The 109,377-nt window shown below is 37.9% G+C and overlaps 2 protein-coding genes across 5 annotated transcripts; one reads left to right on the top strand and one right to left on the bottom strand.

The window, feature by feature from the left end:
• Window positions 1–11,812: 11,812 nt before the first annotated feature.
• Window positions 11,813–31,810, bottom strand: pitx3 (paired-like homeodomain 3). Its single transcript, XM_077581959.1, has 5 exons — window positions 31,765–31,810; window positions 31,262–31,639; window positions 24,573–24,690; window positions 18,157–18,362; window positions 11,813–13,202 (listed from the first exon to the last, which is right to left on the bottom strand). The coding sequence occupies exons 3-5, from the start codon at window positions 24,679–24,681 to the stop codon at window positions 12,642–12,644; spliced, it is 876 nt and encodes a 291-aa protein (XP_077438085.1). The 5' UTR covers window positions 24,682–24,690; window positions 31,262–31,639; window positions 31,765–31,810; the 3' UTR covers window positions 11,813–12,641.
• A 3,827-nt stretch (window positions 31,811–35,637) lies between these two features.
• gbf1 (golgi brefeldin A resistant guanine nucleotide exchange factor 1) lies at window positions 35,638–99,498 on the top strand. 4 transcript variants are annotated; one of them, XM_077581266.1, is made up of 42 exons: window positions 35,638–35,921; window positions 38,901–39,004; window positions 40,237–40,303; window positions 57,385–57,516; window positions 59,197–59,315; window positions 59,654–59,762; window positions 59,874–59,934; window positions 61,732–61,786; window positions 65,624–65,659; window positions 66,306–66,453; window positions 66,552–66,757; window positions 66,845–67,004; window positions 67,801–68,012; window positions 68,451–68,549; window positions 68,656–68,850; window positions 68,936–69,128; window positions 69,738–69,875; window positions 69,961–70,049; window positions 70,146–70,348; window positions 70,521–70,644; window positions 72,472–72,597; window positions 74,679–74,761; window positions 75,290–75,526; window positions 78,664–78,757; window positions 79,251–79,427; window positions 79,795–79,859; window positions 80,062–80,185; window positions 81,319–81,390; window positions 81,521–81,615; window positions 81,702–81,855; window positions 82,702–82,927; window positions 84,099–84,256; window positions 84,328–84,577; window positions 85,595–85,803; window positions 87,507–87,657; window positions 89,433–89,563; window positions 89,639–89,740; window positions 91,389–91,502; window positions 91,585–91,762; window positions 93,224–93,406; window positions 93,479–93,717; window positions 98,540–99,498. In XM_077581266.1, the coding sequence occupies exons 2-42, from the start codon at window positions 38,909–38,911 to the stop codon at window positions 98,618–98,620; spliced, it is 5,691 nt and encodes a 1,896-aa protein (XP_077437392.1). In that variant the 5' UTR covers window positions 35,638–35,921; window positions 38,901–38,908; the 3' UTR covers window positions 98,621–99,498. The 4 variants fall into 4 exon arrangements, with proteins under 4 accessions (XP_077437392.1, XP_077437391.1, XP_077437394.1 ...); XM_077581265.1 differs by having other exon boundaries at window positions 85,595–85,815; XM_077581268.1 differs by lacking the exon at window positions 65,624–65,659.
• The last annotated feature ends 9,879 nt before the right edge of the window (window positions 99,499–109,377 follow it).

Genomic DNA, 109,377 nt, shown 5'->3' with positions numbered 1-109,377 from the left:
AAACAAAAACTTATATAATCAACGCATGTAACATGGTTCCGGATTAGTTTGTACGTATAACACATGGTAGGTTATTTGCTTTCTCACGGACTCGTTATCTATAGTTACTGCTAGTGATTGCATCACTCAGGTTATAGAAAGTTCACAGATAACTTACATTGATGTTTCTGCATTTGGCAATTTATTATTATATTATATTATTAGTATGGGCTTTTTTTTTAATGGGCTTTAGGTGAACTGATGAATACACACACGCACGCACGCACATGCACATGCTCACCCACATACAAGAAAAAATTATATATATATATATATATATATATATATATATATATATATATATATATATATGTGTGTATATATGTATATATATTTAAAAAAAAAAAAAACTTTTTTTTTATTTATTTTTTTTAAAAGGAGAGCAATGATGATGTCAAATCGAATGAACAATACTGAGCTCTCCTGAGAAAAAAAAAAAAGAAAGTTCACAGAGCAAGCAGTCTTGGGGTGGGGGGGGGAAATATGGTTTTGTTTTTCCACACAAAAGAGCTTGTACTTTTTAAAATAAAAAACTACAAGTCAAGAAGAAATAAGAAACAGCTAACACAATACATTTGAATTAATAATTATTATATTTTTAAGGACCTGTGGTGACTGTGCACTCTTAAAAACAGTTGGGTCAAAATAACCCAAATATGGTAAAAAAAAAAAAAAAAAAGGGAGCGATTCTCTACTTTGAGTCAAGAAATGGGTCTTTCAACGTAAAAAAATTCATAAATATTATTATTTATTATTTATTTATATTATTAATATAGATCCTTTACTTGGGTCAAAAAGTTGGCTCATTTTGTATAAAACAACCCAGAAAGTTGACCCATAAAGTGGATTGGTCCTTTTTTTTTTTTTTAATTATCCATAATTGTGGTACTTTTGACCCAACTGTTTTTAAGAGTGTGTGCTGAAAAGGTAGACTTTTAATTTTAGTGCAAAGTTATTATAATTTTTTGATTAATTAAGTCACATTGGAAGTGTCCCACAATATGAAGGTTGGAGTCCCTTCAAATCTGAATTGTATTAAAATGTAGCCTGCTCTGGACAAACATGCGGATCAGTGCATTTACGTAAAAATAAGATCAACAGTCGAGCTTGGTGGGAATATGAATTTGTCAACTGGGGTAATCCCGACAACTAAGCACTCGAGGCAATATATGAACAACGTTATACTGTAGTTGCTGTGCCATTGTAATCGAAATACCAGCACATTTTATTTTGGAAAACAATGATCAACACTTTTGCCTGTTTTCTGACATGTTACGGACTATTTAAATCACAATCAATTTGTTTGTTCATTTTCTGCACTGTCAATTTGTACGGAAGCGTATTGCATTCACTTGGAAAAAAAAACCTCCGGTTTTTATTATTATTTTTATATAGTATTATTTTTTTTCTTTCTGTTTTTCTGAATATATTTTTCAGTTTTACAGATTTTTTTTTTCTGTCCAAAAAAATATTCTGAAAAACAGGCTGAAAAAAAATTATTCAAAAAAACAGGGACAAAAATATTTGTAAAAAAAAAAAAAAACAGGAAAAAAAATTATTTAAAAAAAAACAGGGAAAAAAATATTCAAAAAAACATCGCTCTCCCCAAAAAATTAGTCAGAAAAACAGGACTTTTTTTTTCAAGTGAATGCAATACACTTCCGTAAATTTGATATCATGTCCTGTTTTTTTTTTGTTTGTTTTTAAAGGATAGAAATGAAAGCACGTCTTTTAACCCATTAAGCCCGGGAGCGCGTGACCGCGCGTCTAACGTTAAAGCCGGGAGCGCGTGACCGCGCTTCTCCCTTTAAACCCGGGAGAGCGGATGATGTCATTTTGTTGCGTTTTGACCAATTCTTGGTTTCTTAGCCGATGAAATACATCCGAATATGCACGATAGGTTGACGTGGGCCTCAAAGCATGTCCCAGAAGCTACTTATTTCACATTGGCAGTCATACAAATGTTCATCTGATATTCTTTCTACCACAGAACAAGCTTGGTGAATAAATGCATCAACACAAATTTTTGTACATTCCCCATATGCCCAATAGATGGCATTCCAGTGCCACTAAATGTGGTACATCACCTCCTGTATTATAGGAGAAAGTATATCACTATTTATCAAATAATTCTAATTTTATTTTAAGTTAAATTGTAAAACTAAAAGGAGTACTTGGCTGATTAATCTTAATTTATGCTCACAATTAGGCGTGTATATTTACACACGCAATGAGAGAGTAACAGTAACGTGTAGCCAGTAACAAAAAAAGAGCATTTTCCAAAACAAATACATACATAGTACACCCAAAATAAATTGTTAAGCAGTATTTTTTGTTACAACTAGTATTTGATCTCATTAAGTTATCAATAAGTGGCTTCTAATCAGGTGACAAAGGGTAGTTTTTATTTTTTTTAATTTTTTTAAACAATTACTATTTTGAATCATTTTTATTGCTATCTGACCTCAGCCCATTTATCAGTAATAGAGTCAAAATGAGCAGGATGAAAACGTTGCAAGTTAATTAATATAGTGCATGCTCCTAAAATTTCAGGTTAGGGGTCAAAGTTGACTGGGAAAAGACTCCAACGCACTCGGTGCAGAGAATGAATGGATGAAATAATATGTTTGGACTGGAGCAAATATCTGATGCATTTTGTAATTGATATTGACACTTAGTGGGGATTTTAGTCTTTTTAGGACGCTACTAAATGATTTTATGCAGCCTCAGGCATGTGCTACTTTCCGAAAAGTGCCCAGACAAATGAGCAGATTTGGGATGATTTGCAGCCTCATAAATATAATATATGGCTCATTTTCATATAATTTCACTAATAATACATGGTAAAGACAAAGCCCTCTGAATTTCCTTTTGGAAAACAATTTATTGATAATTATTGGCAGTTGTGATCATTGAAATTGCAATAATTGTTTCTAAGAAAAAAATATAAAAAAATTTAATAGCAAATTTAAAGTCTCATGATTTGCAGCAGGTTTTCTAAAGAGTCGAATTCTTACGACTTCCTACTTTTCTACTACTAAAATCTTCATTTTGATGTTGCCACGCACCCGATGGATCTGTGAGACAAAGTGCCAGGATGAAGCAGCCATTTTGCAGTGACACAACTGAAAACAAAATATTTCTTAGATGCAGTATATATGATTTTGGTGAAAGTGAAACAATCGCATGTCTTTACTGTTATTATTACAGTATGACTATATAAAATAAAGGCAATGCCTAAAAAAGTATTGCTCAAATTATATAAAAATGACTACGTATATATTTCGAGCTGTTTCACCATCAATGCTCAGTGACATCACATACAAAAAAAAATAAACCCATGAATTTCACATTTTGGTGTGTATTTTGTGTGTGTGTGTGTTGGAGACAATGAATGCTATTCTTGCATGACGAGCAGCAGCTTTGGAGTCATGTTGGGTAAACAGGCCAGCAGGGGCCAATCTTTGCCAAATGATGCTTTCGGAGTGTTGCGGTGTTCTCAACGAAGTGAGCTAAAATTTGGACCGGGGTTAATCCCATGTGAAAACAGCCCGGCGTCCCTTGGCTCCTGGATAAATATCTGCCAATTAGGAGTGTCAGGCTTCGGTTGGAGACAAGCTCTGTGTGTGTGTGTGTGTGTGTGTGTGTGTGTGTGTGGTCTTGTTTTTGTTACATATTGGGGCCAATATATCGGGATTTCACAGAGTTGTGGGGCCCACCCGTCCTTGTGGGGCCTTTTTGCTGGGCCCCACAAGTTTAGACCCCTTTTTGAGGGTCAAGACTTGGTTTTAGAGTTTAGGTTTGAATTGGGTTATGGTTGAGGTTAGGATAAGGAATGTGGGTAGGCAATAATTTTTGATGATTGGGGTTAGAAGAAGGGGCTAGGAAATGCATAATGTCAATGAGATGGCCTCACAAAGATAGTAAAACAAACGCGCGCGTGTGTGTGTAGTCTTGTTTTTATCAGTTATTGGGGCCAATATATCGGGATTTCACAGAGTTGTGGGGCGCCACAAGTTTAGACCTCTTTTTGAGGGTCAAGACTTGGTTTTAGAGTTTAGGTTTGAATTGGGTTATGGTTGAGGTTAGGGTAAGGATTGGGGGTAGGCAATAATTTTTGATGGTTGGGGTTAGGGGAAGGGGCTAGGAAATGCATTATGTCAATGAGATGGCCCCACAAAGATAGTAAAACAAACGTGTGTGTGTGTGTATTTCACAGAGTTGTGGGGCCATTTTGCTGGGCCCCACAAATTTAGACCTATTTTTGAGGGTCAAGACTTGATTTTAGAGTTTAGGTTTGAATTTGGTTATGGTTGAGGTTAGGATAAGGAATGTGGGTAGGCAATAATTTTTGATGATTGGGGTTAGAAGAAGGGGCTAGGAAATGCATTATGTCAATGAGATGGCCCCACAAAGATAGTAAAACAAACGCGCGCGTGTGTGTAGTCTTGTTTGCATCAGTTATTGGGGCCAATATATCGAGATTTCACAGAGTTGTGGGGCCCCACAAGTTTAGACCTCTTTTTGAGGGTCAAGTCTTAGTTTTAGAGTTTAGGTTTGAATTGGGTTATGGTTGAGGTTAGGGTAAAGAATGGGGTAGGCAATCATTTTTGATGGTTGGGGTTAGGGGAAGGGGCTAGGAAATGCATTATGTCAATGAGATGGCCTCACAAAGATAGTAAAACAAACATGTGTGTGTGTGGTCCTGTTTTTTGTTACATATTGGGGCCAATATATCGGGATTTCACAGAGTTGTGGGGCCATTTTACTGGGCCCCACAAGTTTAGACCCCTTTTTGAGGGTCAAGACTTGGTTTTAGAGTTTAGGTTTGAATTGGGTTATGGTTGAGGTTAGGGTAAGGAATAGGGCGAGGTAATCATTTTTGATGGTTGGGGTTAGGGGAAGGGGCTGGGAAATGCATTATGTCAATGAGATGGCCCCACAAAGACAGTAAAACAAACGCGTGTGTGTGTGTGTAGTCTTATTTTATGAGTTATTGGGGCCAATATATCGGGATTTCACAGAGTTGTGGGGCCCCACAAGTTTAGACCCCTTTTTGAGGGTCAAGACTTGGTTTTAGAGTTTAGGTTTGAATTGGGTTATGGTTGAGGTTAGGGTAAGGATTGGGGGTAGGCAATAATTTTTGATGGTTGGGGTTAGGGGAAGGGGCTAGAAAATGCATTATGTCAATGAGATGACCCCACAAAGATAGTAAAACAAACATATGTGTGAGTGGTCCTGTTTTTGTTACATATTGGGGCCAATATATCGTGATTTCACAGAGTTGTGGGGCCATTTTGCTGGGCCCCACAAGTTTAGACCCCTTTTTGAGGGTCAAGACTTAGTTTTAGAGTTTAGGTTTGAATTGGGTTATGGTTGAGGTTAGGGTAAGGAATAGGGCGAGGTAATCATTTTTGATGGTTGGGGTTAGGAAAAGGGGCTAGGAAATGCATTATGTCAATGAGATGGCCCCACAAAGATAGTAAAACAAACGTGTGTGTGTGTGTGTGTATTTCACAGAGTTGTGGGGCCATTTTGCTGGACCCCACAAATTTAGACCTCTTTTTGAGGGTCAAGACTTGGTTTTAGAGTTTAGGTTTGAATTTGGTTATGGTTGAGGTTAGGGTAAGGAATAGGGCGAGGTAATCATTTTTGATGGTTGGGGTTAGAAGAAGGGGCTAGAAAATGCATTATGTCAATGAGATGGCCCCACAAAGATAATAAAACAAACTTGTGTGTGTGCGTGCGAGTGTGTGTGTGTGTGTGATTCCCTTGTAAAAGCTTGTAATAAACATGCTTGTTTTATTTCACATTACCTAATTTGAACAGCATCCAAAAGTTTGTTGTACATGATAATGGGTAATTAGTGAAACAAAATATTTGCGGTCTTTGGAATGGTCTTTGTTTTTGACAGGATTTGATTAAATTACAAACGGGAAGGCAAAAATATTTTCAGGATTTGTTGAACATACACTGTACATACATACAGTTTTTGTCAAGAATTTAACAGAAATAGACAAAATGGAACTAATTGAGACTACTATGTTGAGACCAACACACCTTTCATATGTGTCTGGGATGTTTTAAAGGAAACTGGAAATGACATGCTAGAAAACACACGGCGAAGCGTCCGAAATGAGAGTGAGCGCAGAAAAGCTTGGTATGTTCAGGTCTGTGCTGCTGAGGCTTACTGTAGGAATTTTAATCCTCCAAATGCAATACAGTTGGAGGGTGAGTACAACCGCAGGCTGCGTTGGGTTCGGATCATGTGGGGGGAGGAATGAAATGGAAGACAAAGCTGAGATGGGGAGAGGAGACAGCAAGCACTAGGAGTGGAGACTTGTTTACATGTCGTCACCCTCATAATTGCCTAAGTCAGTATTTTTTATTTATTTTTGCCGAAATCATCTCCTCGTAATGCAAATGGTTCGATTTTTTTTTTTTTTTTGTGTTTCCAGGAAAATCTGAAAAAAATGACGGCGAATATTTGAAGAAAACTTTTTGACTAATATGTGTAGACATTTGGAAAAAGAGCAAGTGAGAGAGAAATATTTCCACACACACTCGCACATCTATAATGCAAATGTCAATAAAAAAATTTAAAAAAAAAACGATCTTGTTACTCAACATACATTTGTACGTTTTGGTTGCTTAAATAAAACATACCAATTTTTCAGTTGGGACTTTTCAACGCCTTTTAAATGTAAATATGAATCAAAGCGGTTTGTTCACTTAATATCTTTTATATTATTAAATATAGCTGTTATAAAATAAAAAAAAACTTCAACAGTTGCAAATGATAGACAAACATTCAAAAATAAACAAGACTCACATGTTAAATGTGAACGTTTTTGTTATCGAGCCTGCCTCCAATATCATATTTATTACTAATATTGAAAAGAATATGCCGATATTACCATTGCCATTAAGTCTAAGCGTAATAAATGAGAGGACTTTATGACAATGTTAGTCTTGTCCAAAGCAATTAAACTTTCTTCTACTGAACGTAAAACTCCCCATCAGCTCCTGAAATTATTACGACTCAATGAGTTGAACAAACAGCTCATAAAAAAAGTATCATCAAAAGTCACTTTGTTTCGTTAATAACTCATGAAAAGCATGTATCCATTTTTTTTGTGATCCCCCCCTAGCAGGAACAAACAGTAAGAAGAGAATGACTTTGTCACACTTTATTTTCCAACGGTAATTACTGTGAAGGTGTTCTCAGCTTGAATCCTAATTATATTGTAACAGTCCAGCTCCTCTGAGACAATAATCTGCCGTATGAAGAATGATGAGGTGATTATGAAATGCAAATACTCCCCCAAATTATAATAAACCAACTCAAGGGTATACAGTAGATCGGGGGGGGGGGGGGGGCACTAAACAACGAGTTTAATAATACAAATCTTATAATCAGATTCATATTTTTACTAGTAACTTACTGTATGTGTCAGATCCATTATCTTTATAATGACATGAATTGACAGAGTGTGTGTTTACTTGTAATGCAGACTAAAAAAAAAAAAACTCAGAAAACTGCGTCCGCCGCCCGTAGAGTTCTATAAATGCCACTCCCGGTATGTTTTTCGATCATTTGAAAGTCAGCTGCGCTGTAGCAAAGTTGCAGAAGCAAATGTTAAAGAAGCCTGGTGTGACCTGTGAAAAACGATCTTGTCCTTGATACGCCCCGAGAGACTTAGATCAGATCCAGTTGCAGTAAAACATCTCAGTTATAAGTCGTCACCTTTGGTGCTGACATGATGTTGTCTGGCTCATATTCAAAGTGATGGCGATGGGATATGTCATGTACATTTTTAGGATCAACATGGTTTATTTTACATTTATTTATAATTCAGGCGATTGCATTTTTTTTATCGTAATTAATCGCATGACTTCAATAGTTAACTCACGATTAATCACACGTTTGATATCTGTTCTGAATGTACAGTAAAATAGATATTTTTTAAGTGTTGCTACTCCTGTTAACTTAAAATGGGGAAAAAAATTTAACTGATAGAAAATGGCAGCATCTTTTAGTCATTGATGCAGTAATTTCATAATTCATAAAATTGAAAATTTGTACTATACTGTAAATGAGTGTGATATTGATTTGTGTTGAGGTCATTTTTTTTCTGCCACTAGATGGCATAATTGCATTTGTAAGACAATGGGGACAGCTCAGTGCATTTTTCTTTTCATATTTACTCATTCACTGCCATTGACGGCTATAAACGTCAAAAATTCATTTGAACTATTTATTAGTTTCACATTTTTTTTCCACTTTTGTTGACAAAAAGTATGAAAACCTAGAATTTTTTTTATTGTACATTTAGAACAGATATAACATTTGTGATTAATCGTGAGATAGCTATTGAAGCCAAGCAATTAATTAATATTAACAATTTTAATCACCCGACACGATTTAAAAAAAACAAAAGAAAAAATTATCAAAAATTAGGAGCATCAGGCGATTAAAATTTGTAATTGTAATTAATCACATGACTTGAATAGTTAACTTACGATTAATCACACGTTTGATATCTGTTCTGAATGTACAGTAAAATAGATATTTTTTAAGTGTTGCTACTCCTGTTAACTTAAAATGGGGAAAAAAATTTAACTGATAGAAAATGGCAGCATCTTTTAGTCATTGATGCAGTAATTTCATAATTCATAAAATTGAAAATTTGTACTATACTGTAAATGAGTGTGATATTGATTTGTGTTGAGGTAATTTTTTTTTTCTGCCACTAGATGGCATAATTGCATTTGTAAGACAATGGGGACAGCTCAGTGCATTTTTCTTTTCATATTTACTCATTCACTGCCATTGACGGCTATAAACGTCAAAAATTCATTTGAACTATTTATTAGTTTCACATTTTTTTTCCACTTTTGTTGACAAAAAGTATGAAAATCTAGAATTTTTTTTATTGTTCATTTAGAACAGATATAACATTTGTGATTAATCGTGAGATAGCTATTGAAGTCAAGCAATTAATTAATATTAACAATTTTAATCACCCGACACGATTTAAAAAAAACAAAAGAAAAAATTATCAAAAATTAGGGGCATCAGGCGATTAAAATTTGTAATTGTAATTAATCGCATGACTTCAGTAGTTAACTCACGATGAATCACAAATGTTATATCTGTTTTAAATGTACAATAAAAAAATCTAGGTTTTCATACACTAGTTGACAAAAGTGGGGATTTTTTTTTTAAACTAATATAAATAGTTCAAATGAATGTTTGCCGTCTATAGCCGTCAATGGCAGTGAATGAGTTAATAGTGCACATTTTATGTTGACTAAACAATTGCAGTTCTGTTGCACATCTCAAAGAACCTATGAGGGTGTCCAGGTCTTCAAATTTCCACTCAATTCATTCCTAACTCCATCCTCTTTCCTCTAAGGGAATCATTAGAACTTCTGTATTTTTTCCCCTCAACTGTCTGTTCTTGTATTGACTTTTTACAAGGAGATAGCACCAAACATATTCCCTCCGGTGGAATATTGATCCCAGAGTGTGGCATGTAACAGCTAGGAGCACATAGTGTGACGGCCACACCTCACTCCACAAAAACGGGTTTGTTTATGGGCCACTGGGACTGTCTTGACCACAGATCAACATTCAGAAAACTACTCACTGCCAGTATTTCAGTCTGATACAATAAAACATCTGCAGTAAGTGTCTCGTCAAATGTGCAAAATAAGTATGATCAAATGCTTCAAAACAGATCTCATTTGATTAAATATGATGTGAAGTCGAGTGAAAATTAAATATAGATGAATATCGAGCCATTCTGGGTGATGTATTTATTACTATTAGTATTAGTATAATACTATTATTATTTATTTATTTATTTATTTGTGTATTATTGTGTTTTATTGCTCCTTTCATCAAAACAAATACCACTTCTGAGGTATTTTTTCATCCCTGTGGGCTTGTTCATATGTCATATAAAATATTTGTTTTGACTTATTTTACCTTTCTGTCTAATTCAAATTCATATATACAATATTTAAATTACCCTGTTTTTATTACTAGAATATTATACAGTATATAATATATACTGTATGTGATTATAGTGGTCAGGCATATTGCTATAAACCCTTCATGATTTTCGAATTGGTATTTTGGTTATTAATATTGGTTATTATTTATATGCATTGTGTTTGACCCTATGTGTCATATTACTTAATGCATCTAGGATAATCAATAGCATTTGTTGGCAAATGTTTGTTATTTGGGGGTGTTGGCTTTTCTCTCTCATCCTGTCACTAGCTCCTTATATTTTCCCCTTCGCAGCATATAAGTATTGTATCTTTTAATCTAACTTAATAGTACAGTGTAAGAAGCAAAGAGCAAAAAAAAAACAAGTCTCACAGCATAAAACACTTGATTACAATTTGGTCTTGAGACACTATAAGTATAGCGCAAATATTTATCTATTTATAATGTTCATGTGGAGGTAGATAGCTAGCTAACTAGCTAGCTAGATATATAGCTAGATAGATAGATAGATAGCCATATAGCTAACTAGATAGCTATATAGCTAGATAGATAGATAGCTATATAGCTAGATAGATAGATAGCTATATAGCTAACTAGCTAGCTAGATATATAGCTAAATAGATAGATAGATAGCTATATAGCTAGATAGATAGATAGCTATATAGCTAGATAGATAGATAGCTATATAGCTAACTAGATAGCTATATAGATAGATAGATAGATAGATGGATGGATAGAGTTCCATTCTCCTTTCTAGTAGGAGAGCCGTCGTGTGAAGTTGTAAACATGACATTGCAGTTTACATCGAAAACAGATTGAACTGGTGAAATGCCAGAGCAATAAACAGCTGCAGGAGGTGATGGGGATTGATGAGCTGCTAACCCCCTCATTTGTCGCTCTACTGGAACACCTCACTTTTACTCCTTGAGAACCTTATGTAACACCGGCACGAACATAGCCGGGGCTTCTGTGAATTCCTGCTTTGTTAGCTGATAGCCTGTGGTTCCCTCCTGCAGTGTAGGTCAACCATATCAGAGAAGCAGAATCTGGAACGTCTATATCTCTCCATGTCTCTTAATCTCTACAGCTAATGACTGTCTGCCACCATTGCCATGGATGTCAGACTAGGTTTACATGCATGACGTTGTCATCATTTCTGCGATAGTGTCACTTGCAGTCAATAACTGTGATTGGCTGTAATCGAGGGATCGGAATATGTAGTGTTCAAAGTCAAAACTCATATTAACTTAAAAGAAAAATTAATAATGATTTGTTATTCTCATTTGAATGTCAACCTATCTTTAATTTCTCAAGCACACGGAATTATTTATCGTTACCATAGCAGATATGTATTCATCATCTAATCAGATTGCTCAGATGTCATTAAAGTACAGATCAAAACCCTAAAGCATATTTCCCATATGTAACTAATAATTTAGTCCTCATTTTTTGGCTTTCGTGTCATCATATAGAACAGGGTAACCAGAATAGATAATCGATGGTTGGATTTAAAAAAAAAAAAAAAAAAAAAAGCCAACAAACATGAAAACAGTGTTGCTGCAACAGACTCACCTTTGCAATCACTTTCTTCATTTCAGCAATCAGTGAAGTTCAGTCTGTGTTGTTTACTGCGTATGTTGATTTTCTCACTTGAGTAATCTAAAAATGATTCATTTTATTCCCTTTGAATTGCAGTTCGACGAGAGCATTTACATTTGAGTGAATTGTCATTTATATTAAAAACAATTCTTTTAATTTGTTCTTTAATGAGACAAAGCAGGCTACATCAGGAAAAAAAAAACAGTTTTTCTTTTTTTTTTTTATAACAACTGCACTCTTACATATATTTTACTGTCACATACTCCCTTTGTATAACACCACACAAATCAATATAACCAATGGCTTTTTCTTGTTAAAAAAGGTTGACGATATTCCTATTTGTTGCATCAAACTGGATATTTTGGTAATCCAGCACTGCCCTCCCCTTGCTTGTCTAAATTGTCCTTTGACCTTTGACCTTCCCCGAGGGGAACGGAATTCACAACAGAAGTATTCATTTCCCCAAAGGATGTCTCTTTGTACATAAACCTCCCGGGGCTTTGCAATTGAGGAACATGCTTTTCTCATTCTTAAAGAACTATGTTTTCATATCCTATTTTTGTCACATACAAAACTGAAAAGAGTCTGTTATATACATCCTTGATTTTTTTGCAACATTAAAACCACAGGTTCCTTATTCTGCATTAGTAGCATATACGAGATCTTGATGAGTCCAGTTGAAGCCTTCCTGTCGCGTTTCCCCCTCGGTTACTGTGATCATGCAGTTTAGAATATTACATTTTGGGGGGGAGGAGTTGTTTTTGTTGTTTTGTTTTTTAGAAATGTTTGCAGTTGGTCAGTCGGCAAAGCCTCACAAACAAAGTGAGTATTCCTTTTTGCGCCGGGGTGGTCCATCGCGGGCGTGTCCATTTCTTGCATCATTTTGGAGAAATTGTCTGCCCCCTATTGGCTTTTTAGTCTGTCAGTCTGCAACGCATCTGCCAGTTTTGAAGATGAAGTGGGACAGTAGAAGACCTCGTCTTCATACCGGCCGGTCGACAGCATACTGGCAGGGGCTCAGGTTGGACACAGGATTCTGCACAGCTGGATAAGTGAAGTTGGTGTGTTGCTTGGCCTTAAGTCGCAGACTAGCCAGACTGGAGTTGCAGGTGTCTCTGTACATATACGGGCTAGCTGCGCTAGCATACGGGCAAGTGGCTGCCGCGGAGTTGAGTGCCGTGGGGCTGTTGAGATTGTTAAGGTTTCCCAAGTTGTTGAGGCCTGTGCCGGGAACTCCGGCCACCGCCGAGGGCACCATGCTTGAGGCCATGTTCATAGAGGGGATGGAGCTCGGGGGCGAGAACATAGGTTGGGACGACAGGGGGCTTACATTCATCGAGTTAAAGAATGGGAAGCTCTTGGCGGAGAGTTGGCTGCTCGCTAAACTCTTGGTGGCCCAGTTGTTGTAGGAGTAACCCGTGTACATATCATCGTAAGGTTGCATGAGTCCGTTAAACTGGGCACCAAAACCATTCTTGCACAATTCGGCCTGCTGGTTTCGCTCCCGCTTTCTCCACTTGGCACGCCGGTTCTTGAACCATACCTGTAGAAGCCAAAATGAGAAAAAAAATGTCAACTCATTCACTCCCAGCCATTTTCACTGAAGCAACCCCCTTCGCTCCCGGCAGTTTTACTGGATTTTGACAGATTTTGCAAGGCCCACAGAATATTGTGTTCTATTTTTATAAAAAAAAATATGGAACCTACCAAAAAAGAAAAGATTAGAGTCTCTTCTTTCATCAGGAATTTTTTTTTTTTGTATCTCTATCTGTTTCAGTTTTGCATCAATTAGCATTAGAATATAGCCAAGTTTCATCATTATTCACATTTCAGTTGAAAACACTGGCAAAAACAGCTTGTCGCAACATAGCCCTGGCTGATCTCTTATACTCTGCTGCCACCTGCTGGCCATTTTTTCTAATAACTACCATTGCTTTATGCTACCTCTTCATGACAGAAACCGCATGCTGTATGCAACTGTATCCTCTAGCATAAAAAAATGTAAAAAAAAAAACATTTTAAAAAAGTTTTGGGGAGTGAAGGACAGAATATTTTTAAAAAACATATGTACACGTTTTTCCACCTTTTATTATCAAATGTACCTGCAGGAATTTCAGATTGCTGGACAACGCAAGAGAACACAATCAGATTGACAATATGAGCAATGTTGATTTGATTTCTCAGTTTACTCAAATTTCGGTCTGAATTAGCCACCAAATGAAAGTCTTTTTCCTCATCCGTAAGTTTTCATTTGGCATTGTACTTCTCAAAGAACGTCAGGTTAAATAAAAAATGATTCTAAAGCACACACACTGGGAATCATTGCGCCTCTTAACCACTTCAGACCTGAAGATGGTCCCAGTGGACATGACATATTTGCGTGTCTAAACCAATAAAACGCATCATTTGGTTGATGTCAACACTTCTGGTTCATGATTGGATCTTACAAATATGTCCCTCATCTTCAGAGGCACAATGATTATCAAGTAAGATGGAGTGTATGGTGAGTTATTAGACATGGTTTAGTCATATTAAAGAAGGGCAATCGTCATACTTTATTTAGAGGACAGAGTTTCAATCAGACCAAAATGTGCTCTGACAAATGACTTTATAAAGATGAACCTCATTGGTTGTATCTTGAATATACAGCGGACAGTCCGAAGTGCTGCAATATGGAATCGAATAAAAATGGTGGTTATAATTTTGCTTACTCGTACTGTGCAATATTTCACTGCGTGGAAATATGACAGGATTCCTTTTCATAATTTTTCATAAAACATGACCATGAGTTAATCAAAGGCATAAAAAGTAGGCAACATTAATTTCATAACGACACTTGCATGTATTCACTTAACAATATTGCTTATGGGAGGAATAATAATAATAATAATAATTTCCCTGCTCTACCATTGATGCTCAGCCTTCTCAGCTCCTTTTGCAATCCAATTCTTTTTTATCATCCAGCCATCTGTTATTGTAGTAACAGAATACTGTTGACCATCAATATGAACATAAAGCTTATGACTTTTCCATCTCACTCAGTGACGGTGGGGGGGGGGGGGCACTCAATCTTTACAGTGACTTCAAGGCTATGCCGTTTGAAGGTTTATGGAAAGGGCTAAATGTCAAGGTTATATGGTTGCTTCACTGTAGACATGTTTATCCTGCTCATACATTATGTGGTGGAGAAAGTTCATGCTAATCTTAGTTTGAAACAGCAAAGGTCATTGCACATTCAGTTTAGGTCATGTCAATACAAACTGGTGGGGGGGGGGGGGGGTTGTCTGACCAAATTTCCTTTGTCATGTTGAAAATTTAGGATCAATAATTGGATTATTACAATTATTTGTATAATATTAGAACTTGGAAGGATTGTTATGCCCATCACTAGCTCTAACTTGAAAGGTCACACATCTATTCAAATTAACAATAGAGATGAATAGACTGTTGAACGATTTCATTCTGTCATAATGGCGATCTGACTCCTCATACAGTCGACCGTCCAAGTCTACGCGGGCTGGAATTTAACTTCAGTCATGGGCCACCTTCGTAGATATTCAGCAACAGCTGCTTCATCCCCATTAGGGCTGAGAGGCCTTCTCAGGGTGCACATTTTGAGGATGACAAATGTGGGTAGATTCATCAAAATAATCTAGTATATTCTTTCGGCCTTAACTTTAACTCTTTGACTGCCAAAAACATTAAATAACATTTAGTAAAACCCTATGGATGAGTGTCAAAGACGTTAAAATACGTTTTTTTTTTTTTTCAAAACAGAGGTGAAACTAACCATTTTCTATTGTTGATTACTGAAAAACGGAATAAGGTAGAAACAAACTTTTTTTTCTGATGAAAGATGAGAGTCCAATCTTTCATTTGGTAGTATGTGTGTTTCCATAGTCCAAACACATAATTTTCTGTGGACCTTGAAAGATCAGTCAAAAATGCTTAAAATCGGCTGGCACCCACGGCATCCCTTTTCTGAAAACGTCTGGCAGTCAAAGAGTTAAAATCTCTTTTTTTTACAAACGGCACAACAGAAAATGACATTGAATTCAATTATTTTATTCCCTTGCTCAAAAACAACTGTTTATAAACAGCTTTATGCTAAAACACATTTTGTTAAATAATACTGGGGAACAATTTGAAAAAACATGTTGATTAAAATTAAAATTGGCATGTTGATTCCAAAACTGCATTCGTTTTTTTTTTCTAACACGTCAAGTTTTTTTTTTCTCTCTATCTTACCCTCCGGATAAGCAAAATTCCACTTATTAGCTTGAGGAAAAAAGAGTTTATTACGATAGGAGGCATCTACAGTTACATGGCAATTTGTTTGTGCAGTCACAATTGAGAAGTGTGTGCAACTCCCATTAGGTCAGTACTATCAATATCCACAAACAGAAAGCTACCATAGTAGGAATTAAAAGTAGCAGTGCCGGCTTTTCTTTTTCCCTTGTAACCATTAGCATACTGTTATAAATTCTATTTCATTTTGTGCTGTGTTTTTGTTGTTGCTGTTTTTAATTTTTTTTCAAAGCGTGCTGTAATTTGCATACTGTACATACACATTTATTATTGTTTGGTTTTATTTTATTTTTTAAAGAAAGCCTATAACTAAAAAACTTAATGTGATAGAGAAACACTGAGATCAGTTTTGGATTCCACACCCAAAAATGAGTTAAAAAAAACAGCTGTCAGGCATAACTCAATAAAAATTGTCTTCCCCAGTGATTATGCACAAAGACAGATGCTAATTGTTGAGGGGGAAATCTATTTTATTTCCTATAGTGTAATCTCATCTTTTTGTTTTTGATCTAAAAATCCCCCCAATTAATTGATTGATCAATAATCATTGTATCGTTCATTTTGAGTGACAATTGTCACATTGTGTGTCTTTTTGTAGTGGCTTATTTTCTCTGTCTGCATTGAATTAATACTTATACAGTACATTTAAAATCAACTATACTTTGTGTATTTCAACTTTGCCACCCAATTACCTGTAAAATGTTGATTCAATTCTACAATAATGTACACGAACCAATTTCTATATTTAAACATCACTGCATTTTCATCTCGCTGTAAATATTCCTTTATTTGGACTTCCGCTTACTTTTTCAATTGAGTTGTACACGTCGTAGGTCAAATGAATAGTGGGAAAAAGTTTTTAACTGATATTTACTGTCAAAGTGACAATTTGCATAAGAGTGTGTGAACTTTTTATATTCGCCGTGCATGCCTTGGAACTCTGAGTACTCAGAGAGAAACCTTACAAGCACAATGAGAACACGCAAACTGCGCAGAAGTGCTCAAAGTAAGATTCAAACACGTTTCTCAGAACTCACTGTTCCACCCAAAGACAGAATATCAGAAAGTTCAAACAGCATAAAATAAAATAAAAAGCACCACATTAATCCTGCATTGCCTCATTATGTAAGTGGTGCAAAGCTTTAATGAACCTCACCAGTTTTTGCGTATTCGCCCAAACCTTCCTTATTGAAAAAAAATAATAATAAAAAAATTCAAATTCAAGACATGTATAGGGTTCACTGGTGAACAAAATGAACAGTGAGAGTAGCCTTTTCATCGAATCTGGCTCTCACCTTGAATTCAGAAAGCGTCATTTTTTTCTGCTGGGCAAAATGTATTTATTGTTGCTGATTTTGACTCTTTTCTCACATAAGAACAACATGGAAATGTTTTTGGGGGTTTATCTCATGTTTTTAGTTGTTATAGTGGACGCCAGGATAATATGGCTGTAACGTGTTGTAAACCTATAAGCTTATATGGACCCTTTTTTTTTTACATGCAAATCAACTTGCGATTGTGATTGGTTGTGTAAGATCCAATCATGAACTAGCGGCGTTGACATCATCCAAATTATGCGTTTGATTGGTTTAGACATGCGAATATGTCATGTCCACTGGGACCATCCATGACTCTGATGGGGTTAAGATGGAACCCAGAGGCAACTCAAAGCCTACAATGGAAAAAGCAGAGGCCCCAGAATTGACACCTGTGGAACACCATTCCGTTTTTTTTTTGCCATATTAAAATAATAAAGAAATCACACGTCATAGCATCACCGTGATCATCTGTAGCCAGTGATGGGCAAATTTGACCTCCGCCAAGGCCTTGGGGTTCGATCAAACCTAGCTTTATAAGTCACTGCCATTGGGTATGTAAACTTACAAGCACGACTGTAACTTCTTGTCGTAACCTTTGATCCAGATCCACACCAGAATGTGTTGTTTTTGTTCGGACTCGCACCCAAAATCCCCCATTCGCTATTCGTGTTTACATAACGAACGATTTCTGAATAAACTTAAATTAGTTACTCAGTGTCAGGAATATTGCAAAGTAAAATTCTGCTTTTGTTCTTTTTATGCAGATGACTTCTTTTATAAAAAATTTTTTTTTACTTTGATAAAAGAAAAATGACATTGGCTGTTCAAATCAGCTGCCATATCCAGACAAATGATCGCATGCATACCCACCCTGACCCGTGCCTCTGTGAGATTGGTCCATACTGCAATCTCCTCTCTGGTGCTCATGTCAGGGTAGCGGTTCCTCTGAAAAGTGGCCTCCAGCTCCTGGAGCTGCTGGCTGGTGAAGTGAGTTCTCTGCCTCCGCTGCTTCTTCTTCAGTGAGCCGTCATCCGTACTGGATTCATCCAGCTGGTTCTGGTGAGATTTCTCTGTGTCTGCGGTCATATACAGGAGAGTGTGCCCCATTAGTGGAAGATCAGTCATTGCATCAGCACGTAAAAATTCATGTCTTGATAGAACGCATGCCTACTTCCTACCGTATACTAACAGGATGCAGTGAACTATTTTGCTAGGATGGCCCATTTTTCGATCAAAAACTGCCTTTAAGCATTTTTTTTTTACCATTCATTATTATGTTTTGGAGAAATCAGTAAATAATTAACTCCTCTTGTAACTGCTCTTTCTGCTCAGCAATTTGGACACGCCCTTCGCCCCGCCCCCATATCTTGGTGGGAGTCAGCACAGCATCCGGACACGATAAATTTATCAATTCAAAACCATTGTACGTGCATTGCTTTTAAAGTCCAAAAACGGCAATTGATCGACACCAAAATGTATGTGGACATCTCTACTTATGACTATTTCAACCCCCAAAAAAATCACAACAATCAGCCTCTCCATGGCCCTTCAATACATTGTTGTGAATAAATATAATTCAATTTTGAGAAGCTTACGACAGTTTTCTTTTGTTTTGGTAAAATGCTGAGATGGGATTTGGCTGCTAATCAGTGGAGGGTTTAGTCTAAGGCCGTTTGCCACCCCAAAATTCGGAAAAATCCTGAACACCTTTAACTCATTCACTCCCAGCCATTTTCACTGAAGCAACCCCCTTCGCTCCCGGCTGTTTTACTGGAATTTGACTGATTTTGCAAGGCCCACAGAATATTGTGTTCTCTCGCTATAAAAACATGGAACTTACCAAAAGAAAGACTAGAGTCTCTTTTTTCATCAAAAAAAAAAAAGTTTATATCTGTTTCCGTTTTGCAGCTATTAACATTAGAATATAGCTAAATTTCATTATTTCAGAAATCTGTTGAAAACACGGGGGAAAAAGAGCTTATTGCAACACGGCCCTGGCTGATCTCTTATACTCTGCTCCCACCAGCTGGCCATTTTTTGTAATAACTACCATTGCTTTAAGCTACTTCTTCAGGTCAGAGGCTGCATCAAAGCCTTCTGTATGCTCAAAAAAAAAAAAAAACATAAAACACGTATAAATACGTTTTTGGGAGTGAATGTCAAAGTATTAAAAACGTATTTATATGTTTTTGGGTTCAAATGAGTTAATAGGAAGCTGTAATTGCTTATTTGATTGATTTTAGAATGTTTAATAAATTAAAATCAATGAATTTAAAGTATCATCGCATCCTTTATATACATGTTCGAAATAAATTCATTCGTTCATTCATCCTTCTATTTTTCTGGATGTGACCCTCAAACAAAAAGTCACCCAAGGATGCTTAAGCATCGAAAAACGATAAAAGGCTCTAGTCAGAAGAACCCAAATGCAAACCACTACATACTTGCTGCTTTTTGGTCAGCAAAGAGCAAAACATCACCAGAAAATGTTACATTCCAACTGGGAGGATGCACAATACACACTGCTCCTTCATGACTGCAGCCACAGTCATGGGGACATTCCACACACACACACACACACACACACACACACTCCAGACTGATTCTTGGACAGCCACGGTCATGAGGACGTCGCGAGACATAAAGTGGGAGCTCTGAGAAGATCTCAAAATCTTGCGGTTGAATGCGGGGCTGCAGGAGCCATTGTTTGTGCCAGCAGGTATAAATTGGTTCTTACACGCTCACACTCTGACCCATAGCTAAATTTGTGACTGTCCTCTTTTTATGTGTAGGACAATTTCGGAACCTGTCAAAAGATTGGGGCTGCATTTGTTGTTAATTTATATGCAAAAATGAAAAATATTATGGCTGTATTTCTCTTACTGTCTGTGTTAGCGACTGTCCAGAAATTACATAATCCAAGGAGACATATAGGACAAATCACCATAATCATTTTTTTTTTTTTCCCCCATTCTAACAGCTGTATATGGTAGACATTTGCACAATACACATAAAAAATGCTGATATCTCTCATTATGGATAAACTGTCTGAAATACAGTGTTATGTCCTTTTTCAATCTGATTGCTGTAGTAGTTGCCGATGAGAGGTCATTAATGACTACAGTTCAAAATTTCACAATAACTCTCATTAGAAGACATTTAAGTGACAAAAATATTCACCCAAAATCAATGAAAACGCATTCTCTCATTCTGGTTGATGAAGTACTCTAAATGAGAAAATGTGTTTACATCGACTTATGATGACTAATTCTGACACTTTGTTTCATCCAGTTCCTCTATAATGAGATATGTCAGAAAAAGGTTTGACGTGTAGCATGCAATGATCTACCATTTACAGCTACTACTTCAGTCAGAATGGAGAAAAACAACCACTTTTATTTGATTACGGTGATTTTTCCCTGGACTTTGTAACTTGCGGAAAGTCACTATTAAGCAAATATCCAACATCAAGCCAACTTTTTCTCACTGTCTGAGCAGTGATGACCAATCGACACTAAAATTAATATGCACATCCCTTCTCGTGTCCACGTAAACCTGTAAAAATATATATATTAAAAAAAATCTACAAAACATTTTCGATTTTGCGGAGGTATTTTCCTCAAAAGAGCTCATTAATGTCAATAAAAAAAACGAACTTTTCTGTTTTCACCAGGTTCAATAAACATGAGTAGAGCTGTGTATATGAACTTTGGTGACAATTGGTCAAAAAGGCAAACCAGGAAACAAAAGTAATACTGCCATCATTCCTTCAATGACATAGATTTTTAACATGATATAATGAGAGGAGCCGTAAATCAAATCAGCTGTGTTCACACACTCAAAAGGGCGCATAGACTGTATGTCTTTTTTTTTTTTTTTTCGCCACACTGCACGGGACCAAACTTGTTCACGCCCGCCCCTGCGCAGATTCAGACCGTGCCTCGCGCCATTCTTATAAAGAGCACAAAAATAGAGCCCTGAGGCTATGCAAAGCATCAATCACTAAATCTGGTGCTCTTGATCATTTCACCTCCAAATAAATGCAGTATCTACTCATGAGACTATTCCTGTCAATAATTTGTTCCATTAAGTTCCATACATGTCAACCCTAATTTGGTCCCACCTGTATTACAAACCCATAAAATCCTTATTTTCCCATAAAAATCCTTATGTCAGTTTTATCAATACTAAAGCTGTTTGATGCAATAACATTAATCTTACCTTACTTTCTTTCTTATATGAAGACATTGACAGTATCTTGTTCCAAATGACATTTTATTGCACAAAGAAAAAACTGATTTCTAAATATCACAGGGACGGTTGACTTTTTTGTTGCTTCACATTTCTCTCGTGCAACTTTGATTTCAAATGTTCTTTGACATCGTAAATGTCAGATGCCGCAACCTTAATGTCCCGTGAACAAAGCGAACATGATGCATACTCTTCTCCAAGTTTTGACGGACCAATTACCTAAAATAAATCCGTCCATTCCGAACGAAAACGTCCGGTGTATCTTGTTTTTTTGGCCGGCATGTCCCCCATTTTCTCAACCACTGCGAACGACTCGCAATTTTCGCGCTAACACAAATTTCTTAACTGCGCATGTCGGGAAACTGTTAGAAGTCTCGCGCGATAGACGAGATTTTGTGACCGGTTATTGTTTAAATCGAGTTTATGCACACGTGTAGCACGTAGCCGACAGTAAATACTAAATAAATTTAAAAAGGGTAAGCAATATATACTAATATTATTATTTTCATGAAAACAGTTAAATCCGTATTCATTTCCAAATACGCCCGTATGCTTTTGCAACACTTAAAAATCCGTAAGAAATACGGACAAACCTTATGGGTTGACATGTATGATAAATGTGCCGAATTACTGAGCGTTTGTAACACGTCCTCCATCACAGTGAGTTACAGGAGACCACACATCCATATTATGTCTGCCAGGACTCTACCAGATTTGGCTGCCGCTGTTATGAGGACCTCACAGAAAGAAGTGAAATTAGCTGGCCAGCTAATCCCGCGGGATCAGGCTTTTTGTGACTGGGGCAGGTTGGGCTCTGTTTGGTGAGGGTTTAACTCTCTGGGAGTGGTTCGAAATCATCAGCGGGGTTTAAAAAGAGACTCCGCGGGGCCACCGGCAAAACCAATAAAGAGCCAAGCTGAGGCTGTTATCTGGCAGTAAACTGACACTGGCTAAGCTGTCACTTAAGGCCAAAGTCTAAAACACAATACAGAGGAAAAGGGCAGCCCTTTTAGAGCAACGCGCTTCCTAACAATGGGAGCAATCTGACTGATAATGTGCTGACAAACCAGACTTTTTCCAGGTCAGCTCCAGAGCAGCTTATTATGCAAGGCTTTTAAATAAATAACCCACCTCGTGTAATCTAATGGATGGAAATGCATGTTTACAATATGTGTAGACGTATGAAAAATATATTTTTAACAGTCATTTGACACTCATTCATTAAAAAAAAAAAAAAGACAGCCTTTGGTGTCCTCCTGCAGGAATCATTCTAATAAGATGATGAACATTTATTTTGAAGGGTTTACAAGAACATTCATTAAAATTGCAGTATGAGGGCAGCAGATAATGATGCCCCCCCCCCCAAAAAATGACGATTTATTTTCAGCTCTCATTTTCATTTCATGTGTCTGATATACGGTATAAGAAATAATACAGTTAGCATTTCATAGTTAAGAGAATGCCTATATGATTATTTTAATATTTGTTTTAGATGTGTATGCAGGATTCAAATGGGGTAACATCACTTAATTTTTCTTGTTGTCTAATTATGGAGATACAAATTTAGCTTCCATCTATTTTCTTTCTTGTGACTTTTGAAAACGAATGAAGGCTAAAGGAATGTTGCGGCAGAAATTTCAATGTAATGTCAAATGTGCGGCAGTGCACTTCAGCCCCAGAATAGTTTGACTTTGACGTTTAGTTAAGGTGTGGAAACATAGCCTATACGTCATACTTCATTTAAGTCATGCAGACATCACCTGATTCAAAAGGTAATGAGGTTTAAAACAAGAAATAAGCCTAAAAAGATAATAAAGCTCAGTTTTATTGAAATATGGCCGTTTAACAATGCGGTTAACTTGTTATTGTGGTTGTAGTTTAGTTGGTTAAACCGACTGAACGTGACTGTCGTATAGAAATTGTATTCCGCAGAACTATTGACAAATAATTCAAATAATATTGCATCACAGACAAGAATGATTCGCTTCTTTCTTTTCCGACGCGCGGCCGAAAAGCAATCGTATTTAAAAAGACGTGATGTAATCGGAAGTAAACCGCAGGTGAAATAAACGTTATTATTATCTGAGTCGTCATCCAATATTTTCATTTTCATTTTAAATAAAACATTGGCCTGCTCTCGCGGGCTCTTTAGCGACTCAATTGCATATTCAGAGTAGCCGAAAATAGCTTGTGCTTTATTACACATCACCTGAGCACGAGAGAGACCACGCTGCACCCCACAAACAACTGACAGTGTCCAATTATTGAGGATTAGGGAATATGTGCTTGGATCATGCTACCAGGGTGCGTTTAATTTTTTGTTCTATGCATTTACAAGCAGAACGTAGGCCTTTTTATCCTGAGCTTTCATTACACTATATACAGCGATGCGTTCGAATGATCAGTGGAAGGAGTTTTAAATAATAAGCATACGGAGAATAACAATGATTTAAAAAAAAAAAAAAGATAATTAAAAAAAATTCAAATGTCTGTCCCACTGAATAATAGCATACCTGAATAATTCAATGCCATTAATTCCGAGCAGTCGTGTGAAGAAAGCCAATGGTTGACCGCACTAAACTGAATTGATCAGGAAAATTTGTCAAAATGTCGACAATTTGCCAACGGACCACATACTGTATCCAACCAACGCATGTACTGCACAAAAATAATAATAATAATAAGTATTGAAATTTAGGACTTAAATGAGCGCTTTACATGTAGGCCTTTTTTTTCTTTCCAATAATCCCCTCATGTTTGGATTCATAATGACGATAATGCTGTTGAAATTATAGGCCTGCTTAAATATTGATGCAAGAATAGCGCTTTGTTACTCAACTTTTATTTTTATTTTTATTTTTATTTTTATTTTTATTTTTATTTTTATTTTTATTTTTATTTTTATTTTTATTTTTATTTTTATTTTTATTTTTAATTTATTTATATATATATATAATTCTTATTATTATTATTATTATTATGCCGATTACTACTAATTGCAACCCGATTCCGTTGAGCAGTGGTGAGGCACTTACCGCTGCTCTCTTGCCCTTTACATCCCTGGTCGTGCTGCGGAGTTCCGGAGTCGGAGAGCGACAGCGCCGGGCTGCGGGCGTCACTATCCGTCAGGAGGTTAAAATCCATAACCAGGCTCTGCACACGGACACGCAAAAATACACACCGTCAAGTGCACAGTCAACAATTGATTTGAATCACCTCAAGCACCTCTCGCGATGACTTAGTAAGGTTCACGATCTTTAATGATTTCTATATTTTCATGCATCTTTAAAACAAATTGCCGATTAACAGCCTCGTTTGTAAAAACGCGTGAAAATACACGTTTTCATTCAAACGTGCTAAAACATGTTAAAAAAGATCAAAGCGGAAATAGCAAATAATTTGAATGGATAGATATCATAATTATTATTATTATTATTATGTAGTATGTAGTTGTTGTTCAATTTACAAATAAACTGACGACGTTCCCGCTCCATGTGGTGACGTCATGAGCAAATCGAGACCTGCCATAAATTGACTCTATTTAAAAATATATATATATAATAATAATAATAATAATAAAAAAAAGTGACTCTATTTTAGGCTACACGTGGAAAGCAAGAGTTATTGCTGTTGCATTTCCAAGCCAAATGGCAAGCTGGTGAGACGTCTTCTTCCACAGAGCCCCCAAAATAGCTAATAGTTTATTTAATTTACTGCAGAGCCGTTAACACCTTGAATATGGGCTTGAGGGATGCTAAAGGTTGGATAGAAAATAGGTTGAAATCTGAGGTGTGGTGTAGCCTTTCGTATGATCCCTGGAGTGCAAAATTTTAAATGCTGTTCCATTTTTTTTTTAAGAGGCACTAAATCCTGACAGTGATGCATGGACTGGGTACGGGTACCTAAATTCAACCCCTTTCCCAAGACATGATCAATTAAATCATGTTGTGAAAGATTTTAAAAGGTGATAATCCATCCTTTTCCACCCTTGCATATTTTGAGATCGCATTTAAACCTAGACTAGATATTTGGATGTGAGCGGTCTCTGTGCGGCAGTCGTGTTGTGGTTCTAGCTCTTATACTTGGAAGTAGCACATTTAGATTTTCAGGAAAAGCTGTACTGTATTTGGTCTCCGCCTGCGCCCATCCTGCCCCGCGGGAGAATGCACTATACGCCAATGTGATTCCAGGCCACGCACACACACACTGACGTAGCTCTGTGGGGGTAATTTAAAGTTCATTGCACTGTCAACTTATATACACATGTTTAACCCTCGTTTTGACCTTTTGACCCAAAGCGAAATGATGCTTTTATGAGTGTCTTATCCAAAATTCCTTTGGATTAAATGGACAGAAATGATTGGGATGTTTTGGCCATGATGTAAAAATGGAAGCAAATATCACCCTATTTGGACCTTCAAAAAGCTTCCATTCTTCATGGAAGACTTAAGATCTTATCGGACCCTCATCAAGTCTGTGATAAAATTGATATCAGGTTTTTCCACACGAGACTCATCTGCTCTTCTTTTGAGCATTGTGGCGCAGTCACGTGATAATGTTCCACCAATTGGAAGTTTCAGGGGAATGAATGGGTCTAGTAGTCCACTGTTGACTAATTATCTACGAGGTGTTTCCCAATCAGATCTGGACTGGACTTTTTAGTTATTATTTTTCCTCCAATTTTACCCCCAAGAGACTGGCCCACAATTTAGACGATCCATTTTGAATATAGACAGCAAACTAAACCAACATAAGTCAAAATATCAGTGGCAGAACAATTTCTTAACTCTTTGACTGCCAGACGTTTTCAGAAAAGGGATGCCGTGGGTGCCAGCCGATTTTAAGCATTTTGACTGATCTTTCAAGGTCCATAGAAAATTATGTGTTTGGACTATGGAAACGCACATACTGCCAAAAAAAGATTGGACTCTCATCTTCCATCAGAAAAAAAAGTTTGTTTCTACCTTATTCCGTTTTTGAGTAATCAACAATAGAAAATGGTTAGTTTCACCTGTTTTGAAAAAAAACGTCTTTTAACGTCTTTGGCACTCCTCCATAGGATTTTACTAAACGTTATTTAACGTTTTTGGCAGTCAAAGAGTTAAACAGATATGGTCAGGAGTCGGGCTGGGCCGGGCCGGGCCGGGCCGGGCCGGTGGACATGTCAAATTGGCAGGGCCGTTTTTTTTTTGTGCCAGTCCAGCCATGTTTGCAATAATTGTGTACTTTACATCAGTGGTCCTCAACCCTGATCCTCAGGGACCGGTATCCAGCCTGTTTTCCATGTCTCCCACAGCCAACACAGGTGGAGATCAGTTATCAGCCTTCTCCAGAGATCGCTGATTAGCTGATGATATGACTCACCTGTGTTGGCTGTGGGAGGCATGGAAAAACAGGCTGGATACCGGTCCCTGAGAAGCAGGGTTGGGGACCTCTGCTTTACATTACAAATAGACAGTTCTATGTTCATTCATATCATTTGGGGACAAAGTGTAATATTTGGTCAAGTTCTTGCTGCCTTCAGAATAGCAGCATCCAATGAAGCTTTACTTTTTACATGTGGATTGATGTGACTAAGTTAATTTCGTCATGATGATTTAACTGCATTCATGTCGAAAAGACGATAATCCCTTGTTGGAGACACTTGAATAGAATTACATCTCCTTTTTTTTCCCCCCTACATCTGCATCCTTATTGATGCATATATGAAAAGTTATTAAACCATATGGAATATTTTAAGGATTAAGGTATGACCTTTTGCAGCACAGCAAATCAAGCCTTAAAGATGTCAAGCAGATTTAATGACGTAATGCACATTTCCCAAATCATATGCTTTCACACTCAATTTAAGTTCAAAGTATTTTTCCCGAAGCCAAATTTTTTTTTATACAGATATTGACTTTTATCAACCCTGTGGCTAAATTATTTTTGATGTGACCAATGACAACATTAAATAACGTTTAGTAAAATCCTATGGAGGAGTGCCAAAGACGTTAAAATACGTTTTTTTTTTCAAAACAGGTGAAACTAACCATTTCCTATTGTTGATTACTCAAAAACGGAATAAGGTAGAAACAAACTTTTTTTTCTGATGGAAGATGAGAGTCCAATCTTTTTTTGGCAGTATGTGCGTTTCCATAGTCCAAACACATAATTTTCTATGGACCTTGAAAGATCAGTCAAAATGCTTAAAATCGTCCGGCACCCCACGGCATCCCTTTTCTGAAAACGTCTGGCAGTCAAAGAGTTAAAGGCTTAAATGAGAATTGAAGAATATGAAGACACGTGAACGCAAAAGTGAGCAACATATATATTTCAAAGCAACCATAATACATACTCGAGTTTGCTAAACAACGAAGACAGAAAACTGTACAGTATGTGAGCCGCGACATCGCAAACATTTGTGGAGATTTCGATGCGAGGGAATTGCATCTGTTTCCCATCGAGCATCCGTGAGAATGATCATCATCGCCTTTCACGAAAGATTAGAAGACTCAAAAATTGGTTTTCGAAGCCGTGGGCTGCGTAAGTCCTTTCTTGGGAAAGAACATTTGAGGCTGTATAAGGTCATAAACTCCCAGTAGAGAGATTAGCTTTGTCAGCAAGCTTTCCTCGGTGTGATGGCTTTGGATTATCGGGCCTCTGATACGGAATTGGCTTTAAAGTTGATTTTGGGGTTGGCAAGCTCCACTTTGCTTTAATTGTTCACATGCATGTAAATAGTGTGTCCTTTCTTAACATGCATAAATAATGCCCTTTTTCTTTGAACTACAGAGCAGGGGTCACCAACCTTCTCGAAGTGCAGAGCTACTCATTGGCTACTGATTTTGTTTGATACACACGTCCGAAATGACCAATTTGCTCAAATTACTGTACGTTTAATCAGATGCTATTTTTAGGGCTGGGTGAAAAAAAATCGGCTAAATCAACCATCAAAATTGGTTGACAAAAATTCCTTGATTGTGGGCAATCAGTCAGGTAATCAATGTAATCGATTAGATAATCAATTCTAGCAATATTTAATTGTGACATCCCTAGTTATAATTGATATTCATTTATATATGTCACCGATAAGAAACAGATAAGTAATATGCAACATTTTATTTCTGTCTCTTCCATTGTTTACATTATGAAATGATCGCCGTGACTTTATTCCTAGAAAATCACAATGCTCCAACACCGGTGAGCTATTTTTGGGAACACTATTAAGGGTCCTCAGAGGCAAGCAGATTTGATATCAAGTAAAAAATAAATAAAAAAATTTAAAAATGAAATGAAAGATGCATGCAGAACTTTGTAGCTTGTGGAACCAAACATGGCAGCTGGTTTCCATCTCATCAACCAAACCTCCATATCAAATACAAACACTCGTCATTTTAATGACATTGTTTGAATTGTAAAATCGAGTCCTTGATTGAGCTTCTTTTGGGTTGTGTTTGTCCTCAACTCAAGTCAAATGTTCAGTTTTTGAGTCCTTTTGGTAGAATTCAGTCAGCAATTTGCAAGACAGAAATGCAGCACTGACTGTTAAGGCGTTTTTTTTATGGGGGGGGGGGGGGGTATTGTAAGACAATCCAGATGGTGATATATATCTGACAGTGATGGATGACCAGACAGAGGGTGTCAATGTGGTGCTGAGAGGCCCACCAGCTTGGCAGCGAGGGCCCCTTTGGGTGCGTGCTTGCAAGCCAGTCATTTTGTCCAGAACAAGGTGTCAGCACCCTGACGCCCCCTCCCCATTCCCGCTTGCCCTTCCCTGCCGACAACATGCACGCACTAGGGGGGTGGCCACTTTTAATATTTCCAAAATCGAGATCCTTCTACACCCAACACAAACTGCCACATGGGCTTAACAAGGTGTGCCATCTCAGTGGCAAATCAAACGTGCTCTTCACGTGCAAGGTTAATGTGTACACCTAACGTAAAAATAAAATAAAATAAATAAATAAATAAAAGATATTGCAAGACTTTTTTTTCCCTTGTTGCTGTGGGAATGTTTGTCTGGATGAATATTCGATTTCGATTAGCGAGCAATAGGCCTATATCCTGGTAGAATAATAATAATAATAATAATAATAATAATAATAAAGGGTGTCAGAATCCTCTCATTTTTCGAGGGACTGCCGGGTCCATCTGGCGGCCCGTGGTGCAGACTGTTCGCATTTGCACGGCCAGGCAGCGATCAGCGAGGGAATTATTCATAAACGCGTTGAGAATTAATTCTAGGGATTAAGAGTTGATTAAGATGTGTGTCACTTTGCTGTCTGAGAACTTATTAAGGGCCTCCTTGAAGAGGCGGCAGATGGAATTTCGGTCCAATGTTTGTAGATGTTAATTCGTGCCCTCCTATAACAGTCATTTGCATATGATTGAGGGATGAGGCCGAGACCTGCAAAATCAAACACTGCCTCCAAAATAACTGACTGCACGTCCGTACTAGTGGTTTACGCTATTTATTCATTATTGTTGTCACAAAAATAAAATGTATTTTTTTTTTCACTTGTGGACATCCCTATAAGAACGACTTATATTGGAAACATCGTTCTAAACATTTAATTACTTTGTCGTTTTCTCTGCTTGTGTACGGCACAAAATTCCTATTTAATTAGCCTCAGATTTTCAATTATAAATCAATTATTGTTATTGATGGAATAACTCGCAAAAATAGTTTTTACAATCTGAATCCAAATTAAAAGCATGCCTTTTTTTATGACATGCATGTGATTTCAAAGCAAATACGTGAATAAAATAATGAATTCCTATTGATGAAAAATACTAAGAATAAATTATTTTTATATTTTTACATGTATTCTGCACTTCTCTCGCTCTTCAGCAGGCCGTCTTCAACCACAGAAAGGAACATTTCACCGCCGCCGCATATTTAACAAACAAAAAACAAGAAACTGTCGTTACTGTGCAGTAGCGGACGCAATAGCCTATTAGAAACTATATTTTTCTTTTCTCTTGACTATTTCTATTTTTTTTCTTTCAGCGAGTTAGATTGAACATGGATTGGAACAAACTCGATGATCATATTTTGGCTATAATGAATTAATATTGAAACGTTCGTTTCTATTCGGCCAGATCATTGCGAAAAGTTTTTTATTTTTTTTTTTAAAGCGTTTTATTCCCATTTGTAACCGATTAATATTATTTCGCATATAGGTCTAGCCTATAATAATACTAATAATTATATGCATACGTTTGACTCTATAAGTCTCGAAATCAAGATAGCCTACAGCAATGACGTATTTAAAAAAAAATATATTTACACTTACGGAATGGATCTCGTAAATTGACAGTGAACTTCTACTTGTTTATTACTCCGCGCGGCTGTGTGTGTGTAGGGAGGGGCGGGGCCGGAGTGGGTTTATGGAGCAGTGTCTCTTGTGGCCCTGCAACCACCTGCTACCTATCAATTTTGGACCTCAAAATATGTTTCACATACTTGTATGCCTCTGCGAAGTCAGTCTCATTTTTTATTTTTTTTTACAGTAGCCTAATGAAATTCTTGCTATTGTTTTGTGATTTGCAAGCAGTTAATTTTCAACTCAATATGAAGTTTGGTAAAAAAATGAAAATATGAATACAATCCAGCTATAGTTTGCTTTTATTGTGGCTTTTCTTTTTTTTGGAGTTTGATAGTTGAATTAAACACAAATGATGTATAAAGTATCATGTCTACTTTTAGTGATCTGAGACGAAAACGTGCGGGCATACTTACATCCAATCCCGGTCTGGTTATATTAATCCGTTGAGAAGGCAAAACTCTTTGCTGCGGGCCGCTGCGTGTCCTGGCTTCAGGTGTGACGGTGACATGGACAAAAAGTTCATCGGTTTGTCAAAAAAAAAAGTCTCAAAAGCGTGCAGAGCCGCCGGTGATGAGTCGCTTTCCTCGCAGTTGCTCTCCGCTCTGTGCTGTCAATGTAGACTGCAAGAAGAGTGCGGTTTGATCCCCGCACACAATGTAGGGCTGGGGAGAGAGGGTGGGGGCTGCTTTCATGCTAAATATTGTGTGTGTGACAGCCAGGTCCACCAAAGGACGGCCCACATATGCCCCGTACTCTCTCGCTCTCACTCACTCAGACTGCACGTTCACACACTACACACACACACACACACACACATTCCCTTATCAGTCTCCCCTGAAGCTCCCATAGACCAGTATTGCTGATCGGCTATTTGCTGCAATAATTGTTACGGGGAAATGGCACGGTTCGGACTCACCGGAACAAGACAGGCACGCACCTATGCCACCAAGCCATCCGAATCACGGCTCAGGATTTGGATTCAACGGCAACATGACCATGGCATATTGCGATCAGGAGAAGAGAAGGGTTGTTGTCTTCCGGAGTATCACACAGGATAAAAAAAAAAACAGTCAGATGAACACACCAGAAGAAATCCAGTACGATCCAACAAAACAAAAGGAAGTGTGATGTGCTCAGCTACTCATGTGGAAAAGCAGAGGACAGTAAATGGTTCACGGGTACAAAATGTTGGATGTTAACTCCCTCGACGCCTTCACTAATTTCACACATAGTGATGTCTCTAGTCGTATTTCCTTTTGTTTGGTCACATTTCATGTCAAAAACAATTCTTATATTCATCCAGACCTGCAAAAAGGACAGAAAACACTGCAATGGCCATGCCAGGCCAGTAGTTGGCGATATCACTTTGATCACAAAACATTATGCACACATCAATTGGGTCCAAATTCCGTACCTCACATGACACCTTGCCCCCCACCCCCCCCAAAAAAAAACAACTAAACTTTGATGGTGTAAGTATTTGATAGGTAAAGACTTGAAAGGCAATCTTTGTCTATTTCATGATCCAGGGCTGGACTGGCTATCTGCTGTGGTGCTTTAATAATTATTTTTCATCCATTTTATCCCCAGAGAACCGCTCACAATTTAGAGGGAGCAGCCCATGAATCCATTTACAATACAGGCAGCAAACTGAACCAATCAACATCAGTTGGCAGAGCTACGTGGTAGCCAGGAGCGGTCAGGAGTTGGGCCAGAAACCCTAAGTCAAAATGCCAGGGCTGATTTTTTTTTTTTTTTGTGTGTCTGACAGTCTGCCCTAATTTTATCGCATTCATGGATCAAATCACAAAGTCTTTTATGTCTAAAAAAATATGCGTATTCAACAAATTGTTCTGTCCTAGGTTCAATATTGACTGCTTTTGATAACAATCACTTTTTTTTCTTCTTCTTTTTTTTTTACGGTAGAAAACTAAATATGAGTTTTATGAAATTGACTCTATGATATTGAGGTACAATGAAGTACAAAAATGTTTACCCCCCCCCCCCAAAAAAAAAGTCCTATTTGACTATTATAAAGCCACATTGTTTTTGTCTGAATGTGTCTGAAGCATTATTATAACTATTATTATTATCTTCCAAGCATCCTATTTCTTAGTTAATTTTGCAAGTGCGCCAAGACTAGCTGCTGCAGATGTATTGACAAGAACTCGCAATACAGATCAGATGGTCGGTCTCTATTGATTTGAGCCTCTGAAATAAAAAACAGGAATTTACATTATATAGTTGCAACAAAATGGGCGGCACATTTGCACTTGACGCTCACACTTACAGACAATAACTACTACATAGCCATCCTATTATTCGCATGCAGCACTTTGTTTAAGGCAGCTTGTGTTGTGATGCTCACTGTTAATGTTGAGAAGTGTACGAGAATGTTGTGGTTTTCTTGCCGTTGAAAAACACCAAACGAATTTAGATGTCTCTGGGGTTGGTGAAGGACTCTGGTTGGTGGCCTGGTGGGTGGTGTCTGGATTTCACTTTCCTTTCTTTTCTTTGGTCCTTCCTCTGGTCTCCTGACGACCTCACGACTCTGGCTGGAAGTGTTCGGTTTAGGTGAACAGTATGGGATTATTATTATTATTTTTTAATAGGTTTTAGGTGAACTAATGAACACACGCACATACACATACTGTACTCACCCACATACAAAAAAAAAGAGAGCAATGATGATGACATGTCAAATTAGTAAAATTACCGAATGAACAATACTGAGCTCTGGAGAAAAGAAAAAAAAAAGAAAGAAGAAAAACACCAAACCTTCAGTAAAAATAGGAGCCTATTGCGTATTTCAGGATGGGTGAGAATGGTGTTAAAGTACCCCTGCATTCGGGAAAAAGAAAGCAATGAATCATACATCTTTGTCAGAGTATTAACAGATTCTTAACACAGCTGCGAGCCTTGAGATATGACACTGTACACAATGTCAACGTTCGTGATCTTTCCTTGACCTTTACTAATGTTGCTGGAGCAGAAGGGCTTGCAAAATCACCTGCCAGAGTTGGTTAGAAAAGTGACGCAAACAATATTGCAGGTGTATTTGTTTCCGTAACACCTGGTTTGTTAAAAGGAGCGCAGCTGCATGCCGGTATACTGATAAACTGAAGTGAACACGTTTGTGATTAGAGCGGTGTGGATAATGCATGCAGCTGGGAAAATAAAACAAAAATAAATTAACGATAATGGATGGACTCATTCGTATTTTATTTATAACCTATAAAATGTTTCATGTTTTACTTCAAGTATGTTGTTTAGTCAAAGGCACAATTTCAAAATAGGTTTCTGACTGTAGCGTTCATTTACAAGGCGCACATAACGTCGCATTTGCAGACAGAGGGCGGGAAATTCAAACCCGAATCCAATCTGAGAACTAAGAAAGGCTTTCTGACTATAATGATTACTAAACCGGAAGATGAGTTGACCAAGACTAAGAAAATTATGCTATTGTGATTCTGGGACTTCTAGCATAACATGGTCCAACATACAAAACATTCTAAATATGCTATTTTACATCGTAGCACATTAGTTTCAATAGTTTGCTTACACAAAATAGTTTGCTAACACAAGCTAACATATTTGTTGGCGTGAGCAATCTGTATCGCTAAGGAAAATTGGACATGGTTAAAGGGAATTAATTGGTCATCTATAGGCTATAGAAAGAGCAGAATTAAAGAGTAATAATCAACCCATGAAGCACATCTATTTTCCTCATGCAGACTAGAAAGTTCTTATTGAAAAAGAGCTGTCTAATCTAATGAGGGAAAAAGATCATGCATATGTTTGATGATAAAAAATTACAAATCCCACAGGTGATCAAACATTTTCTATAAAGTAAATAGAGGTCTGATTCATGATACTATCCTTTAAACTTAAACAGTCCAAATGTTTGACTTCTGATTGTACAGAGTGATAACAGATTGCAAGCATCAGTTTAAGACCAACGCACGATACAGCGAATATTTACATAAATAGTTTGAGATTTAGGGATACCACGTAGGAATTGCAATTACTATATTAGTACGTTCGTAGGTTTATCTGGTAAGTGAAGTGAGGGCAGTGGGTACTTTAAATATGGGATCGGTTTATGACGAATTCCGTTCCTACAGAGCTACAGTGATAATGAGAATTGTCTATATAGGTAATCATTTTCATATAATTTTTAAAATAACGATAAAGAGGCTTTTTTTTTTTAGGCAATTGTTCTGACACTAATTCATATGCAATGCATTTATATTTTTCAAAATCCCTCCTAAACGTGGATGTCACAGGGCAAATACAAAATCCCACAAAAGGTGTAACTCATTCAAATCAGTGAACCTGGAAATTATATAATTGCAAGGGCAAATATAGTGTACTATTTGGATTTACATGATCTTACTTTACTCTAAATGCAGAACTGGAAGGGGCTTATAACCATGTTTTGCGCCAATTTATATGATCTCATTGCAAATTCTCAGATGAACTTTCCTCTGGGGGAAATCCTGTCAAACGTATTCACTGAGATGACGTATTTCCGTTTACCAACTCAGACTAGATTGCTGCTGTCCTTGTCCCACCCCTATTTTACTCAAATACTGTTTACATTCTTTATTTTTTATTTAGGCAATTTAACAGATCTTGTAGTATATACATATAAAAAATAAATCCACATTCCCAATTAAAAGTAGCCTTATAATCACCCTTATCGTGCCGCTTCTAAACTTTACTGAAAGACTGTCAATCAAAATACTGTTATCAAGCGCGGTTGAGAGCGCATTGCTTTTTCCACGTCACGTCAGTGTGTTTACCAAGACCAGACTGACAGATACTGCAGGGTATTTTAGTTTCCTAATTGTTCGTCATTTACTGTCGATCGAATGAATCAGCGGTGCGTAGAAAATCTATTTCATCATGCTGTAGAATGTCTCAAAATTGTAGTTTGTCTATATGCTGTGAATTGAACTACAACTGGGCTTCTCCACTCATTGCTGGCCGGCTAGCTGCTAGCTTTCACAGCTAGTTCTTCAGTAGCTTCTACGGATCTCCATCTTCGAAGGAAAAGTCACACACACACAGGTAATGCTTATTTACTTTACGGCGAACCTTTCAGACAGGACAGACCACTTTGTCGCGAGCATTATACTTATATACCCGTATTGTTTGCATGCTGACTACATAGCCGATCTCTGCGAGTTTACATGCTAGTTAGTTGAGCTAGGTTGCTAGCTGTACCTGTCAGTGTTTTTTTTGTTGGTGTGTGGCTGTTTTGCTTACAGGTAGCCTTAAATTTTACACTAGTTATGGTCATTGGCCATCACTCACTGTGATAGCTAGCTTGTCACTGCTGACATGCACAACGTAACTAGCTATAGAAGATCCTAACTGCATTTATTCTTGGTATACAGTAATTGGAACGTGGATGTGCTTAATGAAATGCATGGATGTCTTATTTTAATTTTAACCTATTGACAATTCCGAACATATCCAGGCATTTCTGATATTTTCCGCAATGCAATGCAAATGCTTCCTTTACACGCAGTGAAAACAAACGGCGTATTGCATTGCCTTTGTCTGTACTATCTTACAAACCAGTCAGATTGTTGTAGTAGTCAAACGATATGTCATCACATTTTGAAATTAAAATAATCCTCACAAATCAAATTACAACGATCTAAAGTACAATGCTTTTCAATGGATGGAGAGGGTCCTTTCACCGAGGAAGACTGCCATTCTGACTTGTGACGTGAGCTCTGAATTGTCAACATATCGCTGGTGTCGAGTCGAAATCTCATACGAATTTGGTAAATGTTAAATATTTTTTCAAAAATCTAAACTGTTGGTCAGTCCACACATGGGGTGGTCTCCTGAAAACTGACTATTTTCGAGCTACAAGGTTTCGGACCAATGCCAGCAATATGGTAATTGATGTTAGCTGATTAATCAAGCTATTGTTAGATTAATGTCTTTGGAATGCTTTGTCCTTTGACCTGAACTGGATGCTGTGGACTATTGGTGGATATTTTGCCGTGACCGGTGAAAGAGGAATAAAATATTTGTCCTCTTTGCGTGTTCCAAAACTTGAAGACAGATTTAATGTAAGAAAAAACACCTTTGCAAAAATGATTTTAATCTAGCAGAGATCTCTGGACATCGTAACAGACTCCAATTCATCACTTAACAGGTGGAATTCAGAGCGCCGAATGTGTCTCTTCCGCGTGTAAAATGGCTTCTTATAGTTAAAACCGACCGCCTCTCTTTCATTTGTAGACAAAACATACTCTCTGGGTACTTTTCCATGAGCGATGGCGAAAACACAGTCAGGGGTGCGTGTTCGAAACTGATTCTGTTCTCAAGGACCAAATGTGTTTTCCCACAGAGAAGGAACTTCTAGACCAAATAATATGTCCCATCTTAAGGTCAAATTATACTGAGTTCAACACTACTTGCTTTACACGTCTATAAAACCTTTCAACATGGTTAATATAAAGAATTAAGATGTTAATAATGTATAACAATGGTTAATATATGAAAATAAAGAATTTAAATGTTAATAATATCTAACACCGGCAACTGTCTCCTTTAGCGCTTTTGCCGTGAATCGTGTCAGAACCACAAGTACAAATTCCGCGTCAGTGAATTGTACCACCTAATATCTCCTACTTCATTCCTGCCTTTTATGAGCCGCATCACCTGGTATTGAAATTCAAGTGCAGACAATGGAGGCAAACAGAAACTTGATGTGGGCTGTATTGGATGTTATTCTCAGAATTTACTGCAGGTCGATCATCATTGTCACCTTTCCTGTGTCATATCTTCATCCTCTTATGTTTTATGACTGCTTATCATTAATGTAAAAGAATGTAGTGTCACATACTCAGCACCAAGATGTGTAGGAGTATTATCTGAAATGACTTCTGTGACACAAGTAAAAGGTTAATCCAGCAATTTTTTTAGATTTACTCTTCAAATATGAACAGCCCAAGATGTGGATTGTGTTTCCCGTAATCCATATTGGTTTTAGGTGTTGACGAGGAAGACCTATTTAATCTGACCCATTTTTCTCTGAATAGGGATGTCTCAGAATTTGTATATCCATAATTGTGCACACCTGTGCTCGACTCATTTACATCTCATAATTCATTGTAATTTTATATAGCTAAAAAATAAAAAATGCAGGTGGCTCGGGCATCTGGTTCGGATGCCTCCTGGACGCCTCCCTGGAGAGGTGTTCCGGGCATGTCCTACCGGCAGGAGGCCCCGGGGACGACCCAGGACACGCTGGAGAGACTATGTCTCTCGGCTGTCCTGGGAACTCCTTGGGGTCCCGTCGGATGAGCTGGCTGAAGTGGCTGGGGAGAGGGAAGTCTGGGCTTCCCTGCTAAAGCTGCTGCCCCCGCGACCCGACCCCGGATAAGCGGAAGAAGACGGACGGACGGATATAAAATGCAGACAAAAAGTTAGATAGGTGTTCAAAAGTTAAATCTTTATTCCAAATATATTTAACAACACTTCCTGTAACAATTCAACATAAAAAACAAATCAGGTAGGTGGCTCATTCATACAAATCATATCTAAAAAGCAAAATGACACAAAAATCTCTTCATTTTTCACAATTCTAAACACTGCTTTGCGTTCGGAATCACAGCATATAAAAATGCTTGATTTCATTATTGTATGTTGTCAGGCGTTTCAGCAAGCTTGTCAATGATACGGTACTTTTGGCACAAATCTTTTGAAAATAGGAAACTGAGAATGAACGACTCTCGCAAATGTGTGCGTGTTTTTTAAACCTCTGCGTATTGGCTGAGATCTGCCAAATGGTTGCCCTTTTTGGGGCTAAATGGGTTATGCAAATTAGGGCGCCGCAACATACGCACTGTCATGCAAACAAAACGGGCTGGTACGCGCGTGTCGGGAATCCAACGGTGATTTTGTGCACAGAGTACGAACATTCCTATGCATTTGTTAGTGAATGAGGCCCATTTAGATTGTCTAATTATGTTGACTTGGATTGTTGTTCAAAATCAGTAATTCATCCTTTCATTTTTCCATTAGAACTCAGCATGGTGGACAAAAATATCTATATTGTCCAGGGTGAAATTACTGCTGTTATCGGGGCTATCAAGAGGAACTCAAGATGGAACACCCACACTCCCTTGGTAAGTGAACACTTTTTTTTTTCTTATCATAGCTATATAGCTAAGTAGTGTTATTAAACATCAAACTGTTCACTTTCCACTGTAAGAAGTACACTTATATATAAAGCAAATCTCACCTTCATCTCAGATAGAGGAGTCTATGTAACAATTTGCCCCAAAATATCTTTACAATAGCCTTTTTATTTGACTATTTATGCCTCAAGCGTCTTCTATTTAGTAGATTAACTCCTTACTTGTTCACAATGGGTACTCCTGCAAGCCTCTGACCTATTCAGACTGGATTCGGGTTCAAATTTCCCATCCTCTGTCAGTAGATGTGATGTCATGCGCAGTGTGCAGTTAAAATTTTCGGCCACACGTGGCAGTAGAGATTCGAAGCAAGATTTCCTGCATTGAACAGCTTTCAGGAGAAACGCAATGTAACGTAAATTTACATTTTAAAGAGTAATAGAGTGCACTTTGGTAGGAAAGATGATAAATTAGGCAATTTAAAGCTCAAACTTAGACTCCACAACTTAACCATTGTTCCGAAACCAAGGGAAGTTGACATGAGGGTTTGGATTTCCACGGTGTCATCCTTGTTTTTTTTTTTCAACCCGGGTGGGAGATAATTTAAATTTATTTCATGCAACGCCGGGGGTAATATGTTTTTTTGGTGCTTTTTTTGTTTTTAACTGGCAAAAATTTGCATTTCCTTCCATTTTTAGTATCGCACCCATCTATGAACTTGTTCTTCCAGCTGTGGCCATCTTGCTTTTAGTCCATGATTAGCTTTCTTTTTATTCTTCATTGCAATAAAAGTAATTGTCACAGAACCAGTCAAAAAGTGCGACTTACAGACAGAAAAATACGGTATTTGATCCAAACCTATCAGGGTTTGGTTGTTTTCTGCAATAATAGTATATGTTGAGGCATTTAACCGTTTAAAACCTGGTTAGAATTTCGTGGGAGCCGAGCTTCCACAAAGCGGAACCAATTTCCTACTTTTCGCTCTCATCTTATACTTGACAACTTTTAACCAATCAAGATGTGGCTAATATATGGCTTAAGAAGTTAATAAAATTTCAACATTGTTTCAGTATGTTCAACAAAAATGACAATCCCAGCAGTATCACATTTGTTGCATCAAAAGTTTTTTATTTTATTGCTTCAATTCAAACATTTTTTTTGTAGATAAAAAAATCCAAATGAAAGATTGACATTTTGCCACCCGCTGCTTCTTATTTTCCCAGGATGAAGAGCAGGATCCGTTGTTGAATAGCTTTGGCCACCTGAAGGAAATACTCAGCCAAATAAAAGGTTAGTACTTTATTTGACTTTTTTTTTCTCTGCTACCGTCTATCTTTTAATAAAGTGTTGCATTCACACAGATGTTTTGATATGCGTGCCAGGTGCTAAATAAATCTATTCATTTTCAGGGTTTGTGAACCTCGATTAAAAAATGTTACCTGTTGATGTGGTTGAGAATAAAGGCCAAAATGGGGCTATATTTAAAGGCATAGTTTGCTTCTATTCACTTGAATGTAGTAAATATGGCACGGTACGTAACACTGGCGTACATTATTACCACAAGACCCGCTATTTCATCCACTGGTACATATGGAACTATGAATATGATTGTTGTTGTTGTAAAACACAGCATATTTGCATCATATGCGTCACAGTCAATTAAAACTCAGAAATGTATTTTACTAGCATTTGTGCATCTTGATTGGCTGTAATTTCTAAAGTTGCCACATTATGTAACTGCGGATAAAATTTTCAATCGCCACAGAACCATTCGCTGAGTCTTAGCCACACCTGAAAAGTAGTTGCCGAATCCCGTATACTGCACGAGAGTTCAGTCAGGTCCCCCCCCCCACAATGACACGTTATATTTTCCGCGAATTGTCTGGCAGGAAACTTTACGGGTTTTCTTTTGTACCACCTAAAAGTGACATGATTTAATGAGTTTAGTTTTTTTTTTTTTTTTATATATATGCTGTGCAGCGCGTTCTGACAGACTTGAGCTGGCTTGGACAATATTACATGTTGTCATGCCTTTGCAATGAGACCTGGCAGCTTTCATAGCCCTTCATCTCCAATTGCAACAGTGGAAGGCCATTGGACAGTCAATACACGATTCTGTGAGGCTTTAACCCACGCTGCTGTTGTCTGTCTCCGGGGAATGCCTCTGCCATTGTGAGATGGACAGGCACTGCTGGCTGAGAAATTTAGCATGTAGCTTTTTTTTCTTCTAATCCCATTAGCTCCTACCAGTATTAGCAAAAAATAAAAGCATACCTTCTATTATATTTCAACCAATTTTTTTTTTTTTAAGTCATAACTAAACTAACTTACTTGACAAGAGGGAAATGTTTTAAATAATGATTCCATGTCAAGACACCTTAAACCCAATTCCCATGTGCAGTTTGCCTCAAATGTTACATTCATACCCCGTTGAAAGACAAAGGAAGGTCAAATATCCTCAACTGAGATGCGATCTGTGCCTCACATACTGATTTGAGTTTTTTTCTTCCTCACCAGCATAACATTGTACGTCTTGCTTTCAGTTTGTCATTCCGAAGCACACAATATTCGTTTGGTGCGCTTTTAGGCGGCTGCTCCCGAGGCTTTCGCATTGTCCCAGCTGCCTGCATTATGAAAGCTCCGTAATTCCATTCACTCAAGCGTGTGTGTGTCTGCTCTTACTAACACCAAAAGGCAAACAGGGAGGGAAATATGAATTGGTTCCCCCAAGATTTCTCTGCCAGGCCAGGTCTCCCGATTTTGTTGTTTCTTTTCTCTTGCTCGGAGTCTGACTAACGGCTGTTCTGTTCGACCTAGCATGATTGACAGGACCATGTGCCGCAGAGCTAGAGAGTTGTGCAGCTGGAAGTATATCATCTGTGATTTTAGTTGGGTAAATATAGCAGGTTGTCTTGTCAAGAAGAGAGATAAATTGTTCTGGGAAAGGAAGTGTTGCCCTCTTTTTAAATGGAGGGAAAAAAAAAGTTTCCATCATCTCAAAAATTCTCTCTGGACCGAAACAATGAGAGCACCACTGGAGCGGCTCGTCACTGATTGAACATGTGGTGTGATCCGTCAGCTCTACACTCCCGTCAGCTCTACGCTACACTCACTCTGTTCATTGGCCTCAACCAGTTAAGTTGAAAGAGAACCAAATGTCTAAGCTTTTTATCTTGCGTTTAACAATTCCTTGATCACACAGTTTACTCCTCTTGATACGGTTGGTTCGCTGCCAAGTTTTCACGTACATGGTAGACTTAGGAAAATCGGTGTTTGTTATTCCAGCCATCAGTTTTCTTTACCACTTATTGTGTTCACGGCCACGGTGACAGCATCCCACTGGTTTATCCTATGTGAACCTTGGGGATCACATAGCTGTTTAACCTGATTCTAACCGTCAGAAAATAGCAATTAAAGAAGTCAAGGTATGGAATGATTTTGTCAATCCCAAATTCTTTTACAGTATGGGATGCAATCCGGCGTCGGAAAGTGTTTAGCTAGCAAATCGGCGTACGGCGTAAGAACAGGAAGTGACAATAGATACAGATAAAACAGTAAGGGATGGAAAGCCTTTACGATTTTGCTCAGTTTGCACATTATCAGCCTTCGTATTTGGAGATATAATTTCTATCTGGACAGAAGTTCGGTAAGATAAATTCAAGCGAATCATTTCCTGAATTTCATTTAATGCGTTCATCACGAATAACTTGACATATTACTGTATGTAAACACACGGCACATTCAGTTGCTCCTCCATTTGTGAAGTCTGGCAATAGCTCGTTGCTTCTTTACTCGCTTTTCAGATAGTTATATTGTGTGTCATAATCATGGACTCTGTGGCCCAACCAGGCTTTCTTTTTTTTCTTTTTTTTTTTAACAGGCATGCCTTCACTTTATGTATGCCACTTATTCACCCTATGTTTTCACATAAAAGTCCTTGTGTCGAAGACAACTTCCCTAATTTGTTGCATTTTACTGCCATGTCAGTCATCGTTAGAGAATGCACACGCGATGCCGGCCGATCTTTGTCTCCTTTCAAGGTCGTGCGTACGTGTGTTTCTCCAGACCTCAGCTGTGGTCAGCCAGGCGCTGGTGGGCGTCTCTGGGGTCATAGTCTGAGCACACTAGAACTGACTGTGGCCTTACACCCCTCCCCCTCACATGCCATCTGATCCTTGCGCATATATCACTACCAATTGAACCAGCAGAAAGCAGCTGGTAAATGCCAATGAGGAGGAACCATATTTCATATCACTCACCCACTTATGCAAATATGTTTACTCGCGATGGCATTCGGAGCAAAGAGAATCCACATCATGGAAATTTTTTACATGTCTGCCGCCTGACCTTTGGGTCATGGAGCTTTAAGTATGAGGTCATGGAAGAGACTCTCGGTTTGCTGTTAGTGTTATTTTTGTGACCTGGTCAAAAGACAACACACTGGATCAGGCTCAGTTGCTGTGATCATCTGTGCCTTAGACCATAGTTCTATACAAATCTATTTAATATTTGCTGTTCAAATTATGTAGGTAGACATCAACAAAAACAATTACTAGTATTTTTCCCTGCCCACTCCAATTAATTACATACATTTGTAGACTACATGAAAGCGGAGATTATATGAAATGAGTTTGTCTTGGAAAATTTGGAAAATGCAAACATTTATAGTTTGCCTAACTGGGTAAAAACATCCATCAATCATGCTGAACCCTCACCCTGGCGAATAACACCACAGTCAACTCAATGATGTTTTCTATCTATAATAACTGCATGTGGCAATAGTATAGGTCATTACTGCAAAGAAACAAAATCTCAAGATACTGAAGGAATTAATGAATTTTGTCCTCTTTGCGTGTTCCCAAAATGAAGATAGATTTAATGTAAGAAAAATACACCTTTTGCAAAAATGATTTTTAATCAATCAGAGATCTCTGGACAGATAACAGCCTCTATCATCACTTAAACATCGTGGGATTCAGGGCGTCAAATGTGCTTCTTCCGGGTGTCCAACGGCTTTTATAGTTTAAGGACCTCCTCTCTTTTATTTGTAGACAAAACATATCTCTGAGTACCTTTCCAGAGCAGATGGCGTAAACAAGGTCAGATTTGGGTGTGTGTTCGGGACCGAATATGTTATATAGTTGAAGGTTCTATTTTTCCCCATAACAAAATCTCACAAACAAGTTGAACCAAATTTACGGTGGCCGTGACTGATGAAGAAAGTAAAGAGTGTCTGTGTGTGTGTGTGTGTTATTTCAAAGCAAATTTTGTTTTCAAGACCGAAATGTGCGTGTACAAAATAAAACAAGGAATTTTGGACCAATCACTGTGCACCAGCCCAAGTTCAGACCATACCGAGATCAACACCTTCTGCTCTACTAAGGACACAAAACATTTCGACAAGGTTAATATGAAGAATTAAAATGTTCATAATGTGTAACAATGGTTAATAAAATAAAATGAAGAATTAAAAATGCTACAATATCTAACAATACCAAAAAATTAAATAAATCTACTGAGCTATCTGTATTGTCTTCTTCATGTAGGTTTTATGACCGATTCTGCTGTTGTGGATTATACTTATTATAACTCCTCATTAAAAGAGCAGCGATTAATCAGAGAGTCTCTCTCACCACAGACAGGGTTGCCATCTAGTTCTGGTTAGTAGCTGTAAATTTCAACAGTTAACGGTGCCCTAACTGGGGAATGACAGGCAGGGCTTAGGTCCGGTGTGAAAAAAGGATGCAACTGTTGTCCTGTATCAGAAGCTCCCTACAATGTGCTGAGTGGAAGGAGTGTCCCGACAGAGAGCTATTAATCATGCACACCGAGATGTCTACAGGATTGGGGTGGGGGTCGAAGGGTGAAAGGTTTAGAGTACGGACAGGTTGTGGAGGGTCCTTTATTTGATCTTGATGTGTTGACAAAAAAAAGAAGGCAGAATTGCAGCTAAACCTACCAGTACATCTTTACCCCAAAAGAAAGGCGATTTCAGCAACTTGAACTTGGGTTTTCGTGTAAAAAACAGTCTTTTATCTGTAACCAAGAAGCCGTAGGAGAGTGCTAAATTTTGATGGCTGATTTTTGTTTTCCATGTGTATTGACGCCAATTTTTTTGCTAAACATATCCATCTCTCTCGCTCTCTCTCTTTTTTTAAAATCTCCTCCCATCAGTGATTTGGATCATTATAAGTTGGACCTGATGGCATCCGGAGTCATTAGCCGGGTTTACATCAAGACTTTTTAGTTGTTCAAATTGAAATCATCATACACACACACACTCGCACGCACGCATGCACACACGCACGCATGCACACACGCACACACGCACATACACATATTCACCCACATACAAAAAAAAAAAAAAAATACCCCAAAAAATAACTATATATAAAAAATAAAAAGGAGAGCAATGATGATGACATGTCAAATCGGTAAAATTACCGAATGAACAATACTGAGCTCTCCAGAAAAACAAAACAAAAAAAAACAAAACAAATTGAAATCATTCCGAATGAAAATCCGTGGTAACCTGTTTGTCAAGTCATTTTTATTTACGTTGCGCTTTCAAACAGGAGTGTGAAGATATCGTGATACTTTTTCTCCCAATCGATATGCCTATACGCCAAGTATCGATATTTGTAGTTAATATACAGGCGCTATAACGGCTCCATTGTTCATTACTTATTGAGCAATTACTTGGCGGGCCACTAGGGGAGCTCCTCATAAGAGTGGCGGGGAAATGTACGGAAGTCTTCAGATGTCGAAGCTTACTTTTACTTGTGTAAGACATTTATCTGTCCAGCAAGTGACTCAGTTTTGCATACATTTCTATGAAAAATGTGTATTATATCTTAAATTTTTAGGTTTTAAAGAACATTTCATTTTAAACATTTTCAACAGCCAGCAAGGCTCATTCATTCATGAGCGGGACCTAGCAACACATTTTATTTAGAATTTATATTGTGCTTTCTTAGAATGTCACTACTAAATAAATATTTACATAATTTTGTAATTGATTTATTGTTGAAGCATTAATATTGCTTCATGCATTTGCCATCACTTTAGTTAGGTAAGTACACAGTTGTGGACATAAATGCTAAGTACTAAAAATTTGAATTATTTATTTTGATGTTTTGGTTTGGCAGATAGATGTGGGTGCCAAATTAACATGCCACAATTTTTGAGCTGCAAAAAAAAGGCATGCAACAAGGAGTGTTTTTAAACCTGACAACACTCCCACATCTTAAATAGAATGTGATCACTATGGCTGAAAACATTTTGATGAAAGCCAACCTGCTGACATCGGAGGGGCTAACTAAGTGAGACCGTCCGTATAGGCCAGTGCAGCTGACAAGGAGGTGCGCTCAATACCAGAGACAACAAGGTGTTGATTGCTTTGAATGCAAAATAGATCTGCTGATATGTACAAACATGTTCACTCCCTTCTCTCAAACCATCATTCACAGTTTTGGATTTCACATCTGTGGTATAAAGATATGGTCTTGGAGAGGAGATTTCAAAGTGTGGTACAGTAAGCCCTCCCCCGTTCTATTTTCTATGTCACTCTGTTAGTGGAATAAAATTTGCGGTCGCTGTGGGTCACACTCGATCTCACTCATAACGCATCACTTTCTTTCTTTTCTGCGTTATGATATGAATAGCCGTCAATGGGGTTAAGTTAGCATCAAGCCATTAGCTTGCGGCTAACAATGCCGCTCTCGATATCTTCATTGCTCATGAATGACCAGTTGTCGTTTGCTTTTACCTTTTATTGAAGGGAAATCGAATCAAATCGGAAATCTGATATTTTAGGGATAAAAAAAAAAAGGCAATTTCATTTTCAGGCCATATTGCCCGGCCCTAATTTTTGGTTCTGAATAACACTGAAACCTAATTTTAAGACGCTGAACCACTTGGCCACGTTGGAAACATGCTGTCCAAAAGGTCCTGGTACAATGTAGAATTTGATTCCATAAATAAAGGGTGTAGGCCAACAACTGATTGATTAATGTACTTTTGTATATTTAGTAAACAATTTAAAATTATAAAAATAATTGTTCGAAGCACATGAATAGTGAAGTCCTGAAGCTTTACAAACTAAAGAATTAGCACAGTGTATATCGAGGCTGTCACCTGGCTCGTTTGGTTGCGTAGACTTGGAGCGGGTTTACCCTCAGGGGTCAAAGGAGTATGGACTTGTGAACAAGTGGACTTCGCTGTCAAGTAAAGGGTCAAACTATAAATGAGCACTCAAAGCATACATTCCCCTGAACTCAACACCACTGACGGCTTACAAATTTACAAATGAATGGGTTTACCGACAGACAGTGAGGGGATGTTTAATACCATTTTTTTCCAACTCTTCAGCACTCACCAATACTAAATAACTAATACCACTAGTATTTTTGATGTATACAATTTCAATGAAACCAATGACGGATAATTTTAGAGAATAAGAGAGCTGATTTCTGAGAAGGCGGGGGGGCACATAGAGTACACTACACTGCACAGAAATGGCACTTTACTTTATTGGATGTGCAATATAAGTCAATGTGTTAATTTTTTTATTTATTTTTTGCTCTTCCTGTTCTTATTGCTGCTGGAAACGTAAATTTCCCAAAGGGATCAATAAAGTCAAGTCTAAGTCTACTTAGAAGTGCTACTTGTTTGTTTTACAAAATATGTTTTCATATCACAATATACCAACATTAGGACCTCCAAATTCAAGGGAGAAGTAGTAAGTAACTTGATATGTTTTCATGTCTGTGGTGAAACTACATACTGGAGCTTCATTAATGATCTTTTTTTTTGATGCGAGCTAAGAGCTTAGCTTAAAGTGAGGCCTTGTCCACACGTAGCCGAGTATTTTTAAAACCGAATATTTCTCGCCTCCCTGTGTAGAAAAAAATCCATCCACAATCAAAGTGTGTACATCATAGGCGACGCATAGACGAAAACAAAGAGGATAAATACAATTATTATTATTTTTTTTTTTAAATCATCTTGAGGTATGTGTTTGAGTGACGTGTGTAGAGCGTTGACGTAAAATTTTGTTTACGACGGTCACACGCAATGGCGGATCCAGAGAACTCCACAAATCTCCACTTTGGCAGGAGTTTTTGGAAAACCTTCGTTTTAAATGAAAAAAAATCCTCGGCCGTGTGGATGATGGGGCAAAATGCTAAAAAAAAAATCTCCCATTTGCAAAAACCCCGGTTCCGTGTAAACAGGGCCTAAGAGACCGTAGACTTCTTTGAACTAATTCAGATCAGCTGTTCTGAACCTGAGTGATCCTAGTTTTCAAATTTAAGGGCAAGTCAAATCAGAACTCGGGTTTAGATTAGAGCATGTTGAACCTGCTTGCTGGATAACACCCTAGTCTGCAAAATTTGAAGTTTGTTTATATTATGACACCCTAACACTGACTATAATTTGTTTCTCCTTAGGCCAAATATGAGATTGTCCCACAGCTTTTGATTTCAGAGAATTTGTTTCAGTTGTATCTGCCAGCTCCACCCTTTGCCCACATTATCAGTGCCATTTTCTTTAAAGGTGACAAAAGCAATAACCAATTGTTTTTCTATTTATCAGAGGTGACATGACCAGTGGCGCAAGGGGATGAGGAGGCCCTGTGTAGCCATAGCTAAATATACATCCCTGACAGCTCCATAATAGGTTCCAGGAAGTTCAGTCGAAAATAAAAACAAAGCAACATTTCTAGCTGATTGGCTTTGAAAGGCCGCTTTTCCTTGCTGAATGGGAAAAATGTGGACTTCAGCATTCCATGGCCGTGATGCCAGTCAGATTGGATAGGCGCAGCCTTGCGTGCGCAAAGCATGCTTGGTGTTAGGGAGACACATTACACTGCAGAAATGAACTTCATGGGAAAGAATTTGTCTACATGTTTTCAAAGGGCTCACGTAATATTAACAGGAAGTTCCTAAACTGTAAAAGTCTCGCAGTATTATGAATTAATTATAGTTGTCAGAGTTGTTTTTCCACTTTAAACCTAGTAGTGCTGAGAACAATTTAATATTTTTTGTTAAAGTGCACCATATTCAGGGGGGGTGCAACAACTTTTCAATAGCTTTCAATTGTAGTGTTGCAAATATTCCTCATTACCGTTACAGTGTGCTCCCGCTAGCTTCAGTGCCTTTGGCTTTGCTAGCATAATCTTACATGTACTGTTCTATCTTAATTTTCCTCCCAGGTCCATGTGGAAGCTTTGACTGTTCGCAAAATCAAGTATAATTCATGAACTGAAGCGATATTGGTTTGAAAATCGAAATGTATTGATGGGCAGGGTCGTTTGCGAATTGTTTATGTAAAGGTATGTCATTATGCATATTACGGCTTACCTTTGTGCTATATGAGCTTCTGATTTGCAGAAGGTTATATTCCCCATGGCAACAGCTAGAGACAACAACAGAGTTGCTTACAAGGGGTATTTCAAACCACTGATGCCACACTGGCTCCATGGAGGGGAAACATTAAAGCTCATCTGGTTTAACCCCACTGGGGCACCGAATTGCCCTTTTCTTAGTCTTTGGAGTTGTCCTGAACTGGCTTAGCAGAGCAAGGCGACAACTGTCATAAATTATTCCCTTGTGGATCCACATGTCTGGCATGCTTGGATCAGCTTTAGGGGACCTAAAAGCAACAAGACCGTATTAAAGAGCACACAGGGACGGGTCATGAATGAAATGTGCAAACAAGACCTGTCACTATCGAATCTTTTTCAAATCAATTATTCCATCCAATAATCACCCAATCCGCCCCCCCCATAAATGTATTCCTATTAGTTAGTTTGTTTGTTAATAGGGAAAGCATGGCTCAGTGGTAGAGCGATAATCTCTCAACCTTGAGGTTGTGAGTTTGATCCTCAGCACGTGTGACCATGTCAAAGTGTCCTTGAGCAAGACACCCCCCCCTTCCACAAAAAAACAAAACTGTGAGGGATCATTTTAACTCTTTGACTGCCAAAAACGTTAAATAACGTTTAGTAAAATCCTATGGAGGAGTGCCAAAGACGTTAAAAGACGTTTGTTTCAAAACTGAGGTGAAACTAACCATTTTCTATTGTTGATTACTGAAAAACGGAATAAGGTAGAAACTAACTTTTTTTTTCTGATGAAAGATGAGAGTTCAATCTTTCATTTGGTAGTATGTGTGTTTCCATAGTCCAAACACATAATTTTCTGTGGACCTTGAAAGATCAGTCAAAATGCTTAAATCGCCTGGCACCCACGGCATCCCTTTTCTGAAAACGTCTGGCAGTCAAAGAGTTAAGATCTACAAATCCAAATTTTGCCTTTTCCCCCCCTTAAAATTGCATGAAATTAAAGGCAATGTTATATTCCATAAATTTTGAATTGCAGTCATGAGTACTGATACCTTGGAAAAAGTCCGGTTATCGGCCCGATACGATACCTGGTATTGTTACTAGCATGACCAACCGTCCCGCATAGCATGTTATACGTACAGCGTTTGAAGCTCAATTCATCCGTCCCACAAATTGAGGCCATGTCCCGCAAAATTAATGTTTGCTCTATTAACTCATTAAGGCCGGGAGCACATTACCGCGTTTCGACCACTAGAGCCGGGAAGCGCTGTCCCAACCGCCCGGACCGAAAAATTGCTCGAAAGACTTTTGGGCACTCTCAGCCTGGAATCCGCTGCAGAACGACTTAAAGCGGAATGATCTGTTGTCCTTAAATGTTTTTAAATCTAAATTGAAAGACATGGAAACAGCTTCAATCAATTCCTCGGTAGGTTTTTTTATTTTGAATTTGGTCTTTGCAGCGCATAGTGCCATAGCGGCTCGCTTAACTTGTCTTCCAGACCGGAGGCTGTCCTGAGCCCAATTTTTTTTTTGCCATCACATTCTGTTACCAACATCAACATAACATCATCCAAAAATCCATTCTATAATACAACACCAGCTACTTTTTGCTAGCAGCGAGTGCCCTATATAGGCTGCCGACAGCTGTTGAAGTAGTAGGCAGTTTAATAGGCGAAAATGACTCCGCACTCTTCGATGCTAACAACTTGACACAGTTGCAGTTCCGAGTGAAACATTTTTAACGAACCATACTCACTCAAATGGGCCGTTTAACTCACCTACTAATGTTTCCAAACAGTTTGCTGCAGTGCACAATTTCAATTCATGAAAAAAAAGGATTATCTAAAAAAGAAAACCAATTGACCGTTCATTAAGTGAAATATCTTATTTTCTCTTGTGTATTTGTAATTGTTCTTTTGTACTTTTTTGCCGAATAATCTATCGTTTGATAGTTTTCAGTATGGTACCCGCATACTAAAATGATAGATAGCTAAATCTGTACAATGTATTTACTGTTAACAATTGTTTGAATTTTAAGAATATCCATCAAATTCTTTATAAAGCAATGATAAACGGAATTGCTACTATTAATACTTTGCGGTGACAATTTTACAACAAAAACACAAGTGATTGTAGTTGCATCAGTGTTGAGATATTGTGTCTGATGAGTGCACAGTGTAGTTTGCCTTTACAGTGTGTGGTTTCTGGAATCCCCTCCCCCATGGGAATGCCATTAGTAGAGAATTGAAGGAGTGCAGCAGGTGAAACAAACAAGGATCATAGACAAACCCGCACGCACACACACACACACTGGATTGCTGTACTGTTGGTTTGTTTTCTGGTCTTTTGCAGATCTTATACATGCTTGCTTTTTCTATGCTATTTATTTCCTAATTGTCACGTCCAGAAGCAGCACTTTCGTACATATTAAGTGTTTATACCATCTTTGATGCTAAAGATATCATTCAGATGGTGATGTTCAAAGATACATCCCAGCCATTGCTATTAGTCGGTCGTCAATGAGGAACTGAATGCGCATGGCGGACACAACTACTAGTCATCGACGGGGGGTGGGGCAACACTCAGCCTGGCGAGGGGGGCAAGAAAAGCCTGGAAGGCTTCTGGGCTAATAATATGCTGGCGGAAACCCTGATTTTTATATATTTTTATTTAACAAATTCTGCTCTTTTGATCGAACAACCCCTGTACTAAAAAGATGATAAAATCAGAATTTTTCATTCGTGCTTTATGATAATTGGGTACGGTAAATGACCATTCTCATAAAAAAAAAAAAAAAAGTTCAAATCAAATTCAGCCTAACCAATTACGTAAATGTGTAAAGTTTTGTGGAGATATGTCGGCAAATAATGAAATTATACTGTTTTCCACTCATTTGAAGGTATTTTTTTCCACCAGATTTTCTATAGGGGATATCACAGCATTCCCCACGCAAATTTTTACGCGATCAAAAAGCTCAATTTTTCCATAATCCATAATCTGATTTTCAACATTTTTTGTGTGTTTTATTCTGGTTGAAGTGACATTAACAAACCTGACTTTGCATTTTGACAGATGATCATTTTGGGGAAATCTTAGTGTAAGACACTGTCATTGGGTTTCAGAAACTTTCAGTTAATGAAAAGAAAAATTGTTTACTTCAAATATATATAAAAAAAGAAAAATCTAAATATATATATTTAAAGTGTAAAATAAAGCCCTAAAATATAGCCCTTGCACTGACTCCAGCCTAAATAGCTAAAGACTGAAATCTAAACACACCTTAAATTGAACTTGTGAGATGACGATATTAGTCCTTTTCACGTCTCGGAGAGTTACCAAGTAATCCTACTCTGCTTTTGATGTACTTACTCCACTCTTCAATACTGTGATTGTGCCTAGGACTGCCCTGTTTGTATAACTCTTGACTCTGCTTAGATAGCCTTACAATAATCTGTCGAGGCTCCACATGGAAATAATTATGCTTTATAGTCAGAAGGTTTGGTACATTGTGGGTATTGTTTGTATTTCATTTTTGATGTTCAGTTCTTTTCGTCATTGTCTGGACAATAATGTGTGTCTGCGGGCTCAGTTTCATCTCCTGTTTTTCTCCCTGTGTTCTAAGCCTTTTCTGCTCCAGTGCCAATAGATGTGCATGTGTTAAAGAGAGCTTCTGTTTCTGCAGTAAGCCAGCTTCATCCCGAGGTGCTCTCCTGGGGGTTTGAGATTCACCCCCGCACCCTTTCTTTTTGCTAGGGTCATTTGGAGTAGTAATCCACACATGGCTGGATACTCAGATCAGAGCGATAGGGCTCTAGCATTGTGAGAGCTTGAGAAGATTAGGCTCATGGTCAATCAGAGTCTGTACACAAACCATATTTTACAGCTTTCATTTTATAAGAAATTCAGCTCATGTTTGGCTTGGCTTAAATGGGTAAACTCAGATGAGGACAGCATGTGCAGCACATTTATACCTGCTTTTCTCCTCAGTTGCTTATTTTGTTGTTAGTTGTGGTCAATTCCAAGTAGAGGTCATTTGGCTTTCGGGTAGTTGCTTCACCATGACCACAGAGTGAGTTGAAATACCGAGTCTCTATTTGGGCTTTATTTAAGGTTGGTGATGACCATTGACACGTGGCTTCAGTCACTACCGTGTGCACTGATGGCCATCCAGATCAATACGGCACAATTTAGTTTTCCAATCTGGTCTTTGGGAAAGAAGCTATAGCACTTATTGGGTGATCACCTCTGAAGAAGTCTTCATCAGGAGCTATTGACAGATTCATTTAGGCGCCCGGCTTCCGTCAATACTACATGTTTTTTTCTCCACAATGAAACATAATGGGATACTACCCCCCCCCCCCCCCCCCCCGCCCTTTTTTTTTTAACAAGTAATAGACTCAGTGAACACTTATTATTGTTTACGGTAAGATGACTTATATGTTTATTGACCTTTGTAGACTTAGAAGATACTGTATGTCAATATCAAAAACTGTATATTAGTTTGGTTGCAGCATTATGCAAATGCTTCAAATCAATGTCACTTTTTTTTCCTTGCTTGGTTCTAAATTTACACTTGGTTGACCCTCTCCCTCCTAAAACTATACCTGCTCAAAGCTCTCAGATTTAACCCAAAATAAAACACCAGGTGAAAAAATATTCAATAAAGCAGAAAGTAATAGATTTCCCTTTGAAAGTAAGGAAGCCTTAAAGTGACCTTGGCGGCAGATAAAGTCTCTTTGAATTTCCAAATGATTCCATATTTTATTTCTAAACAAAGCCGTAGGGCTATTGGATATCAGACTCTAATGCATGGTGGTCACATGTGCAGTTTTAGAAATTAGTTGGGCTCTCACTGCAGCTCTTACGCCCAAGTTGTTTTTCTATGCCTGGAGTAGAGCCGCCATCTACACGGTATTGTGAGGGCATGTACTCAATGTTTCACTGTGGCGTGCATGACTCCACTAACTTTGCCTGTTGTTGTTTTTAACCGTTTAAAAATTTTTTTTTTGCCTGTACCCCCATGATCCCACTCTCTCTTGGAATGTTCATGTGATAGATTTTTGAAGGTGGGTTCCCACAATGGAATACCCAGCAAAAGGAGCTGCCATAGGAAGGGATTATGTGACGATGTGCGATCTTAGGTTTCACCTAGTTTTGAATTAGCATTGTTGTTTATTTTTCATAGTATGGGTTGTTTATACATATTTTTTTACCTGGGACTTGGAGCACCTTTCATGTGCGTAAAGTTAAGAGTGTGCACATAGAAAAATAAATCAAAACATGTCACGGATGCACACACATGGGCCAAATGTTGGTGCCACTTTGCTAATTAAAGAAAAACCCACACTGGTCACCGAAATAACTTGAATCTGACAAAAGTAATAATAAAAACACATTGAATGAAAATGAACCAATAAAATCAGAAATTCCCTTTTGAATTCTACTTCAACTCATGAAATAGGCCTGGACAAAAATTCTGGTAGCCACAGAAAAGATTAGAGATAATTTGTCCATAGGGACATGTTCTAACCAAGGAGTGTCCTCTAACTTGCATCACAGGTCTCTTCAATCTTGTATTCACAGTTGGCCTATTTAAAGGGTGAGAAGTCGGTGACATGGTGTGTACCACACTAAGCATGGACCAGAGGAAGCGAAGGAGCCAGTTGTCTCAGGAAATTAGAAAGTTGTAGACAAGAATGTTTACACTGTACAGGGATGTGATTTTTCCGCTAATTCGCGGAATTCCGCTTTTTTTATCTCCCCCCCCCAAAAAAAAAATCAGATTTATTTATTTATTTTTATTTTTTTTAGTAGTAGTAGTAGTAGTAGTAGTAGTTCATTGTGTATGCACATGACTCCGACAGATAACATCTTCTGCTATAACAAAGACATTTGTGGTATGCTCTAATATGAGTTACTTTTCATTTGGTCATGATACAATTATTTGTTCATGAAATTTGAACTCTTCAACATTATTTATGTGTTAACTTAGTAATCACATTAGTTAGATATGATGATATTCTCAGTGATAGTTTTTAAAAGCAAAGGCAGTCCAATGTTTTTGAATGTGACTGATTTTGAGTTGACTAAAACTGCCATTTTATATGGGATAGTTCAATATACATTGAAAATTTATGCTGTTGTTTTGTCTATTTCTTTGTCATGTGAGTGCATTGAAAGTACTTAAAAACACGGAAAACCCATGAGCTCCGGGGACCTGGACCTAGCTGGGTGCCAGCGGCCCCCAGACCCCCGGCTAAATTTTCAGATAATTTCACTTTGGTCAAATCACATCCCTGACTGTAAGACCATCGGCTACATTGCTAAGTTGATGTTCCTATGACTGCAGCTGCACATATTATTTAGAACTTAAAGATCCACAAGACTTTAACCAACCTCCCTGGATGTGGCCGCAGGAGGAAAATTATGAAAAATGGAAGGATGCGTAATATGAATGCTACCAAAAGAGCTCAGAACAATCTCAACATTGCACCATCCGTCCTTGTTTGAGCCAAAGTGGACGTCATGGGAGATGAGATGGCCTAGTTGACCGGTGTCTTGAATCTTTGAAGAGTACAATAAAATATCAAGACTGTCAAGGCACTCTAGTGAGAAAAGTGAAGAAGAGTGTGACAAAATAGCCGCTAAGTGTGGAAGTCTCAGTAAAAGTTACAACACGTTTAGGGATTGTCTCAAAAGGTTGTGCTACAAAATAATTCAGTTAAGGGTACGATCACTTTTTCCAGACCCGTTTCATGTTTTTTTTGTTTTTTTTAATAATTCAAACGCAATGTTTGATTCAATTCCTTGATTTTCATTCACTTTTAATTCATTACTACTTTTGTCAGATACATATCTTTCCCTTTAATTAACAGAGATGTACCAATAATTTTGTCCATATTTGTAATTTACTATAAGACTGTAGCTGAAATGACATGTGCGAGACTAGTGTGTTCTTTCTCTGCCTGATGCTGGCACAGAAGAGGATTTTTGCACCCCAGGCATGACATTTGGCCTAGTGGGGATTAATTGTGGCTAAGATTTCGACATGTGTGCACAAAATGCTAATTTCTATATTATCTATACTATTGCCTCTCTAGGTATGCAGAGTTGTGAACAGTAACAGATTTAGTCAAATTTGAGTTTAATTCCACTTGTAAGATAATGCAAAAATTGTTATTATAGTAATTATATAAGCACAAAGATGATTGATTTGTTACACCAATCAAAGATGTGATGTCTCATTTCTCCAAACATTTGTCCCTCGTTACTCAACTCACCTTTTCATTGGGAGCTCTAGTGTCAGGCACTAACATGTTAACAGGGGAAGACTTTGAGGGGAGCGCTGGTGGGAGGCGCTAACATGTAAACAGAGGGGTGACGAGGAGGAGCTTGCAAATGAAGAAATGTGATTAAGCCTATGTGTGATTAGATATGTCGCCGCCTTGCTGGTCATCAGTTGCTAACTTCTAGCAGCTGCAAAGCAGCCTCTCCGAGGTGCCATGTTTGCGTGGATCATCTGACCAAGGGTAGCAAGGTCGTTTTGTTTATTCCTAAAGGAAATCAAGTTTCAGTGGATATGGTGTACTGTATACAAGGGTTTGAGGAGAGTGGTATGTGCCCATCCAGACCTTAGATAATACGATACGATACGATACAATACGATACGATACGATACAATACGATACGATACGATACGATATACTTTTATTTTCCCCGTGGGGAACTTTTTCCTGGACTCCGTCCAGCTGCAGTTTACAGTAAGGAAAAAACAACAGAATAGAAAGAGATAAAATCAAAATTAAATAAGAAGTGCAGCAGTAGTTTACAGTAAGAAAAACAACAGAATAGAGAGATAATTAAAATAAATAAATAATAAATAAAATAAATATATAAAAAATAAATAATACACAGATAATAATACACAGATAAATACAGTATGTTAAACTATACAACACATAGTTGTTTGTATGAATTTGATTGCAAATGAATTATTACATGTCTGATGTCTATTCCTTATTTACAGAGCTGTCAGATGTTGAACCCAATGTATTTCTACGACCATTCCTTGAGGTGGTCCGCTCGGAGGATACCACTGGACCAATCACAGGCCTTGCCCTTACCTCTGTCAACAAATTCTTGTCATATGGATTAATAGGTAAGATCTTAGCCATCCCCCTTTTTGAAAACTTTAATGAGACAGCATTCACATTGTGTAACTGGCACAATCACGGCGCGTCACATGACACTGGGGAGGGAAAATTGCTGCGCTTAATTTGGACATTTTCACTTAGGGGTGTTCTCACTTTTGTTGGAGGTTTAGCTATTAATGACTGTATTTTGCGTTATTCTTAGGGAACAATAAATACAACAATAAATTTACACTGTTATTTTAGCTGTTCACTGAGTACTTATGCTTCCCATACACTCATCTCTCTCTACCCATGCTTATTAGTTAATGAATTGCTGCTTTCAAGTGTGATGGTAATGAAAAACAGGCTGGCAGAGATCTTGCTAGCCACTCAGATTTCCAAAACAGAAGATCCTGTTGCTCCGCCAGCCAATTTGTCCAGGTCTCCCCCTCACAAAAGGCCACACATCTGGTCCCATGCTGTGAAGAACAAAATACATGAACTAAAACTAGCTTTTGCCTGGACATGGATGAGCCTGACTTTCACTCTTACATGTAACTGTGAAATTGTAGGCATCACACAGCCACCATTGCTTGCTATGATCATGACGTAGTGTCTTGCTGACTGAAAATATACTGAATTTCACGAGTTGTACAATTTACTGTGTGATATTTAAAGTATTTGTGGTTAGGTTAAGAGATATGTACTACTTTGTTTGGTAGGTCTTAGAGCAAATGCAATGTAATTGAATGTCAAAATGTGTTGTTTTGCTCAATAGCATCAAACGATTACATAGGGGGATTTTTTTTTTTTAATCCTTCCAAACATATTAACTCTTTGACTGCCAGACGTTTTCAGAAAAGGGATGCCGTGGGTGCCAGGCGATTTAAGCATTTTGACTGATCTTTCAAGGTCCACAGAAAATTATGTGTTTGGACTATGGAAACACACATACTACCAAATGAAAGATTGGACTCATCTTTCATCAGAAAAAAAAGTTTGTTTCTACCTTATTCCGTTTTTCAGTAATCAACAATAGAAAATGGTTAGTTTCACCTCTGTTTTGAAACAAACGTCTTTTAACGTCTTTGGCACTCCTCCATAGGATTTTACTAAACGTTATTTAACGTTTTTGGCAGTCAAAGAGTTAAAAAAAATCATACAATTTTTTATTTTTTTTTTGGTTTGTGTCTTAGTGAACATTTTCATCATTGTCACTGAAACACTTACAAACAATAAATTGAAATTCAGTGCAATTTTATTCCCCTCAACTTGCTAAAGTTACACTAACCTTACGTTGACATGCCTATTGTCATTATTTCTGTTTTTCTGTGAATCAAATGCTTTAAATTATATTTAATGATGGCGGCACGGTGGCTGACTGGTTAGCACATCCGCCTCCCAGTGCAAAGGACATGCGATCGAGTCTGGCCTTCGGCTTTCCTGGGTGGAGTTTGCATGTTCTCCCCGTGACTACGTGGGTCTCCTCCCACATTCCAAAAACATGTGATTGTGAGTGGTTGTTTGTCTGTGTGTGGCCTGGATTGGCTGGCAACCAGTTCAGGGTGTACCCCGCCTACTGCCAGAGGCCGGCTGGGATAGGCTCCAGCACCTCCGCGACCCTTGTGAGGAATTAGCGGTTAAGAAAATGGATGGATATATTTAATGAACAATATATTGAAAACGTTGTAATTTTTTATTTGTAGATGCTAACCATGAAGGTGCACCCGAGGCCATAGAGAACATGGCAGATGCTGTAACACACGCCAGATTTGTCGGAACGGACCCTGCCAGTGATGAAGTGGTCCTTATGAAAATTCTACAGGTACTACATCTTTGCTGGACATTTCTCTTAGAACTGAGAGCATGCTGATTCTACATATTTAAAAAAAAAAAAAAAAAATTAAATTTGGTTTTATTTTATTTTATTTTATAAATAAGTACATTGTATTACAGTCTCTTTGGTGCTGTAAGAATGTATAGTTTTATTTAATTATGTGTTCATAAATTTATTTTGTTGAATGTGTGTGTGTGTGTGTGAATTTTTTGATACATCAGTGTCATTGTGATTTTATTTTAGCTATGCATTTTTATGACATTGATTTAAAAAATCCACATAATAGACGTCGTCAAGTCAAGCCCAAGCTTATGATCTTCTTTCAGGTCTTGAGGACACTGCTGCTGACGCCAGTTGGAGCCCACCTGACCAATGAATCTGTTTGTGAGATCATGCAGTCCTGCTTCCGAATCTGCTTTGAGATGCGGTTAAGTGGTTAGTCACCAAACTGCCTTTTTGTTTCTTTCACTTGTATCCTTTATTGAGTTTACAATTTTATTTTTACGTTCAACTTACTGTTTTGTTTTGTTTTTCCTGTCTACACAGAGCTCCTCAGAAAATCAGCTGAACACACCCTTGTCGATATGGTGCAGCTACTGTTTTCAAGGTAAATTGATAAAATTGTGAATAACGTGACATACATTTGTCTGCGATTGTGGCCCTTTAAAATTGTTGTGAAATATTTTATGAGATTTTTTTCTCTACATGTTTTTATAGCAATAGAACACAATATTCAAAATCAAGTCAAAATCCAGTAAAACAGCTGGGAGTGAAGAGGGTTGCTTCAGTGAAAATGACTAGGAGTGAATAAGTTAATAGTAAAATATATAAGGCACCATATATGGACACAAACTAATGGGCGCCACACACGGTGTGGCGACGTCGCTAGCTCTCAATTCATTTCCAATGGAAGCAGGGCGACGAGGTGAAAATCAAATTTGCACGCACACACACACGGATATTACTTATCATTGTTCAACCTCCACCAGCCTCCAAGCCACAGATGGTGGATAATAGAGATGTGAGCGAAGCGGAGCCCTTAATGAACAGTGCCGCTCGTCTGTTTCACTGGACTCTTGGATTATAAAGAGTATTAGCATGTTAATCTGTTAGACCCACAGATCAACCAATAATCATGCTTGTGAGACAACTCTCTATTATCACAGTTAATGTCAGCGGGGGCTGGTTCCTTGTGGTTTTTTTTCTTTGTATTTGTGTGTGCGATTGCTGGTGACATCTCATTTTCCAGTAAAGCCTTAAAGTCCACAAAACTGCAGACACGCACGCAGTCTTGTGCGTGCGCGCGCACACACACACACTCGCTCTCTTTTTATATAACATTGCTCACCATCTTTAGAGTAGTGTAGTTTGCTTGAGACTTAGGCAAGGAATGTTAAAATTCCCACCATGTTATTGGCTTTTAAGTGGCTTGGAGCATATTCTACGTTCCTCCAAAATTAATCGTATGAATTTATTTTCAGGAGAGGGACATCCACGCACATGTTTCTTTAGTCTGTTTTTACCTGGTTTTTGTTTTATTTTTCCTTATTCCTAATCAGTCATTTGCCTGATAATGTTTTGAAGTTATACCACTACTTAAATAAAAGATGCATTGTGGAGTGGAGGGGTAAACATAGACTTTCCGCCCACAGAATATTGTGTTCTATTGCTATCAATACATGGAACCTACCAAAAGAACGATTAGAGTCTCTTCTTTCATCAGGAAAAAAGTATATTTGTATCTGTTTCCGTTTTTGCAGCAATTGGCATTATTTGCAAATCTTTTTTTTTTTTTTGTACGACGACGACAAAAGCGACGAGCAAATAACAGTGGAGCAGTCCCAGATTGATATTGTGGAGAACTCCCTTGAGTGAATCGCAATTATCATTTATATTGCTTAATTGTTGATTGATTGTTTCAAAATCTAGTGCCTATAAAATAAATATATCATGCAGCATAAACGCTAAAAACATGATTCTCTCTAATTTGATCAATTTTAACTCTTTGACTGCCAAAAACGTTAAATAACGTTTAGTAAAATCCTATGGAGGAGTGCCAAAGACGTTAAAAGACGTTTTTTTTTCAAAACAGGTGAAACTAACCATTTTCTATTGTTGATTACTCAAAAACGGAATAAGGTAGAAACAAACTTTTTTTTTCTGATGGAAGATGAGAGTCCAATCTTTTTTTGGCAGTATGTGCGTTTCCATAGTCCAAACACATAATTTTCTATGGACCTTGAAAGATCAGTCAAAATGCTTAAAATCGGCTGGCACCCACGGCATCCCTTTTCTGAAAACGTCTGGCAGTCAAAGAGTTAAAAAGAAAGCACCAAAACTTATTTGGCAAGGTATCGCCCTGATCCCTGACCAAATTTCTGTCGTTTTTTTTTTCCTCTTACAGACTTCCCCAATTTAAGGAGGAGGCCAAAAGTTATGCTGGTGCCAGCATGAAGAAGGTAATTACATTTTGCCTGAGTATCTGATATGCTTGTTATTTGATAAACTTCTTTTATGTTGTTGTGGTTGTTATTTTTGCACATTTTCATTTCTTTGATTGCCTATCGTGATGATTTAGAATTAATTTGGTGTTTCTCAGTTTTTTTTTTATATGTAGAATAGTGAATAATTTAGAGTAGTGCTACAGTGCAAGTCTGTGTGTCTATAACTTAACTTCCTATATAAGTCGTGAAATCATTTTGCCACTGTAAAGCACTTTGTTACAGCAGCAACTGTTGTAATTGCGCTATATAAAGATGGAGTTGAATTAATTGCTAAGGAAAATTGAAAACAGGCTTTGATAGTGTTCCCCGAGGACCAGGGTTGAGAAACAGGGCGCTAGAATACCTTCATCTGTAGAATCAGCTACTTATCCCAAGTCACTGACGCGACTTCCTTCTCATTCATCCCTGAAGCGGCGCAGTGCTTTATTTCACAGTCGGCCGCTGAGCGTCAACTGCATCGTAGAGTGGTTTGCTGCAAATGCTGGATTTGATCCCGCCCATTAATGGGGCAGTGGGCTGGCCCACACGTTCGGCTACTGCATGATGATTGGATGATCTGTCTGAGGCAGAAAAGGTTGAGCTTCCCTTCATTTGAATAACCAGTAGATGACTCTGTAGACATGGTAATAATGATTTAATCCATTTATTAAGATTGTCTGTAATTGATTGTTGGCTAATTGTGTCTTGTAAATGAACATAAATGACAGTCAACTAGTGATTGGTTAGTGGTTTTCAAAAGGTTGAGAGCAAATGGCCTTGAATAAATAATAAGATGCTCCAGAGGACGCCATTTATTACAGAGCATATGTCTATAATCTTGTAATTGTAGTTCCTTCCGCCACATATGGTGCATATGTAAGGTCTTGCATGCAAGATTGCTGCCACTGGTCCTCCGGAATACTTAAATGCATTGAACAAATGTTGCTGTATATTATTCATTTGGCCAAGTAACATTATTTTTATCTTTATTGCGACAGTTAAATATGCTACTGCATGCTTACTAGGGGGTGTGGCAAAAAAAAATAAAAATTGATTCACACAGGAATCGGGATTCTCATTTACTCCGATTCAGAATTGATATAAAATGTCGTAAAATAAATGTTATTTATTTATTCATAGCCATTCTTTCTGAGTGATAAAAGTGCCACGGGTAGCTTGCTAATGCTAATTACACTTTGCATTGTGCATTAGCCTTGAGCTAGCGACATTCGGGAAACAAGCTAAGTAAAAATGTTACCGTTAGCCTTGAGCTAGCTACATTCAGGAAACAAGCTAAGCAAAAAGTTACCTCAAATGGCGTGTAATAAACGGCTCGATACCAGCAACATTGGACGCTTTTTGAGGGACTGTTGTTGTCTGCTAAACTGTGCTCAGTCTGCTCAGGGAGGGCAGAATATACACGTACTAAATTTGTAGAAAATTGCATAGGTTTACTTGAACAGATCGGCCTTGCTAATACCTTGCCTAATCAACTATCTTAATTCTACTGTAGATACCATTTGACTGTAGTGTGAAAGAATTATTATGTTCAAAGAAGTAAACAGATCATTTAGATTTGTGAGATAATTTAAGTTTGTGAGATGACATGTTATCCTGCTAGAAATCATAAGTTTGTAAGGTAAGGTAAGGTAACACTCAATTTGGCTATTTTATTGACGTGATGTTCAGTTTGTATTAAGGGGTTATGCGTGGCATCAATTACAATAAGTGTTCTAAGCTGTTATTATTTTGTCCATATATTATTTTAATGATTTACTGTTTGCTGCTTTCCATGAAGTTGAAATTAGGACTGTAATGATATGCCAAATTTGAGATTTGATTAATCGCTTTATTTGTGACTCACCATTTTATTTACAATTTGACTTATTTTATAAATGAATATATGGTACATAATACATATATAATATATATTTTATAAATACAATGCATCCCATAATTTCTGGAGTAGATAGATACATAATATTATGTTGGTTATATTGGTTTGCACAGTGCAGATTGTGGGTTCGAAGCGTATGCATGTTCTCCCTATGCCTGTGTGGGCTTTCTCCGGGTACTCTGGTTTCCTCCCACAAAAAAAAATACATGGTGGAAGTCTCTAAATTGCCCCTAGGTGGTAATGTGAAAATTTGTTTATACAGTATGCCTGCAATTGGCCGACAAATGCCCACAATCCTAGTGAGGATAAGCGGTTTGGAGAATGAATGAATGAATCAATCAATGAATATATACAGTGCTGTGAAAATGTGTTTGCCCCACCTCACTTTTTTTTTTTTTTATCACTCAAATGTTTTGGATCATCACATCAGTTTCAGTATATCATCATAACACGAGTTAAACAAAAAATGCATGTGGTGCTATGTAGACAAATATAATAACTTCCCTATGATAAGACATTTTCTGTGATTAATCATTCTTGGAAACTTGAGTTTAAATCCACCTGTTACACGCAGGCTTTTGCTTCATGAAGAAATCACTTAAGTATTTCCCATCAGGCAGAGTGAAGTACAAGATCTCAAAACACACAATCAAATAAAAATCAAACTTTATTTATATAGCACCTTTCATATATTAAAATGTAACTGAAAGTGCCGAGTAATTCAAATATCCATAGTACAATACAAAGAAAATTGTAATGAAAGTGACCCAGGCCGGATTTGAAGAAAATCCGAATAAGTAAATAAGTAAGTAGATTTGGTGAATTCTGCAGAAACCACAGAAAGAGTGGGTTTGGTTTGCATGGCCTGCCTGCCTGTCTGTCTAGTCAACCTAACCCTGCTGATTTGCACATTTCGTAATGGTTTCAGCCTATTTATGGTGTTTGTTCCCAAAACAGTGTTGCATTTAGAACCCCCCCGCCATTGTCACCATAGGTGTATCTGGAAAGTATTCTCAGCTCTTCTGTATTTATTTATTTATTTTTGTTATTGTTGTGTAAACAGCCTTATTCCAAAATAGAGTTAAAAAAAAACTGCAAAATGTTCTTTTATTAATAAATTTGTTAAAAAATAAGAAACAAAGAAATAAAAAGTACATAAGTACTCAACAGTTTTTGTTCAATACTTACAACCTCACGTCTTTTTGAATATGATGCCATAAGCTTGACAACGGCAATCTCTCTGCAGTTTCACTCATTTGTCTTTGCTGCCTCTCAAGATGCATCAGTTTGAATGGGGAGTGTTGATACACAGCCATTTTCAGATTTGGCCTCGCCAGGTCATGGGGGGCTTGGTTTCCTCCAAACATAATGTCTGGCATTCACGCCAAAGAGTTCAGTTCAGGTGGATTGCTGTTGAAATGGTTGTCCTTCTGCAAAGTTGCCACAGAATAACACTGGGGCTGTGACAGTGACCATTGCATTCTGGGTCACTTCCTTAATTAAGGCTTTTCGACCTTGATCGCTCGGATTAGATGGGCGGCCAGTACTACGAAGACATTTATTTTATTTTATGATGATGGAGGCCAGTGTACTCATAGGGACATGCAAAGCAGCAGCAATGTTTTTGTAGCCTTAGATCTATGCCTCGAAGACACATACCGTCTTGGTCTACGGACAATCCCTTTTGAGTTCATGCTTGTGTTGTAGAATTTTGAGGGGGAAAGAAAATCCTTCAAATTTGGAATAAGGCTATAACATAACTATCAAGTTTAAAAAAAAAAAAAAGATGCACAGAATACTTTCCAGATGGACTGTACATGAATAAATGTGCCTGCACTTGTTTTGTGTTCGCCCCAATGCTGACATGTTTCCAATCACTAATCACGGGCACCTGCCTACTCCCCTTTTCTTCTGAGGCTTACAATATCTTATGGAAAAACAAACGAGTGCAGGTAAGAAAGATGACTTGAGTTATGTGGGAGAAAACTACAAAAATGTATGTTACTTATATTAACAATGATTGAACATACCTCCCGATCTATAAATATTGTGACATAAACACAATTCTCTTTTTTTTTTTTTTTTGCTTTAAAAACAACTACAATGGGTTTAAAATAAAACCATCAAGATGCACATTTCTATCTGTTTCAGTTTTGCAGCAATTAGCATTAGAAAATGTATAGCTAAGTTTATTCACATATCTATTTAAAACTGCGAGTAAATTAGCTTTTTTTTCAACATGGCCCTGGTTGATCTCTTTTGCAAATAGAACACTTGAAAATGTACTCTAGACCTTTTTATCTACTCATTGTAAATGGAATAATGAGGGAATAACACATACCAGGACATGGAATAGATGGGCAATTAATTGTTCCATTACTTTTGGTCTCTTAAAAAGTGTGAGGCACATATACAAACCGAGATTCAAATCAGGTGTGCTTTTCTCCCAAGTCACACACTCCCAGGCCATTTCCCAAGTGAATATTTGTCGCCTATCAGAAGAAGGGAATCATCATCAGCAGCAATTTTCTCCAGCTGAACTGCTGTTCAATTTTTTGGGAAGAAGCCTCACTGAATAAGGTTGATTTTTCTTTTCAGTTGAAGATGCGCACAGGCGGGATGAATGAGTCATCCAAATGGAAAAAGCAGAAACGTTCACCAAAGCCAACTCACCACATGGTGCGAAGTGCCTCTGGACAGATGGACTCTACTCAGTCTACCAACCTCAATAATACCAACCTATCTGGTAAGCGAAGAAAATGTGCTTCACTTCACAACGACTGTTACCTAATATTACTGCAACTGTCGCCAAATTAATTTGAGCTGTTCTTGTGCTTTGTTTAGGTGGAGTTGTCTTAATGGAGCAAAGGTGTTCACTACCAGCCTCGGACAGTGCCGGCTCTTCAATCTCCAGTCCCACAACGACAGACAGTGGCCTAGACTCCAGTTCTAAAGCCACTTCTCGGGAGGACCTCTCTGACCTGGATCAGTGTAGCTTGGTTGCAACTACACCTGGCAATGCTAACCTACTCTTAGACACAGATGCACAGGTGAGCCTGCAGTCATATTCTATTTATGGCTAATACATGACTACTATGCTGAAGATGTAAATGATGTCCTTTTCCATGTTAATCAAGTCTGAGGGTAAACCAACTCAATCAGCATCAGTAGAGTCGATCCCAGAGGTTCTTGAGGAAAAAGACTCTAATGCAGAACAGTCAAATAGCACCACTGTCCATGACATGGACTACGTCAATCCCAGGGGTGTCCGATTTACACAGTCCGTGCAAAGAGATGGTAAGAATATTCACAAATTGTGCAACATTTTTACTTTAGGGCTAATGTGAACGTGATTAGTGATCACGATACGTTTTAGGTCGATCACTTGATCAGATATGAGGAGATTTACTCGATCAAACATAGCAAAAATGTGCGCTTCAACCTTTTCCTACTCCACTTTCTCAGCCTGTCTATTTTATCTGTAAGACACAAAAAATTCACATTTGCTGTCACACTGTAGTTCCAACACATATTATGGCTCTTCTTCTTTTGGAATATCAGCCTCTATTAAGTCTGTAAACGCTGTACTCTGCTGGTTGAAGTTTGACATTGCAACCCATTACACATTTTTTTACTTGTAGATTTTATATTTTCATCAATTCATTTTATTTTATTTTTGCATTGTCCACATTTTTATAAATATTATTCTAATATATAATGTGTAAAAACATTCTTTTTTTCCCTTTTTCTTTTATTTTTTTTATATATTTTTTTTAATTACAGCACATCATATGTTAAATGCTCTTGTTTCTTTAGTTTTTAGTACGGATGCTTTAAAACTCAGTATTTTTTTTAATAATAATTATATATATATATATATATATATATATATATATATATGTCTACCAAATGTTCGATATTTTGTTTAAAATTGTAATCGATTGTGTTAAATGAAAGAAAGAGCTGGTTTTATTTACTAAAATATTACAAAAAAGGACAAAAATCTGCAATAGAGTGAATTCGTAACGGCAAAGTAGTGAGGAACCACTGCATAAATGTGTGTATATACGTCACTTCCCCCCCCCCCCCATAGGTGCATCCCTCATCCCCTATGGTCTGCCATGTCTAAGGGAGCTCTTCCGGTTTCTAATCTCATTGACCAACCCTCATGATCGCCACAACACTGATGCTATGATGCACATGGGCCTGCAACTGCTAAATGTAGCCCTGGAGTCTGCGCACTTTGTCAACTATCAATCTCTGCTAGGACTGATCAAAGATGAGCTTTGTAGGCATCTTTTCCAGGTAAAGTATATTAGTTTAATTTATTTTCACAGTAATGTTAATATAAAATGTCAACTCACCATTGTCTAAATGCCAGGTTCTTATGATAAGAATTTAAAAAAATACCTGATTCCAAGATGAATAATTTCAAAACTTGGCACGCATACAACTCAACTAAAAACAAACTTCTTAAGAGGAAAAAAAAGAACATTAAAACAAAAAAGAGCAATATGATGATTGTTCTATCAGTGTAGCACATCTTGATGAAGCAATATTTGCCCACCTTTGCAAATACGCTGAAAATCTATCGATAAAGATTACAAAGACATCTCCTGTGCACAAAATTCAGACTAGAAAATCTAAGAAAAAATACTGAATTTGAACGAAAGTTAAATGTTAAGCTTTGGAAAGTGGTGCAGAGAAGGGTGAATAAAATATCTTGTTTCTGCTTTGTTGTAGCTGCTGAGCATGGACCGTATGAACCTCTATGCTTTATCATTACGAGTGTGCTTCTTGCTATGTGAAAGCATGAGAGTGCATCTTAAATTCCAACTGGAGGTAATGTTTCATTTGTCATTATTCTTTATTTGTAATGTAATGTATCCCTAATGGAAACAGAACAATGCGATACTTAACCGTCACAAAAATATGGTAAACCTGACAGATGTATCTTAAGAAATTGATGGACATAATCACATCAGAGAATATCAAGATGCCATATGAAATGAAAGAAATGGCTCTCGAGGCACTGGTTCAGCTGTGGAGGATCCCCAGCTTTGTTACGGAGCTGTACATCAACTATGATTGCGACTTCTACTGCTCAAACCTATTTGAAGACCTCACCAAGCTGTTGTCAAAGGTACCCTCCCTCCCTTTTGTAGGAGACACATTTAATGATGGATTCATTTGAATTCTATGTACATATTTTTTTCTTTATCCTACAGAATGCATTCCCTGTATCAGGGCAGCTCTACACCACTCACCTTCTGTCACTCGAAGCTCTACTAACTGTAATTGACAGCACTGAGGCCCACTGCCAAGCTAAAGTGCTCGACAACAGCGCTCACCAAGACCAGTCAGAAAAACTGCCACTGGAGGAAGAAACTCTAATGAAAAATGGAATAGACGCTACAACTGGTAAACTATAATGATATTTACATTATTCTCCATATTGTATTATAATAAATTGTTTTGTTTTTGTTTGCCTCATGATTTTATATATATATAATATTTGGTAAAGTTCTTACCTACAAGGGAAGTCGAATATATATTTTTTCTCTTTACAATACAGTAATATGTCCTGGGTGGCACGGACTGTCTTTCACACACATACGGGGGTGGCCACTAAAATTGACATCACAGTGCCTAAGGGCTCGAGTAGCTCACCTGTTTTCTAGGTTTGTTCATGTGACATTCACAAGCTGATACTTTAGCCATTGATGTCATTTTCAGTTGACAGGAAGTGGTAAAATGGCCACTATAAATAAAAACGTGTGGATTTTGCCTATAGTTTTTATTCCACATATGCATTATTAATCAGAATACCATGTTTAGAATATGTTGAGGTGCATTGAACATTTTTATTTTTATTTTTATTTTTATTTTTATTTTATTTTATTTTATTTTATTTTATTTGATTTTATTTTATTTTATTTTATTTTATTTTATTTTATTTTATTTTTATTTTTTACTTTTTTTATGTGTACACATTGATTGATTAAGATTTTTCAACTTTGTTTGTCTCAGATCTTATTCAAGAAGGCAGTACCAATGGTTTGAGTTTTCCACTAGTGGATCATGGTCCAGGATGCCCACCAACCAGTGGAAATTTAATGGCAGAAAAGATGAAACTGTCTCGACAGGAACAAAGAGAGAGTGACCCTAGTAAGACTTGCATGGTCTTAATGATATAAAAAAAAAGCAATACATGTGAATTAAAATTAACTTTATTTGTCATCGTTTCTTCCAGCTGACAAGAAAATCTTGAAAACACCGCAGCGTTTCGCTTCAAATCTACCTGAGTCGCAAGAGTTGCTTGAAATAAGAACAAAGAAAAAGGTGTTATATACACACACACATTCACAATTGCTCACTGTTGTTTGGACACAGTAAAGTGTATATGTAATTAAGACACTTATTTTGTCTTGTTCATAGCTTCTGATAACAGGAACAGAGCAATTTAATCTGAAACCAAAGAAGGGAATACAGTTCCTTCAGGAGAAAGGGCTTCTCAGTAATCCAATGGATAACAACCAAGTGGCCCAGTGGCTTCGAGAAAATCCCCGATTGGACAAAAAGATGATAGGGGAATTTGTCAGTGATCGCAATAATATGGAGCTCCTAGACAGTTTTGTCAAGTAAGATGTTCAAAAAACAAATTAACATTTTTGCAATGTTGTTAATTGTTGATTTGCCATCCTAAATTTTGTTGGGATTTGGTTGTAACTTAAAAAAAAAAAGTGTGATAATCTTGAATGTACCCTTTTTTTTTTTTAAATATATATTAAATAAATATGAATTGTGTTGCAGTACGTTCACCTTCCAGGGGCTTCGTATTGATGAGGCCTTGAGGCTTTACCTCGAGGCCTTCAGATTACCCGGAGAGGCTCCTGTCATCCAAAGACTTCTGGAAACATTTACAGACAACTGGCATGTAAGCTTGTCTGTCACCTTTTGGAAAATCATTTTATGTATACAGAAATATTTAGAGTTATATGTAAAGGCCGTGTATAATTTTGCATCAGTTACAGCACGTGTCTCCAACATTGTATCTTCTGTGAGCTACTTTACCACGCAGAATATTCCAGAGGTCTGTTCATGTTTAGTAATATGGAGGACCAAAAATGCTAAAATAAATAAATAGATAAATAATGGATGGATGGATAATTAAAAGCAGATGTAAAAAATATTATTCAAAAATTAAATACAAAAAATAAATATAAATGGAAATAAAAACAACAAAAAATATATAATAAATAAATAAATAAAAGTAAAAATAAAATTTAAAAAAATAAAGTAGATTCAAAAAAATTAAAATAAGGACACAAATAAATGTGCAAATTAATACAAAAATAATAGATAAATAAAAATGCTCTGCTCTCATATTTGTTTCATGCTGCAGACGCTGTCAGCATGCGTCTTGAAATGTTATTAAAATGAGGGGGCGGTGTTAAGTGTGTCTTGGGATGAACTATTTGCCTATTGGTTGATCGACATGTCGGTCTACAGTATGTCGAACTCTGCCCGTTCCACAGCAAGGGAGTATTCACACACACACACAAACAAAAGAAGCGATTGGACATTGATGTTTACAGGAACTTGTGTGAAGTTGTCGGGCAACTCAAATCGCAAGTTGTGGTTACAGTGGACAAGATAGTCGTCCCTTGCTGGAGCTTTCCATGCAAGCCGGCGAGATTTCCTTTGTTTGCCGACCTGCTCGCTCTACCATCGAAATGCAGTTTGCAACGGCGGAGTCCAACCCAAGACACGCTTAGAACATTTCATGATGTGACCTTTCAGGCTGACAGCATAAAATAAATAAATATGACAGCACAGCCTTTTTATTTATTGATTGACATTTAAATCTATTTATATATTTATTTCCATATTTATTTTTAGATTTATTTGTTTATTATTATTATTATTATTATTATTTTATTATTATTATTATATGTGTGTGTTTTTTAAAAATTTTGAATTCAATTTTTATATCCGTTTTAATTTCACTTTTATTTAATTATTTTTTAATTTGCCGCTTTGGTCCTCCATAAAGTAACTGCATTAATTTGCATAAAACACACATTCAGAAATGGTAATAGAGGTTTATGTATTGTGTACAATTATATATTTACCAACACTGCATCAAAACAAAAAAGTTAGATACCTGGATGTGCATTATAAAACTTAAAAGATATTCCTGTATAAAAACTGTAAATAAATTCACCGGCAAGCATTCTGGCCGTTTTCAAACCTCAAACCAACAAGTTGCAGCCACAGTTCTGATCGGCCACCTCAGGAATAGAGGTGCAAGGGCCGTGGCACAATCGGACTCAATGCTGCCGCCGCCAACTGCCACCCCTCATATGGTTAACCCTTGCATAATATACTGTTGGATGACATCAGTTTTAAAGACAGTGTGTCCCTGGGACACACAAGGGAAAAAGACCCACTCTATTGCGAGAACATTTGTCTTCCCAAAATAGCCAGAGAAACCATGTGACCTGGAAACTATTCCTAGTAGTGACCTTTTCTTGGATTGAATACTTAATACAAAAATAGTCATCTTAAAAGCGTCAATGAGTAATTATAGGTAATGACTCAGCGTCAATGGGTTTTTCACGCTATTGGATATAATTATATCCGACAACTTTTTAGTTGAAACTTTGCATGACATTTATCACAAGTCTGTTTACATTTCTCATTTGGATTTAAACCATGACATATAATCTATACTCTCTTTACTTCTTTTGTGTTTTTGCAGAAAGTAAATGGCTCTCCCTTCCTCACTAATGACGCAGGATTTGCCTTGGCCTACGCTGTTATAATGTTGAACACTGACCAGCATAACCACAATGTCCGAAAGCAGAATATCCCTATGACTGTAGAGGTTAGTGCTCACTCACTCAGTCAGTTTTTTTTTTTTCTGCCCAACTTTTGAGATTTCACAAAAGCAAAATTACGATAGTAGTTTGCTACTAATTTGTAGCTCTCTGTATCATGTGTTTACTCTTAAATATATTTCCTTTATTTATTCAATAGTTTTTTTATTGTCAATATAACTAACCCAAGTAAAAAAAATATTTTGATAATTTAAAATTAAATGTGCAGATACCATACTAATTAATCTAAAGCGTCCTAGTAGTCATACATCAATTTGTCATTCTCTTTGTTGTCTCTGCGGTACATGCCAGTGTCTGATGGTATGACATTCCTCTGGGAGTTGTAGCATTTGCACTAGTGCAGCTTGGCGGCTCAGAAAGCCCTCAGTCAACAGCTGTAACCAGTGGTGGTCTGTCTGAGAAGTGAACTCCTTCTAAACGGGCGACCAAGGGTTGAGGGGAAGGCAGACTCACTTCATCTGTTGTCTCCGCCTATGTTTTTGGCAGCTTCGATGGCAGATTCTGAAGACTAAACAGGCTCGAGGTTTTGCGAATAGATCGTGGGTGGGCCGCATGTCTTGATTAAATAGCAAGTTATTACTAGTTTTCTAGCTTGTCGCTGCTTCATTCTTTCATGTGCTTTGAATGATCTCCAGTTCGTTTTGATAATCACACTTCCGAGAGGGCGTTTGTAGTTTAGGGTAGAAGGCATTTGACCTCTTGGCTCAGACAACAGGAAGGGGGCTACCAAACAATAATTTAAAGAGGCCCAATAAAAGTGGCGCCGAGCACTTCAGTTACTTAGCAGCTTGCAATGCGTAGTATTCAACATGGCATATGTTGGCACTGTGGTTATTTTTATCGTGAGGAAAACTATGCAGAACACCAGTGTGTAAATCAGAGCCTTTTGTGAAGGATTTGACAGCAGGACAGCATATTTATAAAGAGTCATGGGGAAGATTAGCGTTGTAATAGTAAATGTGCATGCATCATGCAGAACTTGTTTCAACATGTATGGGTTTTTTTGTCGATTAACAGTTTGAGGACTCTGCGGTCCTTCATGATTGCGACTAATTCTGTCTCTCTTGTCCAGCATATGAACACTTAGGCAAACTTTAGTCCAAGAGCTGTGGCGAAAAAAGAAAAAAAAGTATTTACTAATATAATAATAAGGAGTGTGCCAAAAAATCTATTCTCATAAGATTCACAATTCTCATTTAGTACTATTCACAATCGATTATAAATGTCCCAAAATTTGCCCTTGTTTGTGTGTGCCTTTACTGGGAACGCTGTACACGTTGGACTCGATTTGGCCACTTAGGGGCAGTGTGGTTCCACGTGTTCTGATACACAGTTGAGTTGTAGCCACATTAGAGAGTAGAAGGAAAAAGTCACAATCAAGTTTTGCCGATAAAAGTCGTTTTTTTTGCAGCGTAGGAAGAGCATATGCCATTGAGTAATGTTAAGATGCTCATCTGTATACATTCCTGAAGCGTTTGTATGAATAACCGTTCTTTTGAGTGATAAAAGTGCCGCGAGTAGCGCGCTAATTAGCATTAGCGAGACAGACTAAAGTAGATCATGTTGATTATTTGCTCATCTATAAACTGAAGCAGAAATCTGTTTGAATTAAAAAAATAAAATAAAAAATAAAATAAAAAATAAAAATCTGAATCGAATTGAATTGTGAGACAAAGATTCCCACCCCTAGTAATAATGTGGAGTAGCTATTGATGCCGTAGAGTATTAATTGACGCATTGACAATTTAGCAAATCCTACCAAGCTGAGACTTGAGGCTGTCAGTTATCACTCACTGATTGTGTTTATTTACAGGAGGCTCTTTGCCCTAATCCCTGTTTAGGAGCCTTAACCATATTAAGTGACACATAATGAGCGTCCCACCCGGAACCCTTTTAATTGTTCGGTGGATGCTCAGTTCAAGTAAAAGCATGAGAGTTTTGTAACATTATCTGAAATTTATAGACAAGGGCTTAACTTTAATTGATAAAAGTTTTTTGCTGTAGAAGAGGAAGTCCTAAAGGAGGTTTTGTTTAATAAGATGCCCAACTTGTTTTTTGTTTTCAACAGCAATTCAAGAAGAATCTGAAGGGAGTTAATGGAAACCAAGACTTTAACCAGGACATGCTAGAGGATATCTACAATGCCATCAAGTAAGCTTGAGTACACCAGTTTAAAAAAACACAATTCTAACCTTAAAAAAAAAAAAAAAAAAAAAATAAATAAATCTAGCACACCTCTGGCAGTTGTGTGGTTTTTCAAATTATGATGTAAAGCAAGCCCAGTTTATTAGACAAAACTGGTTTTGTGGGATAGTTGATATTTTATGGCCTGGTGGTATATGTAAAAAGCAACATGGCACACTTATATCTTTGATTTTTCAAAGATGAAATCACAAAATGGTATATGTTGCCATTAAAGGGAAATTGTATTTACCAACCAGTGTTGCAGAATCATGAGCTATTCTGGAGTCTGTATATTGCTTGAGTATACTTCAACAGGATTGATGGAAATGGATCTGCAGAATGCTTTACTTGACCAACACTGCGCTATGCATTAAGCATGAAACAGTTCTGGAGACAGAATTGCGCCAAGCACTTTATTTTGCATCATTTAATAGTCATAGTGAAATCACTATAGTGTTCCCATCTAATATTGGAACATTCATTTTCCTTTTGCAGGACTGACGAGATTGTGATGCCAGATGAGCAGACTGGTTTAGTGAAGGAGAACTATGTGTGGAGTGTTCTGCTACACCGCGGTGCTACACCAGAGGGGCTTTTTCTTCACCTGCCACCTGGCAGCTATGACCATGACTTATTCACCATGACCTGGGGTCCGACTATTGCAGCTCTCTCCTATGTCTTTGACAAGAGTCTGGATGACAACATACTCCAAAAGGCCATTACTGGCTTTAGGTACTGTACGGATGTTGACAATTTGGTTAAACTGGAAGATGCTTAGCGAGATATGTTATTCCCCACAATATGAAAATGATCATGAACTCGTCCGTCCGTCCGTCCGTCTTCTTCCGCTTATCCGGGGTCGGGTCGCGGGGGCAGCAGCTTTAGCAGGGAAGCCCAGACTTCCCTCTCCCCAGCCACTTCAGCCAGCTCATCCGACGGGACCCCAAGGAGTTCCCAGGACAGCCGAGAGACATAGTCTCTCCAGCGTGTCCTGGGTCGTCCCCGGGGCCTCCTGCCAGTAGGACATGCCCGGAACACCTCCCCAGGGAGGCGTCCAGGAGGCATCCGAACCAGATGCCCGAGCCACCTCAACTGGTTCCTCTCAACGTGGAGGAGCAGCGACTCGACGCTGAGTCCCTCTCGGATGACCGAGCTTCTCACCCTATCTCTAAGGGAGAGCCCGGCTACCCTGCGGAGGAAACTCATTTCGGCCGCTTGTATCCGGGATCTTGTTCTTTCGGTCACGACCCACAGCTCGTGACCATAGGTGAGGGTAGGAACGTAGATCGACCGGTAAATCGAGAGCTTTGCCTTTCGGCTCAGCTCCTTCTTCACCACAATGGACCGATACAGCGTCCGCATCACCGCAGACGCTGCACCGATCCGCCTGTCGATCTCCCGCTCTAACCTACCCTCACTCGTGAACAAGACCCCAAGATACTTGAACTCCTCCACTTGGGGCAGGACCTCCTCCCCGACCCGGAGAGGGCACTCCACCCTTTTCCGACTGAGGACCATGGTCTCGGATTTGGAGGTGCTGATCCTCATCCCAACCGCTTCACACTCGGCTGCGAACCGCTCCAGTGAGAGCTGGAGGTCACGGCTTGAAGAAGCCAACAGCACCACATCATCTGCAAAAAGCAGAGATGCAATGCTGAGGCCACCAAACCGGACCCCCTCAACGCCTCGGCTACGCCTAGAAATTCTGTCCATAAAAGTTATGAACAGAATCGGTGACAAAGGGCAACCTTGGCGGAGTCCGACCCTCACCGGAAACAAATTCGACTTACTGCCGGCAATGCGGACCAGACTCTGACATCGGTCGTACAGGGACCGAATGGCCCGTATCAGGGGGCTCGGTAGCCCATACTCCCGAAGCACCCCCCACAGAACTCCCCGAGGTACACGGTCAAACGCCTTCTCCAAGTCCACAAAGCACATGTGGACTGGTTGGGCGAATTCCCACGCACCCTCGAGGATCCTGCTGAGGGTGTAGAGCTGGTCCACTGTTCCACGGCCGGGACGAAAACCACACTGCTCCTCCTGGATCCGAGATTCGACCTCCCGACGGACCCTCCTCTCCAGCACCCCTGAATAGACCTTACCTGGGAGGCTGAGGAGTGTGATCCCTCTAAAGTTGGAACACACCCTCCGGTCCCCCTTCTTAAAAAGGGGAACCACCACCCCGGTCTGCCAATCCAGAGGCACCGTCCCCGATGTCCACGCGATGCTGCAGAGACGTGTCAACCACGACAGCCCCACAACATCCAGAGCCTTCAGGAACTCCGGGCGGATCTCATCCACCCCCGAGGCCCTGCCACCGAGAAGCTTTCCAACCACCTCGGCGACTTCGACCCCAGAGATAGGGGAGCCCACTTCAGAGTCCCCAGACCCTGCTTCCTCAAAGGAAGGCGTGTTGGTGGAATTGAGGAGGTCTTCGAAGTACTCTCCCCACCGGTTCACGACGTCCCGAGTCGAGGTCAACAGCACTCCGTCTCCACTATACACAGTGTTAACGGTGCACTGCTTTCCTCTCCTGAGACGCCGGATGGTGGACCAGAATTTCCTCGAAGCCGTCCGGAAGTCGTTTTCCATGGCCTCACCGAACTCCTCCCATGCCCGAGTTTTTGCCTCAGCGACCGCCAAAGCCGCATTCCGCTTGGCCAGCCGGTACCCGTCAGCAGCCTCCGGAGTCCCACAGGCCAAAAAGGCCCGATAGGACTCCTTCTTCAGCTTGACGGCATCCCTTACCGCTGGTGTCCACCAGCGGGTTCGAGGATTGCCGCCACGACAGGCACCAACCACCTTACGGCCACAGCTCCGATCGGCCGCCTCATGATCATGAACTCAATTAACTTTATTTACAGACTTGAGGTCAAGGCACAGACAAACTGGATACAGAATAAAGCATATAAAAACATACAAATATAGAGATTCAGCAATATATGCTTTTACAAATGTTAACCCCCCCCCCTTTTTTTTCTTTTTTTTTTTTAAATAAATGAAGGCTTTCCCGAACATTTTCATTGTGCCTTTTGAAATGTAGCATGACTAACCTTCTGCCGGATTTGTATGCATTATAGTTGTAAGGATAATATTATTGTAGATTACGCAACTTTGCAAGTTCAGACCCTCCCCACCTTACGAACGAGTTACGTTCCGGACGATCGTTCGTAAGGTGAATTTGTTCGTAAGTTGCTTCAGTGCTATATTTTGTATTATAATTTATGTTTAAAGCCTATATAAGTATATTGAAGGTTTATATAAGTATGTTTAAGGCTTGTACAAGTAACCTGCATTGGTTTGTACTGAAAAAAACTTTTAATAAAATGGAGAGAATATGTACAGTACTGTACTGTACTACGTATGTTAGAGAGAGAGAGCGAGAGACACACACACACACAGTATGTACATGTACGTAATAAGATAAATAAAATGAAGTTTAACTTACTTTTGGAAGATGTACTCGATGCTTAAGGAGATGATGGAGGAGGAGGAAGAGGAGGATTTTATATCATGAGAGATTCTTCGTCGTCGCTGGAATCGGCTTCAAAAGTTATTTCCTGCTTCATGGGGACCGGCGTTTTCTTCCTCCTCCTCCTCGCCACGTTGCTCAGCCTCCAATGAGCTCTCACAGCGCCAATCGTCGGTATTAGCGGCGGAAGGAAGCACTACGCGCAATACAAAATCTAACTTACAGCATTTCTTTCCGAACATTTTTCGACATTCTGTACGCGCAGAAATGTTCGTATGTACCGTTGTTCGTAACTCGAATGTTCGTAAGTAGGGGAGCGTCTGTACAGCAATGTGAAAAGTTGTGGGCACTCTGAAATTGTGTACTAATGGGTGCGCGTTTGCCCTCCGTGCAGGAAATGTGCCAAAATAGCAGCTCACTATGGATTTAACGATGTTTTTGACAATTTGATCATCTCGCTGTGCAAGTTTACAACTCTGAGCAGTGAGGTGAGGACACTTTGTATTTGTCTCTTATTAATTGTTCATAATGATATGTCAAGATGTTTTATTTGATACTATCCTATTAATTTTACTCATGAAATACAAAAACAGGGCACATATTTTTTTGAATTTGTGGTTTGACATCAGCCCATATTTGTAATATAGTTACAGTACACTATAGCACACCAAACAAGGTAGATACACATGGCAGTCATGTTTTAGTTATTTAATACTTTTTCACAATACAATTTATTAAATACAATTTATTATGAAACTCTGTATAATGTAAATAGATTGTTTTTGGATGTTCGTTTAACAAAATTGAGATGAAAGGGCATTTTAAAATACATTCTGTGATTATGAGGTGGCATTCAGCTAAATCTTAACTTCAGACAAATTAAATTTGCAAAACGATGCTGCATTGACAGATGGACAGACAACGGGAAAAGTTGGTAATGGTCACTGAGTTGGTTGTTCTCCCTTCTATCCATCCTTATAGTCAGTGGAAAACCTTCCATCCGTGTTCGGGAGCAACGCAAAGGCGCAAACAGCCGCCAAGACAGTGTTTGATCTTGCCCATCAGCATGGCAACATCTTGAGAGAGGGTTGGAAAAACATCATGGACTCTATGCTACAACTGTTCAGGGCCGAGCTTCTACCCAAAGCCATGGTTGAGGTCAGTTTAAAGTGCTTAGATAGTACTTTTTAGTCTGTATTAAGGCTGAGACTTAAATTTGTATCACAATTTAATATATTTTTTTACAGTATATAGTTGATTTTCAATAGAGCTACTCATGCATTCCAATGAGGTAATGATGAAAGTCATCATGTTATTTGTATTTTCTAAAATGTTAGTATAATTGTTTTGAGGAACCTTTTTGAATTGCAGCTGAAAGTCGAGACTTAAACTGCATTTATGACTGTATTACAATTTCAGTTATTCCTTGTTTGTGTTAGCGCAGAGCTGAATTTTTCTAGAGCTCTCTGCTGCCACCTACTGGTAGTTCTTCATTATTGTTTTTTGTTGTTTGGTTTGAAATCAGGTGGAGGATTTTCTTGAACCAAATGGAAAAATCTCTCTTCAAAGAGAGGAAACTCCTTCTAATCGGTATGTACATTGTTTGATACTGTGAATAATGTCTTGTCACGTTCTTTTTAATGTTGTCACTTGCACTATTTTGTACAATGTAAAAAAAGGTTTCTCTGACTGAAATGAGAGCTTTTAATGACACAAAGAGCGATAAAACAAATCAGTAGTAAAAAAAAAAAAAAAAAAGCATTTTTCTTTTTCTTTTGCAATATCATTTCAGTGGTGAGTCAGCAGTGTTGAGCTTTGTCAACTGGCTGACCCTGAGTGGCGCTGAGCAGTCTGGACTTAGAGGGCCATCTATGGAAAATCAGGAAGCCAAACAGGCCGCCATCCTCTGCATAAAGGTGCTAATTATAGGATTTACAATACATGACTCTGATATCAATATATCCATCTAAAATATAACCGCCTAAAAGCCATTATGTATCAGGATGTGTTATACGGTGGATCCCTGCTATTCGCCTGACTATAAATAGCAAATTTCTGCAAATAAATGATGCTCTAAAATTTATTTTAATAACCTATATTATTAAACATAAACAGTAGATAAACTGGACCTACCGGACTATAGCTTTCTACTGTAACGCAGTTACTTTCAGTTCTTTTGACAAACATGCAAACATAACCTTATCTTGATCAGCTCTTCTGAGGATTATCCGGCAGGCTACTCAAGAACTGAACCTGAGTAGACAAAGTAGACGTTGAGCGACATAATAAAAGAAAATAAAAAACGTTTTTTTTTTTTTTTATAAGCCATGGCTTCAACCAGTCAACCTTTTTTCTTTTCGGATGTTGTTGTTGTTGCAAATGAGATGTGGTTGGTGAAGTCTATTCTAATAAACATGCCCGAAAGGAAGAAAAAAAAAAGGCAACGGAAGTGTAGTAAGAGAGGTAGCCTAAATGCTAAGCTAAAGCCCATACCGGTACATAACCATTTCTAAATAGCCCTTTGCTACTTAACGTCCAGTCTCTTGACAACAAGATGGATGAGTTGAGATCCAGAATAACAGCAGACTCGGGTGATAAAAAAATTGTGCTTGAACAAAGTGTTGACCATTTTATCTTTTAACTCTTTGACTGCCAAACACGTTAAATAACGTTTAGTAAAATCCTATGGAGTGCCAAAGACTTTAAAAGACGTTTGTTTTAAAACAGAGGTGAAACTAACCATTTTCTATTGTTGATTACTCAAAAACGGAATAAGGTAGAAACAACTTTTTTTTTCTGATGAAAGATGAGAGTCCAATCTTTCATTTGGTAGTATGTGTGTTTCCATAGTCCAAACACATAATTTTCTGTGGACCTTGAAAGATCAGTCAAAATGCTTAAATCGGCTGGCACCCACGGCATCCCTTTTCTGAAAACGTCTGGCAGTCAAAAGAGTTAATAGAGCTCAGTGTTCACAAATACAAATACCGAAGTGCAAATACGTGGGGGTCCACTGTATACTGGAATGTATTTATGTCTTTATCTTCAGCAATGTGACCCAGAGAAGATGATCACAGAGAGCAAGTTCCTCCAGCTTGAGTCTTTACAGGAACTAATGAAGGTAATTGTTACATTACATTTAGCTGTAAATGTTAATCACAGGTATAGTTCTACCCATGAGTTATCTTTTTTTGTCTTCTCATTAACTTATTTGCTTACAATTTAAAGAATAACCAGTTTACGTTCCACAGGCGTTGATATCAGTAACCCCCGATGAAGAGACTTATGATGAAGAGGATGCCGCCTTCTGCTTAGAGATGTTACTGCGTATTGTAATGGAAAATCGGTAGGAGCTGACGCAGAGCAAAGTGGTACCACACTTGTTTCGTGTTTTGACATTTTCATGCACTAAAAATACGTTTCTGCCTTCAGAGACCGTGTGTCGTGTGTGTGGCAAACGGTGCGCGACCACCTCTGTCACCTCTGCGTCCACGCTAACGAGAGCTGCTTTTTGGTCGAGAGGGGCGTAGTGGGACTCATTCGACTTGCCATTCGCTTGCTACGACGAGAAGATATTAGTTCCCAGGTATAGCAAGTCACTTTCTTCTATATGTTCACATATCACACATGCAGTATGTCACCAGAATTTCAGAGCTACCGTTTTCCCTTTCTCTTTTTATTGATGAATTAACATATATTGGTTATGGCCATTTTATTGTTGGGTACACAGTAAATTCTGTACAGTAAATTTCCCTCTAAGCAGAGTCTATTTGGTCCCGCTCTAAAATTTGAACTTGGAAGAGAGTAAATTTTACTCCGAGAATTTTTTGTGTACGAGAGAATTTGTCTATGCCATGAAAAACCTATTAACTCATTCAAACCCCAAAACGTGTAAACACGTTTTTTTAAAAAAAAAAAAATTATATTTCATCCTTCACTCCCCAAAAACTTATTTACACGTTTTTTATGTTTTTATATGCAAAAGCATACTGGAGGCTTTGATGTAGCTTCTGACATGATGAGGTAGCTTAGAGCAATGACCAGCAGGTGGCAGCAGAGTATGCGATCAACCAGGGTCATGTTGCAACAAGCTCTTTTTGCCAGTGTTTTCAACAGGTTTCCGAATAATGATGAAACTACAAAACGGAAACTGATACAAATATACTTTTTTCCCGATGGAAGAAAATACTCTAATCTTTCTTTTTGTAGGTTCTGTGTTTTTATCGCAATAGAACACAATATTCTGTGGGCCTTGCAAAATCAGTCAAAATCCAGGAAAACAGCCGGGAGCGAAGGGGGTTGCTTCTGTGAAAATGGCTGGGAGTGAATGTAGCTAACACTAGCTGCATGTACAGTATAATCATTGTGCAATCACGAGATCTCAATACCTCTGATCTTTGTTTTTCCGTTGTGTTTTTTTTTCTTCATACAGGTGCTTCTTTCCCTGCGTCTCCTGCTTATGATGAAACCACATGTTTTGTCCCGGGTAAGCAGAGAGGTGGCTTTTGGCCTTCATGAGCTGCTCAAGACCAATGCGGCTAACATCCACAGCACAGACCATTGGTACACGCTCTTCTCGCTGCTTGAATGCGTCGGCGCTGGAGTCAAACCTCCTGCCTCCTTTCAGTTTACCTCTCCCAGCGCGGACATTGAAACAGGTGCAATATTTCTTTGACTTCAGATTGCCACAGATGTAGGGCACACATTTTATGGTTATTAACTGTTGATAAATGTCTGCTATTTTGATTTAATACATTTTTAGATTTGTCCTACTTTGCACTGTACCTCCTAACTTTCCAACTGATCAAAATCGATCATTTTGCTGAAACTGAAAATATTGAGGGTTAGAACGAAGTATGAATATTTATTTAACAAATCAATTCAATTAAACATGTAGACAATAATTAAATTAATGAGGAATCCCAATAAGCATGAGAAAATAAATTTACATTTCTCTCTCATTACCAGGTATGTAACTGGTAACTGATCTGGATTTGATACAAAAATTAGAAGATAGCAAGCATTTTTCATGTGACCAAAGTACTGGAACGTGACTGACCAATCTGATTGGTTGTGGGAATTTTTTTTCTGTCAGCTAAGCGGAACTAGCTATACAGATAGCTAACAGCTTCTCCAATAACGACCAGGATGCCTCTTGCTGTTTTGTCCATTTACAGGATGAAACTTTAAAACTGTAGCATACAAAACATAACGGGACATTACAATCATGTTATTTAAAGTTTGAAACAATAGAGATTTGCATCATTTACCAAAATTAGCTGCGAACACTATAAAATTAGCTGTTAGCATAATGCTAGTTTACATGGGCGCTATCATCGAAATGCTACGCTAAGTAGCGCCTAGTAACTTATGTCACATTGGAATTTAAACATCCGATTCAATAACCTAGTTGCAAGCCAGCACTCCTCAAAATAATGTACTTACAGACAGATATTTCTGGAGCCAAAATTACACTCTAGGCTTTAACACTCTGGATTAGCTAGTGTGTAGCATTGCTTGGAGTACAATGTGCTACGGTAGCACTTGAGGGTAAAAAATAAACATACAAAGGCGCAAACACCACTGTCTCCACCAGGGGCAGTACAGTTGGCGTTATATTTCTTATTCCCCGTGAGCGGAATCTATTTTAAGTCTAATTCTGTTCCAATACTTTTGCACACTTAAAATGTGGTTGTTTATTCAAATAATGCTACCGTCTAAATTGCATATCAGACCCAGATGTCGCAAATAAATGCAAAACAATTGATCTCTTGTCTCATATTCATCTTTTGACATCAAGCATTCAGTGTGTTATCTATGTGTTTCCAGGTGCTCAGTCAGACAGTGAGTTGCCATCCCATCATCCGAGTGACGTGAGTTTAGATCGCGGCTACACGTCTGACTCGGAGGTCTACACTGAACACAGCAAGGCCCGAATCCCTCGCTCCACAACAGATGTGGATGTAGCAGGCAGCGGATGGCTGGTGGTCAGTCCTCACACATGATATCATTCGTTTTCAGTAAATCATCAATTTAACCACTACTTTGTGTGTTTTAGGTTGGAAAAGAGGACTTGGAGACCAATAAAACCCCACCATTGAGCTCCAAATCTCAACTCAATCACCCTTTGGTCAACCAGTACAGTCTGACACTGGGTCAGGACCTCGGCCAGCATGACACAAAGTCTCTCATCAAGTGCGTCGAAACATTGTCATTCATTGTCCGTGATGCTGCCCACGTCACGCCGGACAACTTTGAGTTGTGTGTTCGAGCCATCCGGGTATTCGTGGAGGCTAGTCTCAATGGAGGTTAGTTACTTAAATGAACAGAAATGAGATTTTCACATTAGTAGATAATTCCTAGCAAATGGGCATGTATAACATTCTGAAGGTATTAAGGAGAGTATATAGCATATTTCACTTACTTCAATATATTACTTCACTTACTTCAATATATATATATATATATATATATATATATTGAAGTAAGTGAAATATGCTATATAAGGGGGTTGCTTCAGTGATGTATATATATTTATATATATATATATATATTTATATATTTATATATATATATATATATTTATATATATATATATATATATATATATATATATATATATATATATATATATATATATATATATATATATATATATATATATATATATATATATATATATATATATATATATATATATATATATATATTTATATATATATATATATAAATATATATATATATATAGTTTTTTTTTTTCACTGAAGCAACCCCCTTTGCTCCCGGCTGTTACTGGAATTTGACTGATTTTTGCAAGGCCCACAAAATCTTGTTCTAGTGCTGTAAAAACATGGAACCCACCAAAAGAAAGATTAGAATCTCTTTTTTCATCAGGGAAAAAAAAGTATATTTGTATCTGTTTCCGTTTGCAGCAATTAGCATTATAATATATCTAAGTTTCATCATTATTCACAAACCTGTTGAAAACACTGGCAAAAAGAGCTTGTTGCAACACGGCCCTGGCTGATCTCGTATACTCTGCTGCCACCTGCTGGCCGGTTTTTTGTAATAACTACCATTGCTTTAAGCCACCTCTTCAGGTCAGAGGCTGCATTAAAAAAACGTATAAATATGTTTTTGGGACACTGGCAATATTTAAAATAGAACGTTTTTAGATGTTTTTGGGAGCAAATGATGCAAAAGGCAACAAAGCATTTGAACAAAATAAATCATTCACGATGTAGCAAGGAACTTTTTTTCCCTCCGAATTAACAAAATGTTACAAGTCGTACTGCAAAGATGTTTCGGCATGATCCATTCCTCAGGTTACCGCAACCATGACAAGAGAAGGAGTCATAAGTATGATCCTGCCAAGTCCCGTTTGAGGAAGAAGGCCGGGGGAAAGGAGAAAGAGAACGGGAACGGCACAAGACGAGGCGGAAGCCGGGCTTCCAGCCAACGTCCGTCACGTTCCCATAGTGACGATGAGGAGGACGAGGGTGTTCCTGCAGGTTACCATACGGTGTCATTACAGGTTAGTCGGGATGTAAGTACAGGAGCTTTCTTTTTCATTCTCTCAAATGGTTTCGCTCTCATTTCAATTTCTGTTATTCGTTTTGACCACAGAAATCAAGTAATGCCTGGTTTTGATTCGCTAATGTGCAGTACATTTTTCTTCATTACTTTTTTCTTTTTTTTCTTTCTTTTTTTAAGGAGAGCTCAGTATTGTTCATTCGATTTGACATCATCATTGCTCTACTTTTTTTTAAAAAAAAGAAGTTTTTTTCTCTCTTTTTTTTAAAATATATATACATATACACACATATATATATATATATATATATATATATAGATAGATAGATTTTTTTTTGTATGTGGGTGAGTGTGCGTGTGTGTGTGTGCGTGCGTGCGAGCGTGTGTGTATTCATCAGTTCACCTAAAGCCCATTAAAAAAAATCCCATACTAATAATATAATATAATAATAAATTGCCAAATGCAGAAACATCAATGTAAGTTATCACGATGTAGTGGCTCTCGCTAACAGACAGAATTAAGTAACCAGAATTAGGTTAAAAAAATTCTATATACGTAGACCATGTTTCTATAAATTTTGATATTTGGTTTTTATTTGAGGCAGATATTTTTTCCATTAAAATGTGATTTATGAGGAGGTTAGACCATTGGTCGATATTCAGAGTTTGTTTATTTTTCCAGTTAACAAGAATTGTTTTTTTAGCGATAGTAAGGGCTACAAGTGTAGATTGAAATTGTTTATGTGGTAAGTCAGTTGTTGTTAGGTCACCTAGCAAACACAAGTTTGGAGATAAAGGTATCCTACAGTCCAAAATAGCGGAAAGTTTTTCTAAGACTTTAGTCCAGAAATACATAACCGGAGTACATAACCATAAAGCATGAACATAAGTGTCTGTAGTGTTTTGTAAGCATTGGAGACAAATGTCGGAGTCTGAGAGTCCCATTTTCTTCATCATATATTGAGTAATGTATGTTCTGTGAATAATTTTATATTGGATAAGTTGTAAATTTGTGTGTTTTTTCATTTTAAATGCGTTTTCACAAACTTGAATCCAAAAGTTTTTCATTACTTTTGTCAATTTTCAGTTGTTTCAGTAACATTTTTTTAACAGAAGGGAACCAAAACCTTTGTTCCCAAAGGATGGGTGTAATTTCACGTAATACCTAGTCTATTAATAGCAATACTGCTCCTTAAAGCCGTCATGTCGAGCACAATGAAAAAAGGCTTTTACACCCCTCCTTTAAAGTGTTGTAGCTGTGAGTATTTAATTCAAAAGTACATGGCAGAACAAATCTTTTGAAAGTTTTGTTGAAAATGTGTTCCAAAAACATGCATGGTAGGTGAATTGGACATTTTAAGTTGTCTTTAGGTGTGAATGTGTGCGTGGATGTCTATTTGTGTGTTTGGGCCGTGCGATTGGCTGGCGACCAGTTTGGGGTGCAAGAGAGGGTGCAAAAGAAACACTGTGAAACGGGCACTTTGCTGGCGTTCAGCCAAAACCGTGTATCTCCAAAATCATCTTTTTTTTTTAGAGAACCCCAAAATGTCATGTTTGGTCAACCATTAACATTGCATCATCAAAGAGAGCAAGCCATTTTCAACGCTTTATATTCGTCACTAATTTGTAAAAATAATAATAATAATAATAATAATAACACCCACACATGTGGACTGACCAGTCGTCGTGTCTTTGATGGTTCAGCTTTTAGATTTGATGCACACACTGCACACCCGGGCTGCCAGCATCTACAGCTCTTGGGCAGAAGAACAGCGCCATCTGGAGGCCGCTGGTAAAAAGATTGAAGCGGACTCGCAAACACTGTGGAGCAGCTGCTGGTGCCCACTGCTGCAAGGTCTGCTCTTATCACAATGTACACATTAGATTCATCATGCTTTCTTTTTAGAGGCTGTGCTAGATATATTGTATTAGGTAGGATAAAGGAGGGCTGAACGTTACTTTTCATTTTTAGTCCCTTAACTCTTTGACTGCCAGACGTTTTCAGAAAAGGGATGCCGTGGGTGCCAGCCGATTTAAGCATTTTTGACTGGTCTTTCAAGGTCCACAGAAAATGTTGTGTTTGGACTATGGAAACACACATGCTACCAAATGAAAGACTGGACTCTCATCTTTCGTCAGAAAAAAAAGTTTGTTTCTACCTTATTCCGTTTTTCAGTAATCAACAATAGAAAATGGTTAGTTTCACCTCTGTTTTGAAACAAACGTCTTTTAACGTCTTTGGCACTCCTCCCTAGGATTTTACTAAACGTTATTTAACGTTTTTGGCAGTCAAAGAGTTAAAATATGTCACTCATTTTTGTGACTGTTTTTTTTAATTTATTTTTACAATATGTTATTTGCATGTAATTTGACATTGCCTAAACATGTCTATTTCCAAATGATAACATGTACCATATCTAAACAGGTAGCAATGTATTAAAACTAGGGATGGGCGAGTACCGGGTACGATACTGGTATCGGCCCCCGCTCTTGTGGCCATTTTTCGGTCAGGAACTATCAGAAAGACTGGTGGGGAAACGAAAGTTTTGTTCCGTCTCGTTCGTTTCCTGTGTGTCTCCTTATGAGGTAACACTTGATCGTTAGAACTATTTCTATTAGTGTTACATTTTTTTCCACTTTTCTTAACAAGAGTGTGAATACCTAGATTTTTCTTAGTGTACATTTAGAACAGATATACAATTCGTGATTAATCGAGTTAACTATTGAAGTCATGCGATTAATTCCAATTAAAAAATTTAATCGTCTGACGCCCCTACTTTTTAATATTCTTTTATTACTTTTTTTATAATTAGAGGCATCTGGCGATTATTTTTTTAAATTTTAATTAATCAGATGACTTCACTAGTTAACTCAAGATTAATCACAAATTTTATATCTGTTCTAAATGTACAATACATTTTTTTTCTAGGTTTTCATACTCTTGTTAACAAAAACTAATAGAAATAGTTCAAATGAATTTTTGACGTCTATAGCCGTCAATGGCAGTGAATGAGTTAATTGCCTCGCTAACGTCTTGGAGCTACGGTGCCAAAAATAGAACGGTGCCATTTACGGCTAATTGTAAATTAGCTAATTGTAGCTCTTATGCATACTACCTTATATTTGTACTGAACAGAGAATGTGAAACAGGAAACGGAAATACAGAGCAGCCTTCCAAATTAAAAGCATGGATTTCAAAACGAGATATAATTAAACATCACACACTAAACAGCTTGACGAATTCTTGAACATGGGAGATAGTACTAAATTACTTGAAGCCCTATTGTATTTAATTGAATTCTTTGCACTTCACTGTAGTCCTTAAATTTTAAGGAAAAATTCTATTGTTGGGAACTTGACATCATTTAAAAAATTGTATCCGTCGTTGTTTTTTTTTTTTTAAATTGTATGTATCATAAGTACTAATGATATCAGTATTAGTGGGTATCGGTCTAAAAAAAGTGGTATAGAACACCCCTAATTAAATATGTACAATTTATAACTTTACATAAATACATTAATTTACAATCAATAGTTGACCTTTGTTCTAAACTCTTAACCAAAACCTCTTTTTATAAACGCAATTGCATCACCTCTTCTTTTTTTTTCCGGCGCCGTTTCTGTCTCAAGGCATCGCTTGGCTGTGCTGTGACGCCAGACGTCAAGTGCGTATGCAGGCTCTGAACTACCTCCAGCGGGCTCTGCTTGTCCACGATCTGCAGACGCTAAAAGCTACAGAGTGGGAGTCTTGCTTCAATAAGGTGATTTTTTTTTTTTTCATCTGCTGCAGACTTTGTAAACAACATTAACATGTACAACCAATAATCTCCTTGCAGGTGCTATTTCCATTACTGACCAAGCTGCTTAGCAACATCAGTCCAGCTGATGTTGGTGGAATGGAGGAGACGAGAATGAGAGCCTGCACTATTTTATCAAAGGTTTGCACTTCACACACAAGCGGTGGATAAATTAACATGACTTTTTATTGGCATTGGTGTTTCATAATGTCATCTTGGTAGCAAGGAACTATGTTGAAGTGAGCTGAGCTGATTTGACTTTTAGGCTTGTGGGAAGATTTATTTTTAACTCTTTCACTGCCAGACGTTTTCAGAAACAGGTTGTCCCCACTGCCAGCCGATTTAAGCATTTTGAGTGATCTTTCAAGGTCCACAGAAAATGTTGTGTTTGGACTATGGAAACACACATACTACCAAATGAAAGATTGGACTCTCAGCTTTCATCAGAAAAAAAAAGTTTGTTTCTACCTTATTCCGTTCTTCAGTAATCAACAATAGAAAATGGTTACTTTCACCGAAATTCTCTCTTTTGAAACAAAAAAACGGAGAAAAAGAGCTTTTTGTAAAACGATGTTATTTCATGCACTCTAGTGAATTGTACACTTCTTTTTGTCCATGAATGATGCCACAAACACCTAAATAGTGCTTTACTTCTGTAAAACGCTTTCACCAACAATGAAAAAGTGTTTTTTGATTGCAAAATACGTTTATTTCCATTCAACAGTGTAACAATTTGACAAAACAATTTCGCAAACTATTTCCAAATGTGTGCAACTGTGGTACTACTTACAATTATGTGGATGTTTCAAATACAGTTTTTCCTTTTGTAACGCTCTCCTACGTGCAAGGAGACGCCGCTGGACTCGCACAACAGTTTACTTTCACTTTCACATTGGTCCGTTTTGCGTGCAAACGTTACACTTTCTTGACGGCCTTTTTTTCCGGGGAATAAAAAGCAAGTAGCAGACTGTACACACTCCTCCGATGAATATGCATTGGACTCGGGGCACTCTCCGTCGTCCGATCGAACGTCCGCCTGTGCGTGCTCGGTTGCGCTCCGCGTTACGACACCGTAATAGCCGCCGCGTCAGCGGTTCCAATTTCGCCGTCAAGCTCGGATTCACCTTCATCATCATCGAGTATGATCACCGTCGTCATCAATGCACTATTTTAGCGTTGGTCGATGCCTTTCGTCTTGTAAGTGTAGAGCTGCTGGCAAACGCTCGCCATTGCCCGTTCCCTCCTCCATCTAGCTCCATCTAACGTCTTCTACTGCCGCGTCAATGCTTTCCAACCACGGAGTCACCCTCATCTTCATCATCTATGATGATCATCGTCAACAATGTGCTTTTTCAGCGATGCTTTTGGTCTTTGAAAAAAACGTCTCGGGTGTGAGCTCCTCGCGACCGGCCGCCATTTTTCCTTTGTCTTCCATTCTCATCTCCTGCTCGACGCTCTAGCTCCGCCTCTACTGACGCCCACCCGATCTTGTCAAAAGAGAGTCATCGCTGCCCTCTAGGGGCCAAAAATAGTCCTTAGGCACAACAGACAGACTTGAAACTTTGACCAGACATGCGGGAGGGTTTCCTCTACCCGTTTCAAAAAAAAAATAAAAAATCATTGGATGACGTCTTTTGACGTCATTGGCAGTGAAGCGTAGGTTTTTACTTGACGTCTTTAAACGTCAGTGGCAGTGAAAGAGTTAAAAATGAGTGGGTAATTTTCTCTTTTTTTAATTTTAATTTTTTTTTAATTATTATTTTTTTTTTTATTCTGCAATGTACGGCAGGTGTTTCTGCAGCACCTCCTCCCGCTTTTATCCCTGCCTACCTTTGCTGCCCTGTGGCTCACCATTCTGGATTTCATGGACAAGTACATGCATGCGGGATCAAGTGACTTATTGGTAAGCGCTTTGTCAGCAAAAAGTGATTTCAATGAGTTAAATGTGGGACTCAACAGGTCTCAATGTGTTGGTTTATTTCTAGTTGGAGGCCATCCCAGAGTCTCTGAAGAACATGCTGCTGGTGATGGACACAGCAGAAATCTTCCGCAGCCCAGATTCCACGACAAGATACTCCGATTTATGGGAAATAACGTGGGAACGGATCGACTGTTTCCTGCCTCACCTGAGAGAGGAGCTCTTTAAACAGACTGTTTTACCAGGTGCGTGTTTATTTCATCTTTGCTCGACTCAATTACCGCATTTTCTGGACGATAAGTCACATTTTTTTTTCATAGTTTGGCTGTTTCTGTGATTTATACTCCAGAGCGATTTATACGTGAAAAAAAATTGGGGGGAATGTAATTTCACAGACAGCCACAAGAGAGCACTCTAGACGTATACAATGGGACCTCTCAGTTCAAACGTCTCAGAACTCAGACAGCAGTGGCAGTAAAGAAAAACAGAAGGAACCACAGTGGATTTAAGGAAGGAGATGATCGTACTTCTGTAAATACCGGTGCGAGGATTCCCCCTCCCGCCAACACGCAAGGACCCCTTCGTAGTCTAGCGATATGCCCAATGTAAAATACACAAACTCAGCACTGAACTAAAGCAAACATTAACATTTTATTTTCTATTTATTTATTTTCTATTTTATTTTCCGTTTTACATAAATAGAAATTCAAATAAATTTGAAATAAATAAAATAGATTTTTTTTTTGTTTTTGGAGCTTGGGGACGGATTCATTGCATTTACATTATTTCCTATGGGGAATTTTTTTTTCAAAAGTTGAACAAATCGGACTTAAAACACTTCACAGGAACAAATTATGTTTCAAACTCCGAGGTACCACTGTACTATAATATACTATACATACTTAACTCATTCACTCCCAGCCATTTTCACCGAAGCAACCCCCTTTGCTCCCAGCTGTTTTACTAGATTTTGACTGATTTTGCAAGTCCCACAGAATATTGTGTTCTATTGCTATAAAAACATGGATTAGAGTCTCTTCTTTCATCAGGAAAAAAAAAGTATACAGTAATTTGTATCTGTTTCCGTATTGCTGCAATTAGCATTAGAATATAGCTAAGTTTCATCATTATTCAAAAAACCTGTTGAAAACACTGGCAAAAAGAGCTTGTTGCAACATGGCCCTGGCTGATCTCTTATACTCTTCTGGGCATTTTTTTGTAATAGCTACCATTACTTTAAGTGACCTCTTCAGGTCAGAATCTGCATCATAGCCCTCTTGCATAAAAAAAACAAAAAAGCGTATAAACACGTTTTTGGGAGTGAAGGACAGAGTATTAAAAAAACGGATTTACACGTTTTAAGGTTTGAATGAGTAAGGCGACTTTTACTCCAGTGCGACTTATGTTTGTTTGTTTTTCTACCTAATTATGCACGTTTGGCCGAGTGCGACTTGTAGTCTGGAAAATCCGAAAATTTAATCTCGGAAATGAAATTATTCTGCCCAGGAGTTGAACCTTCATATTCATCATAATACCCTTAGATATCGACACATGTAGGTAATGTTATAAAAGTAGAATTTTGCATAGTAAATTGTCATCATAATTCAACAGTTTAAAAAAAAAAAAAAAAAAAAAAATGTAAGCCCTTTTTCACACTGCAAATTGTCACATTAAAATCAAGCCATTGAAATGACCTCATCCTTCAGAACCAGGACCCAGTCCGCCATCCGAGGCGCAGCCCCCATCCTCATCAGGCCGGCCTCCCTCGCCACAGGTTCCAGCACTCCAACAAGCGCACTCCCCCGCGTATGTGCCCATAACTCCCGCAGAGCCTCGAGCTCCGAGCAGGCCAGCATCGCCCCAGGAGGCTCAAGCAGCCAATGTCAACGGTACCGCATTCAAAAGGTTCAAATGTGATCTCACGGGGGGGAGAAAAAAAAAATGTTTGTTGTGTCTTTCAGGACCGGAGCGATCGTCTTCCCCAGCGTTGCCCCCGTTGCCAGTGGCAGCGCAACCCCCCCACGTTCAAGTGTCCTCACCCTTGAGCCAGTCCCCCCTCATCCTCCAACCGCTTGCCTCTCCGCTGCAGGTGGGGGTCCCGCCCATGTCCCTGCCAATCATCCTCAACCCCGCCCTCATTGAGGCCACATCCCCGGTACCGCTGCTTCCTGCTCCCAGACCTACAAGCCCTTCTAACGAGGTACAGTAGGTCAACATGCTAACGTTACTAATCATAATTCTGGCAGATTCAAGTTTATTTTGACTCGTTTCATAGTCGAGATATAGAAGTATATGAGAGAAGAATTGTCATCACATTCCCATTTTAGAACATTTTCTGGGAAGGGTCAGGGTTACGTGAGTTCACTCAGTGTTCATTGATGAGTTGAATTAATACTCAAAAGTCATAGTTTGCTTTCTATGGAAGCAGATTAGGGTCAGTGTGGGGAAAAAAAAAAGGATGGCATGATTCTTTCTCACTTTATTCCAATTGATTTTAATCTCATAATTCTGACTTTAAAGTGAGCCTTCTGACTTTATTCTCCAAATTCTGACTTTTGACTTTAAAGTCAGAATTGTGAGAATAAAGTCAGAATCCTCCCAACCTTTTTTTTTTTTTTTTCTCTTCACTGGCCCTCATCTTCTTCCGTAGCTTTCTGACATTTTTTATTTATTTTTATTATTTTTGGGGGCGGGGCATCTCTTCTGTTGGGACACTGTTGTGATGATAACAATTCCAAGAAGTGATGTTGCGCTAACATATTCCCTTAAATGCTCAACTTTAGCTTACGTAGTTTGTCCGATTCTGAGCGACAACGCATGTACGTACCGGAGCAAAGTCCACTTTTTTTTTTTTTTTTTTTTTTAACCTCCTGAGAAAAGATAAAATACTGCCTCTTTGGGGCATGTAAATGCTGAGATTGCAGGCAGGCAGGGGGTGGGGGGGGGGGGGGTTAAGCATTATAAGTTCCGCATGTCAGCTCAATCGGGTTGCTTCATGTTCTTGTAATCACTCAAATGAGGGATCAGCTCAGACTGCAGAAAAACAAAACATTTACACTATATTGGACTAAAACTGCTCCGTGCTCCCCCTACCCCTCCTTATGTATATTTTTTAAACCCCATATAAAAAAACTAACTGTTTTAAAAAACACTTTTTGAAGGGTTAGTGTGCATGTGCAAAAAAAAAAAAAAATCAACAGATCAACATTCCAACGTTGTAGATGAATTCTATAGAGTGCAGTATTATTTTGTGGTGTTTCGCTCGTGCTTTGTAGAGCTCATCACAGCGTACGATGTAGCACACACGGTTAAAACCCGAGGCCTGCTCACAATGCTGAAAACCTTACGAATGACAAACATGGATCTGAACGAATGCGGTTCAATGTGAAATTGGCTGCCAAGAGTGGAAAGCAAATCACATTTGTTCAGCAAGTCACTCATGCTTGTGCTTGCTGCCTTTTGCCAATGGGGGAGTGAAGACCGATTTTCATTGGCTGGCTTGTTGACGTGTTTTATGCCAGTGTAGAGATCCTGTCAGTTCATGATATTCTTAATTACATTTCTCAAGCGTATTCAATTTAAATTGATATGTAGGACACATGACACATCATGGATTTGAAAGGATTTTGGTTTTGCATCATTATGGCTAAAAATGATCTACTTGAATGCCAATTATGTCACTTAGACAGGACGGGGGCGACTCTGAGGTTCTCTTTGTGATGTTTTATGTTATTTATTGAGTTGATCCGGACATGGAAAATTTGTCTCGTACCACCAACGGCTTAAGAGATTTTTTTTTTTTTTAAACAAAAAATGTTGTATGTTTATTTTGTTGTGAATCTGGAGCTGATGTTTTGCGTAAACAGGAAATTAATATGTACATAATATATAAATGAAAAGTGATGTACTTTTTACAATGTAATAAATATAATGTAAATAAGGTTTTGTTGTCAGTCATATACACAAGTTTTACACAACATCAAATTTGTCACTTTTTTTTGAGGTGTTGACGTCATAGGGCAAACAAATAAAAAATAACAGTAGATCTTCAATAACGCAGTATATTTTCATTTATATGACATCAAAAGTCAGACACTTGGTTTATGGATTTTCAACTTAGTGTAGATGATCATGTACCGTAATTGTTTTCCACTGAGGGGAAAGAGCACCAAAAGTGCCAATTACCCTTTTGTTAACTCACTTTATAGTGAATGTTAAAAGTCTACACACCCCCTGGGCCTGTTCAAATGTCAGGCTTTTGTGGTATTTAAAAAAATAAGACCAAGAAAAATTCGAAAAACAGTTTCCACAATTAATTTGGCCTGTAACCTGTAAATCTCAATTAAAATAAAATAATATAAAATAGTCTCTTCTTTTTTTTTTTTTTTAAATAGAGGTCAAAAATAAATAAATAGTGAAATCATGTGGTTACACAAGTGTGCCCACCCTCAAAACTTGTAATTGGCATTTGGCCGTGTTCAAAAATGAGCATTCGAGGGGTTCACTTGAACTCACAAAATCTGGGCATTTGAACATTGAGCGTTGTTGTCTTTCTTGTTTCGTAAACAGAATTGTAATTGAATAATAGGGGGGACGTATTGTGGCAATTGCCGCAAGACATCATCCAATTAGCATTGTTGACCATTCTTCCGACTCTTAGTTTAGGACCTCTAACTGTAAAGACGCTCAAAAAAAAAACAAATGATGTAAAACATTTTATTTCAAAGCAGAATGAGGACCACATTTTTTTTTTTTTGTAACTAGTGTATCAAACTACAGAAGCCAAGAAATAACTTCTAATTTGTACATGGAATGTAAAAACATCTGACACAGCAACATAATGGCAAACTTAAGGGCCTTAAATTATCTAATCTCTACGGGACAGCAACATACAGTATGTCAACAGCTTTCCACTCACATTTCCTTCTTAATTTCACTCAGATCCACTACTGTTATCAGCTACAGTGCTGTGGGAAAAGCATGTTTTCTTCTCAAATTCTTACTTTTTTTTAAAAAAAATTATTTTTATAGCAACCCCACTTTAAGGTCATCAAACAAATGTAAATTATTAGCAGGGGGAAGTAAACATGAAATACAGTTATGGTGATTTCATGGTAAAATGAGTCCTCAAGTAATTCCATTTTTTTTTTTTATGTTGCTGTCGTGTACAATTTAAATTTTTTTAAAAATATGATTATCTAAAAAAAACTAGTAGGTCATTTATTAAGAGAAATGTGTTACTTTCTCTTCTGTATTCACAAATGTTCTTTAACCAAGCAAAAATATATTTTATTATATATTTCATTTTATCCAAATACTCAATTATTAAACTATTTATCGACTAGCCGAATACCAAAATATTTGACAGCCTCAGCCGTTTTATTTATTAAAGGGGAAAAAAATACTCAAAGCTACGCTACTTAGCTCTCTGTGAAATGTAGCGCTAAATACTTTTATTTCCTTAATAAATAAAAAATATGTTATGTTTACTTGGGTCAACTTTTGTCTGATATTTACATTTGTTTGATGATCTTAAAGTGGGGGAAACTATGGGGAAAAAAAACAGACACAAAAATGAACATGTGAAGGAAACATGACACACCAAGAAAAGTCAGAAACTCTGATTCCTCACTTGGAGTCCAACTTGGCCATTTCCTGAAGGTATATTCCGATGCTCTCGCTGTCAAACACGACAAAGTAGATGTTTTTCAGAGAGGAGTTGGTTGATGACACAAAGTGGTTGGAGATGGCCTTGAGGATGAGCTGGGCAGCCGTTGGCTTTGGGAAGCCATTCCTGTGGGCGGGGTGTGGGGGGGGTTCGAGTCAGGACAAACAACGAACACTCTCACATTCAATCGATCACGTTAGGAAAACGAACACGGCAAATTTTATTTTCTGACTGCTTCTTAAAAGTGACTTTAAGCGCTTTAGTTTGTATATTTAAGATAGGATATTTAACTATAATCTGTTTGCTTTATTATTTTATTTTATTTATTGTTATTATTATTTTATTTTATTTTCAGAATGCTGCATGGGTGGTTTACAAGACTAATTAATTGTCGCAATTAAGCACAAACTATGAATGTTAAAACGAGGCATGTCAAAATTAAATTTTGAGTTAATTAAAAAAAAAAAAAATTAACGCCACAAATTTGTTTTACGCTTCATTAATGACCGCTCCTTACTTGGAAAACCTGTACTGGGGGAATTCCGGTTGCAACGCAGCAAAATTGAGCAGTAATACATTTATTAATAATGCATATATTTGTGGAGACTGTGTTTAAATTGTATTTTGCAATTTTAAACATGTGCAGAATTTCGCAAGTTACTTCATGTTAAAGATTTGACAGCTCTTAATATGAAAAGGAAAATGCACTGAGCTGTCACCAACGTCTTACAAATGTGATTATGCCATCTAGTGGCAGAAAAATGAGGAACACAAATCAATATCACTCGTTTTTTTTTACAATACAGTATTTTTTTTTAAACTCGTTTTTCTGAATTATTGTGAAATGACTATCAATGACTAAAATATGCAGCAATATTTCTATTAGTATAACATTTTTTCCCCCACTTTTATGTTTATGCAAGAGTATGATAACTTAGTGAAAATATTTTATTCCATATTTACAACAGATATAAAATTTGTGATTAATCATGATTTAGTTATTGAAGTCATGCAATTAATTACGATTAAAAAATGTAATCGCCTGACCTTAGTTGAAACTGATTTGGAGTCAGTATACATTATTGTCTGAACATTTTGCACAGGAATTATTTTTGAATAAATAAAACCTTTAAATAAAGATTTGTTGGCTTTGTTAGATTAAAATTGATTAAAATCTTCCTGAACGACTAAAAAAAAAAAAATCGCGTTTTTTTTTTTTATTTTACCAAATCGCCCAGCCCTACTTGAAACAGCTGAAGCCCAAGTCAGTTATTTGCATAAAAGTGGGTGTGTCCTCACCGCCCAGCAGGGAGCGACGGGAAAGCCAGTGACTTGAATTTCTTCTCCTCAGCAGCCGAGAGGCAGTTCTCCACCGTCTTTTCGAGATGCTCCTCGCACTTGTCCGAGCCCCACTGAGGAACGTTGCAGTGGATGACGACGCGGGCTGTCATTCCACTGGCCTGGCTCACCGCCACTGCAAAAGGGGGCGGGACATCCATTTCAAGTTCAAATGTTGCAGTTTTATTAATTGGCGGCAGAGCTCGGGAGCAAAACACACAAAAAGAAAAGACGTACCCGACGCCACCTCCAAAGGTCCCTGCGCTTTCCGTAGCTCCTTCACTCCCTCCAGGAATTCTTGGCCTCCTGCTTTCTCCAAGGCGTTGCCTGCAAACGACGCAGATCGGATGAGCGCAAAAAAAAAAAGAAAAAAAAAAGGTGTCTCCAAAGCGCTTCTTTCTCACCTACGCCATCTTTGAGGTCCATCTCTGCATTTGTGGGGTTAATTATGGCATCCACCTTGATTGTTCCAATCTTGCCAATTTCGGTCACTGTGAGAGAAAGCTGCGATTGCCCGCCATCACCAGCATATGTGAGTACAATTTAGTAAAAAAAATTTAAAAAAAAATCTGGTTATTATTATACAAAATTACCTTTTGACCAAGGAACAGGCTCTTGGCTGAGAGGACGGTAAATCCATCTCCTGGACCATCTTCCGCTGTGGAGTTTGGTACAGATTCTTTGTCGTTGTCTGTTCTCTTTACCACACGGAGAAACAAGAATGGGACAATGAAACTCTATGAGAGCTTTTGAAAAATTATCAGATTTTTTTTCTCCCTCAATATTGTGATTTCAATTGAACCCTTTCATGGATAGTGGTTACTACAGTGGCCAGCGATTAAAACGTTGTTTTTTTCCTATATAAATGAATCTTTATGCCACAAGTTGGGCATTAGCCACTCCAGTGGACACTAATGTGGAACTGAATTTATCTTGTCACTACATAAATAAATCTGGATAGTGATTACTACAGTGGACAGCAATTAAAAAGTTGTTTTCTCCTATATAAATGAATCTTTATGCCACAGTTGGGCATTAGCCACTCCAGTGGACACTAATGTGGAACTGAATTTATCTTGTCACTACATAAATAAATCTGGATAGTGATTACTACAGTGGACAGCAATTAAAAAGTTGTTTTCTCCTATATAAATGAATCTTTATGCCACAGTTGGGCATTAGCCACTCCAGTGGACACTAATGTATGTATCTAGTCCAGACATGGGCAAACCCCGGCCCGCGGGCCAAATACGGCCCGTTATGCGTTTCAATCCGGCCCGCCGAACTTATCCAATAAGGTTAGAAAAAAATTCTTCAATTTTTTTTTTTTTTGTTCAGCTCAGTGGCGGAGTGGTTAGAGTGTCCGCCCTGAGACTGGGAGGTCGTGGGTTCAATTCCCGGCCGGGTCATACCAAAGACTATAAAAATGGGACCGATTGCCACTCTGCTTGACACTCAGCATTAAGGGTTGGAATTGGGAGGTTAGATCACCACATGATTCCCGAGCGCGGCTGCTGCTGCTGCTCACTGCTCCCTCAGGGGATGGGTCAAATGCGGAGAGCAAATTTCGCCCCACTTAGATGGGTGTGACAATCAGTGGATCTTATCTTATTAATTTTATTTTGTCCCTGCAATGCGGATTGGATGTACGCGCTTTGTCCTCAGCGCGTGACAGGGAGCAGCGGCTATCATGCAGCCGCATGTGTCACACGCACTGTGGGCCCGGGTTCAAAATGGGCGGGCCAATGGAAAAAAATTCTTTAACTTTACGCCTTGAATTGAAATCTATTAATAATAGATGCAGTCACCAGGTCTGACAGATCACAGTGTATGTGCTATTATAATCTATTTACATTTCTCCTCCCACTTTGCCAAATAGTGTGTAAATGCCGCATCTTGCATATTCATTGAGGCAAACGTACTACCTGGATTAGGGCTATTTTATAATAATCATAATAATAATAATAATACATTTCATTTAACTCTTTGACTGCCAGACGTTTTCAGAAAAGGGATGTCGTGGGTGCCAGCCGATTTAAGCATTTTTGACTGATCTTTCAAGGTCCACAGAAAATTATGTGTTTGGACTATGGAAACACGCATACTACCAAATGAAAGATTGGACTCTCATCTTTCATCAGAAAAAAAAGTTTGTTTCTACCTTATTCCGTTTTTCAGTAATCAACAATAGAAAATGGTTAGTTTCACCTCTGTTTTGAAAAAAACGTATTTTAACGTCTTTGGCACTCCTCCATAAGATTTTACTAAACGTTATTTAACGTTTTTGGCAGTCAAAAAGTTAAAAACAGCACCTTTCAGAACACCCAAGGTCACTTTACAAAGCATAAAAACACAGCAAAAGTTGAGCTAAAACAATAAAAATGAAGCTATTGGAAAAGCTGTTTTAAATATGTGGATTTTGCACATTTGAAAAACGCAGTCCTAAGTGCACACTATAAGTAAATCGGGTTGTACATTTATCTGTGTGTTTTTACTGTGCTATGGAGGGTCCAAATGCTCCTGGTCCGGCCCATCTGTCAAAATTTCAAACCCATTGTGGCCCGCAAGTCAAAAAGTTTGCCCACCCCTGATGTAGTCACTACATAAATAAATCTATAAAATATACATACATAAAAAATAAATAAAGTCTAAAAGACGACCAAAATAAAGCTTTTTTGTTTTTCAGATTACAGCCTTTGCAATGCAAAAATTGCTTTCTACTACAATGCGATGTCAATTTAAATTTAATTATTTTGTTCAGTCCTATTTAACATCTTACAGAGAGCTACGAATGAAGTCAAACTTGTCCGAGGTACGTCTGCTGTATCTGGTGCGCCCGTTGAAAAGGTACACACTCCACTCACCTTTGGCTTTCGCCCTCGCTTGCCTTTAACCTTTTTGGAGGGTTTGACGGGTTTGGCGCTTTTGGAGCGTAATTCCTGCTTGTCAGGGACGGGCGGCTGGCTGTCCGCTTTGACCCGGCTTCCTCTCTTCTTGGAGAGAAGCTCCGGGTGAATGCGAGGCAGAACTCCCCCGTTTGATATGGTCACGCCACGAAGGAGCTGGAAAACATCAACTTTGAGAGTCAGCTCATCCTGAAAGGTATTTCTGAAGTTGAAGTTGAAGCAGAGCAGAGAAGCCACTTGCACTTGAGATTTACATACGTACACTTCTTGCACATAGCAGGGATGTGATTTGACCAAAGTGAAATTATCTGAAAATTTAGCCGGGGGTCTGGGGGGCACCCAGCTAGGTCCAGGGCAGTGCCCTGGTGGGGGGACAAGGGGGGCAAAGCCCCCCGGAGCTCATGGGTTTTCTGTGTTTTTAAGTACTTTCAATGCACTCACATGACAAAGAAATAGACAAAACAACAGCATAAATTTTCAATGTATATTGAACTATCCCATATACTGTAAAATGGCAGTTTTAGTCAACTCAAAATCAGTCACATTCAAAAACATTGGACTGCCTTTGCTTTTAAAAACTATCACTGAGAATATCATCATATCTAACTAATGTGATTACTAAGTTAACACATAAATAATGTTGAAGAGTTCAAATTTCATGAACAAATAATTGTATCATGACCAAATGAAAAGTAACTCATATTAGAGCATACCACAAATGTCTTTGTTATAGCAGAAGATGTTATCTGTCGGAGTCATGTGCATACACAATGAACTACTTAAAAAAAAAAAAAAAAACTGATTTTTTTTTTTGGGGGGGGGGAGATAAACAAAAAGCGGAATTCCGCGAATTAGCGGAAAAATCACATCCCTGACATAGGAAATGACTGCATTGGTGTCTCAATTAGGCGTGTTAGAAAAAAATCGATTCGGCAATATATCGCGATATTCTCGAATCAATTCGATATGCGGCCGAATCGATTTTTAAACATCAATGTTTTTATGGGAATATTCAACAAAACGTCTTAGGGTTAGGATTCACACATTAAGCATGGAAAAATGTTATATTAATGGAACATTAAGCCTTAATATTTTGATTTCAGTGCTGTTCATACATGAATAAATTTTCAGATGAATAAATACATTTTCTTACAAATCTTACAGTGTGCATGTACAAGTTTACTGATTAGTATTTTCCAAATTTGAGTAAAAAAAAAAAAAATCGCAATAATCAATTTATAGATTCGTATCGGGATTAATCGGTATCGGTACCGGAACCTATGAATCGCGATACGAATCGAATCGCCAGGAACTAGGCAATTCACACCCCCTCGTCTCAATACAACAAAGTATTTTTGAGTTTGAAATAATACGTTCATTTGACTCAAACATCATCCATATTGTGAAGTAATTCCAACTAGCAGCTGCTCATATGATGTTGTAGCTACCTGGTTAAGCTCCTCATCATTAGCCACAGCCAATTTAATATGCCTTGGAGTGATTCTGCCCTTCTTGTTGTCGCGTGCAGCGTTTCCAGCCAACTCCAAAATCTCAGCTACAAGGGAGAAGATAAGAGACAGACATAGAATATCTTGTTCATTTTGATTTTCATTCATGTGCGCTTCACTTCGTGATCAAGCCACTGTCAATGTTGGACTCTGCTTTCGTATGTTTAGGGACTATAAACAGATGTTAGTATCTTAAAACGTAAAGACAAAAAAAATCGGATTTGGGTAGTAATACATAAATGGGAACTGGAGAACTCGGTCATCCTACCTGCCAAGTATTCGATGACTGCTGCCATGTAGACGGGTGCCCCCATGCTGATGCGGTATTTATGCGTGCCAGTGCGCAGATACCTCATCATTCGGCCAACAGGGAAGATGACCCCTGCCCGGGCTGAGCGGGACATCTTGGTGACCTTCTTTTTTCCTCCTCTGGCAGACATCCTCTTCTGGAGAACCAAATTTGGTAAGAGACAGAGGTAAGAGAAATCCAAAGGACATAAACTGTATCCGTTAATTCTGCCTTTCCAGAGATCAAAATCCAGTTTTAATGGATAGTGAGGTAACAAACACTGCATTTATTATTTTGGGCATCCAACTGCACAGAGAGGTGTTTCTAGTTTATTTATTTTGAGCAGGCAAATACATGTGCGTGTAGTGTAGTATATGTGGCTTTAAAGGTTTTTAAGCTTTCATTTTGTACCGTATATTTTTGAGTGTATGAGAGTGTGGGGCTAACAATTAATTGTGATTTCATTTATTTTGTTTATGCACTTACAGATCACCCACAACAATGCTATTTTTCTAGTACAGTACAGGGGATACCAACAACATGTAATATTCAATTATTTGCTGTCGTCTTTGTCGACATGTAAAATGTTGATTCGGACGCATGACGTACACGCTTCTTAAAAATGAATTACAATTTGGGTAAGGTCTGTTTTGTGACCTTTCCTAAGCCCGTCAAACACCGGAAAAATAAACTTGTTAAAAAAAATTGTCTTGGAAAGCATTGTTATAATAACGGTCAGCTGTCCATCTGCAAAGAAAGAAGGAAATGATCAATATTTTTGCATTTCCGTACCTTCAGGGTAGCACGTATATGGCCAGGTGACCCAATATTTTTGTCCAAAAACGTCACGTCCACCGCGACTAGGAAGCATTAATATTGGGTCTAGTTTTTTCACCCTGTTTTTAGGGACCAGTTAATGGAGTTTGTAATGCATGAAAGGTTATTGGCACTCGGCATTGCTTTACTTAGTAACATTGCGAAGTATGTGGACGCCATTGGATCATTATAATGTTCGTGTCCGCACTAACTCGCACGGATTCTCTGGGTTGGCATTTCGGTGGAGGGATACAAGCACCGGAAAAGACGGGGCTAAGCACAACTCAACGTAGCTACGCAGACCGCTAGTATTGAACATTTCTGCCATTCGCGTTGTGCAAATGCTATCCTCAGCACCAATAGCTTAAGCGACTCATGCAAAAGCTGCAAACACTAAGCAATCAACGTAATATAGTGCCTATAAATGTGCACTAAAACTAGCGAGTTGGTCGTGTCAAATTACTCCGCACATCTCGCGAGCTTCTACTGTTATTCGGATACATTTTCCTCAATAACACACTTCAACATGGCCCTTCCCGCCCACTTATTTTGTCATGTATAGCGCCAGTCCACGCCAGACATGGAGACTAAGAAGAAGCGGTGTCCCCGTCTGCCAAACATAAGGCGCCGATGCGTGTAAATAAGACAAACGGTCCAAGTTTTCTACCTGTTTTTCTGTCCTCCTGTCACGCGAGACAAGCGCGCCCTCGCCGCTCGTGAACAGAACACACCAGATGAATCCTCAACAACACACTCGTGCCCAAGCTGTCTCAATCTGAATTCGCTGATCGTGTCTACTACCTTAGGTTGTTTTTTCTTCCACCCCCTCTTAAAAAAAAATACAGCAAGGAGGACAAGCGCAGGCTGTATGGAGGCTGGCTCCGTGCTACTGATGCTGGAAAGGGGAAAAATTCAATACCAGGAAAAAGTCGATGATAACGCCCCCCCCCCCCCCCTTTAACGAGACTCCAAAAGAAATGTTTGAAAGAATGGCGATTTGACTTGAAGTCAGGTAAATTATTTAAAATGAAAAAAAAAATCCACTAATTTGAGACTAGTAATATATTACAACTATCAACTAATGTTATAACGACGGTAACCAGGCATAGTTTTAAAAACATATGTACATCGGTAAATAATATACATTAAAGTTTGTTACCTGATATTTTTCAATGACGTGAATTTTTATACACAGGCGACATAATGTCAATATACTGTATCAGACTATTCAGGGCTGGAATGGTCATCTGGTCATCTTTTGGAGCTGACGTGTTTCTATGTAAGTATTATTTTTTTCCCTCCATTTTACCCCAGCAGACCAGCTCACAATTTAGAGGGAGCAGTCCATTAATCTATTTACAGTACAATATTGACAGCAAACTGAGCCAATCAACATCAGTGGCAGAGCTATATATGAGGTAGCGCATTAGGAGCCATGTTTGAAGTTTTATAAGAATCTGTCTTTAGAGTAGAAGATTTGATTCTTTACAATTATTTTATATTCATTATTTCCAAACCATGCACTGCAAGCAAACAACATGGCTGAGAAGGTATTGTTTATCATGCCATCCATTGTAAAAAAAAAAAAAAAAATGGACTTGGACCAAACATCTCCATTCACCATTTGCGTTAACTTCAGTGAGTGGCATTCAAATTCAATTTTCATTCAAAAAAACACAAACACACATCATAGTAGGGGCTGCTGGCAGCTATCAAATATGTTGGTATTTCGGAAACTCCAGCTGAGACTCCAAGAAAACTAGAAAAAAGAATACTTTATTTATTCGAGCGTGTTTGACACAGAGGATGTTGTTACGCTTTAGGCCAGAGGTGGCAGTCACGCATAAAAAAGTGACAAATTCCACAACACACTTTCAACTCATTCGCTGCCATTGACGGCTATAGACGTCAAAAATTCATTTGAACTAGTTCTATTAGTTTCACTTTTTTCCCCCACTTTTGTTAACAAGAGTATGAAAACCTAGAAAAAAATGTATTGTACATATAGAACAGACATAAAAATTGTGATTAATCTTGAGTTTAAATAAGTAATTAAACAAAAAAGAAAATATAATTAAAAAATTAGGGGCGTCAGACGATTACATTTTTTTATTGTAATTAATCGCATGACTTTAATAGTTAACTCATGATTAATCACACATTTTATATCTGTTCTAAACGTACAATACATTTTTTTCTAGGTTTTCATACTCAAAAAATTTAACCTAATAGAAATAGTTTAAATTAATTTTTGACGTCAATGGCAGTGAATGAGTTAATAAAGAATGGCTAACTTTCTCAAAAAAATTACATAATTAACTTTTCTTTTTTTTACTTAAAATTTTATCTGTGCTGAGCAGCACATTATTTTTCTCTAGAAACATTGGTGATATTTTAGACAAATCGAGCCACCTAGCTAGCTCCCATGGTGCTCGTTTACCTGCTAGGGAGCTAGCTAGCTAGCTAACACACTTTTAATAATGAATGGCTAACTTTTCCCCCCAAAAAAACATAATAACTTTTACTTTTTTCTTTTTATACTTAAAATTTTATAGATGCTGAGCAGCACTTTTTTTCCCTCTAGAAACATTGGTGAGATTTTAGACGAATGTAGCTTCCTAGCTAGCTCCCATGGTGCTCGTTTCCCTGCTAGGGAGCTAGCTAGCTAGCTAGCTAGCTAACACCAGGGGCTAAAGACAGACTGTGGCAGGGTTTTTACTTTCTGGACCTGGATTATAAGCTTTGAAAACAAATACTGGTATTCAAAAATTCTATTCTGACCATTTGAATGAAGGTCACATTTAAATATAGTGTAGTCTTCTATTTTGGGTTCCTATTTTTGTATCCGATATCAGAGGCGTCAGTACCTCACCATTCAGTCGTGAACCTCACCACGTGTCATTGCCAGGCATTTACATGCGTATTTGGATGACAGACAATAGGGTCATTCCAGAAATGGAGGACATTTGGGCTTTGACATTCTTGAAAAATAAACCTTCACTTTTCTGTTTTTCCTGCTACATATTCCTCGATAATGAGTAATAAACTATCAAAGGCTTGATTAGCTCAGCTTTTACAGATAAATGGTACAATTTTTTATCACAACCTCGTTAATGTAGTGCAACCACGTCACTCTATTCACAGTAGCAGGGTTGCAGGTAACAAACAGGGTTGCAAATCTGGACGAATGTTAGCTTTCTCTCAGGAGTAGAAACTGTTACTGCTGGCTAAGAGGAGACATTTGCTTATGTAACTAAGTAAAGAGAAAAAAAAAGTCAGGGTTGCATGAGGTAGAGTGAGACATTCAATCAAGGCTAACTAGTATAAAATTATATACTTTTGATGAAATCCATCATATCATCAGATTAACAGATTTCTTCTACCATGCTAAAAAAAAAAGTTATAGTAACAGGTTTGCGTGCATGTTGTGGGACACACGTTCCATAAATAATTATTATTTGAAATATTATGTTTATTAAAACAAATGTTCCCACAGTTACAAGAGACAGCAATGAAACAAATAAAACAGAAAAAGAAAAGAAATTGATATCTCATTTGAACTGCCTTATATGAGATTCAATTTGGTCAGTAGGAAGGTGGGACAAGAGAAAAATGGCATTTTAGCAGGTAGTCCAGACTTATTTGTTAAAAAAAAAAAATATATATTTTCAAAAAGAAAAGAATGCTTGTACGGAAGCGTATTTCATTCACTTGGAAAAAAAAAAAAACTCATGTTTTTCTGACAATTTTTTTGGGGGAACATTGTTTTTTTTGAGTATTTTTTTTATTTTTAGTTTTTTTGAGTATTTTTTTTATTTTCTGTTTTTTCTGAATATTTTTTTCTGTTTTACTGAATTTTTTTCTGTCAAAAAAATGTTCAGAAAAACCGGCTGAAAAAAATGATTCAGAAAAACGGGACAAAAATATTTAAAAAAAAAAACTGGAATTTAAAAAAAAAAAAATCAGGGAAAAAAAGTAAGAAATGTTTGACCTCTGAACTCCAAGTGACTTGTTTCAGACTTGCGAATAGCAGAGTCGGACTCTTTCCCGCATACCTCTATATGCAATTAGATGGTCATGTTTACTTACTGGCTCTCAATTAAGGAATACATGTGTTTACTGTATTGTGGTTTGTTCTCTAATCTCTGAAATATTCAGAAAAACTGGAAAAAAATATTCAGAAAAACAGATTTTTAAAAAATACAAAACAGGGAAAAATATTCTGAAAAACAGAGAAAAATAATTTTTTTTAAACAGAAAAAAAATTACTCAAAAAAACGGAAAAAATATTAAATAAAACAGAAAAGAAATATACAAAAAAAAGCTCCCCCCAAAAATTAGTCAGAAAAACAGGACTTTTTTTTTTTAAATGAATGCAATACCCTTCCGTGCAAGCATTCTTTTCTTTTTTCTTTCTTTTTTTTTTTTTTTAGATTTGGTCTCAGGACATGTACATTTCCACAGAAACTGCATGCTTTAATAGTTTCTATGTGGATTATTAAAAATTTTGATAGGTTTGATGTAAAACGTCCTCCAATTGTGGAATGACTGTGAAGTGTCACGTGGTGCCACTCTACTGTGTGTGTATAGTGTAATAGTGTGTGTTTTGAATCACAATTCGATACTGCACAATTGCCATATTTTCCTTTACCAGAAGAGGGCAGTACAGTGTTGACTGAAGTTAGCCACACGTGTCAACACTACAGCTGGAGTAGAGTGTAGTGGAGAGGAATTCATTTTCCTTGGGGACGCGTAAGAAACGGAAAAGGTTGTCAAGGGCCACACCAGCATGCTAATCAATTGCGTTCCGTATCAATTTAATGTATAAAGAAATCAAGCTCTATTGTTTAAATAAGATACTACTTTTGTAGATGTGCATATTATCATCATGATTTAATTCACAAAAAAAATGTCTACCGTGTGTTTTTTTTTCTATATTTTTTAAAGTCTGCTTACATTATGAGCACAAATCAATCAATTTATTTTATTATTTTTTATTTTATTTTGCTACTGTAGTGTAGTGATGGGCAAATGAAGCTTCATGAAGCACTTGTGATATTTTTTGACTCCTCTAGATGGCACTATAGGTTTGAAAAGGCAGTGGAAATGTAATACATTTTCATTGCACTAGCCTTTGTAATGGAACCAAGAGCACCATCTAGAGGAGTAATAAAAATAGTAAAAGTGCTTCATGAAGCTTCATGAGGCTTAATTTTCCCATCACTACTGTAGTGCTAGTTTGGTACTGTCAGTATTCACTTGAGGGGTAAAAAAGTCCTCAAACGACTGATTTAGCAACAAAGTATTTTCGCTTAATCGGTAATACTGAAGTCAC

This window comes from Vanacampus margaritifer, chromosome 12 (assembly GCF_051991255.1).
Source record: "Vanacampus margaritifer isolate UIUO_Vmar chromosome 12, RoL_Vmar_1.0, whole genome shotgun sequence".
In the NCBI taxonomy this organism is placed as follows: domain Eukaryota; kingdom Metazoa; phylum Chordata; class Actinopteri; order Syngnathiformes; family Syngnathidae; genus Vanacampus; species Vanacampus margaritifer.
Note: the sequence above shows the minus strand (reverse complement) of the source record. Positions and strands in the feature narration are given on the sequence as shown.

Excerpts from the sequence above, each read along its gene's own strand:
- gbf1 (XM_077581265.1), top strand. The coding sequence starts at position 38,909 with ATGGTGGACAAAAATATCTATATTGTCCAGGGTGAAATTACTGCTGTT. Across the intron at positions 74,762-75,289 it reads GATATCTACAATGCCATCAA|GACTGACGAGATTGTGATGC; the intron begins GTAAGCTTGAGT and ends TTCCTTTTGCAG. Across the intron at positions 81,856-82,701 it reads GAGAAGATATTAGTTCCCAG|GTGCTTCTTTCCCTGCGTCT; the intron begins GTATAGCAAGTC and ends TTCTTCATACAG.
- pitx3 (XM_077581959.1), bottom strand. The coding sequence starts at position 24,681 with ATGGATTTTAACCTCCTGACGGATAGTGACGCCCGCAGCCCGGCGCTG. Across the intron at positions 18,363-24,572 it reads TAAAGGGCAAGAGAGCAGCG|ACACAGAGAAATCTCACCAG; the intron begins GTAAGTGCCTCA and ends ATATGACCGCAG. Across the intron at positions 13,203-18,156 it reads TCACAGAGGCACGGGTCAGG|GTATGGTTCAAGAACCGGCG; the intron begins GTGGGTATGCAT and ends TGGCTTCTACAG.